This window comes from Thunnus maccoyii, chromosome 6 (assembly GCF_910596095.1).
Source record: "Thunnus maccoyii chromosome 6, fThuMac1.1, whole genome shotgun sequence".
NCBI classification, from domain to species: Eukaryota; Metazoa; Chordata; class Actinopteri; order Scombriformes; family Scombridae; genus Thunnus; species Thunnus maccoyii.
The window spans coordinates 24,154,295-24,272,148 of NC_056538.1; the positions used below are offsets into that span (position 1 = coordinate 24,154,295).

Sequence of the window (117,854 nt, forward strand, 5' to 3'; positions counted from 1 at the left end):
GCATAAAATATATTGTACTGTATATTTAAAAGTAAATTATGTATGTGTGAATCTACCGTACAGTATGTGTGATTTTGTGTCTAATTGACTGACTGGGGGTGAGATGCCTTGCTGAAGCACGGTGCAAAACACAAAGTTAGAGATCTTTTATGTAATTATGAGAAGTGAAAGCGAGGAAGAAGATATCAACTGCAATAGTCTCGCGCCGCTGCTCGATTGCACTGACAGAGTGCGAGCACAAGCACGAGCAATAAGATGCTGATTGCAGCTTAATGGCCACAGGTGTAATGAGAAGGAATTTCTGAAACGTATATACAGAACCTTTAATGCTCATTTCTGATTTTTTAGACAGATCCAATCATTTTGTGTTGATGGTTCACGTTATTCTTTGTAACCGTTGTGAGCACAGTCGAGGTCCTAAACTGCAACAAACACCAAAAAACAAATAAAAAACTGCTCAGCTACTATAAGTTACTTCCAGTTTGGCTCGCCCAACAAATTTTAAACTTCCTCATCTCTCTATTGACCCCTGGTGCTGTTATTACTCTCCTCCATGTTTATTTTTACCATGAGAAGTGAGAAGTTAAAAAAACCACATGAATAGATACTTTATTGTCACTGCAGAAGTACAATGAAATGTCATTTGGAGCAAACCTATAGATAGCCTAATTAAGAATAAAAAACTATATAAAATATATAGACACTATACAGTATAAGATACAAAAATATAAAATAGATAAGAATGAAATACTGTATATGCACAGAAAAAAGTAAAATGTCCAGTACTTGGAGCAAGTGGAGCTAGTAGTGCTGCAGATCTGACCATTCAGACAGCGGTCACATAGTCAGAGATCAGATTAGTCATTTGGAGGCAAGAAAACAAAAAACAAAAAAGGATTTGGGCTACTCAGCATTTAATGTGAACACAGCCTATGACTTCTCTATAATCCACACTAACTGGACAATATCAGTTCCAGTTCCACTAACATCCACAGAGTGGCAGCACTGAATAACTCTGAATGACTTGGTTCGGCTTGCTGTGCTTGCAGTGAACCCTGGGTAGTAGTTGTACACTGTACGTACAGTTCTAATATAGTGCATGAATATCCTCAAATGTTTCTTTTTCTATCTTTAGGAGTCTTGGGGAAGTTTAATCTCTCATTTTATAACCCGTGATTCTAACCACAGCAGGATGATGTAATGAGAAAGTTAGACTCTGAAACAGGAATGATGTCTTTTTGTGGTGTGTGTACTGTAGACACCACACATGTCCCAGCAGGTGTCCACTATAAGACGAGTTTCAACATACATAAGTACGTGTTTCAACACGGTTCATTTTTATGCTCTTGGTGACACTGATTGAATAAACACTGCAGAAGAACACTTAAAATTTATTTCTCAAAGGAAAGAGACATTCCCAGCTACTGTGTCTCAGCTACACAGTCACAGAGAAGAGGAGTTTGAGATCAATCATCATAGGTAAAACATAATTCAATCAGTCCTAAGAAGTGACCTGAGAGGATAATACCTACTGGTGTCATTAGATGCTGCGCTTGTTTTTGGCATCCTGACGCTATCTATATCACCTTAAGTAGTCGAGGAGATCACTTTGGATGTAATCCCATGTTGCACAGGAATAGATGTCTGATGCAAGCACAGCCTCTAGCGCAACAGTGCTGAGATAATCTGCAGGATGCACAGTCATGCTTGCCTGCTGCAGTGGTTCTTTCTTTGTTTTCTTGGACAAGACACATACAGGCTCATTATTATAACCTTTATGTGTGTGCAGGTGTTATTTGAATAGAAAAAAGGAGTATATTGTGTGATTCCCTGCAACAAATTAAACTTCTTAATTTGCAACCTGATTTTTTTCAGTCTTGTACATTACTGGCTGCTTGTCTTTTCTTCTTCTTTTTCTTTCTTACAAGGACATCTTTTCTCGGTTTGTGCACGCCACCCATCCCCCACTTCCTCTTATTTCACTTGGTGTGACTCTGAGGTTAGGGTTGTCAAGACAACGGAGGACACAGGCCTGTCTATCGCCCATTTTGCGAAGTTTCTGTTGTTGCAAGCATATTGCACATTTGCTGCTGGGATAGGGAAGAGGCATTGCACCATCCCCCACCCACACCTTGTCACAAACACACAGGCGTGAGTGAGTTCTCAGAAATATAAACGAGATATGAAGTGTTAGCTCTTCCTGTAATCTATACAGACGACTTAAGAGTTGCACGGCAGTAAAATATGACATATTTGAGGCCAGCGATTAGGCGCACCATACTCCCTTTGCTAACGTAATCATTTAACATTATTTCTAAAATGATCAATAAGTCTGCTGTAATGTTTCATCTAAGGATCTCACTTTGATCTTTTGTCATTACGTTGCTATTTCAGTCAGGGCACACCTCAGTGTTGCATCAGAAAACATCATTTAGTCCTGAGATAACTGGGATACACATATAAATTATTAATGGGATCAATATCCAGGATCTGACTTCTTTTTTTTTTAAAAAAAAAAACAGGTGTCACCTTGTAACTGTATGTCCATAAAAGGGATGAGCTCACGCTTGGCAGCAGTGGTGCAGTCTGTCAGCGTTTCATGGGCGTAGGCTTTGAATTTGCATGTGTGTGTGTGTTTGTGTGTGTTTGTGTGTGTGTATGTGTGTGTGTATAGAAGTGGAAAGTAACTAAGTACACTCCCTAAAATGTAAGTACAATTTTGAGATACTGGCCACTTTTGAGTGAAGTTGTGAGCTTTTTTCAGTCCACTACATTTACTTGATGGCTACAGGTAATTTAAAGAGTAAGATTGTAAATGAAAATATATGATGCTCTATATGATATGTGATACTTTAAATAAAATGTACTGAGTAGTTAGAATCACTCACATACAGTAGTTGGACCAGATAGAGCAGCTACAGGTTTGAATTAAACAAATTAACATTATAATTTCTCACAAACATGAGAGCATTTTTTATATTTTTTTCTGTAAATATCTTACAGTAGTAGTTTTATAGTTTTTCCACCACTATGTGTGTATGTGTGTGTGTGTATGTGTGTGTGTGTGTGTGTGCATGCATGCATAAGCATGTGCACATCTGCATACACTTCCCTGCATGTATAAATTGTGTGTGTGTGTGTCTTTGTGAGTGTGCATGTGTGTATGTGTGTATGTGTGTGTGTGTGTGTGTGTGTGTGTGACTAGAGCCACAGCTTTTCCTGTGTTAACCACGTGGCTCAGACACGGTTAATAAAAAGATCACGTTCACTTCTGGGTTTCCTTTCTTCTGAGGAGCCCAAGCACTGGTAAGACTCATGACAGCAAGTGATATTTTTGAAATCCGATCATTTCTGTTTTCTTTGTTTTTTGTATCTTTACAATGAAAATGTATTTAAATTTACAGAATTTTCACTAAGTGAGATTGATTTTACTGCCTTGTCAATGTACTGTATCAGCATCTTTTTAAGGAAATGCCAAAATGTCAAAATGCTACGGAAACTCTATATGAAACTTACAGTAAACTGTTTTATTATTTATCAATTATGAAATGATGTTAGACAATGAAACTGTGTCATATTTAATGTGTAAAAACTTGCCTTTAGTCAACCCATCATATCATCAGTGTTTGCGTTGGAGCGACAAGAGGCTACTGATGTACAGTGTTGTCACCCATAAAGTAGAAAGCACTACTAAACTTCACTACACAGTGTAGTGTTTCCTACTTTATGGATGAGTATACTGTTGGCTGCAGAGGAATCTAACAGAAAAAAGAAACCGACGGACTTTATGTGAAAAGTTTGAAAACTTCTAGGCCCATCATGAAAACCTGCTGAATTTCTCTGCTGCTTTTGTTGTTTTGTTGTTTTGTTCTTTTTTTTTGGAAATTGTTAATTTCTGACAGATTGATGTGATGAAGGTAAATGCAAAATTCAACCATAATTGTTTTACTTAATGTAGTAAAATCAGATACCTGCACAGACAGTCGCTCTACAGTTAAAAGAAAGCGGGAAAGCAGTGTACAAATTCAAGAGTTTATTTTTGCTTTTTGTTGGTGATACACTAATCATTTCCTTCTTCTTTTTTTTTTTTTTTTTTTACAAAGTTTCTGTTTTTTGTTTCACATGAAAAATACCGCAAAACTTAAAAAAAAAAAAAAAAAAAAAAAAAAATCCCCTAATGACTCTATATGAAAAGACTATGAGCCCATTATAGAAAATATATATACAGGGTGTAAGGCAAATATGGACATGCTATAGTGATACACTGTGGTCTTCAAAAAACTGAGACTATAAGTGTATTCTTAAGGCTAAAATAATCTATCCTTTGCAAGCAGGTATGACTGAAATTCCATTTAATTTTAAATTTTAAAAACGTAATTTTGGATATATAACTGTTTTGTTTTGTGAAAGTGCATAAAGTAGAAGCAAAGTGAATTTACCAGACAAATAAAAAGCAAACTGAAACTCTTCCACGGTGAATTGTTATATAATAAAACAATAACATAGATTTGTATGCTTTTTTAAAATATGATTTGTAATTGTCTGTATTTCTTACCAAAAAAATGTGTAATTACTGTTATAATTCTTCAATAAATGATTTACCTGACCAGTGTATGACGAGAACTCTTTTTACTTTGCAGCATTCTGATCAAGCTGATTAATTTAGATAGACTCTCACTGATTTGCCATCTAAAGCAGGTGCTGTGCTTTACTACAATATAAAAATATAAAAATCTTTTTGACACATAAAATGTCCATGTAGCTATTTTTTAAATATTTTTTTATATATAAAAATACTGCTGATATCCTGTTGTGTCCAAGACTTGGCATTGGTACCTAATGTGGCGTTTTATTCTAATTCCACGGTAGTGCCTGCAGAAAGTTTGATGGGACCAAACCTCGCCGTCCTTGCAGATCCCCCTAAAATTGAAATAAAAAGACAATAATTGTGAGCAAACAGTGAGGTTAAAAACTAGGTGGCAATAAATGTAAAAATGTAGAGATGACGCTCACATAGTAGAATCCGTCTTGATCTATGTCACCTAGAACATATATGATGTCTCCTGAATGAAAGCCAAGTTCAACCTGTTAAAGAAAAGACAAACATGTTTAAGTTTGAAACATCATAAACCACTTTGTTGAATTTATAGCAACAGATTATGTATCAGATTATTATGTATCATTATAGTTCTTACTTCACTGTCCACGTTGGGTGAATTTTCCCACGGATCATAGTCAAATAAGGCCACCATTCTGCGAACAACCACATCATCAGGAATACTGGCTACGTCACTCAGATCTGGCGTTAAAGACATGCCTGTGGGCCAAAATACAAAAACTCATTTGAAATGGCACAACTTTTAAATGGAAAATCAGTTTTCACACAGGCCAGTAAAAGCATCAAACTTCAAAAAATTAACTGTTGAAAAAGCTAAGATAATAAATAAACAAACACCTTTGAGCCGGTTAACTGAAATCATTTTGTAAAATAGACTCAAGAACTGTGTTTTTTTACTTTCATTTTATAGCTTTCTACAGTTATGCACATTCACACTCAATGTAAGCAGCCTCATACAGATGGAGACGGCTGTACCTTGCTCAAAGGTCACAACACATTTATTGTTGAAAGTAAAGGAGTTATTTTCATGCATCCAGATTAAAATATATCTGCATATTGCTCCTAACTTACTATCAGTGTCCTGCACAGACAGATGGTTGATACCTGTGTGGTCCACTGGGAGGAATCCCTGCTGCATGAGTAGGTGCTTCAGATATTCATCATCCACTGGGATTTCAGCCACCATGTTGCTTGGCACATAACCAGAGAGGCCACCAGACTCACCGTGATAGAAACCATCAGAGTCTTTATCTCCAAACACCTAATAGATGCAGAGACATTTAGTTATATTACTGTCTAGCAGGTTTGGGAGGAAATAAATATATTCATGTGTACATTTGCACTTGGTAGCAGCAGACAGGTTTCAGACAAATGGTGGCAAATCTCATCAACCAGTTGAAAATTTTGACAGGGTATATAGAAAGGAAGTGCACATCTTTTTTCACATTCAGCTGGTCACACAGGAAACACCATCATGTTCTTTCAAAGGAGCTTTTCAACCGATCGAAAGTGAGGAAACACAACTCACACAAACATGCACCTAAAGAACACCACAAAGATCTGTACACGATTATAACAGTTTCACAGTATAAGAAGAAGTTGCAACAGAGGGAGAAACGTCACAAGGGGTTTTTACCTTGATTATCTGGCCTGGTACAAAAGGCAGCTCCTCTGCAGCCGTGTCGTAGTTCGGAGACATTGCAGCAGGATTGTATGGATAAAGTGCCACAAAGAGCCGGACGGTGGGTGTGGACACCTGGCTCGCAGTCTCAAGTTCCCATTCTCTGAGGTCTTCCGGAGTAGCAATCCTCACTTCATTTGGGTATATCAAAACATCTAACTCCAGACTCTCCATTTACAGCAGCAGGAGCTCTCGACTGTCCACTTGGCAGACAGATGGCCACTGTAGAAGGCAGACCTCAGCAGAAATCCTTACCCTTATCCTAATTTGAGGTAACTAAGCTAAGCACAAGGTACAGTAATCCTCTTTGAAGCAAGTGGATACATTCAATGCTTCAGCACAGCCTGTTGCACTGTAAGACTGTGCAATGCAAAGTAAAAGGATTTAAATTTACTAAAAAATAAACTACAGATATGTTATCTAGGCTATTTTAGGCTGCATCTATCCAACATTTGGCAACTTGAGATCTTCTAGTGTCTGTCAAATATTACTGAAAGGTGCATAATAAATACACACTTGAATAAAACTCTTACAGAGACAAAAAAATAATCAATTTTGTAAGACTGTATTTCCACACAAGAGTTATAAACTTTTGATTTTCTCAAAAACTGCTATTGCTTTACCTAGAAAAAAACATCATATTTTGAAACAATTTAGTTGACTGGGAGAAGTGATGAAATTTAGGTTTTGATGAAAAGATATTTCCTGAAAATGTTGCCTTTAGTTTTGCATCTACTAGTTAAGAGATAAAATGAGGAAAACACATTTAAAACCACATTAAAAAAACAACAACATGCTCATTCAATATCAGTACCAATAGTGATTAAAAATGGTTCACTGAGAGGCAACATTTTGGCTTTTTTTGTATGACTTGACCCGCCTTCTCATCCTATCATGACTTGACCCAGTTTACATGTCACTGAAAGTCAACACTTCCTCTTTTGACCTCAGGCCAGGTTAGCAGGTGATAATCTCCTCCTGTGGAGGAAGGGAAAGGTTTAACAATTCTGTGTGTGTTTGTTTATGTGTGAGTAAGAGAGAGAAAGAGGCAGAAAGAGGGAGGCATGAGGAGTGGCCATATCTGCCAACATTTATTCATGCTCGGGTTTTTGATTGAATGATCTTTAAACTCATTAGAGAAATTGGTGGGACGCTATCAACAGGGCACCACGCAAACAGATATGCACATACAGTCTCATTTTTGAGAATACATTTGAAAATACAGCTGGCCAACAAGGAACATTTATCAAATGTGAGATATTGATAGTTGGTTAAACCTTAGCTTACCTATCTTTGGTATTAGTTTAATTAAATTTTATTTAAAGCAGTAATATGTGTTTGTATTGTCAACCTAAAAACAGTTTTATTATTCTAGGTTTCAAACTGAAGTCTTGTGGTTTCAAGAGCTACAAACAAAACAAAATCCTTTACTTCCAGAAGACTCACTGTAAAACATGATGTCTCATCCTCAGATATTTCCATTTTCATCCACAAGGGGGAGCTGTAAACCGTTAAATAGTCTGCCTTAAGTAGCTTGTGTTGCTCAGCTAGATGGGTACAGATTCAACACATAAACCAGAGCACAATAATTCACACTCACTGTAACACACTCTCCTGACTGCCAGTGTGTGGTGCTGAATTTAAAGATAATGATATGAGCATGTTTTACCCTCAGTTTGCTCGCCACCACTTATGAAATATGACTGCACACATCTGACCTCACCAGCAGAGTTTGCCCTTTTGCATCGCTCTCTAGTATGTGGCCTTGAGGACAGGAAATGCTGTGATCTCAGATTACAGTTCAGGGACGCCCTGCGAACTGCCCTCCAAAAAATGATTAGGTCATGATTAAAAATATACAGAAAATTCAAAAGTAGGCTATAAGCTGGATTCGGTGATGTGGGGCAGAAATGCTGAGAACATTAGACAAAGTCTACCCAGGATGTGACATTTAACGTATCAGAATCTGCGTGGCATTAGGGTTACAGTAAACAATCATTTAGTCTTTAAATTTGAACAATACAGCCTTAAGAACAAACCTTGCTTCACCTTATAACTGATTCAGGGGGGATAAGTAAAAAAAAATCAAAGGTCAATTGTCAGACTGGGAAACCAGAATCAGATTTTTCACCTTAAAACTCGATTCACATCTTAACCCTAATAGAAATTTGACGCTAACCCCAGTCTGAAGACCAGTTTGTCTGCTGGAATTTAAAGTTGACGGTGATACTTTGAAGGACGGGCTCACAGTTTTTCAAGCGTGTCCTAAAACAACAGTCAGGTGTTCAAATGAAAATTGAAAGAGGTTTTTCTTGCTGTAATCTTTCCTCCTGTTCGTACTGTCCATTAGAAGATCCCTTCATAATGTACTTACAATATAAGTGATGGGGGCCAAAAGCCACAAGCCTCCTTCTGTGCAAAAATATGTTTCAAAGTTTATTTGAAGCTAATATGAAGCTTAAACGTCCACATTAGTCAATTCACGTCAATATCTTTTAAAGTTACTAGACTCTCACTCAGAGAGACTGAGGACGATATCCTACGTTTCGTTGTTAAAACTGGGTGCAAAAAATTAGAGTTTAAAAAAATCCTGCATTGCAGAACCAATTCAAAGTCTTTTGGGCGGCCCAGCAGTGACATCCAGTTCACTATGGAGGAGAATGAGAGGAGAGCATCTTTCACAGCAAGGCGTGTCCTTGACAAAATGTAAGGGCGTAGGTTTGTTACCAGCCGTTCTTGTCACCGTTCAAGCATCTACCATGCATTTAGAAGTCCCCGGACTTTGGTAGGTGGAGATCTCTGATGTCTGGTATCATGAGACTATAAAGTCTTACTCTCCTTTTGCTGCTGCTGAACAGGAAAACACTGTCCATCAAGACCATAGATTGTATGTAAATATGGACGTGGCAAGGTGTGACATCGCCCATTGGCACCCATCACCAATCACCCAGTTTGAAGCCCAGAGTTGCCGCTTATAGTCGGCGCCATCTTTTCCATTTGAAGCCAGGCTTTTTCAAATAAGGAGTGCGGGGTGCTGCCTTTCACACTCTGGAAACACGGACCAGTGCACACCTGGATTAACGTTAACTACTTAAGCTAAATTGCGCTAACAGCACAGGTGTCATTATCAAGTAAAATTAAACTTACCAAAATACTGTGACAACAGCCTGACTCATTGCGAGTCCCAGAGCCAGGGAGAGCAGCAGGTGAGTGAACTGTCAGACACAGGTGTCAGTCAACACCCACACAGCCGACATCAAAGACATCCAATCTTGTTAATGGACAAATAACTTCCAAAATGACCCACAACTCAGACGGCCAAAGCTTCAGATAAGCTTTTAAATATATTTTTGCTCAAAACAGTGCATGACAGTGCATTTTGTCCCCCATCCTACATTGTAAGTGCATTAGGAGAGGATCTTTTAATGGCCAGTGTAAACAGGAAGAATGATTACATTAAGCAAAACCTATTTTGATGTTTGTATGTGCACCTGACTGTTGTTTTAAGACAGACTTGAAAAATTGCGAACCTATCCTTTAAACTCATGCCCCATCAGCAGCCTCCACAGTGGGATGCTGTGTCACACCTGGCCTCCCTCATGGTAACTGAGCCTGGACACGCCCCTGGCTCCAGCAGGGACTTCATTTCCCACAAGGCCTTTATCCCAGCGCTGCTCCCATCCCATCCCTGTATGCCTGGCTCGCTGGTTCCCATGTATGGAGTGTTACATCATTGCCATAGACACCCACCTTTCTGAGTGATGACGCAGCCGGGGGAGAGTGTGTGAGGAGGGGGGGGAAGAGGAGAGAGGAGAGGGTGTCCCGTCTGCGCGGAGCACAGACAGACAGCAGGGAACAGCTGCAGCATTAGGTTCGCGTAGGATTTCACTGCATTGCGATTTAAAATATCAGTCATTTCATCCCCAAAACCCACGTAGAGCAGCTCGACTAAAGCAACCAAATATCATTTAAAAAATGGTTGATCGCGAGCAGCTGGTGCAGAAAGCCAGGCTGGCTGAACAGGCTGAGAGATATGATGATATGGCAGCTGCTATGAAATCGGTAAGTCCATTCAAAAACATCACAATAATGACTTAGATGTGTGTGAATGATGTTAATATCACAGGTCAATTTGCGTAAAAGCGCGGCGCGCAATCTCGACTTTTTTTCAGACTGTTGGCTGTAAATCTGGAGTTACACTGGCGTGAAATTTCTGTACTATAATTAGGCATCATAGACAAATAATATTTCATGTGTTTATTGTCTTGTCACCAATTCATCGACTGCTCATTGGCTTTTTTTCCCCCTGAGTCGCTTCCAAATCGTCTGCTCCTTGGGCGGTGCCTTTCTGTCAGCCGTTCCGTTCAATGAAGGGATATTACAATGAAAATTCACACAGGCCTTAGCTTGATCTCTCGGTAATAAGAGGCTCATATCATATAACGGCCTTGCTCTATTGCATTTGCCGTTTTTTTTCCCTTTTCTACCCCACCTCCTGTCCCTTCATTATGCCGAATTTCTAATAGCTACTGCTGCTGGGAACCATGTGAGGTTGCTCGGGAAAAAAGCCTATCAATTGCTGCTGTTGCCCCCTCCTCCTCCTCCTCGTCCTCCTCCTCCTCCTCTTCTTCCTCTCTTTGTCACATTAATTAAAATGATATAAATTATGAGAAGCTGTGCATTTTTCATACTGGATGAGAGGCATTTTTTTTTTTGGCCATCCACTGGTCAATAAAGATCCCAGTAACTGCTCTTTACTCTAAACAAACGTAGGAGGCAGTATAATCTCTCTAGAATATTCTTTGTCATATTGCAGTGAGTCAATATGATCACATTTGTACAGTAGGCTTTGTTTTCTCCTCTCTTGTTCACTTTATTCCTCGTACATGCTCATGTGTCTCAGTCAGTGCATGTGCTGTCTCTGTGTCAGGGCATGATATCAATCCAGCACCAATTTGAAGTCATTTTGGGTTAATGACCCTGACTAAGTAGTGTAATATTTGCTGTAGACACTGATGGAAAGAAGATGACATGGGTGGCCTGCCCCACGGGATCTTTCTCAGTTATTATTGGTCAGGATTGAAGACTGAGCCTGCGTCCGCTTTTCTTTTCTTTCTTTCTTTTTTTTTTTCTGGCCCCTTAAGAAATTCTGGGAACTGGATTCACTAGTGGGTTAAAAAAAATGCTGTGTCACACCAGCTCTTACTGGAACTAACAGCATCCTTGTAGTCCAGTATGAGCTCAGTCACCTATAGATTAAAACCATTATACGTGCTTCATACAAGGAACATTTTGTCTTATGTTCCTCAGAGGCGATGAAGTGAGCCCCCGCGGATCATTTGTCATCGAGGGTTTCTGGTTGCAGGAGGTGGGATGATGTGTGTGCAGGGAGGGATTCCTTCCCCTTTAAACAATCTGCCATGTCAGTGCGATCCAAACTAGGCCCTTTTGCAGGGGTGTGTACTCTCACTCTCTAATCTAAGGGAATCCCTTGCCATTGCAGCCCGAAATGACTACTGTTCACCTTTGTGTTCCTCATTTTAAAAAAAAGCACTATTCTCATCGTAACAGGTTTCTGGCAGCTTCTCGGGCTGATTTTTTATGGATATGCTTGTTATTTTTTTAGCTATAAATGATGGCATAGGTAGTTGTCATGTCAATGCGGATTAGCCAAACAAGCCCATAAAATATATGACGTGATGCATTTCTGCTCATTTTTATGAGTGTAACTGTAATCCAGTTGGCATGGTAGTAAGCTTCCCAAACATCAATGCATTATATTTAGAGTGGTGACCTAATTGATTCCTTTTAAAAATACAACAGATAAGTTATTTGATCAATAGAAATCTGCTTCATTTGACTGTACGTCACACACATTTGTAATTTGCATTTGAAATGGATCAGTAAGGGTTTTGAACAGGCAGAATGAAGCCTCGCCATCTCTATAGGTTGAGCCCTCCTCTCCATCCACTCAGAGTGTGTGTGTGTGTGTGTGTGTGTGTGTGTGTGTGTGTGTGTGTGTGTGACGTCGGCGATCCTGCGCCATCTTTGTGCTCTTCTGCCTGAGCTGAGAATGCCAAAACAGCTCATGAGAAAAGAGAAATATTAGCACATCAAGTAGAAGCGTTTCACAAAAAAGCCAATCATAAACTGTATTTTCTCACAAGGTGAAAGGATTTGTTAAACCCAAGCCATTTATTCTTTATTTTATATATATGTATATACATATATATATATATATATATATATTTCAGTCCATGTGCAGTTATTGATCTGACAGAAGCCATGTTCCAACACAAGGTTGCTTTTACAAATGTCCTTTTTATAGCAACACAGTCTCTTTGATCACTGCTCAACCATCACCCTGATCCATCTAAATTTAACAATCTAACTCAGAGTGATGTCACGGCATGGCGTTTTAGATAAGGTAAAAAGGTCAGCTTCAGCCAGAGAGAAGGTCACTGGGACACGTGAACCGCCTGTGCAGTGATGGTTTTCACTTACAGTGCAGCTGCCCCACAGTGCTCGTGGGAACATTTTAGCCATCTCCAACCCTCCTTTCACCTTCCCCTTTCCCAACCCCCACTGCCGCTGACTATTTTGAATATCGCTTCTCACTAACTAGCATTAACTGTCCACGTGGCAGCTGGAGCTGCTGGTGCACTAAGTGAATGGATTGCCATGGAAACAGGGAATTGCACATGACACATGAAATATTGCTCATCTCCTGTGCTATGGACTGTGCTGCTAGTTAGGATTCTTTCATGTAAAAAGGCTCGAACGAGATGTGCTTGGACGACATTTTTGTTTGTAAGTTGTATCAAGGGTTGTGGTGATGATTAAATGGTCCCTCCTCTTCCTCTTTCAGGTAACAGAACTGAACGAAGCCTTGTCCAACGAGGAGAGGAACCTCTTGTCTGTGGCCTACAAGAATGTGGTGGGTGCACGTCGCTCCTCCTGGAGGGTCATCTCCAGCATTGAGCAGAAGACCTCAGCCGACGGAAATGAGAAGAAGATTGAGATGGTCCGGGCTTACCGGGAGAAGATTGAGAAGGAGCTGGAGGCCGTGTGCCAGGATGTGCTCAACCTCCTGGACAACTTCCTGATCAAGAACTGCAGCGACACACAGCACGAGAGCAAAGTGTTCTACCTGAAGATGAAGGGCGACTACTACCGGTATCTGGCCGAGGTGGCCACGGGGGAGAAGAGGGCCACAGTGGTGGAGTCATCGGAGAAGGCCTACAACGAGGCCCACGAGATCAGCAAAGAGCACATGCAGCCCACCCACCCCATCCGCCTGGGCTTAGCTCTCAACTACTCTGTGTTTTACTACGAGATCCAGAACGCCCCAGAGCAGGCCTGTCATCTGGCCAAGACCGCCTTCGACGACGCCATCGCCGAGCTCGACACCCTCAACGAGGACTCCTACAAAGACTCCACTCTCATCATGCAGCTGCTCCGAGACAACTTGACACTGTGGACAAGTGACCAGCAGGATGACGAGGGAGGGGAGGGCAACAATTAAAGAGAAACCACACTTCGAAAAAATATGAAGGGCCGGTGGACTTTGGCAGCCGCTTTTGCCGATGATACTACCGCAGCAGCAGTTCTTTATTTTTCCATGTGTTAAAAGAAAAGAATCAAAAGAGAGGTGAGAGTGGAGGTTAAATCTTAGTTTAAATATATATAGAAATATATATACAGTTGAAAGGGCCTCCGTCTTCTTGATTTTCTCTTTGACATTTGCCAAAACCACTGATATGTCAGTCAATCAGCCTGAAGTGGTTGTTGTTGGATTGAAATGGCAGCCTCACACTGGCATAGGAACTGGTCTTGTTCTGTCAAGATAAGCTGCTTAGTTAGGTTTTTGCGTGATAGAGATGCATTTGAGTCACTTGAGAGAGAAAATGCTTGAATGGGAATGCCTCACAAAACTAGTTTGCATTGGTTCCAGTCGTAGTCTATATATGAGAACGGGCCTGGAAAGCCATTGATGTTAATCTCACTCTACCACAGAGAAAAGTTTTAAAACCCGATTAATTCTCTAAAATTTTGAAAGATAAATTATGTGGGTGTGAAAATGAGGATTGGATAGAATAAAAATTACCCTTCTCCCCCCTCCCTCCCCTCCTCCATTAGTCTAAAGTGTATTTGGCATCTAACAGAATAGTCTACTCCAACTATGTCACTGGAACCATGGTTTCTTTTGGAGGTGAAGGTTACTAAAGGCAGAGACTTAACAATATAAAACGAAAAAAATGACACAAAAAAATAAAGTAAAAGCAGCTTCAGAGTTTGTGGTTTACTTCTGTGTTTGTTTTATTAAATGCACTTGCCTACTATACTGTTTCTTCAGTGTAAGATGATGACAACAATAATATCGATTATTCAATATTGTGCATGCTGGTGATGTATTTATATACAGTAGCTTGACTTTATTAACTTATACTGTGGGTGTTAAGTATTCATATGATTGAGAAAAACAGGCTTTGTCTGATGTTGATTTCTAATTTCTAATTTATTTCATTTTGTTATGGTTTTTGATTTGCTATACCAAAATGGTGATTGTAAAAATTGACCTGTAATGGGCGTTGCTATAGTGACATGCAATATGTGTATTTAATTTGTTAATGAAAGAAAAAAAAATGGAAGATAAAAATCCACCAGTGATCACTTAATCTTACCAGCTGGTGTTTGTCACATTGAAGTATGATTATGCTATATTTTGTTCTTTGAACAGTATTTAAGTACCTTTTTCTGTCATGCTATCCAGTTTTAACAATGGTGACGTTTTCAGGCTCAATGTTTCTGTTATGAATTCACAACATGGACCATATTTTATTTCTGACAGTATACATTTTTTTTGTTTGTTTTTATACCTTTTAGCTGTTCCTGAGTGACAAAATATCTTGAATGTGAGTCATTATGTAGCAGTTGCACAAGAACCGAAATAATAGCTATGATAATAAAAAAGAATATGACTAAATTATAAATGCACCATTTCCGTGGTGGTCTAGTGTATTGTTGTATCGTCACCCATAAGTAAATTTGTTTTTAAGGAAAAACCATTTCATACAGAAATGTTTTAACACTTTGTTTTGTGCCCCGAGTACAGTATATGCTTTCTTTTTGTGCCTGTATCATTATTTAATATGCCTCATTTGCAAGTTAACCTTTACAGAAAAAGGATTTATCTGCCAGTATTTTAAGTTCCTGCAAGCATGTGTGCAAGATGTAATATTTTACTGACAAATGGTTCCTCACTTTTACATGTGTGTCGGACGGTACTGCTCTCTGTACAGCACATAGATATGAATATTCAACACCAATGCACAAATAGAGTCAAAGGGAAAGCATAGGCAATACGGTAGAATTGGTTATTGATTAGCGATTGTGAAAATTCACCACTTCAGAACAAACTTTAGACACTAGGAAGCTGCTTAAGAGCACACGAAGCTGCTGAACGGATTCATTATGCTGCTAGTTCTATAGATTATTACATTAATATATTAACACAGATGGCAGTTTCTGAGACTTTAATTTTTATTTCAGATGTGATGGCTTATGAGAGAAACCTAAAAGCCTTAAGGTCAGTCACATAACCTTGTTCGCGAATGCCAATTATGTCACCATGATGAGTCAGCCTCCATGAGCTCACGCTGTATGTCACAGCTGCTTTGATTTATTTTTAATGTAGTATAAAGTTGATGGTCTTGAAGGCTTGCCAGACAAATAGCATGAAATCCTAATGCCATTCTGCGTGACTGCTCACACAGCTTATAAATATTCGGATGAAGTCGAGTCCTACACTTCAATTTTCAAGTCATGTGTGTTAAAAATGAGCGGAGGCTGAATTTTCTCTCACTTTTTGTTTTGATATTTTGGAAGAAAAAAAAAACCATGTCAGGAGACTTTCACTCATTGCCAAGAATACATGCATTGTGTTTTTGTCTCTTTCTCTTCTGTGGTTTGTGTTTTTATTTTTAAGTTTCTTTATTTTGTATGTTGATCCTTGTTTCTGTGACATGAAAACATACAAATACAAGCTCTGAGGAGAAAACAATTGAATCACATATTAGATTAAAGAAGAGCTGACCTGGAAATTAGTAAAGAGGGGGGAGGGGGGTGATAGCAGAAAATGGGATACAAACTGTATGCTCTGAGGAATTTTTGGTTGCCATCTGTTGCCCATTAAAGTTATTTGTTTATCGGTATTATTCTATATTTTCATTTCTCTCTGTAACATAGCCATTTACAGTCATACCAGACACACCACAGCTCATTCCTTCTCATTCTGTAAGTTCATTACTGAAACGACTTTTACAGTAAAGAACGCCTGCCCACACATACTTACAGGAAGTCAGTATAACCTAATGTAACCCTTTGTGGGTCACATAACTGATGTGTGTGATGTGTGTGCCTGTGTGTGTGTGTGCATCCAAATCTGGATTGTGTGTGTATTGTACACGCCTGCACCATTGCATGTGTTGAGTGTCTGTGGGTGAACGTATGAGATGGAGTCTGTTTCAGCTGCAGTGCAGAGACGCTGCCAGCTCACAGAACAACTATGTCTTAAATGAGGCTCTTTTTAAGGCCGCTTTGCTAATCATTAACTAAATTAGGGCATAGATCAAAGAATATGGCTTCAAAAGAGATTTTATGATTGCAGCAGCAGGAGCGCTGCAATAAAATGAAATAAAACTCCTGCATCTCATGATGGACAATAGATGGAGAATCTGTATCTCTCAGGGTTTTAAACTCACATGCAGGTTGTATTTTTAACACCCAAAGGTTGGGCTTATCTGAGTAATTCTGCATATCTTTGCATTTCAAACTGGGAGTTGAGCCCCCACACTGATTGATAAGCTGAAGTGGCAAGCTGTTGGATCGCCCACCCTCAGACTGCAGCCTCTTGCTGCAGCTTGCTGCACTGAAGCTTTCATGAGATGAAATTCTGTGCTTTGAACGGTCGTCTTCGCCAGCCAATAGCTGATAGGCTCACTCTCCGCAGCCACCAATCCCATTCCTGTTGCTAGGGCTATAATAAGTATCCCACTATTAGCCCGGCTCCTTGCTGCACTGCTCAGACACCTATTGCATCCTGTAAAAAATGAAAGCTCAAAGCACACAGGAGGCATTTGGATTCAGCACCAACCTCTCTTCCAGCCTGTGTTTTAATGCACTGCTACACTTTCAGGGACACTGGTGTCATCTTTATTGGTAAATGTTGGAGACATTACACCTCCCAAAACACACTGGGGCCCACTGATGGACATGTAATTGAATCTCCAGCAGCTAGAAATTCAATTTAGCACTTCTCATGACGCAATTCTGATCAATTAAAGTAAAAAATGAACAGATATCTCTTGTAAAGTATGGTGTAATTCATGCTGTTTACAATAAACATAAATATCTAATCAAGCCAATTTATTTAATTGATGTAATCATCCTGGAGAAGATTATGTTTTAAAGGTCACAACGACAGGATATGTAGCTACAAAACAGAAAATTGTTCACTTCCACTTATACAATAACTGCTCTGTCTGATCACTTTCATCAGATGAAGCATTATTTCCCTAAGGGGACGCATGTAGTCCAGACAAGGCCTAAGTGATCATCGAACCATAACTATGTCACTCATGGGCGAATGCCCTCTAAATCACTGGATAAAATTCCTCGTTAGCATCAGTGGATGAACACTGTGATGCCACTTTTCCTCAGCGTCTCATTGAAAAGGTCCTGATCATCTAAAATAATCTACATCTTTAATGATAGATTAAGAATAAACAGTGAGAGCCAGGTGTATCTTGGAGATGATACAGGTTATTTTTTTGTCAAAGCACCTCTCTGAATTTTACTATCAAGTTTGTAGAGAGGTAGTTGTGTGCACATCCTGTCCTCTATTTAGCAGGTGCAGGATACCAGATTCAATGACGGAGGTAGTCTACAACTATGCTAGCAGCTGTGTGAAGCTGTAGGCCACTTCACACACTTTCAGCTAAATGTTAATGTCGACATGCTAACATGCTCACAATTACAGAGCCAACGTGCTGATGTTAATGTTAGTCATGTTCACCATCTCATCCAGACCATGCTGAAATGTGATAAGTATCACTAAACATAAAGTACAGCTGAGGCTGATGGGAATGTCATCACTTTTGCAAGGAGGCTATCTGCTCACAGACCAAAGTATTAGACAAACTGAAATTTTGACCAGAGAATTTAAGTTAGTTAAAATTCATCTTCTGTGTACCATGAATGTCTGAACTAAATTTCATGGCGATCCAACTGTTGTAAACATACTTTTCTATTTTTGCACATAATGACTGTTTGTACAGGAGAAATGATCACAGCAAGGATTATGGCACCTGACTGTTGGTTTAAGACAGACTTGAACAATTGTGAACCCATCCTTTAAGATCCTAAAACCTTATTGGACTGAAGGCAACATTTCAACCTTGTTCTTTATCATGTTGGTCATTTGCCTGATGAAAGGTTTTAATACAGCCTTTTTCCCCTTGTTAATTGGTAATTTTAGACATTCAATCATCAGACTACCTTTTTCTCATGTTCAGGATCCTTACAGTTTGCTGTGCTGCATCCAAAATACATGAAGTCAGTAATTTTTTGTCAGAAGGTCTGAGCTTTGTTGCAGATCATTGTTTTCATTTGTTAACTCCATAATGAGTACAGCATTTATTTGCTGTCTACACATTTCTGCATTAAAAAGCATTTACCCTCTGTGGCGTAGGCTTCTCTCAGTCATTGTTGAGACAATCATCAACCAAACAGCAAGTCGAGTGGCTTGTTTTGTGGGCTGTGGGGTGAAAGTGGCAGCTCTTTGGACTGGACACTGGATGGCAGCAGCAGGAGAACAGACAGACTAAAACTTTAGATGTTCCCTCAAAGTATAATTTCAAAACATGGTGGATAAAGATTGATCTTTGTGATTTATGAGGCCTGGAGGTGTAACATGGCAGCTCATGACCAATTAGATGTTAGAAATAAAACCTTGGATTAATGCTTCACTATTCTTCGTGACATGATGAGATGAAATTTCGGCGCAGCATACCGATAAAACAGACAGATACGTCTGATTTTGAAAAGTTTATGATCTGACTCAACGTGATCTGCACCTCAAAGATGCAAAGAAGATAATAGCTGCGCAGCTCCAGAAATATCAACCCATTAGAGGGAGGGAAGGGGAGAGAAACGAGAGATGGAGGGAAAGAGGGGACCGATGTAGAAGCAGAGAACAGAGACAGATCTATAAATAGGCCTCCCTGCAGCCTGTGAGTAGACATTGAGTAGACCAGAGACATCAATGTGACAGCCTCTCCAATATAGAGACTCTGTGTGGATGGTGAGAGTTCATGTCTTCAGTTAAGAGAGTCTGATTCATCACTTTCACCCCCAGCTGAGCAAACACATGACATGACATGAAATTACACACATGATACAGTACGAACAATCGAGTCCGATGTCTGCTGTTTTCTTAAAGTTTACTCAGCCGTAGTTTTTCGCAGCATTAAGTTATGCTAAGACAAAGAGTGCCGCTGACTCTTTCGGGCACAAAGACAGCTGTATGCATGACTGCTGCAAAATGAATTATTCAAGCTAACATTTAGACTTTGTATTATTTATCAAAAAGTGCCACAACGTTCAGCTGAAGGTTTTAAGAGACTATTTTAGGGAGCACTTGTCCCAAAACATCCCAGGATACATTGCATCTGATAGGCGGTGGGAAAATGTCATCACATGATTTTGGGAGAGCTTCAATCCCCCCAAATGCTCTCCATCTGGCCTGAAACACAACATACAACACTGCTGTCATTTCAGTCTTTACGTAATTTGCTTTTTGCCTTTTCTGATGATCAAACTGATTCCACAGAATAATACAGGAGGCGATTATTCATAACTACAGAGGCTCGTGTGATGAACAGAAGTTTGTAAAAAAGGTGATTCTAAATTTAAGTCATCCCCCCATCTCCCTCCCTCTTTCTCAGCTACGTCACTCTGCATGTTCTTTCAAGGCCTCCCATTGCAGGAGAATCACAGTCACACCACGTTCCCTGACAAAATAACATCTTAATTTAAAAAAAACAACAACACACAAGTATGCTCAAACTTCATAATTTAAATAATTGACACTTGATATGTTTTTCCACATCTTAGAATTCATGGAGATGTTTAGTTTATTGTGAATAATCCTCTGTTAAAAAATATAATTTGTCAGAACAGAAATAGTGTTTTTTGGAGGATCTTTTGCCCCACTGTACCATCTTTTAACCGGCCAGCCAGTCTGATAAGTAAAGACAAGCTTTTTACTGCAGCAGATAACTTCATGTTTTTAACAAATCACATAGAATATTTTGTGTTTTGTAAATTGTTGTAAAACCTAGAATAGAGCTTGTTCTTTGACATAAGATTTAAGAGTAGCAAAGGCTGTCTGTTAAAAATCAGAAGTCTCAAAACCCCAAACACCAAGATTGCATCATCGGGGTTATTTTCTCAGACTTTAGACGCCTCCTTCTAGAGCCAGAAATGACATTATACATCTGTTTTCAGGATGAATGTTACTCCTCATGATGAGTAAACTCTTTAAATCACTGCAACCGCAAACTAATAAAAATACCCCCTGACTGAATAATAATGAAGAACATTGAGCAGTTAGGTACAAACAAAAATCATATACTTTTCCTAAAATCAACAGTGACTGCACTGTTATCTGAATCTCACAAATATAAATGTAATTTCTTTTTCTCCTTTATTTCAGCTGTCAGAAATATAGTTGCAGTTTAAGAGTTTATCACAGCCACGGCCTTACTAATGGAGAGAAGACAAAAAGCATTATAGCCGCACTGGCCCAGTGTTTATATAGATCCACACTAGTCAGTAGTCAAAAGTGTTAAGATTTCAACACTTTAACTGTGTTACATTTTCAACACTCGTAGTTGTTATTTTTAAAACCACATAGGTACATGCGTTTTCACTATGTGTTTGTTGTTTACAATGCAGACTTATTGTATCACTACAGTTGTCAACCCTGAATGTTCCCTTTACAACCCAATAATAATAATAATAATAATAATAATAATAATAATAATAATAATAATAATAATAATAATAATAATAATAAGTTTATTTATATAGTACCTTTCAAGAGCAGACGTCACAAAGTACTTCACAAGAAAAACAAACAAAAAGCAAATAAAAAAGCATGTTAGAGACAGAGCAAAAAACATTACATACAGACATACAACTAAAAAGACAAGGCAAAAGCAGAAATAAACACAACTAATTAAATAAAAACAAGTCTAAATAAAAGGGTCTTGAGCTGCTTTTTAAAGGTGTCCACAGATCTTAAGTCCAATGGGAGAGAGTTCCAAAGTTTATGAGCTGCAACTTCAAAAGCACAGTCTCCTTTTGTCTTGAGCCTGAAACGAGCGACAGCCAGCAAACACTGATCCAAGGACTTCAGATTCCTACTGGTATTATTTGGCTGCAGTAGCTCTTTAATTTGGGCCCCAACCCCAAGTGTCAACATGTACTGAATATGTTAATGTGTTAAGACCATTAAGAAGTTAAATTTCACTTTAAAAATTACTTTAATTTTCTGATTTTCTTCTTGCAAACCAAGATGTTGGCAAAATAAGTTTATACAAATCTTACACAAATTATAATGGGCACTGGGCACATACAGTATACAGTACATTAGGTGACAAAAGTCAATAACATCTCAATAGGCGACACAAAGACTTCAGACCAGTTAGAGCAAAGGTATAATGTACATCACCTGAGATTGTTTTTTTAATAAAGAGCAAAGTAAGAACGCAGATTTTTGTAATCATTCTGTTCTCCGCAACAGTTCTATATACAGTACAACATGCAGGATTTATTTGTTTAAATGCTGATGTTTGCAGGTATTTTTCTGTCATTTTCCCTTTTGTCTGTTCTTCCAAGTAGCCCATGAAGCATGATATACAGGCCCAGATATGAAAAATTGATGATCATTTAATTTCTTCAAATGGCATCATTCAACACCATTAAACGTCTTTAATAGTTTATAACTTCATGACTGTTCTTGTGTTGTTCTAATATTAACAGTGATGATGGGAAAGTAACTTTTTCGCTGCGTCTGACAGTCGTACAGTCGGAAGATCCTCTGCAGTCAGATCACTGTCAGAGGAGGTCACCTATCTGTGTGACCCCCTCTGACTGACAGTGAGCTGACCAGGGGGATGGGGTGGGGGGTGTGGGGGGTTCGGAGGAGGCCACACACAGTGAAACAGTTAACGCCTAATGTTGGGCTATATTTAGCTGCATCTGTATTAGAGAGTGATTTCTTATTTCAGCTGACATGTTATCCTCCGTTTTTAGTTCAGAGTCATGTTTGTCATGGATGTCACCATAGTCTACCAGAGGACAAAAAAAAAAAAAAAAAAAAAGAAAGTGAGAATGAAATGATATCACATCACATCACATCACCTGTCTGACAAGCAGCGGTGTGAGGCAGCAAATTATATGTAATATCTATTTTGGAAGTCTTAACTCCCACTCCAGACAGGCTCACAATGTGATAATTAACTGATAATGATTTAAATGTGACATGAAGACTTTGGGTATTGTTGATTATCTGTTAACGCTGGATTTAGATAGAAGATTCATCATTATTAAGCTGTTTTTCTTGCATTTCATGGTCTGTTTTTCCAGCTTTTTCTGGCAGGCTCACTCTTGAAACCAGTGTTGTTTATGCTGCTGTTCATCAATGTGAGGTGTCTGTGTGTTCTTCTACCTTAACACAACATCTAGCCACTCATGCTTTGTTTTACAGTTAGCTCCTCAGGTGCCAACTGGTTGAAAAAATTAGGCTATACCCCTCATGTTTGTGGGTCTGCCTGATATCTGAGCTGGTGACTCATTATATATGTGGGCACAGGGGATTCCCAACAGGACAGGATAGGAGAAGAAAAAAAAAAAGAAAAACCTTTCTGCACTTTGCAGCCCAGGGGGATGTACAATTGAGTTGACAGCAGGCCAGTGGGGTCACTCGTGGTGGATCGCGGGCACAGAGAGAGAGAGAGAGAGAGAGAGAGAGAGAGAGAGAGAGAGAGAGAGAGAGAGAGAAGGGCCGGTGACGTGGAGTCGGCTGAGGCTGGAGGGGTGAAACGCGGCGTGGCGACAAGAATAGAGGGTTAACAGTAAGAGCCAAGGGTCAGTGTTTAGCTAAATAGCTGAGGCTGAACTACAGCTGGCTCTGAGTGTGGAAACTGAGTTTGGGTGTGGAACCAGACGCAAAGTTTCCCCTGCCCATTGATGGAACAATGACACCACAGTTACGGCCCCAAAAATAAAGACCTTACTATGTATTTAGACATACAGTAGCATAGAATAGAATAGAAAGAAATAGAATAGAATAGAGCATTACATTACTCGTGCAGGCAGGGAGCTGTAGAAAAAGAGCAGTCATACAGTGAAGTTACTACTCTGTATGAGCGCAGTATTGTGCTGTTGCATGGCAACAGTTTCCACAGAAATCTTTGCTCTGAAACACTCCTCTTTGGTCTTCACATAACTGCAGCGACAGAAAATGGGCTGACTGCAGGAATACAAATGGTCTCATGAACGCTTGCAGGGGCTAAAGAGTTGTTTTTATCTGTATTTTAATGTATTTAAGGAGCAGCTGGCACAGAGAATGTGACATGAGTGTTGACGAATTTCATAATCTAAACCATCTTAAAGACTGTATTTTATTGGAGGCTATAGGATGCTCAAGGATACAGGATGTGTGATAGAGATAAACATGTGACTTTAACTGATCAGACAGTAATAATGATTGAATGTGCACATACCGAGCTTTCATATAAAGCTTAAAAGTTTATCTGAAGATATTATGAGGCTTCAGCAGTCTGAGTTAGTCAAATAACATGGATATCTTCCACAGTTACAGTTCTTTAAGTAAAAAAAATCCCTCTTTGAGTCTCAATGGACAGCGTTTCCCTGTTCAGCTGCAGTGGAGGGATAGTAGCTAAAAGAGAGAGAATCTGGCACTAAAATGACTGTAACTGACCTGTGAGTCTAGTAACTGTGAAAGATATTGACTTGATTTGACCAATTTGGATGCAGCTTCATATCAGCTCTAAATAAACTCTAAATACATTTTTGCACAGAAGGAGGACTGTGGATTTTGGGCCCCCATCACTTACATATAAGTGCATTATGAAGGGATCTTCTAATGGTCAGTATGAACAGGAGGAATGATTACAGCAAGAAAAACCTGTTTCAATGTTCATTTGGGCAAAAATTACAATTAACTACTACTACTCTAGCACTACCAGCAGGTCAAATTTTCAATTTATTCAGTAATACCTGCAAACTAATGACATACCCATCAGCCTCAGCTGCACTTTGTGTTTAACTAGTAGATGTTAGCTTGCTAACATGCTAAACTAAGAAGGTGAGCACATAATACCTGCTAGACATCAACATGCTAGATCATGTTAGCATTTAGCTCAAAGCACTGCTGTACATAAGTACAGCCTCACAGAGCTGCTAACATTGTTGACAATACATGCAGGCCTACTAGTAAACAAATCCTAAACACATGCTATCAAATATCATCCATATCCATCATATGACTAAATTGTTCTAACTTACTTGGTCTTTAATGTGAATATTTTATGTTATGGATGGTATCTTTGATCACGATTCTCTATTCCAATTTATATTTTGCACCCCAGTTTAATTTAATTTTACCTCTGATACTTTCAGGTGGATGTGGTGAATGTGGAGTTAAACTTTTGGTATTCTACCAGCTGCACAATTTAACCTCTATAAAACAACTTCTCCTTTACTAAAGTATCCTTTACCACTTGTTCTGTTTCTCTTCACCACCTGTCACACAGTTTTATCCTGTACCAGCTAAATACTAAAATAAAATTAAAAAAAAATTAAAAACCATACCGCAGCTTTTCTGTTTCTTGCCATTGTTTTTCCATTTTCCATACTGAACTGTTCTTAGACCATCAGAGATATTGTTCCACCTACTACACACCTCCAGAAAAACATTCAGGCCCACTCTACCTCAATAAATCCAACGGTGGGTCCACGGCTCAATCTGATGAACCTGAAATTAGCTCTGATCAGGATTGTTCGGGGACAGTAATGCTGAGATGGTGAGTGGCAGTGGCACTCCTGCTCAGGGATTTTACATTCTGCAGCATCATGCCTCCTCCTTATATCATCGGAACTGAACGCTCTATTTTTGCTGCACAATCAAAGAGGAGAAGAGAGCAGTGTTGGGATACAGTATGCATTTACTGAAATATGTATAAAAGGTGCCCTATACGGATGGGGTTTTCAATAGAATCCTCAAAATACAATTCTCATATTTTCCAGGAAATATATGAGAAAATTTTTTAAAATCTTACAGTAAAGATCAGTAATCTTCAGGTAGAAAACATACTGCAAATAAATGATTTCCAACACGGTTATCCACTTCACCCGTGAGAGCTGTACTGTGCTTTTGTAATTCACCACCTACAATAAATTTAAGTGAACAAGAGCATAGAAATTCCCTCATAATAGTGTGTCTGTTTATTAATATGATAAAGTGCTGTCACCACATATTTACTGAACTAGGTAGGCAAGTATAAGCTGCACAATTATACTCATATTTCCTCATCCAGTAGGAAAATCTAAGTAAATTGTGTGAAATTTCAGACGAATCCTGAAAGGAGAAATCTGTAAGATCAGGGTCTTTGCAGCTTGTTCAGTGGAACCTCAACAGGGTGGATTATTGCTGTCACATGGGCTCAAACATGGGTCTGCTGGTTTAAAGGTGATCCCCTTACTGACAGAACAATGCTGCCCTCTACTGGTATGGAGAATGAAGTGCCTTGATACTGAAATGAGTCTTGATATTGAAATGAGTCAGATCTAAAAATGAATTCAGGCTACAGCAGCTGGCTGCAGGGTGTTTTTGAAGATTTGTCTTCAATACATGGTGATGTTGGAGTGTGAATTTGTACATTTTTACATGCTGTTACTTTGGAAAAAGCAGACGTACTGTTTCTGGATACGTAACTGAGACTGCCATCTAGTGTTTTACATTCAACACTACAAAACCATCATGTAATATATATATATGTATATATATATTACACACAAAAGAACTCCACAGCTTTTTATTTACAATCAATTAAAGTCAACGTTTCAATGTCATCTTTTATTATCTTCAACAGCTGTAGGAAAATGTAAAAATATCTTCATTATAAAGCATATTTACATTTTTAACACAATCCAATATTAGTAAATTACATTACATTCAAGAATTCATTCATCAATCATGCCTTACTGAATTTAAATATGCACACGACAGCAGACAAGCAGAGTGAACAGACAAAAATCTAATCTCATGTGTAATCATGTCTTTTATTGAATGCATACGTGCGTTTCTACCCGTCTTTTCTATATTGAGTATATCACAAAATTACTGTATCACAATCTTCTGCACTAAAGTGAGAAAATATGCAAGCATGTAAGCGTAGCAAGTATGAAGCAAAAGCAACAAATTAGGAAAGAGATGTAAAGAAAGGTACAAAATGAACGGTCTCTTCTTCTTTTAATCTGTGTTCATGATACATCTGTTTAATCCGTACACTCTGTAAATGTATCATCTTCGTACAGGTCCTCCAGCTCTCCGTCTCTGCTCCCCTCGTTGCTGACTTTCCTGTGGGCGACAAACGCTCGATCATGTTGTCGAAGCTACTAAGTGAGATTGCAGATGAGAAGGAGGAGGAGGCGGAGCGGGGTGCGGGTAACACTAGACTAAAAATGTCATAGAATACATGTCCTCCACAGCACAGCTCATCACTTTTCATACACATCAACCTCAAGAGGACACATGAGAGACAGGAGCACAAAGCACTCAGCTGTGTGTGTCCATTTATTTTGGGTACAGCTCGTTGTTGAGAGCTCTGTGTTGTCTTGTCCCTCTTAAATCCTCTTAAGGTTTAACAAACAACTGGTGAGCTGAGCTGAGTATGAAACATACAAGCTCAACCTAAACGCTCCTGAAATATTTACCTCAAGGAAGGATGAAGATGAGGCGAAGACCCTATTAAGCCCCAAGAGTCACTGCAAGAAAGAGGAGATTGTGTATAAAAGGCCAGACTTTATGCGCTGTCCGCTAGCAACACCATTAATGATAAACAATAAACAATAAACAATGTTGGGCTCGACAGTGACGATGTCACTTTGCTCCAAATTTGATTTGATTATAGCAGGACTGGGGTGGTTTAAAAGAATAGCCCAACATTTAGGGAAATACGCTTCTCTGCGTTTTTGCGCAAAGAAGTTAGAGTTAGATGAGAAGATTGGTACCAATCTAATAGACAGTTAAATATGAAGCTGGAGCCAGCAGTTGGTTAGCTTAGCTTAGCATACAGACTGGAAACGGGGAAACAGCTAGCCTGGTTCTACCCAAATATAACAAAATCCTTGGGTTACCCCCAACCAAAGAATTTCCTCGTCAACTAGTAGTTGTTAGTTCAAGCCATTAGTCGACTAGTCACATGTTTATGATATTCATTTCATTATTTAAATATATATTTTGTGGGGCATCAGGAAATGGTTTGAGCTTCAGGGTTTAGAAATATTTTTTAAGTAACATCGTCAACACTGTGCTACATTACAGAGAAATACAAAATCCATAATAACGAGTCTTTAAAATATAAATTTTACAAGCACACACAGTTAATGACAATGCTAACTGCAAAAGTGGTAATGATTCTGAATGTGTCAGAAAAACCAGCAAGGAGACTGAACATTTTAATTTATTTTAACACAGTATAACATCATACCACTAATGAACTTGTTGGCTGACAGGTGGGATCAGTGGTGTGCAGAGCTGTCGAAGCTCCAGCGGATGGCCGTTCTGAGATGGTACCAAATTGAGATTCAACCAAACTCAGGCAATCAAACTGCATGTTGTCTGCGATGCTAGTGAAACGGCATACAGTGCTGTTGTCTATTTTTGTGCGACTAACCGACCATGAGTGAGTCTCGATCAATCCTTACCAAAACTGACACGAAAATGACAATTTGTGATCTCAGTGGTGATTAAAAACCGTAAATTGCTCTTTATGCTAAGCTAAGCTAATCTACTGCTGGCTGTAGCTTCATATTTAAAGGACAAAGCTGAGACTGGTATCAATCTTCTCATCTCTCGCCAACAAAGCAAATGTGTGTATTTATGAAAATGTCAAACTATTCCTTAGAGCTTCAAAGTTTGAAATTTTAAACTTCTGTAATCTGTAAATATTATTACAGTGCCTCCATCAGGCCAATTGGTTTATTATTGGTTTATTGGTTATTGGTTTATTATTCCAGAACATATAGAGACCCAAAGTGTTAAAAATAACTTGACAAATAAAATCTTATGAAATAGATAGTCATATGAATGAATACAGAACAAATATGTAATATTAACATGAAATTGGGAAACAATCCAATACATTTTAAAGCTCAGCTAATTATTGTAGCTACACTATTTCATCCCTACCTTCTTTTCACAACAACGCTTTTTTTTAAAAATTCCCATAGTTTTTATTCTAAAATGACACTTTTACACTTTTGTCACAAAGTCTTTGTCAAACAAGACAAACAGGACTGAAACAGTTGTGTGATTGGTTGTTACAGAAAACCAATTACATAACTATTTGGAAAAAAGACATTTTGAAATAAAGAATACTGGAATTAAATACAACATATCATGAAAAGAAGCCTGATTAAATAATGATTCATGAGGATGAGTTTTATTTATTTACTGGATTGTTTTACAATTTCATGGTAATATTTTATATTTCGTCTGCATTTATTTATATTCACAATATTTCATGACTACCACCTCCAACTTCTGCCAAAACGGATCAGAGATCAAATCTGAATAGAAAGTGTAAACTTTAATAAAACTATTGCTAATAAAGTAGACACATAAGTGTAATATTTAAACACTGGAACAAACTGCCACATCATCCCTCCAAGAAGATCAAATTTAACAATTTAGATCTTCTTATTAAACTGAAGAGCCAAACTACACCTTTCAAACTGTAAAATATACAGCATCCTCTCTCAGCCACTCTAATAGACCTTCAACATATATTTATCACCTCAATCTCACCATCAGCCTTGACATGATTTCACCATTTACACATCACATGTGTCAGATAGACAGACAGCCTGATCCAAACTCTCTCTCTCCACAGATTTAACTGTGTGGGAGACTGCGGCGTTGTACACTGTACTGGTGGTGACTGGGTTAGTGTGGAGGAGGATGTAGCTGCAGTGCCACATCTCTTCCCATGGAGGTGTAATTAGCTGTGCCAGCGGCCCCCCACAGAGGGGACTGGCTTGTTAATGGAAAACAAAAGCAGCGCAGCCATTACTGCTGCCGCAGGGGCTTCCATTTAGCTTATCAGGAGAGGAGAAATACTTTTATCTGCCTGCGCGGGCTGCTAATTTATGGACTAAAACAAAACAAATACACACCATAAGAACTACAGTCAGTATTCAAAGATTAGTGGTTCAGATATGGTGGTATATTAGACTTGTCTTATGCTATGTAATATAGTTAATATGAGAGACACTCTCCACACATATATGTAACCAACTGAATCTATTTTTATCCAAGCATCTGCTTGCTGCTTTGTTTTGTTAGAGGCCTAATCGCAGAGCTGGCAGTTTGGCAGAGCAGAGCAGGCAGGATTTGCAGAGTAGGCTACTTACGTAAGAAGACCTCCAGGGGCAGACATGGACCTCTCTGCCCGTCTGACCTGACACTCAAAGGGATTACTGAAAGACCGCTTCCTCAGCATGGACTTCACCACAATCTGCAGCGGACATCAGAGAGAGTCACGATGAAATAAACAAACAAACAACATTATCATACTATCAGCTAATTCTCCGCAACAAAGTGTACACTTAAAAAAGGCCAAATTTTATATGAAATCCCTTTAAATAATCACACTATAATTTTCTGGAAAGCTGTTTTTTGAGCGGTTACTTCATAGTTTGTAGTCCTGAGAATACCAGTACATCACAGATAAGTCATCTATCCTGTCATATATAACTATTGCAATTTCACAACTTTAAAGGCAATATGATCGAAAAAATTGCATTTTTGTGTCATCTGTGAAGCACATCTGTGTCATCCTGTGTTTGTTATTGTCCTGCCTGCCGCACCGACTCATTATGACTTTATAATTGTGCACCTTTCTTTGTTAAATGCACCTCTATGTCTTGAGAGTTTGGTAGATGTTAATGGTTGTGACATAAAAGTTAGTCTCTGAGCAAGTTGTTTAAGTATGAAATGGAAATCATAGGATCTCAGAGGGAAATGGATTTTAAGAGAAGGTCTAAAGGAGTAAATGTAAATCTGATAATTAAATATTTCAGTGGGAGGCGACATGGCCTCTATAGTGTTAAATAATGTCAACACATGGAGCAGTCCTTGCGACTCACCACAGTAGAGAGGCTGGGGATGAGTTTTACGCTGTTCTGCACCTCCTCCTCTGTGACCTCCACCGCCGTGCAGTGCTCCTCCTCCAGAGGGAGAGGATTTGAGCCGTTCTCTGTCACCCACGGATGGAGCTGTGACAGCGAAACATAAAACAACACTTCCATCATGAAAGAATTGTGGACACATAATCTGTTGTTTCTATTAATTTTTTTCTTTACCAGCCACCTTAATTTCAGGGATGGTGATTCTTGTTTCAGGGTTTTTATCCAACATCCTTTCAATGAGCTCCTTCAGTTCTGTACTTATCGGTGGCCTGTGAGACAGAAAAAACATAAAGTAACAAACAGTTTGTCTGCCTCTTTAAAAAAGAAAGACTTATGGCAGCATGGACAGATGCAATGTGTCATCATGAGTATCAAAAAAGGAGACTGAAAGAAACACACACAAGTCAGTCAATAGACTAAAAACATGTGATATATTTCCCAGTATTAATGTCTTCCCACTAACAAACAAGTGAACACCTGTTGTTTATAAGTCTTCTGCTTCAGTTCATCACTGTTTTCTCTCAAATCAAGAAAAATATCTGTAAAAAACTGGTCACTTGTTGCCAAAATTGTCTGTCTAGAGAAAAACTTACACTACACTAAGTAGTCATACACTGTATGAAGAGACCTTAGTTTGGACCTATACTGAGGAAACATGCAAACAAAGCAAGTTAATCTAATTGTTATGAGCCATGCCTGCTGTCTAAATGTTTCTTACATTTCTGGAAACTCCACAGGTTTGTTCTTGATCTTGTTGTGCAGAGAAACGATATATTCATCATAAAAAGGGCACTGCAATGGGACAATCACAAGGAAATGATTTCAATATTAAAATGTTGTGTTTGACTGTCTTTTTATTCAGTGCGAATTGTGCTGAGAACTTGCTTACCTTCCCAAAGACAAAACAGTATAGTGTGACTCCCATCGCCCACACGTCTAATGCCTGGTAAACAAACACGGTAATTATCAGGACTGTGTCATTACTGAGACGCTCACAGTAGGCGTTAGGACATAATTTCTTGATAATGTCTTGCAATTAAACACAGTCTGATATGATGAGTCATATTCAGTGATTAACACAGTCTGTTTTCCAGCTGACCAACACAACAAGTTTCATCCCACCTTTCCGCTGAAGCTCTGCTCGTGTTCAGTCATCGTCTCAGGGGCCATGAAGGCCGGCGTCCCTGCCGTGCTCGACAGGAGGGCGTCTGACCCCTCAAACTCGTTGCTCACTCCAAAGTCTGCGATCTTGACATGACCGTCGTCCCCCAGCAGCAGGTTGGAAGGTTTAATGTCTCTGTGGATGATCTTGTGGTAGTGCACTGGACAAAGCAGAAATGCAGAGATGCCAACGTGATGAATGTCTGCTGATCAGCTAATATGATAATTTGGTATAATTGGCATAATTGTACCAATATTATGAAAAAAAATCAACATACCGATGATACTGAAATGATCTTTTTTATGTCTTTAACAGTGCAAAAGGTTGAAGATGTTTTAAATAATAATAACTGTGATAATAGCCAGTGAGAGAGTTGTAATTTTTCAATTCAATTGCAGATTTTAAATTAAACAACATACACAAGCAAAACTAGCTATATTATTTTGACTTTTAAAAACCAGTATGTGTGGAAAGAGATGCCGCTTTCAGCTTGTTCGGGGCACCAAAGTTGGAGATTTTCTACATGTAATGGCTTTAACAAACCAGTGAGCAGATTTGATTTGAGTGTAATCACAAGCTTTATGACTTTGAATAAAGCAAAGGTTATGAGTACATGAAATGTTTTGACTCTATATAAAATATCTTATCAGTAAAACTTACAATACTCTATTCCCAGGACGATGTCTCGAAAGTAAAAGCGAGCCTGCTCCTCTGTGAAAGGGTTGTCTGTAGGCACCTCCATCACTGGTCTGATCAATAGGAGAAGTGGAGAAAAAAAAGAAAAAAATTAAATCGATATATTAAATTTCATAGAACCAGTTACGACTTTATTCATGTCAAACCGGTCTCTACTTGGGAGCTTGACAGCAGACATTAATGTGCACAATAAACATACCCTTTCGGCACCAATTCGAAGGCTTGAGGACAAATAATCAGAATTAAATGACATTGACTCTGTATTGAAACGTTAGGAGATAAATCCAACTACTGTGAAAAGAATACATGAAACCCTACCCATGTGAAGTCCATCTTCATCAGGATCATCAAGCACCTGAAGAACATTAGAAATCGCATACTCTGCCTCATTTTACAAAAATATATATAGTCCAATTATTTATTATTTTATTGTAGATGTAATTGTAACTGTAACATGAGATGCTTTTGTGGGTTGTATAGCTCATGAACTCACACAGGTGTTATCAGTTATTTTTGCTGATTCTCAGGACTGTGTAGGTGTGTTCAAGCTGTGCCTGACTGACACTTTTTCACTCTCCTGTGATTTGTGTGAAACATCTTTATCATTCATATTAGTACATTTAGTGCTCCTCCTACCTAGGTCTAATCAGCCACAATAAATTAAAACATTTCAAAAACAAAACAATTCATTTTCTTTTCACATGTCTTTGGTTGAATTTTTCTGCTTTTGTTATACACCCACACCTTGTTATACAGACTAAAATATATTTTTTAGCACATGAATATATCAAAACAAACCTTTTTTTCTTTGTGTAGTTTGTTTAATCCCAATCTCTATCTTATGTCATACAGAAACATGCCAAACTACAGTGGAAATTTACTCAAAGTCCTTTCATGGGACCCGCAAACTGCAGCAAAATTGTTTTTTTAAGTTCAACTCCTCTGTTGTCACCATTAATCAGTCTGATTCCACTGTAATCACTGAAATAAACTAGTGTGTAGTAATGCAGGACATGTCTGACCTCCACTAGTTTCACCACATTATGATGGTACAGTTTCTTCAGGATTGCGATCTCCTTGTAGACTCTCTCCAGGGGCAACATGGCCTTAGGGAACGGATCCTGCTGGGAGTTTGATCCTTGAGGAGGCAGGCGGCCTGAAATTACACAAACAAACACACACAGACGGATAAGAAATCAGAAAACATATCACTACCAACAGCACAGGAATGGACAGATCTGAGTCATGGAAATTTCACTCACGTAAAAATCCGCACTGCCTCATCAGCTTCTTCTTTGAAACAACTTTCATTGCCTGAATAAATGAGATAAAGGGAACGATTATGACGACAAACTAACATGCAAACACTTTGACCTTGAATGCACAAAATATAAGATTCAACTTACATAATACTGTTCAGAATCTTCATTATAAGCTAATTTCACCACTCCATATGAACCCTGGGGTGTAAAAAGAAGAAAGGTGTATTTTAAATTCCTTTGACATCCTCTCTGTGTCCCCTAAATTACTGGATGATGCTTATTAATCACCTTTCCAATCTCATTCTTCAGCTTATACTGGTTGAGCTGGACACAGTCCTGCAGAAATTACAGGGGGAATTCAATCAGTAAAGCATCTAATTAGTAACAAATTACGTCAAAAATCCAGCTCTGTCAGTTTAAGACTCCTCACATCAGCGTCTGTGATGGACACACGTTTGGTCTCAATGGTCGGCTGCCGAGAAATGCGGCTCCCTCGCTCCTGCAGCGACATCTTCCTGTCAGAGAGGCGAGCTCTGTGAGAGCTGGTGGCCCTCGGAGCACCCGACCTGTAGCCATTAGGCGGGGTCACACGGTTGGCAGCCACATTCATGGCTGCCACCAAGTCATCCAGTTCGGCGTGGTGCTCCGAATCCATTTCTGCCCTGCAGACGGTGTCGGCGCTCATGGTGGTTTGTTCTCGTCCACTCACAGCTGAACGTCCCAGAGCTGGCTTGGTGAAAGCACCTGAGGATGCATCACTGCGCTGAGAGGTGTGGAAGCAGAGATGTGAGACTTGGTTAGTTAAGCTGACTTTCTTTTTGTCAAATGTATGTTTTTATCATGTTGTACTGTTCTTCTATGTTGCTGTTGAAGTGCTTCAAAATCCAGACTCTAAAACCCTGACAGTCACCAACAGAACAGCAACCTTTTTTGTTCAAGAAACAAAATTCAAATATGCTTATTGTTTGTTTTTCTGACACTATAGCTTGCAGATGCATAGCTTCTTAGAAGCTGACTCATATCTTGGATGTCAAGTTGATTTGAGAGAAAACGCTCCCAAGCAGGTGTCAACTCTTGCAAGCGGATCTTCATACCATACTGCATGAATGAAAATCAGTGGCTGGGTAGAAGATAAGAAGTCAATCTAAAAATGTATGGTATGGAAAAGTATAAACAATTTGTAGTTAATGGGTCAAAACTTAAAAAACACAAGTAGTATAGTCCTTTAATATTTTATAAGATTCAAGAAACTTTGTCTGTTACATAATAAGAGAAATTCCTCTTTGTCACAGAATTACAAGTTTCTGTTCTGTTACTCCACCAATTTTACACATCAAAGTCTGTCTTAGGAAATGCTACTGCATAAAAAAAGTTGTATAAAGCCTTTTGGGACTCCAGAGAGAGCTGTGCAAAATCTCATAAATTGCCTCAACTGATGTCACTTAGGTCAGTGTCAGTCAAGGCTGAAGACTTCAAATTTGAAAAGGAAAAAAAAATCAGGATGTAAAGAACCAGAAAGAAGTGAGTTTACCAGACCTCTGTGGCCCGCTACTCATCTCTGCTTAAAGCTAGCCCTTCTAGCATAAAACACCTGAACCTGCATAGTTGAGAGAATGTAGTTGAGTTGCATTGTGGGTAATGTAGGTGACAGGTTTTGACAAAGGAAGAAGAATGCATGGAATAAAAAAGATGATATCTCTGATTCTGCTGCATTGATTTTTATCATCTTTTATTCCTATTTTTGGAGTAGCCTACTCGTTTATGTTCTAATAACACCATTAACATTCAATACATTGTTGATTTTTCAACTTTACATTCAGTGGATTAATTCGGATACTCTTGTTTTATTTATCAGTAGAACCTCTTCTTGAATGACTAGCAAACTTGTGCTGATCAGGCCTTTTTCACAGCAGACATTTTGACTCATCGCAGGAAAGGTCCAAGCGTAACTAATAACATTAACGATGGCTCTGTTCCATTAAGCAAGTAAATGATTCCGATGAGTCAGCATGTATCCATGGACTGGCTCACATAAATAGAATAAAGTCGTCTTTCATGTTATTAGTATTATCTCTGCTTTTTCTGCGAAGCCAAGTCAACGTCTGCTGTAAAAAGGTCTCTTTGAGGCAAATTTGTGATTTCGGATTATATAAACAACATTGATTTAATCTTACTTATTCTTTTTAATAGTATTAGAGGTCACTTGTACTACCATCATTAAATTGAATTTTAAAAGGAATGAACTGCAAACTGCCCTAAAACTTGAGTCTTACATTCACTTTGGAGAGTTTAAAGCTTGATTATCTGATGTTTTTTATGATTCATGTATTGTTTTTTATTTATTCCTTGTTTGTTGTGTTGTTTCTGTCTGCTGGTTGTGTTCTTGTCTTATGAGTGTTTCTTGTCCTCAGGTCTCTCTTGGAAAAGAGATCTTAAGCTCAATGAGACTGCCAGATTAAATAAAGATCAAATCAAATTAAAAATAATATTCATCATATTAACAATCTGTTTATTTCCTTCTGCGTTTGAGCCTCTTGGCCCCCAAACTGCTGCTTGAAAAAAACAACTACTGTTCTCTTGTCCTGAGTTTCCTTTAACAGTTGGAACAAGCCTCAGATAAGAATTGTGGGTAACATAAATAAAAACAAACACAGGAAATGAGCAATGTCACCCTCTGACACTAGGATCCTTATGAGCAGGACTCACTGTTTCCTAAAATACAACACAGAGCTTCTTATGCAACACAGTAGAAAGCTTGAACATTCAGAGCAGATTCACACCACTATGTTTGTTGTGCATGTTATGTATGTTTTAAGGCTGCTACAGTTTGTGCAAGATGAGGAAAAAAAGCAACATGTAAACCTGTAAAACATGATTCTTGAAACAGAAAAACATTTCTTAGTTAAGATATCTTAGCCTGACTCTCATCTGAACCCTTCTGACACAAATACAATTCTGTGTAAGCTGAACTATGAGGTAAATTATTTGCTTTACTTACAAAGCGCTGGTGTCCTGTGTTGAGGGCTGGTGCGGTTAATCTGCATGTTGCCCCGCCGCTCTCAGGAGGAGAAACTGGTGTGTGTCTCAGTGCAGGACTTTCACTGATGAGCAGGGAGAGACCGTCTTAAGGATTAACTGAGGCCACATATAGCCGAGGCAGGGTTATTCTGAGGGAGGCCCGCAGTGGTCACCTGGATAGTGGGCTGTGTTGACAGGCGTCATCCTGGTCTGGACAGGACACACACACACACACACACACACACACAGGACATTAGGATGATCTGGAGTCTGTAAAGGAGGAGAAAAGCCCACAGTGGTAGTAACAGGATGTCAACAACATACTTTTGTTAGCTTGTATGAGACAATCACCATATACTGTATTTACATAGACTGAAAAATGTTTTATAATGTTTTTATTTTACTCTCCTTTAATCACTGCATATAACATTTTCTGATATGCACATATAGTAAATAGGTGGTTGTACTCTCATCAATGGCAGAGCAGCATTAATTCTGCAATATGTATGTAACGTACACATTATCACATGTAATTTTCTTATATATTTTCATAAGCCCTCATGTACCCTGTGGGAGCTGGTTTAAGCCTCTTATCTGCAGAGTAGGAATAACATCCTTAAACATGAGGAGAATTATGCTTTGACTACATGCAAAGGTAACAGGCCTGATACACTCGATCTGCACAGGCTAAATTTAAATAGATTGCAACCACAGTACCTTGCAAGGCTATAAACGTGTAGGCTGTTGCACGTTTTTGTTGTTTCAAACTCTTATTTGAGGCATTTAAAAGAAAATCGATGCAGACTGTAAGAGTGATTTGAAAAATGTAAAGATTATTTCTTAACGATTGAATATTTCAACAGCTCTACTAGGCTGATTTTTGTTGTCAATATTGGAACCTGCTGTCCAAAATTGCCTAAATTAAAGATGCATTTCATGTCAGTTAGCATTTTGATTTTTTGGGGGAGAAAATTCAATTCTTTTAATGAATTATTTCCAGGCTGTGCAACATGTTCTAGTGCAGCAGACACTTCACACAAACAACCATTAAATCAGTGTTTCAATCTGCCTTGAAGCTCAAAAAATTGATAGAATAGGCCACACACAAAAACATGCGGTATAATTGTTACAATTTTGTTTGATTGTGTAAAGCTAAAACAAATAGCTAGCAATTAACTTAAAAACACATCTTTATCTTACCTCAAATTCATGTGATGTCGCCAAACAGTGTCATTTTTTTAAGGTCATTTGTGTCGAGTGCGCCGTTGTCGTATAAAACCGCGGTTTCCTACAACGCCTGAACGCAGCATCTACAAGCTCACTGCGCCCCAGCAGGACGCATCAGTAACGGACAGGTACCAAACTTTGACGAAGCAGTGAGCATGCAGGGTGGAGGGTCATCATGTCTCTGTCGGTACAGTTTGGGGTTTTGAGGACCAGAGAGCTGCGGGAGCTGCTGGAGGACGAAGACAAAATAAATCACATAGTCAAGTGCAGCGAGAAGGTGAGCAACATGTGACAGACGAGCATAAAAATACTGGTCTCAAAGTCGGATGATTTCACGCTGATAATAGATGCTCTTTTATGATCATCATCATCATAATAATAAAACACATTGCCTATATTTTCTCTCTACTTGCAATGCGAGGATTATATTAAATTCTGACATTTCCAGTTTCAGGGACTGCAGAGAGCTACACAGAAGATACTGGTTTCAAATCAAAAACTAGCAAAAGCGAGTCTTTCACAAAAACCTAAATTTAGAGATGCGAAGTTGCTACTTGCAATGAAGTACAGAGAACTTGAAAAACTTAGAAGCATCATCCAGGCCAAACAAGAACAGCTTGGTGAGTTTTGATTATTATATTTATTTATTTTAATTCTTGGCTGCATTAACTCCTTTGCCGTTTCCCTGGAGTTGGTGTTTTTGTTCTGCTGAAACTCTGAAAATGTTACTTTGTTTTGTAGCAGAAAAATACAGCGTTCATTACGTTCAGCGGTGTCTCCTGAAGAAGATAAATCATGATGAGGAGGAGTGTGAGGTGAGGAGTGAATTCTTTTTTTATGCATGTTAATGCATTTTCTATAAGAAATAATACTAATATTAATTCAGATGCAAAGAAGATGCCAGTGGTTATTACTGTAGTTAAGACATCAAAAATAACAGATAAACTGTTGACTGAAGACGAGCTACACTTTGGGTTATTAATAAGAAGAATAAACTGTCTGCTTTCAGGTAATAGATACACTCTTACATCCTCTGGCAACACACTAACAAACCATTATAAAAAAGGCCTGGAGGACAATGCAGCATTGAAGTGGTGACTGAAAATAAATATCAGTGCTGGGGGAGATAAGGAGACAAATAGTTCATGATAGCTTATTTTTTTCACAAAGCCAGTTCCCTGCAAACTTGTGGCTGCAAAGGACAGGTCTAACCTGGAGTAAAAACTGTCCACTGACTGTGTTTGTCTGAAAATATCTCCCCAAACAGCTGCTGCTTCAGAGGTTTGTGGAGGGGGAAACGCCACTGGCAGATTTCTTGGGCTCCTTTCTCAGCCTGCGGAAGCGGCACCACATCAGGTTGGTTCTGGTGAAAAAACTCCAGGAGAGGACTGAACTTAAACCAGCTGAAAGACTCAGTGAGATTCACCCTCAGCATTTATCCATGGGGTTTCACCAGCATATCCACAATCCCTGCCTCCCAGTCTGCAGCCTCACCACGGCTGTCGTCCTGCCCGCCTGCTGCCATTCCCTCCCATCTCTCCAAGTCCACACTCCTCCGTTCCTGCTGCCCTTTGGTCCCCATGTAAACACTGCCCAATGTCCACACCATTTATCACTTTGTTTTGATAGCGATGAGTCCCCACTTCCAGGAAAGTTCCCCAAATGGCCAACGAGACCCGTCCGTCTTCAGCCACTGAAAGTCGAGCACAGGAGGCATCAACAGGCACCGCAATGAAGCTCCAGACGCAGGATACAAGTTAAGACTTTGATGTTGATTAATTGAAAAGGTATAGAAAGAGCTGGATATCACTAAGTAGTGACTGAAGTGTGAACATAGTATTGTGTATCAAAAACCATCAAATGTTTGGTCAGATTTAGTCTTAATAGGTTTATTCTTTAAGTCACTGAACTAATTTGAGTATTTTATTCATTTTGAGACTTTATTTAGTTCTTGAGTGTCTGTTTGAGTTCAGACAACATTAATAAACACTGATTTGAGACAGCTGTACATAATGATTTAGTTCAGATGTAGATAAATCATGTCTTTTGCCAACTCTGGTAATATAGTCTCTGGCTTTTGACTTGGATTTCTCAAATAAATGAGCACTTTTTCTTGTGAGGACAGCAATCCAAATCCAGGCTTAATGTAGCATCTTTGACCCAATAGTCAGGAAAGATAAGACTCTTAAAACTTTCAGAGTTGCCCCTGCACTGTGCAAGTCCACTACTACAGAAGGACAATACCATAACTTAATGCTGATATTTTTAACTTGCCGTGTTGTCGTGAGATTGATGTTTTCCTACATTTGCTAGAAAGTCTTGGTTCTTGGTTCTGAAGTTGCCTTCAGTCCATTACAAACATTACATTAAGAAACAAATAGCTGTTGTTTACTGTAACACTAGCAGCAGCACTTCTAAACATGTTGTGATGCACGTTTGGACACTTATCTGTAGGAAATAGTGCACAAGACAACAAAACAGAATCAGAAATGTTTGTGTGCATCAACAAATAGCTGTTTCTGCATATAGAGGCCACAGATGTTGATCACTGTTTGCATGAAAGGTTTCTCAACTGAACTCAATATTGGATGTTTGTTGACTTAAAATAGTTTGTTCCATTGCTGTAAACACATCTGAAACTGAGAAAACCAGTTACGCCAGCTGACTGTGACAATGTGGTGACAACACACCCATTTTACAAAAAAAAACAATTTTATACAGCTGGTAGCACAGGAAAGGAAAAATACAGTACGTGTGTCAAAAGCGGGTAAAAAAAAAAAAACGTGTTTCCTGAGCGAGAAAAACAGTGAACAGAAGTTGGAGTGAACTTGAACTGCTCACCTGACACTAGATACCTCCGCTCATTAGTGTGCAGAGACTCCTGCCAAGGTCAGCAAAGGAGCATGAACAGCACTTTCTTTTCTGTAAACGCACAGTTAACCCTGTCCTCACTAATACTTAACTGTAACCATTTTGATAAAAGGCTAAGCGCACGCTTGTCACAACACTGTTTCACTCACTCATTCATCATTCGTGTGCTTACCATGAACTCGCCCTGCCACTCGCGAGGGTTAGCCAGAGTGCCATACGGCCCCGGTAAAGCTTGCCATACCAATTCAACCATGAAGAAACCTCCCTGGCACTACAGGAGATGATTAGCAAGGTGGAGCATGTTCAAAGGCTTTTGTTACACCACAGACTTCTGTTACATCGATGTCAACAGCTCCTTTTGTCCCATAAGACTCAAATTGGGCAATTTTCTTGTCTGTCAGCTGATTGTTTTGTTCTTCTCGCCTCATTCACCTGCACATCTCTGCATTCTTTGATGGAGGACATTGTTTTAATGAGCTCTTACACACAGTATTTATATTTCAAATGGTTCCCAAATCATAAAAACAAAGCCACTCCAGGCTGAAAAGCATATTTAATACGCTATATCATTAAATTACTGTTCTAAAAATATGGTTACACATATTAAACTATACTCTTAGTGCAAACACATCAGAGGCCTGTTAGTACTGACTTGTATCTCACAGTTAGGGGTGTTTTATCTACACATTGTTCCTCTGAAACGTCACGTGTGAAGGGGATTATACAGTAGAGTATCTATAACAGCATCCACTAGCAGAGCAGGTATGGAGTGACACGTGGTGGGGTTTTCATCGTGTACGGATGTGGGTCATTGTTGGTTGACCTTTTGTTAAATGTCCCTTCAGACAGATTTTAGATACAAAGCAGAAGAGAATATTTTTGGTTTATTCCACTCATACTTTATTTTATTTTTGAATGTCTTGTAGGTTCCAGTTTTAAATGTATGATTCACCTACAAGTACAAATGACATTTTTCAACATTACACATAGTATCAAAAACATTTCTGGTATTTTTGGTGTTAGAAAGATAATTTCTGTCCCAAAACTAAAATTTACTATAGAGCACATAGTTTTGGCTCATTCCTACTAGAGCTGAGAGTCTGATTTGAAAAGAAAAAACAACTAGAAACTATTAATCTTAATAGGAATTTTTCAAGTAAATATGACAAATATTTCATTTCATTTCAGTTGTGAGGATTTGCTGCTTCTCTCCTTCTTATCTGATGATAAAATGAATTTGTTGACACCGGCTTGGGCTTTAGGAAATAATGATGATCATTGTTCACTATTTTCTGACCTTTTATAGACCAAATGACTTGATAATTGTTAAAAAATAATCAGCAGATTATCATTAATTGCAGCCCTCATCTTGTGTAACACGTTCACAAACAGGAAACTGTCACCTGAAACTGGATATTAAATACAAAAACCCTACCGAGACAATCTAGAAAGCCAGTAAGTTACTGTGCTTACACAACACTGTCAATGACATCCCCATCTACACCAGACTGCACTCTATAAATGAGAGAACAATAGACAACATGAACTTCAATTATGTAAACCAGTCATCAAACCTCAAACATGAATCATCCCTGCAGTGTCTGTTTGCAGTGTGGCCTCTTTAATAAGATGCACGTGCAGTTTTATGCCTGAGGAGGAGCAGGTCCAGACCAGCAGCAGTCATAACCAGACTGTCTCTCTTCAGGATGACTGTGTGCTGCTGCTACTGATGCGATTTAAACCATCTTGGCTTTGCCAAACCATCCAGCTGTCAGACAGGTCAGAGCGGAGAATCCCAGGTTTGCTGAAATTTTATCACGGCTCTCTTAATCTGCTCGAAGCTCACAAACATCACTATGTTCCAGGCGCCCAGACGAAGAAACGAGGGCACGAAGCTAAAAAAGAATCACATGGCAAAGCTCATTTAGTTTCTGCTTCATTTAATTTTTTGACATGCATGCTTTAGATAACTACAGCACATACCCCTTATAGAAACCTGAGGGTCCCTCTTTCATCAGCATGGTTAAGGCACAGTTAATAGCACCGCTGTACTGGCCAGGCACCGAGTTCATGAAGCGTGTTTTTACCACATCCACCGGGGACGCTACAATAGTGGTGCAGAAACCTGCTGCGAAAGCTGCTGTGAAGTGACACGGCATGTTGTCTGTTGGAAACAAAACATTTGTGTCAGATATTTAATCCTTTACTTAAACAGTCTCATTGAGAACATGATCTGTGTACAGTAACATATACAGTTTAAATGTGGACAGACAGCGAATTCAAGTTAGACATTCAAGTTTCACATTAAGAAAAGCAATTACAAGTGGAATTGCAAATACTTGAGTACAGCTTTTTAGAAAAGTGAAATGAGATTTTAATTTCAAAGTTTTTTGCAAATCATTCCATCTGCATGAGGCATTTTTGGCAGTAGAGATAAATAACATACAACGCTCCCTTCTGTTGGTATGGAGGGCCACAAAACAGGAACAACAGTCAAGAGGTGAAGTGAGGCGCCAGCAATGCTGAGGAATTATTTGAAGTGTTTGCACTTGCCTGTCATCAGGTTGTACTTCAGGATGAGCTCCTTGATGATGTCATATGTCACCAGCTCGGAGCAGTTTACAATGGCATTGCGAGTTATATTTGGCAGACAACCTGAAAGGACAGTTTGAACAGCTATTGAACAATAAAACAACCTGAAGGTATTTCACAAGTTAAACATCATTGACAAAATAAAAAATGTGATAAAAGTTAAGTCTTTGTTCAGTTACAGTTTACATAAATTCAAAAATTCTGGCTCTGTAGAAGTTAATACAGCATTACTGACTTTTACAGTTACAGATATCTTTATCCCCCTAATATAACTTGCCTTTCCAGAGCCCTTTAACCCCTTCATCCCTGGCAATGGTCTTGTAGGCATCAATAGTGCTGCTGTATCTCTTCACAGAGCTGCTCTCGGGTAGCCGGCCCTGAGCCTGGAACCTGACTTTCACCACATCTGTGGGCTGAGCGAAGGCCACCGCCATCGCCCCAGTAGTGCAGCCGGCCAGCAGCCGAGTCCCGATCCCAGCATCTGTGACACAAGCAGACACTTTGACTTGTCATTGACATACAACACCAGGACCCTAAACCCTAAAGTTGTTTTACTGGCAATCAATAAGAAATGACAACATGCTTCTTCCTACTGTACATTGCAGTCCCCCCCCTTAAATTTTGAAGTTTAAACATTTGCAAAAAAACATTTACTTTGAAGACAAAAACAGTAAAACTTCAAGCAAACCACTCTGCTTGTTGACTCTCAAACTGGTTTAACTAGTTATCTGCAAACTTGTGATGGATGAGGACAGAAAATTTGAGGTCTTTCCGCGTCTGTCAGCCTTTAAGTTAATGATGCTGCCTTGATGAAGGTGGAACAGGTATAGAGAGAAGAAGGAGGAGGCTCACGCCTGCGGCATAAACACAGATCTTTCCTGAGAGAGGAATCTGCCCTGTGCCCTACATCTTGGAGCTGTTTTTTTCTGTAAAGCGAGCTCAGAGAATGCAGCTCTTGTAGGATAAGATCACTTTACTGTACTTTACTGTACTTCACTGTACAAGTACAAGGAAATGTTGTTTGGAACAAGTTTATAGCTGCCTAATTAAGAATAAAAACTATAAAAAATATATGCAGACACTATACAGCATAAGATACAAAAAATATAAAATAGATAAAAATGAAATACCGTATATATACACAGAATAAAAAATGTAAAATGTCTGGTACTGGGAGCAAGTTGAGCTAGTAGTGCATCAAATTGGAGAAATATTGCATAGAACATATTATTGCATTTGAAGATATATTGCACAGAACATATTTAAGTTAAGGGAGTGGATGAAATAAATAAAGGAACAGTCAAAATGGTTAATAAATAATTCCATTATTGCACTTGAGCAGAAGTATATTTGTGAACACAAACGTCAGGCTTTGTGTGCGTTGTCACAATGCACACAAAAAAGTGCAAACAATACATGCCTGTCTTGTTTGTTACAAGGCTTCTTGTAAGAAGTATTTTTAGCAGTCTTGCAGCTGCTCTTCAATAAACACAGTGGTAAATAATTTTGAACCCACTAGTTGATGTTAAATACTTATTTTTAGGTAATGCTTCCAGGCATCTCAAGCACTCTTGGCTCTCCATATGTTTACCATGTCAGGTGAGAATAAGTAATGATCAGATTTAATGAAGCCAGTAAAAATGGAGCAAATGGTCTGTGACATGTACAATATCCAGCAAGACTGTTTCTATCTATCTGGAGTAGAATAAGCCAAATTATATATCAATAATTTAACACACAAACAGATCTCAGCAGTGTCACTCCACTTGATGCACATACTTTCTGACCCCCTGCTGTAGATCTGCTTCATGGTGTCATAAAGGCCGATGCGGACTGAGGCGAAGCTCATCTGTCTCTGCAGACCTGCCACCAGTCCACTGTACAGACTCCTCGGCCCCTCAGTCTTCACCATGGTGAACATGGTGCCAAACACACCTCTGTATTTCGCCCTCTGGCCTTCCAATGAGGGCCTGGATTCACCTTGAATCTGAAGTAAACATAAATGCACAACAATTGTATTGAAGATGCCCTCCCAGCTCACCGTTGATGTTTGGAAGAAAAAGTGGGCACTGAGGGCTTCAAAATCAGTCTCTTATCGAGATTAAACACCCATTATCAATTTGCTTTTCATACAAGTGATAATTACATCCCTGCATGACGCGTAGCAACATGCACTGGTGTTAAGATGTTCCTCCTGTACAGTGCAAAACAGGGCCTGATTCTGGTATTAAGAGTCAATATTCTTAAATTTTTTGTTTTTTAGGCCAAAAAATACATGAGAATTTATATTTCTGCACTAGAATTATATTCTGCCATTGTTATTGATTGTTTGCTTTGACAAAATCATTTAGGGAATCAGAACAGCTAAATGAACATAAAATGTGAAAAGAAAAAGGTCTTAGTTGGTTAGGCATGGGGGAGATTGGTTCGGGGGATTCCCGCCCTCAATGTTTCAAAGATTCAGACTACAGCCCTGCAACAAGCAGTGTATCCTCACCTGCAGCCTGACTTTGGCTGTGTCCAGGGGGAAAGTGACCAGGTCGGCCACACAGCCAGCTGTTCCAGCTGAAAAGATCTTGACAGCAGCCGTGGGGGCCAAATCAGCAGTTCTTCCAACAACCATGATCAATGATTGAGCTCAGAGGATCAACAGTGTAAACAAACCCTGCGTGGTGCAGCACCATAAATTAAAAAGACACAAAGCAGCTTCTGTCCCGTGTCCGCACTAAAGGATTACACATATTTGTGTAGCAGAATCAGATGTCCTCTAATGACGTCCTTCTCTGGGATCAAGTCCAGACGACAACATCAAGTTTCAGGTAAAGAAAAGTTTGCCTTTTGAAAGCCGAGTCTTTTAGTTGTGCCATCAGCCATAAAAAAGCTCCAAACTACCATTCCAGTGTAAAATATGAATTAAAAAAAAAAATCAGTATCCTCAATAACTGCACGGCAGCACAAAGAGCTGACTGTAACTGTACAGTACTCTCCTGAATCCAGCCTCTTCTGCTCACTCTTTTAAACAAAGCAGCTGTTGCACCGCCCTTCGTGAAAACCTGACACACCGGATGCAAATACGTTGCTCCGCACCTACGAGTGTCAAAAGTCTAATAGCCTGCAGCAATTATTTTTAGAACATGATTCATCTGCTGTACTGATGCACATGCACAGCCCACATTTAATTAATGTCTGGTCTGTTGTCTTCATTGATTAATGTGCTGTTCAAGTGTGCAACAGTCTGTTCTTGTTACAAAAATGACACCCAAAATTTAAAAAACATAGCAAATATTTAATACAAAATCTTACACTTATATTACATGATGGCCTGAAAACAGTAAACAGCAGTAAAACAATAACAATATACTTCATGTTCCCCTATTTATCATTAATAAACAGTATATAAACAGTTAATAGTTTATAAAACACTATAATGTAGTTGTTAGCAGATACAAGTGTTAATTAATGTATTTGTCAACAACTATAGGCTGGTGTATTAAAAAATACTGAGTGACAATGTAAAACAGTAAATATAAATATGTCTTCATAGTATAAATTATGTGTTGACATATACTGTACATTAATACACACTTAAAATGTCCTTATATTGGCTTATAACTACATTATAGTGTTATAAACCATGTATTAAATGTTAACATACTGCTTATAATTGCTAAATAGGGGGACTTAGAGTGAATGGTTACCCATGAATGTTTGTCCAACCAAAACTACTACATACTAATGATCCTCTTCAAAGTGAGCTGCAAATATTTTTGCTATTCTTTCAGTCTCTTTCTTCATGGATAATGGCGACATGTCGGGACGCTGTCGAGGACTTCTGCGAGGACTTCTGCGAGGAATGCTGTGAACTGGAGCGTTCAGCCCCTAGAGAGATTTAAAAAAAAAAAAGTGCTGTAGCAATAAAAATAAAAACCTTCAGAATACTATTTCCAACTGTTCTTATATAGTACTTGAAAAAAATGAACTGTGTACTGAGACAACATGTTTACAACCCGAGCATGCCATTCAGCTAACAGATCATTTATTGCATGTTGGAGGTTTGTGGAAACATGAGTCACCACTCAAACAGAGCAAGCCTTCCTATAGTTAATGGGTATGAATGTGAACAATAGACAGGCTTGCCATGTGCCAGTTTGTAGTACATGGAGTACAATCTTGAGATCAACAAGTGACTAGTTTGAACTGGCTTTAAAAACGGTCCCTCTTGCAAACACAAGCACATCAACTCTCACCTCTAACTACATGATGTTATGTCCACACCCTCCTTGAAACCGGATCCATCAACGTTGGTGTGATGCAGAAATTCTTTTCCATCTCTACAGCTGACTGGGAGTCACCCAGCTGCACTGTTCAACACACACTATGGACTACTATACAGTATGTGTGTATTAATGTGCTTCCTCAGTTTTGTAAGATAATGACTATTCACAAATTTAATACATGTCTTGATACTATAAAGTTTCTTTTGTGTGCAAAAACATAGTATTAATTACAGACAACTAACATAATGCCAGAATATTTTCAGAATGCAGCAATTTGGCTCAAGCTGAAAGACTGATGAATGTTTGTAATCACACCAACTACAAACTGAGTTAACTAACTGTTGTCTCAAACGTGTCCATAAGGGATCTTATATACACAGGTGTGTGTCTTAAATCACATCAAATCAACTGAATTTGTCACATGTGGACTCCAATAGTAAATAAATACATTTACAAAATAATCTAAAAAGTTGTTTTCACTGTTGTTATGTGTTATTGTGTATAGAATCGTGCTAAAAAAGTTGATTACATCCATTTTTAATGAAATATATAACACAATCAAATGTGCAAGAAGTGAAGGGGTCTGAATACTTTCCAAGCCGCTGTTGTAACTTAAGAAGTTTAACTAATGATGTGACATTTCAAAAACAAAACCACCTGTTACCATTCCTAAAAAAAGAAACACTTGAAAATAATTTTTGGTCAGCACAGATACCTGATCTCCTTCTGTAAAGGAAGGGGTTAATACTCGGGGCAGAGGAGGAATGTTTTGTTCCTGTACTAAAACGACTACAGCTGACCTTTGGTTACATCATGTTCTTGTTCTCTCACATCTCCGGGTCAACCGGGTCCTGATGAACACAGATTCTTCTTTGTTTAATGTCTTAGTTGTCATTGAAATCTCAAGCGACGAATTAATCCAATAGGATCCCATTTAACAAACAGCTAAAACTAAAAGGATATTACTATGACCAAGATATTCAGGTACCCAGTGAGAGGGGAGTGAAAAGTAAAGAGGGGGAGGAAGTGTGAGTGAGTGTGAATGTCAGACGTAGAGAGTTGGTGACAAATACTCACAGGGTCACTGCAGGACTGAGAGAAAGACGGAGCTAAGCGTATGGCTCTCATAGATGCCTCCAGTTGGTGAGAGGGAAGGAAGAAATTAGGAACCTCCGCAGGGACCGAGCTTAATGTGGAATGTTAAAAAAAAAAACAGATGATGGGATCCGACAAGTTGATCAAAGATTCATGAGACAGGTTGAAACTGGCAACCACTATAAAAAAAATAACACAAAAATGTCAATAAAACTTAGTTTTTATGACTTTTATGACTACACCCCTTGTACAGCATGTGGCTACCTGCAGCCTTTCATGCCATTATAAAAGCATGTCAAATACCACGTTAATTTTGGAGCAGCCAATGTTTGAATAGGGAAGAGATGCGACATAGGCAAATGTATCCAATTAACTGGAGACTGGGAATGTATCATCCTTTGTCACAGCATGTCATTCTGTCAAATCTGTCCCTGAAGCGATATGAAGCAATCATCAAGTCAGTCACTCTTTGAAGAAGGTATGGATAAGATCTTTTTTCAAACTAAGTTCAGTTGTTCTTTATTTAAAATACATGAAACAAATATATTACTATCATCTACATCCCATGTTTTAGGGAGCCCAGTGTGCCATCCTGAGCTACTGGTTTTAAACAAGATAATTCTCCCACTGAACTAGTTTTGTCATGAATCTTTGATCTTACTTGGCCTTCAAAATCAAATACAGTAAGAGCCAGGAAAGACAATAAAAAAACAATGATTAAGGATACAGTTGGAGTCTTGTGTCTTGATTTTCCAGGGAACATGAAGCATCATGGGTGAATGTGCCACGCTCCGGTGTGGGTGATGAACCTGTATCACCTGACCACATGTTGGACTCTTCTACTTGTCCCTCATCTGGGGCTTGTAGTGTCCTGTCACCGTCTCTCTCTGTGTCTGAAGCGTCACCTGCTGATCCATTAAAACTGTCAGTTTGATGGTGTTCTCTTTCCTCTTGTCTTGAACATCTGTGTTTCCCACCGGATTGCTGAGCGTGCAGATTTACATTCTGCGATGTTAACTGACTCTTGTCCTCCTCGTCTTGACTCAGGTCCGGCTCCTCTGGTGCCTCCATGCTCTCCAGAGAAACCAGGTCGGGGTCTGACATAATGCTGGTCCAAGGACTGGTTTTGTCTGTTAAAGAAGTTACCTCATTTAAAGTCCTCGGCTTCAGCACAACCTCTTCGTAATCTTCCTCCTCCTCTCCATCATCATCATCCCTTCTGCAGCTTGATCCATCTTCATCATCATCATCATCTATTCCTTCTCCATTTTCATCCTCCGACACAGTGGCTGGGCAGTGTTGGTTGTCTTTTTCTTCCTCGGCCTCAGAGTCCGTATGCTCCTCAGACATTTTTGGAAGTGGTGACATCAGCGGAGACAAGTCTTCATGGGATGAATTTGAAGCTCTGCGTGGACTGGAGATAATCTCAGGGATAGTGTGAGGGTCGTTGTGTCCAACAGGGGAAGTTGTTGAGCTGCTCTGGGGCTTGGAGGGAATCGTTTCCAGGTGTTGACTTTGTATACCTAAGTGAGGGGGACAGTGTGGATATTTTTTTTACTGCTCTTAGATCATGTAAATGTTTTATCATACCATTTTTGATTCTCTCTCAACTCTCAAGCACTAAAATCAGATACTTCAGGTATCATTAGTATGTTTTCTTCTATATTCATTCACTTTAAGAGTTATGTTATTAGGTAATGATTTTAAACCAAAACTTAGGAAAAGGAGAGGCTGTCTGGAGCCTGCAAATTTCAGTGTGCAGACAGTCTCTCTTTCTCCTTGTTGCTGCTTTTTGTCCTGCAAAAAACACCTGGATGTGCACACTTATCCACCTTTATTGCTTAAAACTTGACACTGTTGGTTGTGACCTGTTTACTTAAATGTGCAAAATTAAACTAACAACTGCTGTACAATAACTTCATATAACAGGAGTACTTTCAGAGTGACAGTGATGCAATGTTGACTTCATTCCATTTGCTGACATTTCAGCACCACTTAGCTTTCTACAGAGCACTGAAGAAGTCAAAAGACACCGGGGTACCTCCTTTTATGGTTAAAGTGTGACTAGTAAACTAGTACAAAGTTTACCTGCCAAGAATGATTTTTAAAGGGTTAAACAACGACTGGACATTTTAAATAGAAATGTGTCATTCATCTTACATGTTTCTAATGCTAATATTTACCTGCATTTGGCATTTGTTGCTGGTAATTTCAGACCAATTCTTCAGCATAAGCGAGAAGCTCACCATTAATGATATTGTTGACTTCTCCAACTAACAGATTGGACTTGCGAAGAAGCTGACATGTGTCTATCTCAGACTCCCGCTGTTCCTCTGGCTTGGTGTGACAGTCCTGCTCACTCACAGACGGGAATGTGGGAGTTGAAATCTTACGGCTGAAATATCTCTGGATGTTGTCGAGCTCGCTCAGCTTTTTCCTGGAAGAAGAAGCTCACGTTAAATGTCACTCTTAGAGCAAACAATCTCAATCTCAACGTCTATGTGTGTATTGATACCTGAGTGCTGAAAACAGGAAGGAGCTGGAGGGGTTGATGTCAACAGCACTGCTGCTGCAGACAGAGTGAGATGCCGTTTGCTCTTGCAGACTCTCATGGTAAAGACGCACTTTGTCCATGTGCTCATGATGACGGTCACTCTCACTGGACCTGGGACAACTGTGAAGATGACAAGTAAATTTAGCGATGGGATTATTTCAGCATGCAGGGCCACATTTTAAACAATGGCAGAGTAATAAACAAACCTTTCAGAGAACAGTCTATCTATGTGGTCAGGTGATGAGATTTGCTGCTCGGGGTATCGGCTGATGTGAGACGGGAAGCTGCTGTATGTGGCTGTGGTATGGTAGCTGAGAGGGAAGACCTGGAATAAAGCCTGTTAATAAAAGACATTCACTGCTATTAGTCTAGACATTTGATTTAATCCAAATGAAGAAAGGAGAACATGTGGCATGCGGAGTCAGATTTCGACTCTCTCTCACCGGTGAGTTTTTGGCAGCTTCTTCATTCGCAGTTTTTCTCTGCCCACGGAGGTCTTGGACCCCCTTTAGTGGAGTGATGGACACTTTGAGTTGGCCGTGACACTGTCCGCTCAAGTCTGTGATGTTGTACCAACCACACACTGACGGGAATCCACATAGTAAGGGGGACAGGTCTACCGAGGCAAATCCAAGCACCCTCTCCATTTCTATGGGAGTAAAATACCCCAAATTAATATATCTTAATGATCAATGTAAAACGGATCATAAAGTGAAAGTACCTCCTGTACCTCCTTTGTGCCAGACTTTGAACACCAGATGTTGCTGTGGATCAACCAGAAGCTGCTTTGAAAGCCTGTAAAATTCACAAAATACATCAGACTGATATCTGATAAAACTGATTGTTTGAGTGTAATTTAAGTGTAAATTATGTGTGATATGGCACTAACCTGCACTCATGTTGATGGTCCCACACAGGGGAGTCAGTGTTGGGTACTAGAGCCGTGGACACTGGTTCATCAGAGTCAGCAGTAACATATGAAACACAGCAGCATGGTGTCCCTTCACTGCGTTCGGCTAGTGGACAGCCTGCCAGGGAAAGATAACACGCATTATTCTTATTGCGTACAAAACAAATGGAGGAGAATAATCATTCCAGGTCACAGGCTCACCTTTCAGATTCAGGTGCATAGCTCTGTCCACTGCAACCGTCACAGGGAAGGATTCATCCACGCTCATTTCTGTGTGCTGCAAAGATGTGATGTCTGGAGTTGCTCTTGACGTTTTATGCTGGTGTTTGCTTTGTGCGTGGGAGCGTTTAGGTGTGGTGGGCGAGGGGACTTGATCTGCTGCTTCCATCTCTTCTGATAAGAGCTCCCCCTGGCTGTCAGAGTCCACCTGTTGGTCAGCTACTGCAGATGTCTTGCTAGGGGCACAACCAGCGGTCAGGGTGATGTGCACCCTGAGAGCAGCCCCCTGCAGGTCTGTTGCTGAGCGTCTGAACAGCGGATACACTCCTAGGAAACCACAAAACTGTTATTACACCCATAAATATAACTCTAACTTTACAAAAGCACTGATGATTTGCTTAATTATTGCGTAATTAATTATTTCATACCACTGAGAGTCAGCTTCTGCTTGGGTGTCTTTGCCAGCGAGGACAGTTCGACAAATGCTGATCCCACCAGGCGGTCTGTGTCACGGGGCCTCTGAGTTTTGTCTTTCTTAAAGGTAACCCACACCTGAATCTCCAGCCTTTCCTCTCGAAGGTACCACATCAAAGGTTGGGTGCTCCTCAGCTCAACTGTCCTACTTCCTTCAAAACTCACTGTGGCCTGGCCTTCCTCCCCACCCTCCATGATAGAGGGGTGTTTCATCTGAGAGCAAAAGGCATCCTGGTCATAGAATTTGTACCTGAAGTAGCAGTAGGTGGAGCGCTGCAGCTCACTGTGTCCTGGCAGAAGCAAGCAGTGGACCGGTATCCACAATCTAGGCATCGATAAGGTCAGAGACATTTTCCTCATGCTCTCTTCCCAGACTCCTTCATCATCATGCCTTCCACAGTCACTCTGGGCCATTTCCCAGCCTACGCTCCGAGCAGCTTTAATGGCTCTCTCTCTGTCTGAATGGTGGGCGAAGCTGACCGAGATCTCAAGGCCCCCGACCAAGATGTGCTGGACCTGAGAAGGACTTGTTTCCTGAGGTATATAGACTCCAAACCAGCCGGAAATACCTTTATGTTTGAAAGAAGGAAACACAATGACTGTGTGTTCATCAGAAAATCTATTGACTGTGCAGCAATAAAGAGTGCAGCATACCTGTTCTTTTAAGAATGAGATCAGCCAGCGGTATTTTCACTGTGCCCAACATCACATCCTTAGGCTTGGAAGCATCCATTGCTGCAAAAAATAGCACAGAATAAATAAATGAATTACTGCTTCAATTAACTAATATTTTGAACAAAAACACAAGAGAAAATTTGCCATCATTACATACCTTACAGAGGCTCTGTTATCAATAACAAACTAACTATGTGTACTGATTTACTGTCATTTATCCTGTCTCATTTATCCTCTCCTGCACATTATAGACATTTGTTCTTAAAAGGATGAGCAGGACAAATTAAGAAATACTGCCAGATAAAATGAAAAAAAAAATAAAATCACTTGCATGGGAAGTGTTACTGGGGCAAACTAATAACATACATTATCCAACATGTTTATAAATTAGTAACAGGCATAAAAAAATATTTCTTAAACCTTTGCGATTGTCTCTGTTCCAGACAGTGAAAACAGCAGAAGCCTCCTCCAGCTGTTCTGCCAGACTGCAGGTTTCTCCGCTGCTCCTCTGAATCAGCAGATCACAGCACACCTCCATGTGGTGGTCAAACTCCGGGCAGAAGGTCTTGGCAGCTATGCGGGTGCACCTCCTCTCACTCTCAGGCAAGAAGGAGAGCTGGACTGTTACAAATGTGTTCACTCCCACAGCAGCAAAGTAGCTGAACCTTTCATTTTGTTCTGATAATACCCTGCAAAAGAGAGACAGAGGCACAATAGTAAACTGAAGACCTTGGGCCAGTGTCTGCACATATGGCATCAGTTTTAAAAGTTTTAAAAGCTACAGAGTACTGTACTCTTAGAGTTGAGTAAACATATGTATGAGGAAGAACTTAGTAAAAAAAAAAAACATGAGATTCAACTAATATAATCCATTGTTTTTTTTTCCTCCCAAACTTTAGATTTTAAAAGCACTACAATAATGATTAAATGAATTCACATTAGGGGTCTGTGGCTTGCTTTACTCTTAATAACAGTGCTAAGAGGAATTTCTGTTTTTTCATGTGATAGATTGTGATAAATGATCCATCTAAAAGCCTCTAATTTTATCTTTGTATGTGTGAATTCAACTTAAACACCAGATTTAAAAATATAAAACACATAAAGCTCCCAAGAGGACAGTGTGAGTGATGTACCTTGCTGCGGCCTGCAGACCAGACGCTCTGTGCACTTGAACCACGAGTGTCACAATACGAGAGGCAGCTCCTCTGCCAGTCTGTCCTTCAGGTCTCACAGGCCGATGCTTGTACCGAATGCACACATCTAGCAGGCCTGAGAGACATCACGCGATAGTCACAACATTAAAGATGCTAAATGTGTGTCCACACAGTATTTTATTGTCATTGATGTGTACGTGTGTTTACCTGAGGGCTGAGGCTGATGCCCTGTGGGACTGTCAGTCCTGGGAATCAGTGGCAGGGAGAACATTTGGGCTTCATCCGGATGCTGTCTCTGCATGGTGACCATGGCACACAGCTTGGACAATGGAAGCATCCCTTTGGCCACAAGCTGATCTCTGACATTTGGATAATAATATCTGCAGAAAGAAATATATCCTAAGTATGAAACATGTCATTTTAAACCACATATAAGTTTAAAACTGAGGTGTATGTCATGCATTATAAGGCACTGTGTTACATTCATAGCATTTTTATCATCAGTATCATCAGTTGCAGTAGAACACATACATAGAGCCTCTGCGAGTAGGAAATGTGTAGGAAACACAAACAATGCAGCAAAGAAGTGTAACTCAGTCTTCTTCTAGGCTGCTTCTAAGGAAGTCAAGCTTTGGGGTATGTCAGGGCTATTTTTATTATGATATTTCAGTTTTTTGCAGCTGGATCAGACAGTAAAAACCACAAACCTGCACCACACTTCAAACTGGACACCCCCTCCACTGCTCAGGCCTTGACTTGAAAGAGAGCTGAGCAGCAGCCTCTGGACAGGCACTCCCTCAGGAGCCAAAAGCACATGAGTCTCAGTATGGCCAAACAGTGGGTCAGGCACACAGAGAGTGGTAGTAGTACGAAAAGGTTTCAGGTTCATGCCTGTTGGAGATAAGATGCAGGTTAGAGTGATGCAGAGTAAAGAAAAACTTGAGGGTTTTATACAATAAAATGTCTCTTACTGCTCTCTATGAGGTTTTGGTCCACTTGTGCAGCAGGGTCACCTTCCTGACATGGGAAACTGTACTGCACGTAGCAGTCGGCCTCACCCCACACTGTAGACTGCAGCGGTGTCAACCCATTGACCTTCTCCACCCTTATCACAAACAGATGCTCTCTCATTTGCTCTTGTGCTGCACTCACCTGAGAGAGAAACACAAAGGTGAAAGGAGGTGAAAGGACGTCTTCCAGCAAGACATTGCAACATGCTTGTTGGAAGGAATGACATTCTTTCATGATAAGAAGAGAGAGAGGAAGGTGAACCACTCAGTCTTAACTTTTTGAGATACAAGTATGAGAGCAGTGTTGAAACTACTTTGCTCAGTAAATCATTGGTATTATTTTAAAATGGTGTCATTAATAGTAATTAATTTTTCCAAAACTGCCACTGACCTTTGTTTGTGCATGTGGCTGGTGATCAAGCAGATGAACTGGTCTCACCAGATGAGACAAAGAGTCGTATTCTTCGTCCCTTGTACGCTGGAGGGCGATTATCTGCTCTGATTGGCCCATAGCCAAAACAACCCTGAGGTTTCCTTTGCAACTACCTGAGAAGACATCAATGACTGGCATGTAGCAGTCCACCCCTAAAACGGGGTACTGTGCCTGGAGAAGAAGGTGAGCAATCTTTGGATCCCTGGAGAGGATGAAGAAAGAGAGGAGATGAGAGAGGAGTTACTGGTGTCACATGCAGCCTCATCATAGCAGGTAATTTCAATTACATTTATACAAGAATTGTACAAAGAGGAATATGTGGTGGAAAACTGCTTGAGGTTAAGTTTTAGAGTTCAAGTTTCTGTTATGTGGGATGTAAGACCTTACAAACATGTTCTGTGTGGTGTACCACAGCGCCTCCCAGTGGGGAAATTAGATAAAAGAGCATGTACTTTGAATAAACACCCTACATTTTCTTAGTATTTTGCCTGCTTTGAACACAAATATCACAGCTGCTTTTGTCATTTTACCATAACAGTTACCATACAACTTGGAACATTTAATGGTCATTCACAGTTTTTCTCACTTTCCTCCTACTCCAACAAGTGTTTTCCCCTGTATTCTGTTCAAAAAGAAAAAGAAAAAAATGAAGTTAGCCATGACTTGCCTAAATGACATGTAGAACTGGTGGAGAGGTAATTTAACAAGGCCGAGGAGCCGATCCTGCCCTGAGCTCCCCATCTTCTGCCACACCTCGATCACCATCACATTATTCTTCATCCTCTCCAGAAGTTTCGTTGTTAAGGCCACAGGAGTTACCTGAGACAAAAGGAGGAAAGAAACTCATTTGGCTCAGTATAATTCAGCATTCGCAACAACATAGCTGAACTATCTGCGTCTTTGCAGTCTCTGAGTTAAATTAAAAATGAACTTTGCCACTAACCTGAGCAAAGTTAAAGGAAGGGTTTGCCTGACCCCAGCTGACGACAGATCTCGCCGTCTCATCGCACCAAAAGAGTTTACAGTTCAAGTACACGTTTGGAGCCTGCATGGGCCCACAGTTGAAATTCTTTCCATCTGGCACCATGAGTAAAGTATGCAACAGCACCTCGGGGTCCTCTTCCACCTGCTGCCATGATTTATGAGAAAATGTGTGGAGGTCGGGATGAGGAGAGGGTACTTTTAAGGGTTTCTGCGGACTGGAAACATTCAATCTGGAGTCTACAAAAGAGCAAGCCGGTAAGTCCTCTGTGCCAGTGTCAACATTTTGAGATCTGGCGCTGGGCTCTCTCTCAGGACTGGGTACGTTGTGTGAGGGTGGTGTGTCTCTCCAGGCCAGCTTGCTTTTCCTTTTTTCAGAGGAGAAGTCTTTGTTGTCTGTAACAAGTTCTAGTGACACCTGGAAAAGACATTAATATTACTTCTACATGAATATTACAGCCATTTGGAAAACAGATGTCAGACTTGGAAACAATAACGCCTGAGTAAAAAACAATTTATTACCTTGAGAGGTCCGATTTCATTCATTTCACTGTTCCCTTCAAGGCTCTGTACAGGTAAGATGACAGACTGACTCAGCTGCTTGCTCTGCAGCAGACAGCGCAGTGGGTGAACTGCTTTACCAATGAGAACAGGCTGTAACAAGAGTTTATAATGATGAGTTTTGATGAAAGTGAATATGTGTTTCTAAGTATTTAACAGAAAAAGGAAATAATTTGGAAGCTAGAACCAATATTAATCCTTTAGAAATGTTTGTGAAAACAAACTCAAGAAACTCAAGCGTCATGGTCACTCATCTTTACAACATTTGAACAAATAAGAGTAACATTTGGCTACTTTTAATGTGTTATTGTTACAGACGTACCTTCTTTTGGTTGCTCTTTCTTGAGTGAATCTTGAAGAGGAGGTCAGTTCCCCACCACTGTTTAACTGCTGTTGTACTTAAGTGGACAGGAAACACTGACTGCTGATGAAACTTCACCTCTTAAAAACACAAAATAGTGTGTGTCAGATACAGTCACAAACCTGAACAAAGACTGACAAAAATGTTTTTTTCACTCAGGAGGGTTTAATTAAAGCAGGTTGTAGCTGGTCATACCTCCTCCTGTGACTTTATTGGAAACGGCTCTGGTCACATCCCCATCTGCAGCCCTACTGCGATCATGTCGACTAGAGGCGGAAGCCATCGGGAACATATACTCAACGAAAAATGTGCTAACGAAACATAGGAGACATAACAGAAGTTTCTTACTCATAGTGCCAATGTTATTTTAAATCAGATGAAAACAGTTAAATATTTTGCCTACCATTTCTTGCTGGTTACTGGTTGAGGAGGTTTCCCTCTACTAGAGGTCTTTCTGGATGTGGTGGTTGTGCTGCCTGTACGTACAGTCAGGGAGTCGATGGTCACTTTTGCCAGTCGGATCAAACTCAGCTGCTCCAAACTCAGGCCAGAAGGAAAACCACCATCATCTGCAGACCGCTGAGGCTCTGAACTTGGGCTTGACAAAGTCACAACATGATAAATGTACATGTGTTCTGGATGTAAAGTAAGTGACGTGCTTTTGTTTAGTCTATTCTCAAGTACTCAAATTCAACTGTAACTAAGCTGAAGATCTGCCCTTTCAGATCAAGATCAGACCATTATTAAGAACTTTTTTTAGAGTTGGTATTTTTAAAGATGAAAGGATAAATAAAAATCCATCTCCCTCTAGCTTCTGAAAGGAGCTTTTGCTGCTTACTCTCCAAACAGCACGGCTTAAAAAGCAAGTAAAGGCCCTTACTTTTCACTAATCTTGTGTCCAGACAGTGTTGGCTGTTTCTCAGCTCTTGGTGAGCCATGTTTTGGCTGACTTTTACTCAAGGACACTGTCGCTGTAACATCCACCTCGGTGTCATCTGGTCTGCTATCTGACATCTGAAAGACAAAACAAAAATGCATTCAAATAACCCTCAGCAAGAAGTAAACTGACGATGGCATTACACAAGAAACCCATGTGAAATTCATGTACTTACAGGAGTTTTGTAGAACAAGTTTTCCAGTAAGCTCTGATCATATTGTGGGTCATTGAGTTCACTATCCCCACACACACTGCTATGCCCGGAGAGAGATACAGGGGAGGAGCCTTCACCATCCCAGGGAGGTATAGGAGATGTGTTTAAGCTAAACAAAAAGAGAAACTAAACATCTTAGGGAAAAAACCTACAAATGTCTTTAAGGAATACATTGCTTATATTTAAGTAAAGGCACATAGGTACCTGCCGAGGAGAAGATCAACAGCTCTGTTATCCATGTCAGCAGGACAGTCCAGGCCGCAATCTGAGACTACAGCAACATCATCAGAGTGCTTGAGAGTTGAATCAGCATGCAGGATATTTTGAAGAAACCTCCCAGAGGGAGAAGGAAAGGGCCTGCAGACACAAGAATAAAGTACTATAAACTGTATTACAGTGATTTAAAGCATTGGTTTTTTTTTTCTTTAAAAACCTTTGAAACACTAACTTGGAAGGTGGTAGGATGTTATCTTTTGGGAGAGGAAGAGGAGTGTCTTTCAGAGTTGGGGCAGAATCCATGTCAGATTTCAAAGCTGATACCACCATAGCGTTTCTGAGTTTGTTCCCACGCTCTAGAATAACTGAGATGAGAGAAAATGTTGGGATTTTTTTAAGAAGCAGTCAGATTTATGCCTGTGTGATTATTTAAAACGGACGCATACTCTTGTTACAACAAACCTGAGAGGATATCATTGGTTGATTGGCCACAAGGTTCCTGACTTGAAGGGTTACCAGCTGTTTGACTGTTCTGAGATCTGTTTGTAGTTGGCATCTGATTCTCCAGTGACTCCTCTTTGCTTTTTTCTTTCTGGGCATTTTGGAAATATAAGTAATCTTTCCCTCTGAAAACAAATGCAGAATTTTAAACTTAGTACTTGATGTTATATTACCGTTCCATTACAGATAAACAGACAAAACACAACAAAATATCAAACCTTGGTGTGTTTCTACCGCTGCCTCCCACTGATCCTTTCCCGCTGCCAGCTGAAAGCGACCTTGGCTGAGAGGGAACAATCAATGTGGTGACTTGTGGTCCTTCAATGCTGATATCTGTGGCAGGACCTGAGCTGCTGCTGTCATAGGCTTCAGTCAGAGGCTCCAAATTAAGGGAAACCTGTGGAGTTAACAGAAAAGGCTGTGATATTTGCTTTATAAATGGTCCTCTCTCCTCTCTCTAGATTCATCTTTAGACACATATCAATAAACATATTAGGATGCCTCTTATTGTATTGTATTTATTTATCAGGACAGTGTATAGTTTTTAACATAAATGATGCACTGTACCAGATTTAGCTTCAAGCTAATTCTCATCTGCAGCCCCTTACAATTAAAACATATAACAGCACAATAACAAACAGTACAAAGCAAAAAACACACAGGACACACTTCACAAAGCCACACACAACAGCACATCACGTACACCCACAATGTCAACCAGAAATCAACAATACAAGCATGTCAAACCAAAGGCAAGATTATTTGAGAAGACAATGAGATCAAATCCAGACTCAGTGGCCACAGAGCTGAGCAGCAATTATATTAATTCTGTTAATGAATAAGGTCTCAGCTGGAGTCAGCTGCTGAACAGCATCCCAGCAGTTGGTAGTGATTGTTTGGCCTGCCTTTCAACACTTCAGCAGGACATTTACTTCCCTCAATAGCAAATTTAACTGCTTTCTTAAGGTTAAGAGGAGTATCCCTATTCGCCATATAGCTCCTAATGTATCCGGAAGGATGAAGTCTGTTTACAATGACTTCAATATTATCTGATAATTTTCTAAATACATACAATTTGTGAAAGTAACACCAGCAACAATTCTTACTGTGGCTGAATGTTTGTCTGATTTTCAAGAAGCCGTTGTAGGAAACCAAACATCACTCAGAGTTGCTATTCTAAGGTTGTTATTCTGCAGCTGACAGGTAAATTAATTCAAATTTCCACTGACCTGTAACTCTCCCAGCTTTTCAGATGTTGGCGATACGAGAGTGTAAAATCCACTGATGGGATGTGACAGAGAGAGACGAGAAATGCCAGCAACCTGAGCCCGTGCGATCGGCAAATGATCTGGTTTTGTCAGAACTTCCAGCACCAAAGAACCCATATCTGTTTAAGAATGACAGATTAACTATAGATTTAAACATATCAGATTCAAACATATTAAAGCCTTTTTAGTTACCTGTAAGATATGAGGTGAACTGCTTTGGGCCGCAGCGGATTGGGAAGCACGCTGTGGTCTTGATGGTCTTCTGTGACAGCTGCGACCCATCTCTTGGAAAGAAGTGTGTACCATTAGACGACTCCCCCCACCAACGCAACCTGACGAATGTCGCAGACGGAGGCTTGTGAATCGTCCATAACACCCGGCTTATCGTCACCCGCAGGAAGCATCTCAGCTGACCCTCGACCAGAGGAGGCAGGCTGGTGGAGGGGGACACATCGCTGGGGACTGTAAAGAGTTATTTTTGATTACAGCAAAGTCAAGAAATAAATTCAAACACTGTAAAATCTAAAATCAACAGTCAACATATGATCAATATATGAGTTCATATAGGTACTGTTGAGAGAGTGTAATTATTCAATATTATTGTTTATCAATGTTTTGCAGAATAATCTTCGCAATGTCAATCTTAGCATGTTGTCCAAATTAATGACTTTGAACAAACTGAAATTAAAAGTTTTTGTTTTACACAGATGAAATGATCTATGTAATACATAAAGGTGAAAGAAGTCTGAAGATCAACTTGATTCTTTTGCATATGATTTTTCAAACATTTGCTATATTGTGATATATCAATGTCTGAAAATATTCCTATTAATATTGTGATAAGAATTTCACCTATATCGCCCGGCCCTACTCTTCACATCCACAAATGTGCAGAAAGCTTATAAATGTATCACACTGCATAAAATACCCACAATAAATCCCTATGAGCTGCTGTACTAATCCCTGTTGCAATAGTTGATAGCAAAATGAGTAAAACAAGTATTATTGACAATAATGATGTAGTAACTTAACAATGTTTTTTCTTTTATGTAAGCAATATGATTTGATACTCTTTGAAATTGTGCTGACAATTATTTTATGGCATAGTACTTTCACCTGGAGTGTGAAAGTGGAGCTGTACTGCAATTGTTGTGAATACTGTACTGCAAAATATATTTAATCTTTAGCTAACACGCAAAGTGCCTAATCTGTCAAACATGTGCAGCAGCATTTATCAACAACAAATACAGGAATACAACATTGTAAGGGACATATTTTCACAACACAACTGAGTTAATATTTAAATCAAATTCATAAGTGGTGTTCGTCTACATCTTTTCAGTTCATTTACTTAATTAGGATAAAAGCTGATGTTGCTGTACGCCTAACAATGTTTAGCATCCCTTCACAAACTGCCCCAAAACATACTACAGCGTTAACATAAACACATGCTTAATGGAGCACATTAGCTACATTGACAACATTGACAACACATGCGAAAACAGCAGTACAAACCGATAGAAAGCGAGAATAAATTACCTCAATGCAACATTACCTATTGTGAAACTGACAGCTGACGCTAACAGCTACTTAACTACTTAGCCGCATTGCTAACAGGTAGCTAACAACAGTTTACCTCTCTTTTTGCTGCCTCCAGCTTTGACGGACCTCTGTTTCCTGCTCTTCATCCCTCCACTCAGTAAATATAAATGGTGGATGATAGCCTGGACAAAGCAGTGGTTGCACTATGAGCAGGCATGATTTTTTTATTTATTTTAATCACACTCCAGCAAACTAATAATCCGTTTAACAGGGCTGCTCGGCCTAAACACACACACACACCGACACACACAAACCGCAGCGCGCAAAACTGTTTCCCGAGCAACGAAGTCCGACCGATAACTTTCGTCCCGCCTCCGCTGCCGCTGCCTGTCGCAGAGGCATTCTGGGAAATCGAGTTTTCATATGTTGGCGTTGTTAAAAGTGACGTTTCTGTGGGAAATTGACAAATTTCTGTACATTGAACGGACGCTGATCGGCGATAACAACGATACCAATATTTAGGTGAATATATCTGAGATTAAAAGTACTCGAAATGGCTATAGTTGCCCGTGATCACTTTGATTGACCCGAATCTCGTGGAAACACAGATATAATGATTACAATACATGTGTACAAAATGGTTAATATAATATAATATAATATAATATAATATAATATAATATAATATAATATAATATAATATAATATAATATAATATAATAACCGTCAGTTACAATTATCATTCATTTATTTAAATTTTAAGGTCTGAACAAACATGAAGGCAATACTCAAAAGTGTGTTGGCTCTTTATTTATTTATTTTTTCCAATGGACTTATATGACAGCTGTCTTGGTGTGGTTCCACTACTGCATCCTAAAATGTATTACAATTATAAAAGTCAGGGTAGTACAGATTGTGATCCATATTGGTTGATAACAGATCCATGCTTTCTTTTATGTCACCAGCAGATGGAAGCACTGACCTTGTCATCAGCTCACTGACGGACAGTCTGTGGTCTGTGCCGACAGCTCGCCCTCTACTGTGGAGGACGAAAATGACTTAAGTATAAATAAATAAATAAACACATATGGTAATGAAAAAGGACATAATTAATATATAATTGTTGATTTATTTTCTACATTTCCATAAATAATATTTTATTTAGACTATTTCTGTATTTCTACATTTATTTATTTATGCTTGCTGACCCATGAGACAAAACCCAGAGATGTTCAATTCAAAATTATATGAAACCTAGGAAAGGAGGACCTCATAAATGAGAAACTCGGGACTGTTTGGCATTTTTCCTTAATAAATGACTTAAGCAAATAATCTAAATTGTTGACGCTACAATTTCTGTTGCACTAGTTGCAGTTATGTTTTGTTTCACATGGCAAGTTTTTATTGCTTTTTCTTAGAAACAATTTGAAGGCATAGAGGTGAAACAAAAGGAAAAGAACCTGCCAGGTTATTTGCAGGATGACAAGTGTTTCAATGATGTTCTCTCAAATGTCGAGGAGGAAACTGAAGTCAAGGAAAAGATTAAATACTCCATTCAGAAAAAGGTTATGTTGTCATGTTGTGTAGATATTTAATAATTTATTGTTGTAGCTTGTGCATTTATATTTGTTTCTAACTGTGCCTTGCATAGCATTTGTCTTAGAAACTGACACATACCATACTGTACAGTATGGTATGTTATAAGTTAATTTGTGTGTTTTTGACAGGATCCCAATGAAAAAGGTCAAAGCAAAGGAGCTGGCTGATCAGAAAAGGGACAACGTGGTACTGGAACAGAATGAATGTCCAGAAGGTGCAGCATAATGCAGATTTGAAGATCATGAACTGAAAGCTGAAACCGAAAGAGAGACTAGAGAAGATGCATTCTCAGCTCTCCTCAGTGCTTTCTGCCTCTAATATGAACCGAACTGCCCTTGATGAGGTCACAAAGAAAATTGAGTTACTGTTGTATACGCCCTCTCTGTTTCCTCCTCTATCAGCAACAGTCATTGATGAACCTCTTCTCTTTATCTCTGATATTTTTATGTTTATTCTTTGAAATATTTTTTAAGATGCAGGGTGTATTTTATACATATTGTCCTATTGTCTATACAAGAACATAAAAGAAACATGTTTGTAGGAAGATATTGACTCCAGAAAAGATTCTATCAAGAACTTACAGTATATAAAAGCAAAGATTTCCAAGGTTAGTAGTTTATTTACTCTCTGAAAGTGCTGCCATGCATTTGTTTAACTGATCTGTATGCAACTACATGTATTCAATATATGTTTGTAGTTTATTTACGTGACATTCATACTTAAATGAAACGACTATGCATCCGGCAGGCCTGTAAGGAACTACTTGCTGACCTCTGAGACAAAGCAAAGAGCTCTGGGTGTCCCTGTGGAGGAGCATTTTGTAAAGCTTTTTGAGAGCAAAGACTGAACCCTTCACAGCAGATCATACTTTTTTTTATTGCATTAGATGCCAGCATACTTCTTCTCTTTCGATTCAAAAACTGATATTCAGTAACAAAAAAAAAACATGAAATGAAATGTTTGATGAATTGAAATGATCTCAGAAATTTAGTATGATTATTGTAAGTTATGTATTTTTCCTTTAACCACAATTTCTGGCAGTAACTCAATGAAAATGAAAATAAATTAATTCATGAAATTCCTCAGTGTCATGTGTCACTGGGAGAGTCTGTGCCATAGGACTATGTAGTAATTTGCTCATTCTTAAGCCTGTGTGTTGTATTTCTGTTTTACTCTTTAACTGTTGCTGTGCAGTTTGTTAGGTTTCAGTGTCAGTTCTGTACATTTACTGACTCTATAAGTCATCAGCTAGCTGTAAATATGTTGGGAAGGTTCCCAAAATGTTGAAAAGTCTGTCTTTCAGTGTGCAGAAATATTATATGTACTTGACAATGTGCTGAGGTGGACCTAAGGTACACTCATATATGCTTTAGGTAGTCGTCAAACATGTTGGTGGTGAAATCTCTCTCCTGCATAGCAACAAAGCCCTCTGCAGCCATGTTTGTTGTGGTGATCATGGTAACAGAGAGGGCCACTGAGGGTGTATAGGAAGAGTGCAAAGATTTATTTAAAGCTCTGTTCCTTCCAGGAAGTTTATTTTGTTTTTTATTAGACTGCACAAGTCAAACTGAAAACACACATTTGCAGATGATTTGCATTGGAAATAAAACATAACTATACACATACATAACTACAATTTGTGTTTCTATCAATATGACCACAGTAGTTATTAACCTTTTATTAAACAATATTGTATCCAATCTTTTAATCTAAATTGATTAGACACTTAACACTGTTTTTAATAACATGAACCTCATATTGTAGTGAAACTTAGTAGAAAGAGCTTCAGCCAAAGCAGAGCCGTTCTATCCATCAACTCCGAGGGAAAATAATCAAGTCCTGCTGTGTACCCAGGAATGTGCAGCATGTATCCAGTATATGGCCTGTTCTTATATTTTCTGTGAGTAAGAGTGCATGGAGAGTGTTTGTGTACACTCTGGTGAGCTGGAAAGAAAAACTTATAGTATACAGTATCACTCTTGGCAAGGTGAGGTGTTATCCCTCTGTCCCTTATTTTTCATTCTCACCAATTCCTGCTGCTCAAGCAGCAGGGATTCCCAAAAAAAAGAAAAGTGAATTTTAATACTGTGCATGCCCCACCTCACTTGGTTTTTAGATGGGTTATGACCTACTTAGACACTGATATCTGAGATATCTGAGTGGTATGCAGACAGAGTTTGTTGTGTGAGTTCAGACATGAATCAGATGAAGCAGACGGGTTCCAGATCAGTTAGCGTGCAGAGCATGATTAATGAGGGCTAGCCTCTGAAGCTCAATAAGCGTCTGACAGATCTAGTTCATCTATTCCATTACGTCAGTCAGTTACATCAAACCAAATTGAAACAGTCTCCCACAGTGATGACCACATTGTTCAGTCAGCCGGGTATAAACAGCCACACTCACAATGACTCGTTCCTTTGACTCATAGCACCAGTATGAACTGCACTCCTGAGGTCTGAGATGAACAATTACAGAAGAACTTGCACTAAAATCTCTTTAGATAATCTGCAGTGTACCAACCAAACAGGAAAACATGTAAATAGTACATTGAACATTGTTTCTTTAACCCCTTGAACACAGATATTACTCTTAAAGTCACAAAATAATTTTTCCACTCTGTACAACAACGTCACATGTTCTTTGCTTATTTCAGCACTTCATCGAAGGATTATCACACATATGTTGATCAGTATTCAAATCCAAAAGCAGCATTTATTTTTATTTTCCAGTCGCCTTGTGCATCATTTTATATACATTTCACTGTGGCTCAGCCAGGCACATTAGGTATCTCTGTAAACTTTGGCATCCAAACATTTTAAATAAAGTTCTGAGAGTCTGAACAAAGTTCAGCTGTGTTGAACATTTATATTGACAGACCCTGAGAGGGCCTGTGTAGAAAAACTGCTGCATAAGATGCCAGTTTGTAAGCAAACTGTGGGCAGGAGGCAAACAGCCCTGCACAGTTAACTGAAACCAGCACAGTGTGCAAAGGCAGAGGCCTCTCTCCATCCACAGGAACTGGCCAGTAAGAGCAAGAGAGCATTTGGCCTCTTGGGGCTGATTGCCAACTGCCCCACTCCTCCTCCACCCCACCTTCCAAAACGCAGCTCAGCCTTGCACTATCCATGTCCACTGCAGCAGTGTCAGCTGTATGCTCCATGCTCCAGGCTCCCTGGGGCCCGGGTCTCCAATCACAGATGCAGGCTGCCCCTCAACAGCTCTCACCTCCCCTGCCTGTGTGCTCACTTTCTGGCTGCCTCCTTCTCTCCGCCTGCAAGTGTGCCTTGCAATTGTAGAGGCTGGCTCTTGTACTCCAAGGGGCCCAGCTAACGCTCCACCCCTCTCACTCTTCAGGATTCAGGCTGCAACGATGTTGGAACTCTTGGCCGTACTCATGGATCCATTTGTTTGCCACTGAAACATACAGACATTTGGAAACAGTTCAAATATGCTCCATAACAAGATTAAGAGTCTACAGACACACTAGCAACTCTGTGAGGCTGTGCATAGGAACAGAGGTGTTTTGAGCTAAATGCTAATAACAGAAATGATTGATGGTATAATGTTTACCATTTTCACCATCTTAGTTTAGCATGTTAGCATGCTTTGATTTGATAATTAGCTCAAAACACATAGTTAAATTGAGGTTGATGAGAATGTCAGTTTTGCAAGTGATTGGTCAGAACTTTATTGAACAAATTGAAATTTTGACCTCATGATGGTGTTAGAAAAGTCAGATTATCAAGTTATTACAATTCAATCTGATGGGGACATAATGTGCCAAATTTCATGGCAATCCATCCAACAGTTGTTGAGACTTTTCACTCCTAACCATAAAACGTCAACCTCATGGTGGTTCTAGAGGAAAAGTCAAGGGATCCCCACTCACTGGATACTGAGAACTATGAAAGTCTGTGTGCTGAGATACTTCATTAGATAAGTGAAATATTTGACCTGTTGGTGGCGCTAGAGGAAAAGTCAGGGGATCACCAAAGTCATTAAGATTCACTGTTGGGGCACCATCAAAATCTGCACCAAATGCCATGGAAATCCATCCAATAATGGTCGAGATATTTCACTAAAAACAACTACGTCAACCTCACGTTAGCACTGAAGGGAATGTCAGATGGTCACCCAGGTCAATAGGATACATATTCTGAACACATGGAATGTCTGTACAAAATTTCATGGAAATTCATCTGATAGCTGCTTGAGATATTTCAGTCTGGATCAAAGTGGTGGACCGATTGACCGACAGACCGACATTGCCAGCCCTAGAGCCATGCTGGTAGGATGCCTAAAAACAACAGTACAAATTAAAATTATTCTTGTTAAGAGCTTCTTTTAAGCCTTTGAATAATTCAGCTTGAGAACTACATTTTTTATGTTATAGCCTTAATATCTAATTTCTGATAACAATCAGTTTAATGAAACAGGAAATGCTTCTGCAGCTTATTTGTGATTAATATCCTTCTGTTAGTTTAACTAACACACATTTCAGCTGCCAACAGGCAGCAGACATTTAGCTCCCAAGATCAGTGCCTGGTGTCTGAACTGCACTCTGTAACATCTCTAAATGCATAATGCAGCACAGATGTGCCCTAGCTCTCATAGATGGGCTCCTGTACAATATGAATGCTGAACACTGGATAACTGTTATGAGAGACAGACCATGATAATGATGCAAGAAGATTAACGTTTTAAAACAGACAGCAAGGAGTCTGACTAATTCCTGTAATTTGCTATATTTCCATATTCACATCACTTTTTGGCTCTGTTGGCAGCATAATTACATCATACACTGAATATACTGACTCTTACCCCATTTGTCCCCAATAAGCACAGGGCAGCCAGCATGCAGGGTGTCTACATCCCCTTCACCATTTCTATGGAGATTCCACCAGAAGATGGCAGCTTTCTGTGATAAAAAAAAAAGTTAGAAATGTTTTTTGGTCTAAACTTCTCAATTAAAGCTGTGTTCTAACTAAACATATGTGACAAATATTAGGAAATAGGAGCCAAGAACAAGCACTCTTGCAGTTATATTATTTTATTGGTCATCCTATCAGTTTATGAGGTTCAGTTATTTTCTTGCTGCCCAGACAGGAAATGAGATCTCAGTAAAATGAAATGAGAAAGGTTAAACCACAGGGATGGCCTGGTACTGTAAATCTTCCACAGCAGCTCATTCATCAATCCAAAAACAGCCTCAACCTCCACAGAGGCTCAACCATACAATAGCAGTATTGTGGTAAGAAATCTCATGGCTGTTGTTGCTATGATCTGACCTTTTAGCATTTTGACAGCTGCGCCAGAGAATGCGGGTGAGGTGCAGAGTGAGTTGAAAATGCTCTAGTTTCAGGCAAAAATGACATACAGATAAAAAGAGGCTACTTTTAGCTCATCTGAGACATTCGCAGTGTGTTTACCTCCACGACAGGAACACTGAAGTTGGCGTAGATAAAGGCTGTGGACCCACCTGCCTCGACAGAGCTGAGCTGTGGAAAAGGACATTCCTTCAGAATTGTGTCTTGTGTTTATGCGCTCATGTTATGAAAAGCCACTTTCTGTCTGCCACACTGTTTTCAGAGTCTCACGAAAACCTTTATAACCACTTTCATTCAAACTTTCGCTGTGGATTAATTTTGATAACAATAAAATGTTTTTAAAACACAGTTACAAAGCAAAGAAATAGGGCAGGAATACTTAAGTAAATTGTATAATGGAGGTTGGAGACATCTGATTTAAGTTTATTGCATGACAGAATATCTATAAAAGTATAATTTAAAATTTTAAAAGCGTATTTCTGAGGTAAGGTCAGATCTTGTCTGAGCTCTTACGGCAGGTTGTTCCAAAGTCTTGCAGTACTCGTGGCAAAAGCTTGACCTCTTTTTTAATTTAGACTTGGGACAGCCAACAGGAATCTGCCCAAGAAGCTCTGGCAGCTATCTGGACCATAGAGAGTCATAAGAGGGTTAGATGAATACTTCACTCACATATATCATGAAGGTTGCCACTCGGTTCCCGGTTTTCAGCTTGTACACAGGACTCGAAGGTGACTGGTTGCATGAAAATGTAAACAGACATTAAAAAGTTGGTATACGGATAAAAAATGTAAAATATACATTAATCAAGTATTAGAACCTATAAACAAGTCTGTAACTTACGGTAGCGTGGTCAAAGTGAGGTTCATAATGGCCACCAATCCCATAATTCACCACTTGGAGGTACTCGCCATATGGATGCTTCACATTCAGACCTGTGAGCATGGAGATCCTCTGGTCCAGCTTCTCAACAATGGAGTGAGCTGAGACGTTCAGCCATGCACTAGAAGTAAGACATATTGTTAATCATATCTATCAAAATCCTGGTAATCATTTAGGCATTTAACTTTCCTCTTTTGATTTGGATTGAGTATAAGCATTCTCTATTTTATGGACAGAAACTGGCAATTATTTGTGGTTTATTATTTACAAATTACAGCTGATACATGCCATAAATTGTTCTACTGCTCCAACAAATGTATTTTAATTGACTGCAGAAAGATGTACAATTTAAATGACTGATAATAAACAACATGTCATAAACTTTAGTACCTCTTGCTGATGCGATATTCTGCTGTTGCTTGTTTCTCTCCAGCTGCCACAACAGATCTTTTCAACTTGTGAGCAAAGACAGAAAACAAAACATTTCGTGATTGTGATTGTTAGAGCAGCCAAGCTTTGATGTCCAGCTGCAAGCCCTGACAAAATGTGATTAACAGCATGAACACTTGACCCAGTGGCATTTCAAAAATGCAAAACCGAGACCAGATAAGAGCAAAATCAAGAATGCAGATTCAAAAATTGGCAAAAACACAGTTTCAAAAGCTGCCACAATGATGGAATTGCATTCATTTTTCATCTTGTGTGCCCAGTCTTGGGGAGAGGAGGTACGAGTGTGTGAATGAATGTTAATTCTTGACTGAAAATCAATAAGGATGCAAAAATGTGCATAAGTGCCTTCACTGACTTCACCAACACACAGGCATGTCAAAGTTTACCTCGAAGTCTGAGTTTGGAAAGCAGTCTGGGGAAGTCCAGATGTTTCGGACCGCCCTTAAAACTGAGCCTCTGTGATTTATTTAAACTGCAGATTCGTCACACTGCGTTCTGTTCATTTGATTTAAACGTGTTTTTCAGTTTGCAGTGGGTACAAAAACTGGTACAATGCTCTAAAGCAGAAATCTGGTAAAGTGATATTTCTGATGGATTTTGCAGATCAAACTACACAAAATGATGTCATCACAGGCACAAACCATTTCAAAAGAAGGAAAATACTATAAAACTAAGTGAACTTATCATTTCACCCATCAATTCATCACCAAGAAAACCTATTCTCTGCTCAAAACAACGGATCTGTGTTTTTGCTGGATCCCAGGCGGTCCAAATAAGGAACTGCGATCCAGAGAGAACAAAGTGTAAACCGTGGTCATGGTTAACGAATGCTGCTCACTGCTCCAAACTAATACCGTACTCTGGGCCTGTTTTCAATCAACCCACAAGCTGACATAATGATGAAATAAGCACAAGGGTTTCCATCTGAGCAAAGGATGGAAAACTCATTGAATAATGCCAAAACCTCACAGAAACTATAGGGCACCAATTGAGCTAGCCCACCAAATATTTCCTAAAGGAACTGAGTCAGCGTACTGTAAGAAGCTCTGAGGACAATGCTCTGTAGCTTTCATTTAGATGAGCAGAATATTGATAGTTACTGTTGGATAGATACTGATGCAATATGAGAGTGTGCCTGTAGAGCTCAGCAGGATCATGTAGACACTTTGAGGCACTCAGCCAAGTTTTCAGAGTGATATATCCCTCATTCCTTAAAGCCTTACTAAAGGCTGGGAAACGGACCAACTCTTCCTCCACAGGGTCTTTCCAGGATCTTTCCAGCAGGAAAAGGTACACGGTTGGCTTAGACTCCAGCAGCCAGAGAGCCCCACAGCAAGACTGGATAACTAAGTAATAATGCATATTTACAGGAAATGTTTTTATCATGAACACTCTTCCTCTTAATGAAATAAACATAAATTCAATCTTGAGTCATGCACTTGTAGTTAAATGTTGCCTCCTGACTTCAAGATCAGTTTCCTTTTCAGTGTGCTTGTTGCAACAAGAGAGACTAAATGACCCAGAGGAAAACATTGTTCACAACTTCTCAAACATTTAAATGCCGTACTGGACACTGACAACAAAATCTCATTAAGCGAACTTGTTTTTCTGCAGTGAAAGAAAAAGCTCTACACTGCTCATTGTCCAAGAGCAAGAAAACTTTAGAAACAGTGACACTGATGAAAATGTGAGTATTGGTCAGACAAAATAAGTTGCTGTTTTCCTATGAATGCACAGTTCTTGCCAGCATTTGCATTCAAACTGTAAGCCATCTTGAAGGCCGTCTAGGATGAACTAGTTTATAAAGGCAATTGCAAATATGCCTATTAAAGATTGCATTACAAGTGAAAAGACAATTTTAAAGTCATGGTCACAGGCTGCTAATATGATCTCTATCTCTAATGGAAAACTAACAACTTGGAAGATGTCCAGGAGGCTGAAAGAGAAATAGAAATGTGTAGGAAAACGTATAACAGTAATAGAGCAGTGGCAACACCAACATAGGCTAGTTTCTGCTTAAAAAGCCATAGAGACAATATATTTCTAATATATCCCTCCTATCAGTCGATAACAAAATAATTGACTTAAGTCTTAAATTTTAGAATCACAAAAACACTGTGTAACTTCTTTGAGGTACCAGATTTTCACATGGCAACGGCAAAACATTACAGTTCATGTATTTGTTGATTTCAATAAACTTTAACAGACTCTCTTAAACTCTTCCTGTTTTTGTTAGTCCCATGTGGAAAAAAATAGCACAGCCATTGGATGATCTAATTGGATAAACTAAAAAAATGCTTGGTGTTAATTGTAAAGATGTGGCTCTATGTCTTAATTCCTCAAAAGCTGATATATTGGAGACAAATGTTTTGTGGTTTATCCACAAGTGATGAGAAACATGCACACTGCTGGCACTTACTCCTGGCTGAGCGACTCTCTTGACATCTTCAGCCTCTTTGTCAGTGATGAAATCGTGATACAGAACCACATAAGGCTGCAGGCTCAGTACTTCACGTCTTACTGGCTGCAGTAGCAGCCCAGGACTGCCATTGTTGAAATAGTCGCAGAATAGTCTGGGGTTTTTAAAATGCATTGGCTGTTAGAAAGAAACATGATTCTGAAGTCAATTAACAAGGTCAAATCAAGAATTGTTTTTCTTTTTCATCAACAAACAATTTTTCTCTCACCACGTAAGCTTAAAGGGGACGTATCATGCATATTTCCAGGTCTTTTTATTGTGGGGCTTTACTGGAATATATTTGCATTATTTACAGTTCAAAAAACTCCTTATTTGTCTTATAATGGCCCTTTATGCAGCCCCTCAGTTCAGCCTCTGTCTGAAACAGGCCATTTTAGCTCCTCTCTCTTTAAGGCTCCCCTCCCAATGAGCCTACTCTGTTCTGATTGGCCAGATCCCAGAAGCTGCCTCTCAGCAGATTTCCGCTAGTTCCAGAGGCTACATAAGCAAACGGAAGTAGTCTGATTTTGCTTCTTTTTCCTTTTACTTTACAGGAGAAACTATAAACTTCTCAAATACATCTGTAGATGTTCAAGCCTGAATCTGATCTGAAATATGCGAGTGGACAAATAGGCCATAGGACAATCTTAGCAGCAAGGACTGCCAAACAGACGGCCATTTATGGGCATGTGTAAACAATCTGATGTCAGTTTAATGGATCAGCATTGAGATCAGGTTGAAGCCTAGGCTTTTGACTTGAAGGTGGCATTTTAACATACATTCACCTCAAGTTTTAGAACATTAACTAAGTTTAACATAGACAGAATATAAATGACAGAAAAACCCAAGAAGCATGATAAGTCCCCTTTAAAGGAAAATGCAACTTTGAAATTGTTTTACAAGTCTTGACAAGGCAGAGAAAAGTTCAATCACAAACTTGTTTCTGGGAAAATTCTTGGATACAGGTTGAAACAAGAGAACTAACTGAATATGATTTAAATGAAAGAATATACTCCTGCTCTGCTCTGAAACTGCTTATGTAACATCCTCTTTCTACATTTAACTTACCGTTGGCTAAACTGTAAATAACAATTTTTTCCAAACTGAAAAACAATTGAAAATGTTTATATGTGCCTGGTGGAATAAACTTGCATTGAAAAAGCAGCATTCTTGTTCACATGTGGTTAGTATTATACAATTAAGATTACTCTAGTGGTCGTATTAACCTGCCCGGATATTTTCTTGATACACAGTGCGTGCACAGAATGATTAATGGTGGAAAATACCTGAGAGCCTTGGGTCTGGCAGAGTCTCTCATAAGTGTCCCTGGTCCTTAAATAATTGGAAGTGGGTCTCCTCAACCCATCACTCCTGATTGATTTGGGTGGAATCGTAACCAGCAGCTTCTCGTATTTCTCAACATTCTGCAAAACTCTTCCATTCATTGGATCTGAGAAGAAACACATAAGTAGAATAATAAAACATTACAGGACATGTTTCTTTATGAGGTACCAGCAGTGAAGAGAGTTGTATATATATGACAGAGACAAAAAAAAAAATTACCGTGATGCAGTAACTCCTGAGACAGACTAAGAGCATAGGAGACGTTTCCTGTCTGAAACAATGAGAGGAATTTAGAGCAGTGCTATTCATCAAACATTTTACAAGTGCTTGTTTTTCTCGAGGTCTTTCACTGACTTTAAAGTGAGAGAAAGCCAGGTGATCCAGAGCGTCCTCTAAAGTCCCCTCATTCTCAGGGCTCCACTCTCCTCTTGTTCCCCTGAAGAGACGCACCGACTCCTCCATCCACTGCACTGAGTGGTAATAGTCTTCCTGCTCATAGGCCACCTATGAAAAGTGACACCTGGGTTACTTTTAATTACTGATATTTGGCAGTTTAAATGGTATTTGTCCCTGATAGCCATCCCACTCATTCAGATGGCAGCTAAGTGTTGGCATGCTCTGGTGTGTTCTGTTACTAGAGGACTAAATGTGCGCCGGATTGCCATAATGGTTGAGTATCACCTTGATCTTCTGCCCGTTTTGACTTTTCTTGGTCTTATCTAGAGGCTGCAACAGTTACTTTATTTATTTATTAATCTGCCAAATTATTTTCTTGAATAATAGTTTAGTCTATAACAATGTCAGTCTTGATGGACGCTCACAGTTTCTCCAGAGCCTAAAGTGACGTCTTCAAACTATCTATCTATTATCTAAATAGTTGCAGATGAATTTTCTTTTGAAGAGCTAATCAATTAATTGACTATCATGGCTGCTTTAGTCTCATCCATTTAGGGGTTTTGACATCTGGCTTTGTTTCTCAGTCTAGTCCACCTTCATGCATTTTCAAATTTAGAGATTACACCTGGACTAACAACAAAGTACGATTTGGGCTCATAAGAGCTTCTGCAGGAATTTCTCTGTGTTTACGTTCTCACTCCTTCACCACACACATTTGACCAATGAGAGGAAAGAACGTTCTCATCTTGCTTTTACTGATGCATTTTGGTTTGCTTGGAATAAAATGAACCAAGTTTAACAACTCATCCACTGACTCAGACCGGAGAAAACGCACAAGCGGTTTGAAAACACCCTAAAGTACTATTTCCATTCATATTTGACCTTTTCCTAAAGTTGATGAAACATAGACTGTCCAGATGGCCCAGTATCATTCGGAAATGATAAAGGGGAATTTTTTTTTTTCCAAAACCCAGTTTCTATTCAACAAAATGAGTTAAACTCCGTAAATAAATGTTTAAACACAAGCAGCTGTACAAGAACTTTCTGATCATAGAAGTCAACATGATTATAAATCTGACCAAACATTTGATGTCAGCTTTCAGTACATCACAATGTTGAGATTTGATATCAAGCCATCTCAGTGAACGGAGCTACATGTCTGTTGATCCTTAAGAAACACCTTAAGCATTATTTATACATTTAAAAAGTTATGAACACTGTTCTGTCTCAGACTTGCAAACGTGGTCTCAAACCCAGCTTGGAACTGACATGCAGGACTTGATTAAGTAGGTGTTGAGAAAAGGACTGACAGCACCCACATACTGTAGAGACAAGGTGGCATTGGGCTCCTCCCATCACAGATTACAGCCACAATCCCTCCAGACAGCACACAAACACACACAAGCTCAACTCAACTAATCAGACACACTGACTTCGACTTATCTTCCCTGCCATGAGTTTACAACCAGTTCACAACATTACACCCCATAATTTGTGAGCTACGGCAATGGGCTAAAGAGCCAATGAATTTTTAAAAATAGTTTAATAGGAAAAAAGACAAAATAGTCTGCAGAGCTTTTTATTGCCTAAATGAAGCATCAGCGGTAAGAGGATGGTTCCCTCCAACAATTCAAACATCTTTTTAACTTTCTCCTAAAGCAACTGACCAGCTACAACGTTCTGTTTGTTTTGAAGGACAGTTTAACAGCCATATAAAAGCATGTGTAGGCTGACAGCACCCTTAAACTAAGCATCTCTGTTTACAGAATGCCTCAGATAATCTCAGCCTCTGAACAAGTGAAGGCAAGCTCTGCTCTTTTGCTCCAAACACTTCTAGACTTCTGCTGCATGAGATAATGTCTTTTCCATACAGGAGGATGTCTCTCCCACACAGTGCCCTGCCCTTACACATCACCACTGTACATAAACAGTGGAACTTATTGTGGGGAAATCTTTATTTTTCTTTCTTTCATATTTGTATAATATTATATTCATCTTGATATTAAAATTATTCCCAGGCACGTAATGGGAAGAATTCCACTTTTTCCAGGCTGACTGTCCCACCACACAATGACTGACAGGTTTGGACTAAAACTATTTTGCAGACCTTTGGAATGAGACGTTAATCAGGGATGGAAATTTTCACCGCATCCTCCAAAAATCTCTCCATTTCATTACCTCACATGAGCACTCATAGCTTATTTTACAGAAAGATAACAGACTTCTTTCAACACTCCCATCACACTTCTTTGCCATATAAAGGAAAGTCATGCATGCTGTACCTTTCCAACCAAAAAGCAGTCATCACCAGATAGTGGGACAGACACTGCAGGTATGCAGATATCAATAGGTTTGCCATTAGTGACCCTCTGGAATCGACCTCTTGCCAGACTCGCAACTTGGAGAGCATACACATCCTGTAGTCTCATCAGCCCCTTAGCGGCCCCCTGGAGGTCTTCCAGTTTGGGCAGACCGGCCTCTTCCTCCTCGTAACTGGACCTGAGGGCTGGACAGCAGAAAGGCCAAAAGGTGAACGGGGGGCGGGGGTTGGGTGGTGACAGCAGAGAAGTGGGTGGAAGGCGCTTAGTTATCACCACCAGATGTGTCTGTAAAGAAGCCAACCTTGTGTGTTCTCCATGGCTTCATTGCTGTAGACGACGTTCAGCCACTCTGAGTGCAGGCGCTTGATCAGAGTGAATGCCACCAGCGGGTTCGCCATCGCAGCCGCAGGACCTTTGTAAACTTGAGCGTGCAGGTCAGACACTTTGGCATAAAAACTGTAGGGAAAGAACAGAGACTGTGACTAACCTGCAGGAAGCCGCTATCATCATCATCATCATTATATCGGGGCAGATGAATAAAAGCTGATCAATTACTGTTTTAACTTGCATGATCAAAAGGGCTCATATAAATATAAATTGGTAGGGAGTGACCCACCAATTTATATTAAAGTTTCAAGACTTGTTCCCCTTCAGTCATCTTGATTCTAGTTTAATGGAGGTTTCTGACTGGACGAATGTACCGCCTGTAAAACCTAACATTTCATTTTCCTTCTAGTTAATATTATCCCAATAGGTTTTGACAGTATAAGTCAAATATGAGCTAATGATGTTTGTCATTTCTGTGTCAGAAAAATGAGATCCAAATGAGGTTTACTATTTGATTTGGATGCAGGACTCCCAGCTGTGAATCAGAAAATGTGACCACATCCTGTTAAAACCTCCACATGTGCTGTCATCATCATTTCTAAAAGCTTGTTCCATTATTATTCACTGTCTGTGAAACTACTCCAGGATTTGTCACCGATTGGTCTTGTGTCTCTGCTATTAGGAGAGATTCAAGTTTTTCTCCAACTAAAACAAAGCTGTGGATTAGTGTGGATTTTTCCTTTATTTCTCCATAGACTGTTTCCCTACAGAGAGGTACAGAGCTGTTTCTGGCGCTTTTTCACTACTAGACTGATTATTTACACTTCTGGCATGCAAATGACAAGGAATGCTATCTCTTATCAAAAATCTCTGCATGCCTGTCACTCACCGTTTGATGTCCTCCAGTCTCTCCACCTCGTGGTCAATATAAGTTCTCAAGTAATTGATCAGCTTCCGTTCAACACTGATCGCCTGCTTTACGTTCAGCAGCGACGTATACATTTCACCTACAGAAACGGGGATCACAGCTGAAGCCAGGAGACCCCAATTTATGTAAACACATGCAATGCACTTCATCTCCAAGGCAGAGAATAAGGCTGGCGTAACTCCAGCAGCTACTGACTGTTTCCTCTCAGTGTACTGAACAGCACTGAGGATCTTCAGGGTTTGCGCCTCCTGGCTCTCCCCTGATTCACAAACGTGCCTCTACAGTCCTCTCTGGGATCTCCTTCAGGTCTGAGATCAGCTTTCTGTTCATGGGACAGACCTGCAGCCTGCATTCAAAGCACAAGCACTTTCACATTACTGCGCGCACGTGACAGCTTTATTAGCTCAATAATCACAAAAATAGGCTGCGTAAAAGTTTATTGAGTTTGTGTCCAGCGCCAGTTTGTGATTAAACCAGCTGCACGTTCAGTTTGTGCTTGGCTGCATGCAAATTAATTATACCACGGTATCATCATTCATTTACTTTAAAAAAATGTTTTGTTTTTTAAAATTAGGCTGAATCTTATGTGTATTTCATGTTAAATCTTTAATCAAATACTTGTGCATATTGGTGTTGAGTTTGGAGTTGTAGCGACACCTGCAGGTTGATGTTATGCACAACAAGCTGCAGTAATAAAACTGCACAGTTCAGATATTTCAGCATTTGAGTGAGAAAGAGAGAGAGCAGTAAATTATCGCTATACAGTGTTATTTCATATTAATATATGTGCTATTTAAACAGTAGTAGATAGATAGATAAAGTAAAAGATAGATAGAGTACTTTATTAATCCCAAATGGAAATTACACAGTGGTACAGCAGCCACTTAATATAAATCAGAAAAAACAAAAATGATGGGCTGAGTAAAAAAAAAAAAAAAAAAAAAAAAAAGCTAAATAATTATCATCACAAAATAAGCTAACTTAAATATAAAAATAAATAGTGGCATTAGTAATTTGATTTGCTGGAAAATAACACAAGAAACCAGCATACTATGAATTTATAGGGAACAACTTATTAAAAATTATTATTTTCCGCCAAAACAAATAAATGCATCATTTTATAACTAAGTGTATGACATGCATGCATAAAAATGTACAATAACAGAATAATTATGTAGTATTTTGATATCTGTTCTGTATAGTTTCCCTGTCATAGAAAGTGCAAATATAAAAACTGCACAGAAATGGTATTATTCAAATTCATAGTTAAATTTTGATAAAGAAAGTACACATTTTCACACATAATTTGAATATTTGGGTCCCCAAGGGTGACAACGCCTTACAGGATTGTTTTAATTATTTCTTATGGTTGAGATATTTAACCTATGAGACCTGTAACACAGTCTGACAAAAATCAAATATGATAACTTATGTATACACATTCAATTCATACATGATTTACATCCAAATATTACAATGCTTATCTGAAAGTAGGGCTTGAAATACAAAGCACAGATTGTCTGATTTCTGAGTTTTTGTCTTTTAAATATTTGTGCATATAGAGCCTAATAAAGGTAAGTGGCAGAAGGCCAGAAGCGTTTTGAGTCAGCCTCCCTGCAACTCAGTCACACAGTTCATCATAAATCTTGTGTGATCAGCACTGCAACCAGAATTGGAGACTGAATCTAAACTTTACTGTAGAGCACCTTGAATTAACTCTCTCCTTATTGATGATACTGGGTTAGATGTACAGTCATGGCCTGGTTTATATTTAACTGAGGTAGATCTATAAAACTGTTGAACTTGTCTCTAAAAACGGTGCCAATGTGTAAATAAAAGAAAGGGGTTATGATTGCTCTCTGAGGGCAGCAGACGGTAAAAGAGTTTTATTCTGTTAATGAGAAATTCTTGTTTAGAGTTTTTGATTTTTTTTCAGCATTTATAAATGTTTTATAGTTTGTAAATCTTCAGATTACAATGAAACTTAATCATTTGTTGTATTTCTATATAAAGAAAATATTTTAAACATGACAAATACATCTTTTGTCATTTGTATATTTTATTTAAGAGCTGTGTCAAAACTAAATCAGTCAGTTTAAAAAGCAGTCCTGCGGTTTGCCTCTGACACGTGGTTTGACCTTGTTTGTGCAGCAGAGGAAAGTTTTCCCAATGTAGACCCTGAGACTCTGATCCCGAAAACCGTAGATGAGCGGGCTGAGAAAGCGTGGAATGAGGACGAAACAGAAGTAATTGAAAAAGGCGATGTCTTCTGGTAGCCAGTTGGCATGCAGCACTATGAGAGTTTCAGTGATGGGGAGAGTGTAAGCCAACATGCACAGCAATAGCTGAAAGCCATGCAGCAGCACAGTGTGCATGGCTTTGCTCACAGACACTCGGTCTTGTCTCATCTTCCTGGTTTCCAGCAGGATTCTCACATATGTGAAGAGGATGATGACAGCCACAACTGCAAAGAAGAGCACACTCGCAGCTGCTCTGATTAATGTCTGGATTGGACATGAGTTGATGACGAAAGGTTTACAAAGCACAGGGGTAGAGGAGGCATCCACAGCAGGGTCACATTTCTCGATGGAGTAGTCAATGACAGGGGAGATACAGCTGATGAGCCACAGAGACAGTATAATGATTCAGATGCGGTCTGAGCGCCAGGTGGCTGGGCACTGGAGAGGATAGATGATGGCAACGTATCGCTCCAGTGACATGGTGGCCAGGATTAAGGATGTGTTCTGGAAAGTGACTGTAGATATGAACAGCAGAGGAACACAGTAGACAATGGCAAATTTTACCTGGCCCATGACAAAGAGGAAGAGCAAGACAGAGGACAGGAGCTGAAGGGTGTCATTGACTAGCATGTAGGCAAACAGGATGTAGCGTGAGGTGTCCAGAAACTGCCTGTGAGATGCAAAGATGTGAAGCATGAGGACAATGAAGCAGAGGAAGACGCAGAAGAAGGGGATAACCACACACACTTTGATTATCACAGACAGGCTTTTGTGGGATGTTGCATTGAGTGGAAATTCAGTCAGATTCTGCATTTTTTCATGTGCACGTGGACTGGAGCAAACCTGTTAAAGAGATAAATAACTTAAAGGCCTTTGTACATACTGAGAAATTTAAAATAAATACACAGTTATTATCTAAATAGGATTAAAATAAAGATTAAAGAGCAGCATACTGTCTATAAATGCTTAACAATTGAGAGACAAACACCAATTTTGTCAAGAAAAAATACCTTGTCTTTCCTCATTAACCCTTTTAAAGAGACTATTTGCACTTTTAACAATGTATACATTTCCACATTCAGAATTAATGATCACTCACCTAAGAATGTTTTCATCAGTCAGATGAACTGACCGAGCTTTATACTTATCATACAATGTTTCTTCAACGAGAAACATCTCTGGGATGATCCTCCCCTTATCTGATGTGTTTGGTCTGGTTCCAGTATATTTGATTCAGGCCTGATTCCTCCAGAGATACATTAATTCCATGCTATCGTCATGAAGCATTATTTTTCTCATTAGCAACACATTTCAGTAGGGAGATGGGACTAATGGGTTAATAATGAAGCTAATGTGTAGTACATGTAGAGACATTATTGATGTGGTTTACCAGACAATCAAACAGGCAGTCAAGTCAATGATGTATAGCATAAGAATGATACAAAAAAGAACATTTTCCATTTGAGTACAACAATGAAAAATCTTCTAAGTGACGTTCCACTGACCAGCAAACAGTAAGAACCAGGAACAAAAACCCAGGCAAAAGCTTTATTTCTCACATTTATTTTTTTTCTTACATCTAATAATCCCATATTCATGCACAATCACAGTGTATTCTTTGCACCATGGCTTGAGCAATTTTATTTGATGCTACCGGTAGTTACTTTGCATATTCAGATTATACACACAAAAAAATGATGTGGTTATAAAATATGCATTTTATCGATTAAAGCAAAGAAAAGTGTATGAAGTAGTTAAATCTAGTTGCAGCTTGACCAGCTGCAACATTAAAATGCTGCTTACACGATGCATCGATTACAATAATCCAATAATCAAATTATCAGTGACAATCCACATGTCCCATGTCTACTACTACTATTGTCATTATTAGTCATATTACTGTAGGTATGTCAATGAATGAATGAACATGACTTTCCTCCCAAAACTTCACCAGCATGTTGATTTCCTAACAAGAGGAGACAACATTTTGGACCTGGTCTACACTACCCACAAAGGGGCATACAAGGCCTCACCCCTGCCCCACATCGGACTCTCTGATCACATCACTGTTATGCTAATACCAGCATACAGTCCAAGAGTGAAAGTCACCAAACCGGTTCAGAAGCAGGTACGGGTGTGGCCAGAGGGGGCCTCCTCTGCCCTCCAAGACTGCTTTGACACAACAGACTGGGAAATGTTTAAGCAGGCAGCCACACACAACAACCTCACAGACATTGAGGAGTACACAGACACTGTTACTTCTTATATCAGCAAGTGCATCGATGATGTGACCCACACAAAAACCATCATCACTCGGGCTAACCAGAAGCCATGGCTGACAGGGGATGTCCATCGGCTGCTGAGGGCCAGAGACAACGCCTACAGAGCTGGGGATGAAACTGGCCTGAGAACAGCAAGAGCCAACCTGTCCCGCGGCATCAGGTAAACAACACAGGAATACACAAACAAGATAACCAGCCAATTTAAAGACTGCAGAGACACACGGAGCCTGTGGCAGGGCATTCAGACCATCACGGACTGTAAACCCGCACCACAGCTCTGCGACAGCAACATCTCTCTGCTCAACAACCTCAACAGCTTCTTTGCACGTTTTGAAGCACAAAACAACACACGCCCACAGAAGACTCCACCCCCCTCCCACGATCAGACTCTGTGCCTGTCAGCTGCCAGCGTGAAGAGGACACTCTTCGCCATCAACACACGCAAGTCAACAGGTCCAGACAACATCCCTGGTCGTGTGCTGAAGGACTGCGCAGAGGAGCTTAAAGATGTCTTCAAAGATATATTTAATACCTCGCTGAGGCAGGCTACCGTTCCATCATGTTTGAAGTCCACCATCATCATACCTGTGCCAAAGACACCCGCTCCATCCAGCTTCAATGACTACCGCCCTGTGGCACTGACCCCCATCATCACGAAGTGCTTTGAACGGTTAGTCATGTCACATATTAAATCCATCCTACCCCCACCCTGGACCCCTTCCAGTTTGCATACTGGGCCAAACGGTCCACAGAGGATACAATCTGTTCTGCTCTCCACCCAGTCCTCACCCACCTGGACACAAAAGACTCATATGTGAGAATGCTGTTCGTAGACTTCAGTTCAGCATTAAACACCATAATCCCACAACAGCTAATCAGTAAACTGGACCAGCTGGGGCTCAACACCTCCCTCTGCAACTGGTTGCTGGACTTCCTTAGTGAAAGGCCACAAGCAGTACGAGTCGGCAACAACATCTCGAGCAGCATCACACTCAGCACAGGGTCCCCCCAAGGCTGTGTGCTCAGTCCCCTGCTCTTCACCCTGCTGACTCATGACTGCACACCAACCTGCAGCTCAAATCACATGGTGAAGTTCGCGGACGATACAACTCTGGTGGGTCTCATTACCAAGGATGATGAGACCCACTACAGGAAGGAGGTCAAACTTCTGACCACGTGGTGCAAAGACAACAACCTCCTGCTAAACGTCAGCAAGACCAAGAGATAGTTGGTGACTTCCGGAGAGGCCACACTCAACACCCTCCACTGACCATCAATGGTGGAGAGAGTGAGAGAGTGAGCAGCACCAAATTCCTGGGGGTGCACATCAGTGAGGACCTATCCTGGACCACCAACACTGCATCACTGGCGAAGACAGCACAGCGGCGCCTCTACTTCCTCCACAAACTTAAGCAAGCGGGAGCTCCCCCTCCCATCATGTGCACTTTCTACCGGGGCACCATTGAGAGCATATTGTCCAGCTGTATCGCTGTGTGGGGTGGGAGCTGCACCATCCAGAACTGGAAAACCCTGCAGCGCATCGTGAACACAGCTGGAAGGATCATTGGTGCCCCACTCCCCTTCCTGCAAGACATTTATAACACCCATCTCACCCGCAAAGCGACCATGATTGTGTGCGACGCCAGCCACCCCGCACACAGTCTGTTCAGCCTCCTGCCATCAGGGAGAAGGTACCGAAGCCTCCGTGCCCGCTCCACCAGACTCACTAACTGCTTCATACACCAGGCTGTCGGGAGGCTGAACTCTCTCCCCACCCTCCCACTCCCTCCTGGACACCCTGGACTCTGAACCCTGACCTTCAGAAACGGACTGTCTTTTGCACTACTACTGCACAATATCATGCTGCTGCACTATTTGCACTACAGGACAATATATATTTTATTTTTTTATTTTATTTATTATTATAGCATAGTCTTTTTTTTAGTATAAGTCTATTTGTTGTGCACTTTTTTGTCTTACTTGTCTTACTTTAATGTTGCCACCACGGGATACTGAGAAACGTTTTCTCTATTCTTCTGTATGTTTGGCACATGTAGAGAATTGACAAATAAAAATCTTGAATCTTGAATCTTGAATATTTCATCCTGTATATTTTGACCTTAACTTCTTCCTCCACATGGTTGCTGTGGTTACTGATGGTCCTGCTCAGCTGTGTGGATCTAGGCGTGTACAAGCTGTGTGAAGACAGGAGCTACAACCTACAACTTAGTGTGACCCCTGCACTTTTATAAGTGGGAAGTGAGAAATTTTCATTATATTCGTATTTCATTGTTAGAGTGTTGAGGTACAGGAAAAAGAACATGCACCAGCTATATGCTGACAATCTCTATAAAAACATTTATTTGTTGTTACAAAATAAAAATGGTATCAAGCAAACTACATAGTTCACTCACTGTTCAGTGTGAGACTTCAGTAATAGTGATTGGAGTAAAGTCAATGCCAGTAATCCAAGTAGTATGTAACCTAAAACCTCAAGCTAACTAAAATACATGGTATTTACAGATAGATAGATAAAGTAAAAGACTTTATTAATCCCAAATGGAAATTACACAGTGGTACAGCAGCCACTTAATATAAATCAGAAAGAACAAAAATGATGGGCTGAGTAAAAAAAAAAAAAAAAAGATGCTAAATTATTATCACAAAATAAGCTAACTTAAATATAAAAATAAATAGTGGCATTAGTAATTTGATTTGTTGGAAAATAACACAAGAAACCAGCATACAATGAAATTATAGGGAACAACTTATTAAAAATTATTATTTTCCCCCAAAACAAATAAATGCATCATTTTATAACTAAGTGTATGACATGCATGCATAAAAATGTACAATCAAAGAATAATTACATCGTATATTGATATCTGTTCTGTATAGTTTCCCTGTCATAGAAAGTGCAAATATAAAAACTGCACAGAAATGCAGTATTATTCAAATTCATAGTTAAATTATGACAAAGAAAGTACACATTTTCACACATAATTTGAATATTTGGGTCCCCAAGGGTGACAACGCCTTACAGGATTGTTTTAATTATTTCTTATGGTTTAGATATTTATTTATAAATGTTTTATAGTTTGTAAATCTTCAGATTATTATGAAACTTAATCATTTGTTGTATTTCTATATAAAGAAAATATTTTAAACATGACAAATACATCTTTTGTCGTTTGTATATTTTATTTAAGAGCTGTGTCAAAACTAAATCAGTCAGTTTAAAAAGCAGTCCTGCGGTTTGCCTCTGACACGTGGTTTGACCTTGTTTGTGCAGCAGAGGAAAGTTTTCCCAATGTAGACCCTGAGACTCTGATCCCGAAAACCGTAGATGAGCGGGCTGAGAAAGCGTGGAATGAGGATGAAACAGAAGTAATTGAAAAAGGCGATGTCTTCTGGTAGCCAGTTGGCATGCAGCACTATGAGAGTTTCAGTGATGGGGAGAGTGTAGGCCAACATGCACAGCAACAGCTGAAAGCCGTGCAGCAGCACAGTGTGCATGGCTTTGCTCACAGACACTCGGTCTTGTCTCATCTTCCTGGTTTCCAGCAGGATTCTCATGTATGTGAAGAGGATGATGACAGCCACAACTGCAAAGAAGAGCACACTCACAGCAACTTTGATTAATGTCTGGATTGGAGATAAGTTGATGACGACAGGTTTACAAAGCACAGGGGTAGAGAAGGCATCCACAGCAGGGTAACGTTTCCCGATGGAGTGGTCAATGACAGGGGAGATACAGCTGATGAGCCACAGAGACAGTATAATGATCCAGATGCGGTCTGAGCGCCAGGTGGCCGGGCACTGGAGAGGATAGAAGATGGCAACGTAACGCTCCAGTGACATGGTGGCCAGGATTAAGGGTGTGTTCTGGAAAGTGACTGTGGATATGAACAGCAGAGGAACACAGTAGACAATGGCAAATTTTACCTGGCCCATGACAAAGAGGAAGAGCAAGACAGAGGACAGGAGCTGAAGGGTGTCATTGACTAGCATGTAGGCAAACAGGATGTAGCGTGAGGTGTCCAGAAACTGCCTGTGAGATGCAAAGATGTGAAGCATGAGGACAATGAAGCAGAGGAAGACGCAGAAGAAGGGGATAACCACACACACTTTGATTATCACAGACAGTCTTTTGTGGGATGTTGCATTGAGTGGAAATTCAGTCAGATTCTGCATTTTTTCATGTGCACGTGGACTGGAGCAAACCTGTTAAAGAGAGAAATCACTTAAAGGCCTTTGTACATACTGAGAAATTTAAAATAAATACACAGTTATTATCTAAATAGGATTAAAATACAGATTAAAGAGCAGCATACTGTCTATAAATGCTTAACAATTGAGAGACAAACACCAATTTCGTCAAGAAAAAATACCTTGTCTTTCCTCATTAACCCTTTTAAAGAGACTATTTGCACTTTTAACAATTTATACATTTCCACATTCAGAATTAATGATCACTCACCTAAGACTGTTTTCATCAGTCAGATGAACTGACCGAGCTTTATACTTATCATACAATGTTTCTTCAACGAGAAACATCTCTGGGATGATCCTCCCCTTATCTGATATGTTTGGTCTGGTTCCAGTATGTTTGATTCAGGCATGATTCCTCCAGAGATACATTAATTCCATGCTATCGTCATGAAGCATTATTTTTCTCATTAGCAACACATTTCAGTAGGGAGATGGGGCTAATGGGTTAATAATGAAGCTAATGTGTAGTACATGTAGAGACATTATTGATGTGGTTTACCAGACAATCAAACAGGCAGTCAAGTCAATGATGTATAGCATAAGAATGATAGAAAAAAGAACATTTTCCATTTGAGTACAACAATAAAAAATCTTCCATGTGACGTTCCACTGACCAGCAAACAGTAAGAACCAGGAACAAAAACCCAGGCAAAAGCTTTATTTCTCATATTTATTTTTTTCCTAACATCTAATAATCCCATATTCATGTACAATCACAGTGTATTCTTTGCACCATGGCTTGAGTAATTTTATTTGATGCTACCAGTAGTTACTTTGCATATTCAGATTATACACACAAAAAAATGATGTGGTTATGAAATATGCATTTTATTGATTAAAGCAAAGAAAAGTGTATGAAGTAGTTAAATCTAGTTGCAGCTTGACCAGCTGCAACATTAAAATGCTGCTTACACGATGCATCGATTACAATAATCCAATAATCAAATTATCAATGACAATCCACATGTCCCATGTCTACTACTACTATTGTCATTATTAGTCATATTACTGTAGTTATGTCAATGACTGAATGAACATATTGCATCCTGTATGTTTTGACCTTAACCTCTTCCTCCACATGGTTGCCGTAGTTACTGATGGTCCTGCTCAGCTGTGTGGATCTAGGCATGTACAAGCTGTGTGAAGACGGGAGCTACAACCTGCAAGTTAGTGTGACCCCTGCACTTTTATAAGTGGGAAGTGAGAAATTTTCATTATATTCGTATTTCATTGTTAGAGTGTTGAGGCAAAATAAAAATGGTATCAAGCAAACTACATAGTTCACTCACTGTTCAGTGTGAGACTTCAGTAATAGTGGTTGGAGTAAAGTCAATGCCAGTAATCCAAGTAGTATGTAACCTAAAACCTCAAGCTAACTAAAATACATGGGTACAGTTTTTCAGACAGAATTGGCCAAATGCTTTGAAGTTGTCCAGTAACTTATACCAAAATGTGGTTGTCTTTATGGTTTTCAGTTTATGGGTAGACAGTTGCTAAAGCTTGTGGTAGGCTGTCAGTTCAGTTCTGTGTGCATTGTGCTTGTGCCAAAGAAGACCACACGCGCGCGCACACACACACACACACACACACACACACACACACACACACACACACACACACACACAGACATGTGTAATGTTAAAGGAAATCACAAATTCTATTCTATAATGTTATTAGGACCCATGAGATGCATACATTTAAATGATCCTGACTGCATTCTCTCTCTCTTTGTAGTATTACAGTTATGCACCTGTTTGGTTGTAAATTTAGCTTCAAGACGGAGCAAAGACACCATCACAAAAAACTTTACTCTGGTCCATGGTTAGTTTTAGACTCCCTAATTTATGTATTCCACCTTGCACAATTTGTGCATTAATATCTGTTCATGTTTCTCTCTTTCACTAAATCAACCAATCTTACTGTGGAGGACTGGAGGTTATGGTCATAATGTCTTGATCTCTCCTGATTGTTGACAAGGAAACATGTACACCAACATCCTGGAGAGCATTCTTGACTTGCTGTGCAGTCATGAAGGGGGTTTCTGACTGGAGGAATGTACCGCCTGTAAAACCTAACATTTCATTTTCCTCCTAGTTAATATTATCCCAATAGGTTTTGACAGTATAAGTCAAATATGAGCTAATGATGTTTGTCATTTCTGTGTCAGAAAAATGAGATCCAAATGAGGTTTACTATTTGATTTGGATGCAGGACTCCCAGCTGTGAATCAGAAAATGTGACCACATCCTGTTAAAACCTCCACATCTGCTGTCATCATCATTTCTAAAGCTTGTTCAATTATTATTCACTGTCTGTGAAACAACTCCAGGATTTGTCACCGATCGGTCTTGTGTCTCTGCTATTAGGAGAGATTCAAGTTTTTCTCCAACTAAAACAAAGCTGTGGATTAGTGTGGATTTTTCCTTTATTTCTCCATAGACTGTTTCCCTACAGAGAGGTACAAGGCTGTATCTGGCGTTTTTTCACTACTAGACTGATTATTTACACTTCTGGCATGCAAATGACAAGGAATGCTATCTCTTATCAAAAATCTCTGCATGCCTGTCACTCACCGTTTGATGTCCTCCAGTCTCTCCACCTCGTGGTCAATATAAGTTCTCAAGTAATTGATCAGCTTCCGTTCAACACTGATCGCCTGCTTTACGTTCAGCAGCGACGTATACATTTCACCTACAGAAACGGGGATCACAGCTGAAGCCAGGAGACCCCAATTTATGTAAACACATGCAATGCACTTCATCTCCAAGACAGAGAATAAAGCTGGCGTTACTCCAGCAGCTACTGACTGTTTCCTCTCAGTGTACTGAACAGCACTGAGGATCTTCAGGGTTTGTGCCTCCTGGCTCTCCCCTGGTTCACAAACGTGCCTCTACAGTCCTCTCTGGGATCTCCTTCAGGTCTGAGATCAGCTTTTTGTTCATGGGACAGACCTGCAGCCTGCACTCAAAGCACAAGCACTTTCACATTACCGCGCGCACGTGACAGCTTTATTAGTTCAATAATCACAAAAATAGGCTGCGAAAAGTTTATTGAGTTTGTGTCCAGCGCCAGTTTGTGATTAAACCAGCTGCACGTTCAATTTGTGCTTGGCTGCATGCAAATTAATTATACCACGGTATCATCATTCATTTACTTTAAAAAAAAAAGTTTTTTAAAAATTAAATCTTATGTGTATTTCATATTAAATCTTTAATCAAATACTTGTGCATATTGGTATTGAGTTTGGAGTTGTAGCGACACCTGCAGGTTGATGTTATGCACAACAAGCTGCAGTAATAAAACTGCACAGTTCAGATATTTCAGCATTTGAGTGAGAAAGAGAGAGAGCAGTAAATTATCGCTATACAGTGTTATTTCATATTATTATATGTGCTATTTAAACAGTAGTAGATAGATAGATGAAGTAAAAGATAGATAGAGTACTTTATTAATCCCAAATGGAAATTACACAGTGGTACAGCAGCCACTTAATATAAATCAGAAAAAACAAAAATGATGGGCTGAGTAAAAAAAAAAAAAAGCTAAATTATTATCACAAAATAAGCTAACTTAAATATAAAAATAAATAGTGGCATTAGTAATTTGATTTGCTGGAAACCAGCATACAATGAATTTATAGGGAACAACTTATTAAAAATTATTATTTTCCCCCAAAACAAATAAATGCATCATTTTATAACTAAGTGTATGACATGCATGCATAAAAATGTACAATCAAAGAATAATTATGTAGTATATTGATATCTGATCTGTATAGTTTCCCTGTCATAGAAAGTGCAAATATAAAAACTGCACAGAAATGGTATTATTCAAATTCATAGTTAAATTATGACAAAGAAAGTACACATTTTAACACATAATTTGAATATTTGGGTGCTCAAGGGTGACGCCTTACAGGATTGTTTTAATTATTTCTTATGGTTGAGATATTTAACCCATGAGACCTGTAACACAGTCTGACAAAAATCAAATATGATAATTATATGTATACACATTCAATTCATACATGATTTACATCCAAATATTACAATGCTTATCTGCAAGTAGGGCTTGAAATACAAAGCACAGATTGTCTGATTTCTGAGTTTTTGTCTTTTAAATATTTGTGCATATAGAGCCTAATAAAGGTAAGTGGCAGAAGGCCAGAAGCATTTTGAGTCAGCCTCCCTGCAACTCAGTCACACAGTTCATCATAAATCTTGTGTGATCAGCACTGCAGCCAGAATTGGAGACTGAATCTAAACTTTACTGTAGAGCACCTTGAATTAACTCTCTCCTTATTGATGATACTGGGTCAGATGTACAGTCATGGCCTGGTTTATATTTAACTGAGGTAGATCTATAAAACTGTTGAACTTGTCTCTAAAAATGGTGCCAATGTGTAAATAAAAGAAAGGGGTTATGATTGCTCTCTGAGGGCAGCAGACGGTAAAAGAGTTTTATTCTATTAATGAGAAATTCTTGTTTAGAGTTTTTGATTTTTTTCAGCATTTATAAATGTTTTATAGTTTGTAAATCTTCAGATTACAATGAAACTTAATCATTTGTTGTATTTCTATATAAAGAAAATATTTTAAACATGACAAATACGTCTTTTGTCATTTGTATATTTTATTTAAGAGCTGTGTCAAAACTGAATCAGTCAGTTTAAAAAGCAGTCCTGCGGTTTGCCTCTGACACGTGGTTTGACCTTGTTTGTGCAGCAGAGGAAAGTTTTCCCAATGTAGCCCCTGAGACTCTGATCCCGAAAACCGTAGATGAGCGGGCTGAGAAAGCGTGGAATGAGGACGAAACAGAAGTAATTGAAAAAGGCGATGTCTTCTGGTAGCCAGTTGGCATGCAGCACTATGAGAGTTTCAGTGATGGGGATAGTGTAAGCCAACATGCACAGCAACAGCTGAAAGCCATGCAGCAGCACAGTGTGCATGGCTTTGCTCACAGACACTCGGTCTTGTCTCATCTTCCTGGTTTCCAGCAGGATTCTCATGTATGTGAAGAGGATGATGACAGCCACAACTGCAAAGAAGAGCACACTCACAGCAACTTTGATTAATGTCTGGATTGGAGATAAGTTGATGATGAAACGATTACAAAGCACAGGGGTAGAGGAGGCATCCACAGCAGGGTAACGTTTCCCGATGGAGTGGTCAATGACAGGGGAGATACAGCTGATGAGCCACAGAGACAGTATAATGATCCAGATGCGATCTGAGCGCCAGGTGGCCGGGCACTGGAGAGGATAGAAGATGGCAACGTATCGCTCCAGTGACATGGTGGCCAGGATTAAGGGTGTGTTCTGGAAAGTTGCTGTGGATATGAACAGCAGAGGAACACAGTAGACAATGGCAAATTTTACCTTGCCCATGACAAAGAGGAAGAGCAAGACAGAGGACAGGAGCTGAAGGGTGTCATTGACTAGCATGTAGGCAAACAGGATGTAGCGTGAGGTGTCCAGAAACTGCCTGTGAGATGCAAAGATGTGAAGCATGAGGACAATGAAGCAGAGGAAGACGCAGAAGAAGGGGATAACCACACACACTTTGATTATCACAGACAGGCTTTTGTGGGATGTTGCATTGAGTGGAAATTCAGTCAGATTCTGCATTTTTTCATGTGCATGTGGACTGGAGCAAACCTGTTAAAGAGAGAAATAACTTAAAGGCCTTTGTACATACTGAGAAATTTAAAATAAATACACAGTTATTATCTAAATAGGATTAAAATAAAGATTAAAGAGCAGCATACTGTCCATAAATGCTTAACAACTGAGAGACAAACACCAATTTCGTCAAGAAAAAATACCTTGTCTTTCCTCATTAACCCTTTTAAAGAGACTATTTCCACTTTTAACAATTTATACATTTCCACATTCAGAATTAATGATCACTCACCTAAGAATATTTTCATCAGTCAGATGAAATGACCGAGCTTTATACTTATCATACAATGTTTCTTCAACGAGAAACATCTCTGGGATGATCCTCCCCTTATCTGATATGTTTGGTCTGGTTCCAGTATGTTTGATTCAGGCATGATTCCTCCAGAGATACATTAATTCCATGCTATCGTCATGAAGCATTATTTTTCTCATTAGCAACACATTTCAGTAGGGAGATGGGGCTAATGGGTTAATAATGAAGCTAATGTGTAGTACATGTAGAGACAGTATTGATGTGGTTTACCAGACAATCAAACAGGCAGTCAAGTCAATGATGTATAGCATAAGAATGATAGAAAAAAGAACATTTTCCATCTGAGTACAACAATAAAAAATCTTCCATGTGACGTTCCACTGACCAGCAAACAGTAAGAACCAGGAACAAAAACCCAGGCAAAAGCTTTATTTCTCATATTTATTTTTTTCCTAACATCTAATAATCCCATATTCATGCACAATCACAGTGTATTCTTTGCACCATGGCTTGAGCAATTTTATTTGATGCTACCAGTAGTTACTTTGCATATTCAGATTATACACACAAAAAAATGATGTGGTTATAAAATATGCATTTTATCGATTAAAGCAAAGAAAAGTGTATGAAGTAGTTAAATCTAGTTGCAGCTTGACCAGCTGCAACATTAAAATGCTGCTTACACGATGCATCGATTACAATAATCCAATAATCAAATTATCAATGACAATCCACATGTCCCATGTCTACTACTACTATTGTCATTATTAGTCATATTACTGTAGGTATATCAATGACTGAATGAACATATTGCATCCTGTATGTTTTGACCTTAACCTCTTCCTCCACATGGTTGCCGTAGTTACTGATGGTCCTGCTCAGCTGTGTGGATCTAGGCGTGTACAAGCTGTGTGAAGACGGGAGCTACAACCTACAAGTTAGTGTGACCCCTGCACTTTTATAAGTGGGAAGTGAGAAATTTTCATTATATTCGTATTTCATTGTTAGAGTGTTGAGGCAAAATAAAAATGGTATCAAGCAAACTACATAGTTCACTCACTGTTCAGTGTGAGACTTCAGTAATAGTGGTTGGAGTAAAGTCAATGCCAGTAATCCAAGTAGTATGTAACCTAAAACCTCAAGCTAACTAAAATACATGGGTACAGTTTTTCAGACAGAATTGGCCAAATGCTTTGAAGTTGTCCAGTAACTTATACCAAAATGTGGTTGTCTTTATGGTTTTCAGTTTATGGGTAGACAGTTGCTAAAGCTTGTGGTAGGCTGTCAGTTCAGTTCTGTGTGCATTGTGCTTGTGCCAAAGAAGACCACACGCGCACACACACACACACACACACACACACACACACACACACACACACACACACACACACACACACACACACACACACACACACACACAGACATGTGTAATGTTAAAGGAAATCACAAATTCTATTCTATAATGTTATTAGGACCCATGAGATGCATACATTTAAATGATCCTGACTGCATTCTCTCTCTCTTTGTAGTATTACAGTTATGCACCTGTTTGGTTGTAAATTTAGCTTCAAGACGGAGCAAAGACACCATCACAAAAAACTTTACTCTGGTCCATGGTTAGTTTTAGACTCCCTAATTTATGTATTCCACCTTGCACAATTTGTGCATTAATATCTGTTCATGTTTCTCTCTTTCACTAAATCAACCAATCTTACTGTGGAGGACTGGAGGTTATGGTCATAATGTCTTGATCTCTCCTGATTGTTGACAAGGAAACATGTACACCAACATCCTGGAGAGCATTCTTGACTTGCTGTGCAGTCATGAAGGGGGTTTCTGACTGGAGGAATGTACCGCCTGTAAAACCTAACATTTCATTTTCCTCCTAGTTAATATTATCCCAATAGGTTTTGACAGTATAAGTCAAATATGAGCTAATGATGTTTGTCATTTCTGTGTCAGAAAAATGAGATCCAAATGAGGTTTACTATTTGATTTGGATGCAGGACTCCCAGCTGTGAATCAGAAAATGTGACCACATCCTGTTAAAACCTCCACATCTGCTGTCATCATCATTTCTAAAGCTTGTTCAATTATTATTCACTGTCTGTGAAACAACTCCAGGATTTGTCACCGATCGGTCTTGTGTCTCTGCTATTAGGAGAGATTCAAGTTTTTCTCCAACTAAAACAAAGCTGTGGATTAGTGTGGATTTTTCCTTTATTTCTCCATAGACTGTTTCCCTACAGAGAGGTACAAGGCTGTATCTGGCGTTTTTTCACTACTAGACTGATTATTTACACTTCTGGCATGCAAATGACAAGGAATGCTATCTCTTATCAAAAATCTCTGCATGCCTGTCACTCACCGTTTGATGTCCTCCAGTCTCTCCACCTCGTGGTCAATATAAGTTCTCAAGTAATTGATCAGCTTCCGTTCAACACTGATCGCCTGCTTTACGTTCAGCAGCGACGTATACATTTCACCTACAGAAACGGGGATCACAGCTGAAGCCAGGAGACCCCAATTTATGTAAACACATGCAATGCACTTCATCTCCAAGACAGAGAATAAAGCTGGCGTTACTCCAGCAGCTACCGACTGTTTCCTCTCAGTGTACTGAACAGCACTGAGGATCTTCAGGGTTTGCGCCTCCTGGCTCTCCCCTGATTCACAAACGTGCCTCTACAGTCCTCTCTGGGATCTCCTTCAGGTCTGAGATCAGCTTTTTGTTCATGGGACAGACCTGCAGCCTGCACTCAAAGCACAAGCACTTTCACATTACCGCGCGCACGTGACAGCTTTATTAGTTCAATAATCACAAAAATAGGCTGCGAAAAGTTTATTGAGTTTGTGTCCAGCGCCAGTTTGTGATTAAACCAGCTGCACGTTCAATTTGTGCTTGGCTGCATGCAAATTAATTATACCACGGTATCATCATTCATTTACTTTAAAAAAAAAAGTTTTTTAAAAATTAAATCTTATGTGTATTTCATATTAAATCTTTAATCAAATACTTGTGCATATTGGTATTGAGTTTGGAGTTGTAGCGACACCTGCAGGTTGATGTTATGCACAACAAGCTGCAGTAATAAAACTGCACAGTTCAGATATTTCAGCATTTGAGTGAGAAAGAGAGAGAGCAGTAAATTATCGCTATACAGTGTTATTTCATATTATTATATGTGCTATTTAAACAGTAGTAGATAGATAGATAAAGTAAAAGATAGATAGAGTACTTTATTAATCCCAAATGGAAATTACACAGTGGTACAGCAGCCACTTAATATAAATCAGAAAAAACAAAAATGATGGGCTGAGTAAAAAAAAAAAAAAGCTAAATTATTATCACAAAATAAGCTAACTTAAATATAAAAATAAATAGTGGCATTAGTAATTTGATTTGCTGGAAACCAGCATACAATGAATTTATAGGGAACAACTTATTAAAAATTATTATTTTCCCCCAAAACAAATAAATGCATAATTTTATAACTAAGTGTATGACATGCATGCATAAAAATGTACAATCAAAGAATAATTATGTAGTATATTGATATCTGATCTGTATAGTTTCCCTGTCATAGAAAGTGCAAATATAAAAACTGCACAGAAATGGTATTATTCAAATTCATAGTTAAATTATGACAAAGAAAGTACACATTTTAACACATAATTTGAATATTTGGGTGCTCAAGGGTGACGCCTTACAGGATTGTTTTAATTATTTCTTATGGTTGAGATATTTAACCCATGAGACCTGTAACACAGTCTGACAAAAATCAAATATGATAATTATATGTATACACATTCAATTCATACATGATTTACATCCAAATATTACAATGCTTATCTGCAAGTAGGGCTTGAAATACAAAGCACAGATTGTCTGATTTCTGAGTTTTTGTCTTTTAAATATTTGTGCATATAGAGCCTAATAAAGGTAAGTGGCAGAAGGCCAGAAGCATTTTGAGTCAGCCTCCCTGCAACTCAGTCACACAGTTCATCATAAATCTTGTGTGATCAGCACTGCAGCCAGAATTGGAGACTGAATCTAAACTTTACTGTAGAGCACCTTGAATTAACTCTCTCCTTATTGATGATACTGGGTCAGATGTACAGTCATGGCCTGGTTTATATTTAACTGAGGTAGATCTATAAAACTGTTGAACTTGTCTCTAAAAATGGTGCCAATGTGTAAATAAAAGAAAGGGGTTATGATTGCTCTCTGAGGGCAGCAGACGGTAAAAGAGTTTTATTCTATTAATGAGAAATTCTTGTTTAGAGTTTTTGATTTTTTTTCAGCATTTATAAATGTTTTATAGTTTGTAAATCTTCAGATTACAATGAAACTTAATCATTTGTTGTATTTCTATATAAAGAAAATATTTTAAACATGACAAATACGTCTTTTGTCATTTGTATATTTTATTTAAGAGCTGTGTCAAAACTGAATCAGTCAGTTTAAAAAGCAGTCCTGCGGTTTGCCTCTGACACGTGGTTTGACCTTGTTTGTGCAGCAGAGGAAAGTTTTCCCAATGTAGCCCCTGAGACTCTGATCCCGAAAACCGTAGATGAGCGGGCTGAGAAAGCGTGGAATGAGGACGAAACAGAAGTAATTGAAAAAGGCGATGTCTTCTGGTAGCCAGTTGGCATGCAGCACTATGAGAGTTTCAGTGATGGGGATAGTGTAAGCCAACATGCACAGCAACAGCTGAAAGCCATGCAGCAGCACAGTGTGCATGGCTTTGCTCACAGACACTCGGTCTTGTCTCATCTTCCTGGTTTCCAGCAGGATTCTCATGTATGTGAAGAGGATGATGACAGCCACAACTGCAAAGAAGAGCACACTCACAGCAACTTTGATTAATGTCTGGATTGGAGATAAGTTGATGATGAAACGATTACAAAGCACAGGGGTAGAGGAGGCATCCACAGCAGGGTAACGTTTCCCGATGGAGTAGTCAATGACAGGGGAGATACAGCTGATGAGCCACAGAGACAGTATAATGATCCAGATGCGGTCTGAGCGCCAGGTGGCCGGGCACTGGAGAGGATAGAAGATGGCAACGTATCGCTCCAGTGACATGGTGGCCAGGATTAAGGGTGTGTTCTGGAAAGTTGCTGTGGATATGAACAGCAGAGGAACACAGTAGACAATGGCAAATTTTACCTTGCCCATGACAAAGAGGAAGAGCAAGACAGAGGACAGGAGCTGAAGGGTGTCATTGACTAGCATGTAGGCAAACAGGATGTAGCGTGAGGTGTCCAGAAACTGCCTGTGAGATGCAAAGATGTGAAGCATGAGGACAATGAAGCAGAGGAAGACGCAGAAGAAGGGGATAACCACACACACTTTGATTATCACAGACAGGCTTTTGTGGGATGTTGCATTGAGTGGAAATTCAGTCAGATTCTGCATTTTTTCATGTGCACGTGGACTGGAGCAAACCTGTTAAAGAGAGAAATAACTTAAAGGCCTTTGTACATACTGAGAAATTTAAAATAAATACACAGTTATTATCTAAATAGGATTAAAATAAAGATTAAAGAGCAGCATACTGTCCATAAATGCTTAACAACTGAGAGACAAACACCAATTTTGTCAAGAAAAAATACCTTGTCTTTCCTCATTAACCCTTTTAAAGAGACTATTTGCACTTTTAACAATTTATACATTTCCACATTCAGAATTAATGATCACTCACCTAAGAATATTTTCATCAGTCAGATGAAATGACCGAGCTTTATGCTTATCATACAATGTTTCTTCAACGAGAAACATCTCTGAGATGATCCTCCCCTTATCTGATATGTTTGGTCTGGTTCCAGTGTGTTTGATTCAGGCATGATTCCTCCAGAGATACATTAATTCCATGCTATCGTCATGAAGCATTATTTTTCTCATTAGCAACACATTTCAGTAGGGAGATGGGGCTAATGGGTTAATAATGAAGCTAATGTGTAGTACATGTAGAGACATTATTGATGTGGTTTACCAGACAATCAAACAGGCAGTCAAGTCAATGATGTATAGCATAAGAATGATACAAAAAAGAACATTTTCCATCTGAGTACAACAATGAAAAATCTTCCAAGTGACGTTCCACTGACCAGCAAACAGTAAGAACCAGGAACAAAAACCCAGGCAAAAGCTTTATTTCTCACATTTATTTTTTTTCTTACATCTAATAATCCCATATTCATGCACAATCACAGTGTATTCTTTGCACAATGGCTTGAGCAATTTTATTTGATGCTACCGGTAGTTACTTTGCATATTCAGATTATACACACAAAAAAATGATGTGGTTATAAAATATGCATTTTATCGATTAAAGCAAAGAAAAGTGTATGAAGTAGTTAAATCTAGTTGCAGCTTGACCAGCTGCAACATTAAAATGCTGCTTACACGATGCATCGATTACAATAATCCAATAATCAAATTATCAATGACAATCCACATGTCCCATGTCTACTACTACTATTGTCATTATTAGTCATATTACTGTAGGTATGTCAATGACTGAATGAACATATTGCATCCTGTATGTTTTGACCTTAACTTCTCCCTCCACATGGTTGCCGTGGTTACTGATGGTCCTGCTCAGCTGTGTGGATCTAGGCGTGTACAAGCTGTGTGAAGACAGGAGCTACAACCTACAAGTTAGTGTGACCCCTGCACTTTTATAAGTGGGAAGTGAGAAATTTTCATTATATTCCTATTTCATTGTTAGAGTGTTGAGGCAAAATAAAAATGGTATCAAGCAAACTACATAGTTCACTCACTGTTCAGTGTGAGACTTCAGTAATAGTGGTTGGAGTAAAGTCAATGCCAGTAATCCAAGTAGTATGTAACCTAAAACCTCAAGCTAACTAAAATACATGGGTACAGTTTTTCAGACAGAATTGGCCAAATGCTTTGAAGTTGTCCAGTAACTTATACCAAAATGTGGTTGTCTTTATGGTTTTCAGTTTATGGGTAGACAGTTGCTAAAGCTTGTGGTAGGCTGTCAGTTCAGTTCTGTGTGCATTGTGCTTGTGCCAAAGAAGACCACACGCGCGCGCACACACACACACACAGACATCTGTAATGTTAAAGGAAATCACAAAGTCTATTCTATAATGTTATTAGGACCCATGAGATGCATACATTTAAATGATCCTGACTGCATTCTCTCTCTCTTTGTAGTATTACAGTTATGCACCTGTTTGGTTGTAAATTTAGCTTCAAGACGGAGCAAAGACACCATCACAAAAAACTTTACTCTGGTCCATGGTTAGTTTTAGACTCCCTAATTTATGTATTCCACCTTGCACAATTTGTGCATTAATATCTGTTTATGTTTCTCTCTTTCACCAGATCAACCAATCTTACTGTGGAGGACTGGAGGTTATGGTCATAATGTCTTGATCTCTCCTGATTGTTGACAAGGAAACATGTACACCAACATCCTGGAGAGCATTCTTGACTTGCTGTGCAGTCATGAAGGGGGTTTCTGACTGGAGGAATGTACCGCCTGTAAAACCTAACATTTCATTTTCCTTCTAGTTAATATTATCCCAATGGGTTTTGACAATATAAGTCAAATATGAGCTAATGATGTTTGTCATTTCTGTGTCAGAAAAATGAGATCCAAATGAGGTTTACTATTTGATTTGGATGCAGGACTCCCAGCTGTGAATCAGAAAATGTGACCACATCCTGTTAAAACCTCCACATGTGCTGTCATCATCATTTCTAAAGCTTGTTCCATTATTATTCACTGTCTGTGAAATAGCTCCAGGATTTGTCAAAGATCGGTCTTGTGTCTCTGCTATTAGGAGAGATTCAAGTTTTTCTCCAACTAAAACAAAGCTGTGGATTAGTGTGGATTTTTCCTTTATTTCTCCATAGACTGTTTCCCTACAGAGAGGTACAAGGCTGTATCTGGCGTTTTTTCACTACTAGACTGATTATTTACACTTCTGGCATGCAAATGACAAGGAATGCTATCTCTTATCAAAAATCTCTGTATGCCTGTCACTCACCGTTTGATGTCCTCCAGTCTCTCCACCTCGTGGTCAATATAAGTTCTCAAGTAATTGATCAGCTTCCGTTCAACACTGATCGCCTGCTTTACGTTCAGCAGCGACGTATACATTTCACCTACAGAAACGGGGATCACAGCTGAAGCCAGGAGACCCCAATTTATGTAAACACATGCAATGCACTTCATCTCCAAGACAGAGAATAAAGCTGGCGTTACTCCAGCAGCTACTGACTGTTTCCTCTCAGTGTACTGAAAAGCACTGAGGATCTTCAGGGTTTGCGCCTCCTGGCTCTCCCCTGGTTCACAAGCGTGCCTCTACAGTCCTCTATGGGATCTCCTTCAGGTCTGAGACATGGGACAGACCTGCAGCCTGCATTCAAAGCACCAGCACTTTCACATTACTGCGCGCACGTGACAGCTTTATTAGCTCAATAATCACAAAAATAGGCTGCGTAAAAGTTTATTGAGTTTGTGTCCAGCGCCAGTTTGTGATTAAACCAGCTGCACGTTCAGTTTGTGCTTGGCTGCATGCAAATTAATTATACCACGGTATCATCATTCATTTACTTTAAAAAAAATGTTTTTTTAAAAAAATTAGGCTAAATCTTATGTGTATTTCATGTTAAATCTTTAATCAAATACTTGTGCATATTGGTGTTGAGTTTGGAGTTGTAGCGACACCTGCAGGTTGATGTTCTGCACAACAAGCTGCAGTAATATAACTGTTCAGTTCAGATATTTCAGCATTTGAGTGAGAAAGAGAGAGAGCAGTAAATTATCGCTATACAGTGTTATTTCATATTATTATATGTGCTATTTAAACAGTAGTAGATAGATAGATAAAGTAAAAGATAGATAGAGTACTTTATTAATCCCAAATGGAAATTACACAGTGGTACAGCAGCCACTTAATATAAATCAGAAAAAACAAAAATGATGGGCTGAGTAAAAAAAAAAAAAAAAGCTAAATTATTATCATCACAAAATAAGCTAACTTAAATATAAAAATAAATAGTGGCATTAGTAATTTGATTTGAAAATAACACAAGAAACCAGCATACAATGACTTTATAGGGAACAACTTATTAAAAATTATTATTTTCCCCCAAAACAAATAAATGCATCATTTTATAACTAAGTGTATGACATGCATGCATAAAAATGTACAATAAAAGAATAATTATGTAGTATATTGATATCTGTTCTGTATAGTTTCCCTGTCATAGAATGTGCAAATATAAAAACTGTACAGAAATGGTATTATTCAAATTCATAGTTAAATTATGACAAAGAAAGTACACATTTTCACACAATTTGATTATTTGGGTCTGTAAAAGAAAACTGAATAATAGGTTATCATTTGATGTATTTCTTGAATATATCATACATGTTTCAGATAGTGTTTAAGTTCAGTTTAGTGTTAGTTCGTGTTTCACACATGTTCTAAATTCCTCTGTGCTATGTCTATTCTAAACTTAGTTCTTTGCTGTGTAAGATGAGGCAGTTGTGTGTTTAACAGTTAAGTTTATTCTGTTATACCCTTACCTGAGCCAGTGATAAGATAAACTGTAGTTATGTAGATGTTTATGTGTAAAACTGATAAGCTTTAGAGGATAGTGTGGTTTGTACTTAATTTAATATAGTAGTAATGTTGTTTTGTGATGCTACTTGGTGCATGCTTATGTACTGTCATATATGGTCGTGAGGAAAGACTGTTCCTAGGTTAGCTGAACTTTTGACTTATGTTTCTATCTGAGGGTTGGTTGCTGACCTATAAGGTTAGTAAACAGATGTCTTAAATTCTGTACGAGAAGTATTTAAGGGACTGGTTGAGTGCCAACCTTTCAGACAAAGAAAAGATAGCTAGGTGGTATGTATCTTTGTCTCCAGAACTATGATGCATTATACTTCTGATTGTATTATTTGATTACATTATTTCATAACCTGACAATGCTCTCTTTGTGTGTTTATTGAGTGATCAGCAATTTCCCATTACAGGTCCCCAAGGGTGACAACGCCTTACAGGATTGTTTTAATTGAGACCTGTAACACAGTCTGACAAAAATCAAATATGATAACTTATGTATACACATTCAATTCATACATGATTTACATCCAAATATTACAATGCTTATCTGCAAGTAGGGCTTGAAATACAAAGCACAGATTGTCTGATTTCTGAGTTTTTGTCTTTTAAATATTTGTACATATAGAGCCAAATAAAGGTAAGTGGCAGAAGGCCAGAGGCATTTTGAGTCAGCCTCCCTGCAACTCAGTCACACAGTTCATCATAAATCTTGTGTGATCAGCACTGCAGCCAGAATTGGAGACTGAATCTAAACTTTACTGTAGAGCACCTTGAATTAACTCTCTCCTTATTGATGATACTGGGTCAGATGTACGGTCATGGCCTGGTTTATATTTAACTGAGGTAGATCTATAAAACTGTTGAACTTGTCTCTAAAAACGGTGCCAATGTGTAAATAAAAGAAAGGGGTTATGATTGCTTTCTGAGGGCAGCAGAGGTTAAAAGAGTTCTATTCTATTAATGAGAAATTCTTGTTTAGAGTTTTTGATTTTTTTTTCAGCATTTATAAATGTTTTATAGTTTGTAAATCTTCAGATTACAATGAAATTAATCATTTGTTGTATTTCTATATAAAGAAAATATTTTAAACATGACAAATACATCTTTTGTCATTTGTATATTTTATTTAAGAGCTGTGTCAAAACTAAATCAGTCAGTTTAAAAAGCAGTCCTGCGGTTTGCCTCTGACACGTGGTTTGACCTTGTTTGTGCAGCAGAGGAAAGTTTTCCCAATGTAGACCCTGAGACTCTGATCCCGAAAACCGTAGATGAGGGGGCTGAGAAAGCGTGGAATGAGGATGAAACAGAAGTAATTGAAAAAGGCGATGTCTTCTGGTAGCCAGTTGGCATGCAGCACTATGAGAGTTTCAGTGATGGGGAGAGTGTAAGCCAACATGCACAGCAACAGCTGAAAGCCATGCAGCAGCACAGTGTGCATGGCTTTGCTCACAGACACTCGGTCTTGTCTCATCTTCCTGGTTTCCAGCAGGATTCTCACATATGTGAAAAGGATGATGACAGCCACAACTACAAAGAAGAGCACACTCGCAGCTGCTCTGATTAATGTCTGGATTGGAGATGAGTTGATGACGACATTTTTACAAAGCACAGGTGTAGAGAAGGCATCCACAGCAGGGTAACGTTTCCCGATGGAGTAGTCAATGACAGGGGAGATACAGCTGATGAGCCACAGAGACAGTATAATGATCCAGATGCGGTCTGAGCGCCAGGTGGCCGGGCACTGGAGAGGATAGATGATGGCAACGTATCGCTCCAGTGACATGGTGGCCAGGATTAAGGGTGTGTTCTGGAAAGTGACTGTGGATATGAACAGCAGAGGAACACAGTAGACAATGGCAAATTTTACCTGGCCCATGACAAAGAGGAAGAGCAACACAGAGGACAGGAGCTGAAGGGTGTCATTGACTAGCATGTAGGCAAACAGGATGTAGCGTGAGGTGTCCAGAAACTGCCTGTGAGACGCAAAGATGTGAAGCATGAGGACAATGCAGCAGAGGAAGACGCAGAAGAAGGGGATAACCACGCACACTTTGATTATCACAGACAGGCTTTTGTGGGATGTTGCATTGAGTGGAAATTCAGTCAGATTCTGCATTTTTTCATGTGCACGTGGACTGGAGCAAACCTGTTAAAGAGAGAAATAACTTAAAGGCCTTTGTACATACTGAGAAATTTAAAATAAATACACAGTTATTATCTAAATAGGATTAAAATACAGATTAAAGAGCAGCATACTGTCTATAAATGCTTAACAATTGAGAGACAAACACCAATTTTGTCAAGAAAAAATACCTTGTCTTTCCTCATTAACCCTTTTAAAGAGACTACTTGCACTTTTAACAATTTATACATTTCCACATTCAGAATTAATGATCACTCACCTAAGACTGTTTTCATCAGTCAGATGAACTGACCGAGCTTTATACTTATCATACAATGTTTCTTCAACGAGAAACATCTCTGGGATGATCCTCTCCTTATCTGATGTGTTTGGTCTGGTTCCTGTATGTTTGATTCAGGCCTGATTCCTCCAGAGATACATTAATTCCATGCTATCGTCATGAAGTATTATTTTTCTCATTAGCAACACATTTCAGTAGGGAGATGGGGCTAATGGGTTAATAATGAAGCTAATGTGTAGTACATGTAGAGACAGTATTGATGTGGTTTACCAGACAATCAAACAGGCAGTCAAGTCAATGATGTATAGCATAAGAATGATAGAAAAAAGAACATTTTCCATCTGAGTACAACAATAAAAAATCTTCCATGTGACGTTCCACTGACCAGCAAACAGTAAGAACCAGGAACAAAAACCCAGGCAAAAGCATAATTTTTCATATTTCAGTAATAGTGGTTGGAGTAAAGTCAATGCCAGTAATCCAAGTAGTATGTAACCTAAAACCTCAAGCTAACTAAAATACATGGGTACAGTTTTTCAGACAGAATTGGCCAAATGCTTTGAAGTTGTCCAGTAACTTATACCAAAATGTGGTTGTCTTTATGGTTTTCAGTTTATGGGTAGACAGTTGCTAAAGCTGGTGGTAGGCTGTCAGTTCTGTGTGCATTGTGCTTGTGCCAAAGAAGACCACACGCGCACACACACGCACACACACACACACACACACACACACACACACACACACACACACACACACACACACACACACACACACACACACAGACATCCGTTAAAGGAAATCACAAATTCTATTCTATAATGTTATTAGGACCCATGAGATGCATACATTTAAATGATCCTGACTGCATTCTCTCTCTCTTTGTAGTATTACAGTTATGCACCTGTTTGGTTGTAAATTTAGCTTCAAGACGGAGCAAAGACACCATCACAAAAAACATAACTCTGGTCCATGGTTAGTTTTAGACTCCCTAATTTATGTATTCCACCTTGCACAATTTGTGCATTAATATCTGTTTATGTTTCTCTCTTTCACTAAATCAACCAATCTTACTGTGGAGGACTGGAGGTTATGGTCATAATGTCCTGATCTCTCTTGACTGTTGACAAGGAAACATGTACACCAACATCCTGGAGCATTCTTGACTTGCTGTGCAGTCATGAAAGGGTTTTTCTTCACCATGCAAATGATTTTCCGCTCATCCGCAAGACTTGTGATTGACTTTGAGAATGAAATACCATTGTAACAGAAGAGCATTTTAATATTTCAGAGCAAACCCACTAAGTGGGGTTGTTGCAGGCCTTGCTGTCTCCAGGAGAGAGCGCCGGATCCAACTCCTGCAACACTGACACAGAGGGATCCTCAGAGTAATGCCACATGATTTTCTTGTTTTAAGCAGTGATATAAACTATGTTAATAATTATTAACTTGTAAATTTGTTTAAATGCCACATGTTCCTTTTGGTGGCTGTTGTTTTTATTTCAAAAGAATGAAATTAACATTTAATGTACAATTTTCTTCTTTTAAGTACTTATATCAGGTGCGTAAATATGGTGAATTATTACGCAGTATATTAATATCAGTTTGTATGATGAATTTTGACAACTGTTTTGACTCATTTATTCATTAATTCAAAATCTTTAATGCAGCAGATCAGGGGATTCTTGAAGCTACAAGCTGTGAACAATCAAATGAACTGTTACACTGTACAATACATGTTAGTTAAAAAAAACTGTTACCATTTGATAAACTGCCACATATTTGCTGCGTTTCCTCTTTGCAGTAAGTAGAAATTGGAAAAAAAAAAAAAAAATTCCAACAACTGCAGACTCTGAACTGAGTCTTTTCCAGCTTGGAGGGCGAGTTGTCGTATTGATTGTTGGCACTGTGATGATTTTGCTGAGTGGTCATTTTCCACAAGCGAGCTGCCTCACTTGTTCCGGCTAGATCTTGTACAGTGCAGTTTGTGAGCAAAATGTTTTGGCAGGGGCCCTCAGCGTTTATAATGGTGTTTAGTCCAAATCTGGTGTGATTGCAGAAGTCAATGTTTATGTTTGTGAGCTGTACATGATGCCGTCAATAAACTCAAGTGTCAGTATATTGGTATTATGTAGGCTTTTCACTTTATTACTGCACTGCAGTTCATTGTTGGCTCTTAACAAAGCATCAGTAGATATTTAAAAGTGTATTGTTTCAATTGACTCTCCAAAAGGTGCAGTAAGTAAGATATATTCAACCACCTATCAGTTTATATCAGCAGCCAATAAGCTGAAAATACTCTTGCTGATAGATTTAGCAACTTTGGTTAAATCTGACATAAACTTCAGACACATAAACAACATGGGCACATAACATGATCAGGGTTAAAGTGAGGGGGTAATGGACATTGCACTTCAAATGGAAGTTATAGTCCATTTGGTTGAACACATGTTACCAGTCTGGTCAGAGAGAGAGAATGGGGCTAAATCGTGTTGACAGTCAACATAAAGATCAGGACTGTCAATACTGTATATTTGTACTTGTCTACTGTTTGCTTGCTATCCTGGAATTAGGCGCATTGTGCTACAGTATACCTGCTTGTAAACAGAGCATCAACTCTGTGCAAAATATAAACTGCAACTTTGGATTTATGAGCATCTATTTCACTTTTTTTTAATCCAAACTGACATGTATATACAGTATATAACAAAACTGAGTACACCCTGGTTATATCACTAAAATGTTAAGTAATTACAAATCCTTTCCATTTAATATGATTTTATTTGTGCTTAGACAATGCCCAAGAAGTACTAAGCCAATTCATTCGAAAAACAGTATGTTTGACCAATTAAACTATAATGAAAGGTACATATTTAACAACGAACTGCAACAATAGTCGGCATATCCTTCATTAGTGAGACTCTATTCTTTAATTTTTTTAATATTTTGCATGTCCTTTGTATCTTTGTATTTGATGACAGATTCAATCCTCCTGGGCATGGATGATACCAGTCATGCACAAATCTGTGGAGAGATGTTCTGTTATTCTTCACAGATCTTTTTAGCTGCTCTTTGCTAGAGGGATTTTGTTGCTCTACCTTCCTCTTTAAAGTACTCTAGAGGTGTTCTATTGGATTCAGGTCAGGGGACATACTTAGTCGGGTCAGAGTTTTCACTTTTTTCTTCTTTAAAAACTCTTGTGTGATTTTTGCAGTGTGTTTGGGATCATTGTCATATTGGAAAATTCCTCTCCTGCCAATCTTCTTGAGACTGGGAGTCATCTTTTCAATCAGTATTTGGATATACAAACCTGCATTCATCTGTGAATGTCATCTCCCCAACACCTTTTGCACACATGCAGCTCTAAAGCAGCACACTCCAACCTCCATGTTTCTTGGTCGGGACTATGCAGTTCTATCTCACACAGGCTTTGCCCTCTACTGGACTCTATAAGTAATACTCTCCTCCAATCACACGCACACAATCTCCCACTGAAATTTGCATGTACGTAGCTGGCCAATCACGACATGCCAATTCCATCTATTTTGATATAAGTCATTGCCTCACTGCCACCCTCATCCTTCTCTCTTCAGCGACGGTGAATCTGCTCAATGATCTTACCTGTCCACAGATGGAGCTCCAGCAAGTTTGTTCCTGCCTGTCGTGCTTCATCATCTCTTCTGCTTCACGGCATGATGCAGCCACCGCTCTGCATTTATTGCCCTGGACTTCCTTTTCAACGCCGGCAACAGTGGGACCATTTTCGGCTGTATGACATCTTGCTCTGCTGTGATGAGAGCGACATCATTCCCATCATTCGCTTCATCCAGTGCCCCATTGACGCCACTGCTACTGCCAGACGCCTCAGCTAAGACTGTCCCAGACAATGACTAAATTTGCCAAATGTTAGGATACGTGGCAAACTCAGATAAACAGTTAGGCTACATACAGATAGCTTTCGTTGTGATGTGGTTGATGGTACATTTCAGGCAAAGCACCTGACCCCTCCACCCCCCATTCTCCTGTGATTCAAGAAGAATATCTTTTGTTTGACCTGTGACCCTTGCAAGGTTAGGCCATGTTTTCACCAAGTTCATGTTCATGTTACTGGGCTGGGTTGGGCTCCCTACTGCTCCGCTTAAGGGACAGGGATTATAAAGTACTAGGTGGGCTGCAGCAACTGACCTATAGCTGGTTGGGCTCAGTGAGGCAGTCTGATGACATGTCGCGGCAGGGCGAACTTTCATTGGGTTCCGCCTACTGTACCCATAGAGTCCAGTAGAGGGTGGAGCCTGTGAGAGATAGAATGAAGGTTATGATATTGTAACCCTAGTTCTGTAAGCAGAGGCGGAGCCCTCTACCTATGGACCCTGCCACTCCTATGCTATCCGCTGAGGTGGTTTCTGCATGAGAGAGGCAGTGAGGCGCTGCCTTATATACTGTGTGGACACATGGAATCGGTAGGCATGTCCTAATTTGCCAGCTACGTACATGCAAACTTCAGTGGGTGATTGCGTGTGTCTGATTGGAGGAGAATATTACGCATAGAGTCCAGTAGAGGGCTGGGTGTGTGCTTAATGGAACTAGGGTCACAATATCGTAACCATCGTTACTGTGGTAGTCCTGGCCAGGTCTACGCCAAACATGCTGGGCCCCATCTGCTCCAAACAAATTTATTTTGCTTTTATCTGACCAAAGAATGTGCCGCCAGTATTCATCAGGCTTCTTGTAATGTTCTTTGGCAAAGTTTAATCTTGCAGTTTTGTGCCATTTTGTGAGCTATGGTTCTCTTCTTTGACGTCGTCCATAGAAGTTGACTTCATGCAATGTCCTGTTAGTCAGGAGTGAAAAGTCACTGAAACACAAATTTCCATAGACAACCCTTGTGCCAACTCAGAAGCACTTGGCAAAATGCCAAAGTTTTCCTATTGAAAAGTGTTCCTAATATTTTGTCACTCTCATGTATGGTAATTGGGTATGAAAATATTAGGAACACTTGCATAAGGTTCATAAAAGTAGAATTTATGACAAAGCTTTTGTATTGGATTGCATTACATTGCACATGTGTTCCTAATAAAGTGCTCAGTGAGTGTGTATATATAATGGTAATTACATTAGAAACTTTTGGGAGTTAAATATCAATAAAGGATGAACAGTAGATAGCACTTTTGGTGGGTGAGATGATAAATATTTTAAGTTTTGTATCTGAAAATTTTACCTGGATTAACCTGACTCCGGTCTCGCAAAATGTGCCATATAAATTTCTATTCTTCAACCACTGGTTCTAGTTGCATACATGTTTATAAGGCTGCTCAGATGTTTGTGAACCCCAGTGCAAAAGATGAACAAACACCTTGACTAACACCTCATCTGACACAGAACAGGTGGTATTTTTGATGCACTGCATTATCTTTTTTGACAGCACTCCAGTGTCACACTAACGCATTTTGAGGTCAGTGATCACAGTAGAGCGGTAACTTACAGGAGTAGAATCAGTATTGTTTTGAAGAAGATGATGAAACCCATAAAGAGACATCTCTACAGTTTAATGAGCAGAACTGGAGAGACGTACTGTGTGATATCTCTAGAGCACAGTTAGAGAGCAAGTCTTGTATTCCCTGCTTAGTAATTAACAGACCTGTTGATTATTAACATAAAGCTCCTGAGTCTAATTGTGCAACCTGAAATTTCCATTTATTTGGCAAACAAGTTGACTCTGCTGAGAGCGGCTCACTTAGGCTCGTCAGCTCTTTACGCAAGTTCTGCGTCAGTAATCAGGACTGCAGGGGGTTGGACCAAAATCTGTGTCCAAAACAAATTCTGCTTCTAAGCCCCAGTGAATGCAACCTCAGCAGATAATATATTTGCTGGCTATCAGGCAGAATGACAGCCATTGCCAAACTTTTGGCAACAAAAGTTTTAGTGAAATATTAAATGACATGGACAAATGAAACAAGGCTATATTCATTCAAATTAATTAATTAAAAAGCTGACATAGTAAAGTTGCAATACAGATTTTACACACAAGAAGAAAACCTCTGGCACAATTTATGTAATGTGTATATTGGTTGGTTTCATTATAACATTAATGACATAGGAGAATATGATGGTGACAAACATGACTGAGTAGGAGAACAAACTAAACATGATCATAAGTAAAGTACAGTACAGTTTTTGTGCTTTTTTTGTCCATCTTTAATAAAACTTGGCCACAGTCTGACTCAGATAATTCAACATACTGAGAAACTGTAAAGTGGATTGACAGAGCAGGATACAACTTTCAAAGTGCAGGCCAAAATAACAATTATGAATTACAGGAATATTTATTGTCAGAACCAGCTCTGCTTTTAACAAGTGTATGACATTAATTGTTACCGGGTTATTTGCTACATAGGTCTATAATCAACAGCATTAAGATAAAGACTTTTAAAAAGTCCAGTCCTGTAAAAGACAAATAGACAAGAATAGGACACAAGTGTTCAGGTTAAATTGTTATTAAGTTGTTCATACTTATACCATCAGACTGAAGTTGTTAACAGTGTTAACAGTTATCATAGCAATTTAATCACAGTCATGCTCATAACAAGAAATAGAAATAGAAAAAGCAGAAATGGAGAACATGTTTCTAAATTGTAACTACAAAGAAACTGAACTGAGGCCATTCTTTTCTGTTCAAGCTCAAAACGGATGGAGCATGAACAGATATGATGTAGTTAAAGTACCTGACTTGAACGAACAATATGAAATCAATGTGAAGTACAGCAGTTTCTATGAAAGTGCACCAAAGCTGGGTGAGACAGAGGGGCAGCTTTGGCCACTTTTATCATTTTATCATAGGAGGACACACATGATCAAGAGGTAGAACTGATTATAGATGACCTAAGATGATCCTAAAATAAACGTCTCCAGCAAGGATACCTTATATTTCTTGTAGATGATAAGGGAGGAATCAAAGATATGACCATGTTGGTGTGCTACATACTGACTTTACTGATTCCTGACTTTTCCTTTAATGCCACATTTTTGGTTTTGTGTGAAGTGCAGGATGAATCACAATGACATGGCATGGAGCTGCTAGCATGATCGTAGACTTCACTAAACAGTGGAAGGATCTTGATTGGCCAGCTCAGATGAGACAAAAATGCCTCAAAACAAGCAATAAGTGACGGTAGCTGCAGAACAGGCCTCGCAGAGCACCACTAGGGAAGATATCAAGTGTGTGCTGATGTCTATGGGTTGTAGACTTCTTATAGTCATAGATATTTATATTTATTTTTGGCCACTAAAATTGGGGGACAATGCATAACAATTCCTATATGTTTCATATTATGTGGCAGTTAACACCCTAAAAGCTGGCACTGTATTTTTGATCTAATAACACAGTCCACACCTGGCTTATCTATAGTATATAGCAGATCTATATATGTATAACATATATAGTATATGATGTGCATCTTTGTTTCAGACATTTATGAACCAGTGATACAAAAATTGAGCTCCAAGTATTTTTGTTCAGATAATGCACTTCTATATTAATTGTATATAATTTACAATCCCACAATGCAATGTGCAACATTTTATATATGTAAACATTGTCGTTGACTCTACAGCGGTCAGTGATGATGTAAAATTATGATGATTAGATTAATTATGATGACTTCAGAATGTACAACAAAAGCAAACACACAGGGCCTTGTAACATCTGCATTTCTGGTAGTAAGACAGACAATCTTAAAGAAATGGAAAATACAGAAAGAGGACCGCTATAGACTGGATAACTAGTTCAAAGAATATATGGACATATTAGCGATGGAACAAACAGGATGTACCCTTTAACAAAACCACACTGGACAAAGTAAATTGTATGTAAAGACATATATTATCAGTAAGGAGAAAGAGCTGCTGAGAAAGTGCAAAGCCTGAACTGATTCACGAAAAAAAAAGGTCATAGTACCCTCTTCCTCCCCAACATTGTGTATGTTTTGTAAATGTTGAGTGTTACGTCATGTCACAGTTTGTCCTTTGTCTGTGGAAATCATAAAATATGAATAAAATTTAAAAAAATACTGCTAACTGTATAGACAATATAGTAAATGTCTATTACTGTGTATAAAGAGTAGTGAGTGAGTGAATAACAAGTGTTGTACAAACAATTAACACATCAGGTTCTGCAACCTTAACGTAATTTCTGTTCTGTGGGCCTTTTCAGATAAGGCCAAATACGCACATTTGCTGGCAGAGTCAACAGATCAATGTGTTTTACGCAAGGAGAGGGTGCTGGGGCCTTACAAATACTCACAGGACATGACAGTTGGTAGACGACAAGCAGACTGAAGGGTTTCAAGCAAGACTTTTCTCTCTGCTTTTACCAAGATAAATTCTACAAATCTACTGTGAGTGGACAGCAGATTAGTTTAAATTGTGAAAAGGAAGAAAACCTACAGCCAGCAGCAAGTTACTTTAGACAGATCGTAGCAAATACATCCTACATTTGCAGCAGATCTAATTTATTTGCAAAATGCAAGCCGTTCGACAGTGTTCAGTGTGCGCCAGCCGTACCGCTGGAGGACTTCTGCGAAATCAGGCAGACATTTCACTGCTGAGGACCAACAAGAGTGTGCTCAGAAGAGGAGCTGCCTGCACTCGTCTCCTAAGGTAGGTTATAGATATCTAGATGATGTTACGCCAACAAAAACATGCATAGGATTTGAACACTTTGTGCACATTGCATTGCAAGACATCTTATGCATTAAAAACACACCGTAAAGCTGAACAATTTTAGGCATTCAGCTATTTACTTGTGATTTTGCCATTCTTCCTGTGAAAACTAGAATGTAACCTATACAGCATTACCACTCTTACATGGAAGATATATTTAACAGAAAAAATGTGTATGTCAACTATAGGTTTGACTTCTCAAACATCCCCTGAAGATTTTGTTTGTGATTTTGTCGGCTACATTAAAATTTTTATAATTTCAACTCACAGCACTACCAAACTTTCAGCCATTGTTCATGACCATAATAACTTATATCCTGTCCTAATTTTTCTCCAGCAATTCTGAGAATGTCCTCTTCAGCAGCAGGAATCTTGGAGTCCAGAAGTTGGGGGAATGGAAAGATACTGCACAGACAAGCACAGCGTCTTTAAGTGTTGGCCGCAGGCTTTGTGCTGTTCCCTTTACACAGGTGGGTGGGAATATAATATACATACACTAGTCCAATGTCCTGCAGCTGCACAAATCATTTTCCTGTTCTTTCATACGTTGTGCATACAAATTGAAGGATGGAGTTAAAATACAGATTTTTTTCCCTTCTTCTTGTAGCAAGTGGAAAACCTCTCTCATGACTCCCTGATCAAAAGAGCAGCCTCAGTGGTCACAGACAGTTCAAGTACTTTCCTCTCCCAGACCACCTTGGCTCTCATAGATGCCCTCACAGACTATTCAAAGGTAGGTTTGAATCTCATTTGAAACATTTTATCCACATATGAGGATTACCAACCTAAGACGTAGAGTTTCATTCATCATTAGGAGAAATGGTTGTATTACAGGGTACATCACCACGATTCAGAGTTTGTTGAAGTCCATATATATTGAAAATAATTTGAGTATATCACAGTGAGGATAATACCTCTCAGTAATGACTACTTTGGATTTTGCAGTTGTCTCCAAATTTGGTCTTCCATTTTTTCTACACTTGCACCACAAAGTGATAATTAAATATAGAGTCTTCCTGTCTGTCTTGTTTCTGCATTTAATATGAGGTTTACACATCCTTTGGGCTGGAGTTATAAGACTAATAAACGAAATCTGTTCTATGCCTTTGTGAAGAATAGACACACCTGTCTGATCAGAACAAAACTACTGTCAAACTAATGGTTAGTGTTTAAAAATTGCCCTGTACTGTCCCTGACTATATGTCCTCCCTTTGTTTGCTAACAGGCTGTGCACACACGTGTTGCTCTCCAAAGACGCTATTTGGCCTCAGTGGGAAAACTGACCCCAGCGGAGGAGGACTCCCTCCGGCAGGTGATCAATGGCCAGCGAGCTGAGGTTAGTCTGTGCTGTGCTCTTTGGAGAAAAGTTGTTTAAAACTACTCGATCATTCAGTTTCTCCTATCAAATTCATCAATTTAAGAAAATAGAGGTATCATATTGAGTTTGTCTTGTCTCTTTGCCCTGCCAGGCTAGTGACAGACTGGATGAATGCAAACGTTTTGAGTCGACCTGGATCAATGCTGTCAACTTGTGTAAAATGGCGGCTGAGGCAGCGTACATTTCAGGTGAGTAGAAAGTGTGCCTGAACTGTTAATAATAATTATCATTTCTGGTGACAGATTAAGTAACTATTCAGCTGGATTTCCTGAGGCATGATTTAATGCTGAATACTGTGGTATTTAGGAATAGTGTTGTTGCTGTCAGTGTTACATTTTGAAAAGTTTTCTTAAGGTCAACATCTACTCAGATAGTTTGACTAAATGTGTGTTTGCATTTGTGTGTTCCCAGGAGCTGAGCAGGCGTCCATCACAGTGAGGACAAACATTCAGTTGGCCCAGTCCCAGGTGGAGGAGGCACGGAAAATGTCGGCAGATGCAGATAAGAAGTTGGCCGAGACTAAAGTAGAAGAGATCCAAAGAATGGCAGAATATAATGCCTCCCTAGAAGATAGTGAGGAGCTTGAGGTTCACGAGGCCTATCTACGGGAGGACTAAGACAAATAGTCAGAGATATTAGATAGCCGGAAAAAAATAAGTGCATGTTAAAGTGCTGTTAATTTCATATTGACATGGATTCACCTTCAAAAGCTTTGAGCTTTCTACAATGTATTATTTCCCTATTACGTCTCTTCTTTTTTGAGCCTGTAGGATGTTTTACACAAAGAAAATCTAATTTTGAGAAGGGAATCAAATAAATTGCTAACAATTTGTAATTCTTTACTGCATCAATCATTATTTAAGACTATTTATTTGATTAGTGAATGCTTTTGGAGCTTCTGGAAAATTATTATCAAATCTCCAGTATATATGGGCTCACAGTGTTGTTTGTTGTGTGGTTTGTTGCCACAAAGACAGTTCTCTTTTTTATATAAAACTATTGTTTGCATTGTTTTTTCATTGTTCAGATTATAATAATAAATAAAATATGTATTTGATTCAATACAGTATATATGTGTCAATGGGGTCTTGTTTGTTGCAATATCATGTAATCCTAAATTACTGTAATGTGGCTCCTACAACTGAACAGTCACCTCACAACAAGAAGGGTCTGAATCCTTGTCATCTCTACCTTTAACGGGTTGTCTGAAGATGAATAAGTTGTGTGAAAGCTGCATTTGACTCTATAGATCCTAAGCTTTCTGGAGACCTTTTAAAACTTTTCAACCAATTAATAAAGAGCCATTAATGCAGATTTGTAGAATCCAAGCACATATGTCACAACTCTCTTTGTTCTCCAATGCTTTTTTCTCCTACAATACTTAACCAAAGACTAATACATTTGAAAAAAAAAATAAAACAACACAATTTATTTACCAGTGTAGAAACATGACTGACAAGTAATCTGAATATACTAAAAGCCACAATGCTGCTCAGGGGCCTTCTTGAGAGGCACAGTGTTTTTTTTAAATTCATTTTTTATTTCAGCTCATTGAAAAAGTGATAAGCTGCATTATTACAGATAAAGTAAAACACTTAAAACAATAAACGGTATTGTTTTCCAGACACGCCTAGTAACAAGTCAATGATATTTGGGTCTGTTTATAATTTGTTTAATGCAGTTTATTTAATACAGAAAATATTACCCAGGTATAAAGTACAATAGCAAATGTGCAAATGTTGATGTTGCACAACTCAGGTTATGGGTAGATGAAATGTTCATGCAAATTCGATTTTCTTCATTAAAAAAAAGGTGACATATTGCCCTTGAACCTTGCAGCAGATGAGAAAAACAACTCAAAGAGCAGTGGATTCATGGAGCCAGAGGC

The 117,854-nt window shown here is 39.2% G+C and overlaps 12 protein-coding genes and 1 pseudogene across 17 annotated transcripts; 3 read left to right on the top strand and 10 right to left on the bottom strand.

Annotated features, from left to right (window-relative positions):
• Positions 1–4,727: 4,727 nt before the first annotated feature.
• On the bottom strand, positions 4,728–6,473 carry si:ch211-105f12.2 (RIMS-binding protein 2-like). Its single transcript, XM_042414519.1, has 5 exons — positions 6,255–6,473; positions 5,723–5,879; positions 5,196–5,317; positions 5,014–5,085; positions 4,728–4,920 (listed from the first exon to the last, which is right to left on the bottom strand). The coding sequence occupies exons 1-5, from the start codon at positions 6,471–6,473 to the stop codon at positions 4,855–4,857; spliced, it is 636 nt and encodes a 211-aa protein (XP_042270453.1). The 3' UTR covers positions 4,728–4,854.
• Positions 6,474–10,027: 3,554 nt separating this feature from the next.
• On the top strand, positions 10,028–16,513 carry ywhag2 (3-monooxygenase/tryptophan 5-monooxygenase activation protein, gamma polypeptide 2). Its single transcript, XM_042415360.1, has 2 exons — positions 10,028–10,361; positions 13,168–16,513. Exons 1-2 carry the CDS (start codon positions 10,275–10,277, stop codon positions 13,822–13,824), a joined length of 744 nt encoding a protein of 247 aa, XP_042271294.1. The 5' UTR covers positions 10,028–10,274; the 3' UTR covers positions 13,825–16,513.
• Positions 16,514–26,711: 10,198 nt separating this feature from the next.
• camkk1b (calcium/calmodulin-dependent protein kinase kinase 1, alpha b) lies at positions 26,712–38,286 on the bottom strand. 2 transcript variants are annotated; one of them, XM_042415339.1, is made up of 18 exons: positions 38,202–38,286; positions 36,982–37,211; positions 34,414–34,746; positions 34,272–34,319; positions 34,128–34,181; positions 33,984–34,035; positions 33,744–33,877; positions 33,040–33,076; positions 32,921–32,942; positions 32,686–32,774; positions 31,986–32,185; positions 31,753–31,806; positions 31,582–31,655; positions 31,045–31,132; positions 30,822–30,950; positions 30,087–30,190; positions 27,387–27,437; positions 26,712–27,030 (listed from the first exon to the last, which is right to left on the bottom strand). In XM_042415339.1, the coding sequence occupies exons 3-18, from the start codon at positions 34,666–34,668 to the stop codon at positions 26,949–26,951; spliced, it is 1,473 nt and encodes a 490-aa protein (XP_042271273.1). In that variant the 5' UTR covers positions 34,669–34,746; positions 36,982–37,211; positions 38,202–38,286; the 3' UTR covers positions 26,712–26,948. The 2 variants fall into 2 exon arrangements, with proteins under 2 accessions (XP_042271273.1, XP_042271274.1); XM_042415340.1 differs by having other exon boundaries at positions 36,982–37,271; positions 38,202–38,279.
• Positions 38,287–38,299: 13 nt separating this feature from the next.
• Positions 38,300–40,359, top strand: LOC121899488 (vacuolar protein sorting-associated protein 37D-like). Of its 2 annotated transcripts, none has more exons than XM_042415341.1 (4): positions 38,300–38,505; positions 38,677–38,848; positions 38,970–39,043; positions 39,496–40,359. In XM_042415341.1, exons 1-4 carry the CDS (start codon positions 38,404–38,406, stop codon positions 39,961–39,963), a joined length of 816 nt encoding a protein of 271 aa, XP_042271275.1. In that variant the 5' UTR covers positions 38,300–38,403; the 3' UTR covers positions 39,964–40,359. The 2 variants fall into 2 exon arrangements, with proteins under 2 accessions (XP_042271275.1, XP_042271276.1); XM_042415342.1 differs by having other exon boundaries at positions 38,973–39,043.
• A 2,044-nt stretch (positions 40,360–42,403) lies between these two features.
• Positions 42,404–46,872, bottom strand: LOC121898269 (mitochondrial uncoupling protein 2-like). The gene is made up of 6 exons (XM_042413245.1): positions 46,189–46,872; positions 45,471–45,678; positions 43,969–44,172; positions 43,653–43,754; positions 43,083–43,263; positions 42,404–42,994 (listed from the first exon to the last, which is right to left on the bottom strand). Exons 1-6 carry the CDS (start codon positions 46,312–46,314, stop codon positions 42,880–42,882), a joined length of 936 nt encoding a protein of 311 aa, XP_042269179.1. The 5' UTR covers positions 46,315–46,872; the 3' UTR covers positions 42,404–42,879.
• Positions 46,873–47,093: 221 nt separating this feature from the next.
• c2cd3 (C2 domain containing 3 centriole elongation regulator) lies at positions 47,094–63,424 on the bottom strand. 2 transcript variants are annotated; one of them, XM_042414345.1, is made up of 33 exons: positions 63,168–63,422; positions 61,724–61,993; positions 61,493–61,650; positions 60,482–60,660; positions 60,225–60,388; positions 59,995–60,127; positions 59,751–59,903; positions 59,508–59,655; positions 59,276–59,409; positions 58,799–58,993; positions 58,591–58,706; positions 58,357–58,475; positions 57,996–58,127; positions 57,436–57,891; positions 57,160–57,311; positions 56,451–56,694; positions 56,021–56,201; positions 55,757–55,940; positions 55,257–55,429; positions 55,029–55,164; positions 54,316–54,584; positions 53,875–53,955; positions 53,175–53,789; positions 52,729–53,073; positions 52,507–52,645; positions 52,348–52,412; positions 52,061–52,266; positions 51,824–51,954; positions 51,579–51,737; positions 51,310–51,500; positions 49,791–50,586; positions 49,046–49,154; positions 47,094–47,570 (listed from the first exon to the last, which is right to left on the bottom strand). In XM_042414345.1, the coding sequence occupies exons 1-33, from the start codon at positions 63,217–63,219 to the stop codon at positions 47,424–47,426; spliced, it is 6,732 nt and encodes a 2,243-aa protein (XP_042270279.1). In that variant the 5' UTR covers positions 63,220–63,422; the 3' UTR covers positions 47,094–47,423. The 2 variants fall into 2 exon arrangements, with proteins under 2 accessions (XP_042270279.1, XP_042270280.1); XM_042414346.1 differs by lacking the exons at positions 47,094–47,570; positions 49,046–49,154 and having other exon boundaries at positions 50,501–50,586; positions 51,247–51,500; positions 63,168–63,424.
• Positions 63,425–67,364: 3,940 nt separating this feature from the next.
• On the bottom strand, positions 67,365–79,643 carry p4ha3 (prolyl 4-hydroxylase, alpha polypeptide III). 3 transcript variants are annotated; one of them, XM_042415313.1, is made up of 14 exons: positions 79,298–79,643; positions 79,064–79,181; positions 78,149–78,303; positions 77,809–78,032; positions 75,485–75,634; positions 75,350–75,401; positions 75,073–75,236; positions 73,748–73,924; positions 71,269–71,333; positions 70,840–70,999; positions 70,669–70,731; positions 70,102–70,170; positions 69,494–69,590; positions 67,365–68,086 (listed from the first exon to the last, which is right to left on the bottom strand). In XM_042415313.1, the coding sequence occupies exons 2-14, from the start codon at positions 79,174–79,176 to the stop codon at positions 68,016–68,018; spliced, it is 1,560 nt and encodes a 519-aa protein (XP_042271247.1). In that variant the 5' UTR covers positions 79,177–79,181; positions 79,298–79,643; the 3' UTR covers positions 67,365–68,015. The 3 variants fall into 3 exon arrangements, with proteins under 3 accessions (XP_042271247.1, XP_042271245.1, XP_042271248.1); XM_042415311.1 differs by having other exon boundaries at positions 79,064–79,643; XM_042415314.1 differs by lacking the exon at positions 79,064–79,181 and having other exon boundaries at positions 79,298–79,641.
• Positions 79,644–81,175: 1,532 nt separating this feature from the next.
• LOC121898226 lies at positions 81,176–82,381 on the bottom strand (annotated as a pseudogene).
• A 3,947-nt stretch (positions 82,382–86,328) lies between these two features.
• LOC121898225 (odorant receptor 131-2-like) lies at positions 86,329–87,967 on the bottom strand. Its single transcript, XM_042413153.1, has one exon. The coding sequence runs from the start codon at positions 87,816–87,818 to the stop codon at positions 86,856–86,858; it is 963 nt and encodes a 320-aa protein (XP_042269087.1). The 5' UTR covers positions 87,819–87,967; the 3' UTR covers positions 86,329–86,855.
• Positions 87,968–92,559: 4,592 nt separating this feature from the next.
• LOC121898977 (odorant receptor 131-2-like) lies at positions 92,560–96,420 on the bottom strand. Its single transcript, XM_042414520.1, has 2 exons — positions 96,198–96,420; positions 92,560–93,552 (listed from the first exon to the last, which is right to left on the bottom strand). Exon 2 carries the CDS (start codon positions 93,520–93,522, stop codon positions 92,560–92,562), a length of 963 nt encoding a protein of 320 aa, XP_042270454.1. The 5' UTR covers positions 93,523–93,552; positions 96,198–96,420.
• A 1,868-nt stretch (positions 96,421–98,288) lies between these two features.
• LOC121898978 (odorant receptor 131-2-like) lies at positions 98,289–99,294 on the bottom strand. The gene has a single exon (XM_042414521.1). The coding sequence runs from the start codon at positions 99,249–99,251 to the stop codon at positions 98,289–98,291; it is 963 nt and encodes a 320-aa protein (XP_042270455.1). The 5' UTR covers positions 99,252–99,294.
• Positions 99,295–104,586: 5,292 nt separating this feature from the next.
• On the bottom strand, positions 104,587–105,750 carry LOC121899489 (odorant receptor 131-2-like). Its single transcript, XM_042415343.1, has one exon. It carries the CDS (start codon positions 105,564–105,566, stop codon positions 104,604–104,606), a length of 963 nt encoding a protein of 320 aa, XP_042271277.1. The 5' UTR covers positions 105,567–105,750; the 3' UTR covers positions 104,587–104,603.
• An 8,638-nt stretch (positions 105,751–114,388) lies between these two features.
• LOC121899310 (diablo homolog, mitochondrial-like) lies at positions 114,389–116,651 on the top strand. The gene is made up of 6 exons (XM_042415032.1): positions 114,389–114,525; positions 114,926–115,058; positions 115,196–115,321; positions 115,814–115,924; positions 116,058–116,154; positions 116,378–116,651. Exons 1-6 carry the CDS (start codon positions 114,389–114,391, stop codon positions 116,581–116,583), a joined length of 810 nt encoding a protein of 269 aa, XP_042270966.1. The 3' UTR covers positions 116,584–116,651.
• Positions 116,652–117,854: the final 1,203 nt, after the last annotated feature.

What these genes read in the sequence shown, in the direction of transcription:
- si:ch211-105f12.2 (XM_042414519.1), bottom strand. Translation starts at nt 6,473, where the DNA reads ATGGAGAGTCTGGAGTTAGATGTTTTGATATACCCAAATGAAGTGAGG. An exon ending in TACCAGGCCAGATAATCAAG is followed by an intron (nt 5,880 to 6,254) that starts GTAAAAACCCCT and finishes TGCATCTATTAG; the next exon opens with GTGTTTGGAGATAAAGACTC. An exon ending in CACCCAACGTGGACAGTGAA is followed by an intron (nt 5,086 to 5,195) that starts GTAAGAACTATA and finishes TTTCTTTAACAG; the next exon opens with GTTGAACTTGGCTTTCATTC.
- ywhag2 (XM_042415360.1), top strand. Translation starts at nt 10,275, where the DNA reads ATGGTTGATCGCGAGCAGCTGGTGCAGAAAGCCAGGCTGGCTGAACAG. An exon ending in TGGCAGCTGCTATGAAATCG is followed by an intron (nt 10,362 to 13,167) that starts GTAAGTCCATTC and finishes TTCCTCTTTCAG; the next exon opens with GTAACAGAACTGAACGAAGC.
- camkk1b (XM_042415339.1), bottom strand. Translation starts at nt 34,668, where the DNA reads ATGAGCGCCGACACCGTCTGCAGGGCAGAAATGGATTCGGAGCACCAC. An exon ending in GAGGCAGTGCGGATTTTTAC is followed by an intron (nt 33,878 to 33,983) that starts GTGAGTGAAATT and finishes GTGTAATTTCAG; the next exon opens with GCCGCCTGCCTCCTCAAGGA. An exon ending in ATGTGGTGAAACTAGTGGAG is followed by an intron (nt 33,077 to 33,743) that starts GTCAGACATGTC and finishes AATGTTCTTCAG; the next exon opens with GTGCTTGATGATCCTGATGA.
- LOC121899488 (XM_042415341.1), top strand. Translation starts at nt 38,404, where the DNA reads ATGTCTCTGTCGGTACAGTTTGGGGTTTTGAGGACCAGAGAGCTGCGG. An exon ending in TAGTCAAGTGCAGCGAGAAG is followed by an intron (nt 38,506 to 38,676) that starts GTGAGCAACATG and finishes TGACATTTCCAG; the next exon opens with TTTCAGGGACTGCAGAGAGC. An exon ending in ATGATGAGGAGGAGTGTGAG is followed by an intron (nt 39,044 to 39,495) that starts GTGAGGAGTGAA and finishes CTCCCCAAACAG; the next exon opens with CTGCTGCTTCAGAGGTTTGT.
- LOC121898269 (XM_042413245.1), bottom strand. Translation starts at nt 46,314, where the DNA reads ATGGTTGTTGGAAGAACTGCTGATTTGGCCCCCACGGCTGCTGTCAAG. An exon ending in GAAGTACAACCTGATGACAG is followed by an intron (nt 43,264 to 43,652) that starts GCAAGTGCAAAC and finishes TGTTTCCAACAG; the next exon opens with ACAACATGCCGTGTCACTTC. An exon ending in CCCTCAGGTTTCTATAAGGG is followed by an intron (nt 42,995 to 43,082) that starts GTATGTGCTGTA and finishes ATTCTTTTTTAG; the next exon opens with CTTCGTGCCCTCGTTTCTTC.
- c2cd3 (XM_042414345.1), bottom strand. Translation starts at nt 63,219, where the DNA reads ATGAAGAGCAGGAAACAGAGGTCCGTCAAAGCTGGAGGCAGCAAAAAG. An exon ending in TGGAGGCAGCAAAAAGAGAG is followed by an intron (nt 61,994 to 63,167) that starts GTAAACTGTTGT and finishes AACTCTTTACAG; the next exon opens with TCCCCAGCGATGTGTCCCCC. An exon ending in CCAGTAACCAGCAAGAAATG is followed by an intron (nt 58,707 to 58,798) that starts GTAGGCAAAATA and finishes ATGTTTCGTTAG; the next exon opens with CACATTTTTCGTTGAGTATA.
- p4ha3 (XM_042415311.1), bottom strand. Translation starts at nt 79,251, where the DNA reads ATGAAGTGCATTGCATGTGTTTACATAAATTGGGGTCTCCTGGCTTCA. An exon ending in GAATATCGCATCAGCAAGAG is followed by an intron (nt 71,000 to 71,268) that starts GTACTAAAGTTT and finishes TCTTACTTCTAG; the next exon opens with TGCATGGCTGAACGTCTCAG. An exon ending in TGGCAACCTTCATGATATAT is followed by an intron (nt 70,171 to 70,668) that starts GTGAGTGAAGTA and finishes CCTTTTCCACAG; the next exon opens with CTCAGCTCTGTCGAGGCAGG.
- LOC121898225 (XM_042413153.1), bottom strand. Translation starts at nt 87,818, where the DNA reads ATGCAGAATCTGACTGAATTTCCACTCAATGCAACATCCCACAAAAGA.
- LOC121898977 (XM_042414520.1), bottom strand. Translation starts at nt 93,522, where the DNA reads ATGCAGAATCTGACTGAATTTCCACTCAATGCAACATCCCACAAAAGC.
- LOC121898978 (XM_042414521.1), bottom strand. Translation starts at nt 99,251, where the DNA reads ATGCAGAATCTGACTGAATTTCCACTCAATGCAACATCCCACAAAAGC.
- LOC121899489 (XM_042415343.1), bottom strand. Translation starts at nt 105,566, where the DNA reads ATGCAGAATCTGACTGAATTTCCACTCAATGCAACATCCCACAAAAGC.
- LOC121899310 (XM_042415032.1), top strand. Translation starts at nt 114,389, where the DNA reads ATGCAAGCCGTTCGACAGTGTTCAGTGTGCGCCAGCCGTACCGCTGGA. An exon ending in GTGCTGTTCCCTTTACACAG is followed by an intron (nt 115,059 to 115,195) that starts GTGGGTGGGAAT and finishes TTCTTCTTGTAG; the next exon opens with CAAGTGGAAAACCTCTCTCA. An exon ending in TCAATGGCCAGCGAGCTGAG is followed by an intron (nt 115,925 to 116,057) that starts GTTAGTCTGTGC and finishes TTGCCCTGCCAG; the next exon opens with GCTAGTGACAGACTGGATGA.